This window comes from Acinonyx jubatus, chromosome E2, assembly GCF_027475565.1.
Source record: "Acinonyx jubatus isolate Ajub_Pintada_27869175 chromosome E2, VMU_Ajub_asm_v1.0, whole genome shotgun sequence".
Taxonomy (NCBI): domain Eukaryota; kingdom Metazoa; phylum Chordata; class Mammalia; order Carnivora; family Felidae; genus Acinonyx; species Acinonyx jubatus.
In genome coordinates, this window is record NC_069396.1 from 31334330 (window position 1) to 31478508 (window position 144179).

At 41.7% G+C, this 144179-nt stretch overlaps 1 long non-coding RNA gene and 1 pseudogene across 1 annotated transcript; one reads left to right on the plus strand and one right to left on the minus strand.

Annotated features, from left to right (window-relative positions):
• The first annotated feature begins 6660 nt into the window (after positions 1-6660).
• LOC113595209 (uncharacterized) lies at positions 6661-100502 on the plus strand. Its single transcript, XR_003415690.2, has 4 exons — positions 6661-7128; positions 10877-11067; positions 18762-19691; positions 99578-100502. It is a non-coding gene; the product is annotated as an uncharacterized LOC113595209 (long non-coding RNA).
• LOC106985718 (60S ribosomal protein L10a-like) lies at positions 62622-63263 on the minus strand (annotated as a pseudogene).
• Positions 100503-144179: the final 43677 nt, after the last annotated feature.

The window sequence follows — 144179 nt, forward strand, 5'->3', positions numbered from 1 at the left end:
CCACTCAATAAATCTTTGAGTGGATAAAAAAGTAAATACTTGGGGTGCCTGGGTGGCTCAGTCAAGCGTCCAACTTCAGCTCAGGTCATGATCTCACAGTTTGTGAGTTTAAGCCCCACGTCAGGCTCTGTGCTGACAGCTCAGAGCCCGGAGTCAGCTTCGAATTCTGTGTCTCATTCTCTCTCTGCCCCTTCCCTGCTTGCACTCTGTCTCTCAAAAATAAATAAACGTTAAAAAAAAATTTTTAAAGTAAATACCTGTTTGATAACACCTGCTCATCAGAGATTCTCGCTCAGATCATCTAGGAAAGCTGTTCCCCAGGGAGGAGGAGTAAGAAGTAGCTTCAAGCAATTATTAAGCAAAAAAAAAAAGAAAAAAGAAAGAAAAAAAGAAAAAGAAAAAAAAAAAGGATAAAATTGCACACAAACATTTGACATAGACTTTATGAATTGCCCCACTCTCCACTATATCCACCATTGACAAACATTGTTATGTATCCATTGAAGGCAGCAATATGGTGTATGTTCATATTAGTCCCTTTAATATTTCTGGGAAAATAAGAAAATGCAGACGATAGGACTCTGTATAGGGTAGCGGGCAGTTTCTGACTCTGGAACGAAATACACTGAAGTTAGAGTCTAAACCTTGCCTTCATTATTTACTAGGTCTGTGATCTTGCTCAGAGGGTGTTATGTCCTTATCTTTAAAAGACAATGATAATCTTTTCTCTGCAAGGAGATTGGACAATAATGGAAATGCAGTGTATCAGGCACAAGGCTTTGCTCATAAGGGTCCCATGGGCCTTGGTCTCATTATTTTAATGAGATCGAGTGTTCCTTCAGCTTTATTAAAACCTTGTATAGCCTAACACTTCCAATTCCTTACAATGACCTAAAAGGCTGTATATAATCTGGCCACTGACTACCTCTCTGTTCTGATTTACTGCCACTCTCTTCTTACTCACTAAAGGGGCCATGTTGGCCTACTTTTTATTCTTCCCGCATGCTAAGCTTATCCCTGCCTCAGGGCCTTTGCACTTACTACTGTCTGTGCATTGTGCTCTTTGAAAAACTGGCTCGTATTCAGCTAAAATGTCATCTCCTTAGAGAGACCTTCCTTGACCTATCAAATGAAATCCCCATCCCACATCACTTTCTATTAAATCACTCTATTTTATTTTCTTCATGCAACTGAGCACTCTCTGAAATGATCCCATTTATTTACTTGTTCACTTGGATATTGCCTGTCTCTGTCCACTAAAATGTGGGCTCCCCAAAAAACTTAAACTATATTCATTTTAGTTTCTGCTGAAGCCCAAGTATGTAGAATGGCACCTGGCACATAATAGGCCCAGGAAATATTTATGGAGTGGATGAATTGTAATTAGTCATTATCTTCCCTTTCTGACTATTTGAACAAGCATAACTCAATCAGTCTCCATTTTTCATTGAGATTTGAGCGTAACACGGAGAGTTTCGCAATGCCCAGATGATTAAAGTGAAAATTAAAGAGCTAGGGACGCTCAGAAAGAGGAAAGTCTTGAAGAAAAAATATCCCCAAACTCTTTTCTTTCCCCAAAGTAGTGCAACTGATTTTCAGTGTTTACTTCGGGGTCCCTTTTCAGCATTCATTTCTTTCCCTCCATCATCAATCATTGTCAATTTGAAAAAGTACAATACTTAGGGTCATTTATCTAGACCTATTGGAGTCTAAAATTATGCAGCTTCAGTCAAATATATGTGAATAAAGACTGTCATTTCTGATTAATGACATGTGACTCGAATGTCTCACAAAATCATTTGTGCCATCCAAGCTTTACAGAAAGGTTATTATGTAAGGTCTTCCCCTAATGTTTCTGCCTTCTCCCTGTAAGAATCCTAGAAGATCCAATTTCTCAGTAGGAGGAAAAGCGAATGTTTAATGATTTCAGTTGTAATTGTCACTCAGGTCCTTGGTTTGCTGGACCAAGAGTATTTTTCAAGTTGAAAATTCTCTTCCACTGGATGGTTAGGCAAGCTTATGATGTTGCTGTTTTGCAATTTTTGTTGCCAACATAGCCTTCTCTATTATTGAAAAAATAATCCATGTAAGACACTAATCTTATTCAGTTGATGCAGAAAAAAAAGAAGAACGAAAAACATGCCAATTCTTTGTCAATTACACTTTCCATGATTCATCAACTCTCTTCTTGAAGCATAAAATTCCACTTCAGCATAGTCCCAAAAACATTGGAAAGAAAGATTTAGAAAGCAAACTTTGAAGGAGAAAAAGCAAGGACTGAGATAGTAAAAAAAAGAAAGAGAAATTTTGCATGTGAAGTGACATTGTGTCCACTTCTCAACGGTATCACCCAGTCTCTCAGACCATTTCCACAAAATCTCTTTGAGAACTCTTTCCCACCATTAAGAGTATCAGAGGAGACTGATGGCGGCCACCAGTCACATGCTCCTAAGGTTTGAGCAAGGTAAGTGGCTAGGGGCACATTTGAGGGATGGGAATGCTTCTTCCTTGCGCTTGATGTTTCCTTCAGGGTGGAAGCATGTGGCACTCTGGTTTTCTTCTCTTCATCCTTTCCTCGGGGAGTTAGGATGACATATTTGATTGTAAATATAAGGGAAAGAGCTGAGTAAGGTAGACTCAAATCTGACTTCATTTCTCTTGGGAGTGAGCCGTCCACAAGGAGCATGATTTCTCTGCTTTCACTTGGGGGGAAACCTCTCTGGTCTAGTGCTGACAAGACTAGATAATTCACTCTTTTTGATGTGGGCTCCAGTATTAGAAAATGCATGTGACTAATGGCTCACCTCCCACCTTGGTTCCTATTAATTTAGTAACTAGGTTTTGACCATTATCTTTTTTCTCTGTTTCTTCAAATTACATAGAAGCCAGCAGTGGTTGGGGGGCTCTATTTTCAAGGACCTCCCTCAGAGACTGATATAGGCGTGTCCTTTTGGGTCACAGCAGGAAAAAGACAGAAACTTACAGTATCTTTGAAAAGTGCAATAGCATCTTGGGACCTACTTAAGTACCCTCTGCATAATAAACATCTCTCCTTTTTTTTTTCTTTTTTTTTTGAGAAATGTCATACAATAAATTAAGGAGTCCCTACTATGTGCTAAGCTCTGTTTTAGGTCTTGATGTGAATACAAAAGATCCAAGAAATGTAGCCTTTTCCTACAATATTGTACTTTGTACCATCATTTACTTTATAAAACTCACTTTTTAAAAAGGCACAGTAGGCCACAAGCAGATGAAATTGCTATGGTTTAAATACTATGTGTTCGGTTTTTTTTAAGTTTATTTATTTTAAGAGAGAGAGAGAGAATGAATGGGGGAGGGGGAGAGAGAGAGAGAGAGATTGAGTGGGGGAGGGGTGGAGAGAGAGAGAGAGAGAGAGAGGGAGAGAGAATCCCAAGCAAGCTCTGTGTTGACATGGGGCTCAATCCGATGAACCGTGAGATCACAACCTGAGCCAAAATCAAGCGTCTGTCACTCAACCGACTGAGCCAGCCAGGTGCCCCTGAATGCTACTTGTTTAGAAGAGACAAAAAAGTGAAGACTATGGCGGATGGAGAAGACTTCTTGGAAGAGATGACACTGAGCCTTTAAGAAGAAACAGAATTAGAATAATAGATGAGCCGTATTAGCCATGGTTCTCTTGGTTGCAAGTGACCAAATCAAATTCGAACTGGTGTAAATGAAAAAGGGAATGCTTCGTTCACACCGCAAAGGGGCAGAGGTGGCACTGTGTTTAGGCATAGCTGGATTTCCAGTGGTGGTCTAGGTGGTCTGGTGGTATTCTCTGAGTTTGGTCTTATCTGCTCTGTCTCTTGGTTTGTCTCTGCTTTACGTTATGTTGGCTTCATTCCCAGGAAGGCTGTGTCTTTGGTAGCAAGATGTCTGCCAGGATTTTCAGATTTAAATCTCCTCAGCAATCCAACAAAAACCAAATTCTTCCTGTTTGGCAGGAAGTTCTAGAATTGAGCCCAATGGACTCTGATTGGGTCATATGTCCATCCCTGAAATAGTCATTGTGGCTGTCTGGTCTTGTTAACCAGAACTTAGGGGAATGTGGATGGCACGTGGGAGGGGTATTTCTTCATTGAAATTTGGGGTGCCATAAGCAAGATGTCTGGAGGAATAGGTGTTAGATAGACAAATGTAAGACATGGCTGTTAAGAGGTAAACCAACAGGTACATGGAGGAAATGCTGTTCAAAGAATGTTCTATAATTATGAAAAAATATAGAGGTTGGTTATGGAGTGGGAGTTGAAGTAAACCCTGGTTAATGGGACATCATCAGGGGCGCCTGGGTGGCTCAGTCGGTTGAGCCAACTCTTGATTTTGGCTCAGGTCATGTTTTCACAGTTAGAGAGATCAAGCCCCACATCAGGCTCTGTTTCTGACAGAGCAGAGCCTGCTTGGGATCCTCTCTTTGCCTCTCTCTGCCCCTCCCTCCCTCCCTCTCCCTCTCTCTCATAAATAAATAAGCTAAAAAGAGAAAAAAGAAGGACACAATCAGATGGGAAAATACCATGTTCATGGAAGAAGGGAGAATACAGACTGATTAGAATGTAACATTATCTTGGAAATGGTCTGTAAATAAAGCTAGAGCGGCAGAGTGGACCACAACATAGAGGGACTAGAAGTTATCTAGAGCTAGATTTCACGCAGTACATGAAAGCAACTAGCCATTGAGAGATGTTAAATATCTTCTATAAACATTGCACACACCTCTTGCTAAGTCAGGTCTTTTTCAGTAAAAAGACCTCCCTACCTGGTTTCCTTTTTTGGAGGGAAAGGCAGTTGGCTCACCAACACACCTTCTTCTCGAGAATCTTGGTGTGAGCCAGCCAGGGTAAGCCCTTTTCCTTGTCCAGGGATTGGGTCAGAGGTGGGCATGGGATCCAACTCATCTCCTGAGAGGTGAAACATCTGTTGGAGGAATTTCATGCAGAAAATGTTCTTTTTTCCTGGAAAGGAAGAGGGTGAAGCCCATCCAGGATGATGTAAGAACCTAGATGTTTGATGTCATTGTCAGGCTGGCCAAAATTCTGCAGTATACTCTACTTTGGGCTTTCCGTTGTGCGGCATGATAAATATCTTTATTATCTTGGCCAATTAGAGTTGGGCTTTCTGTTATTTGCAGCAAGCAGCAACCTAAGATCCACTTTTATACTGAAAATATAGACATAGGAACCCTAATTATAAGTCATTTATTTATTCCTCTATTATCCACACAATAAAATCCTCCTTGAAATACAAAAGAAAAAGCCTCACTATCACACACAGGATTGTATATATATTGGTACCACAATCTCATGGAGAAAAAAGAAGGAAATTAACCAAAGTCTTAATAAGTCCTTTTTAGGGACACAAGTATGGATGGTGTGAATTTTTTTTTTTCTTTCTGTTTTTTTTCCCTCAAATGTTATAATAGAAAACTTGTTACTTTTATAAAAATTAGGAAATGTAAGGTTTTTTCCCCCCACAACCAACCCAAATTCAATTAATCTGAATTTTGAGTAAGGGACTATTTGTGATATTTTAATTTTTGAGTAATTCAGATCACTTTTGACTTCAAATGTTGTGATTAGAAATCATTCTGAAATGTATGAGTCACTTTTCTATCTTTGTAAATTGTGTAGTAACCGGAATGGAATTTTTCTTTACTGATGGCAGATGTCTCAGGCTTCGGGTCATTTTTCTGAAGGTCAAGGCTTGCAGATACAGAGTGAGCTGGTGTTGGAAATTAAGCGTAATCTATACTGACTGAGTACTGCCCTGGAAATTGCCTTCCCGCCCCGGCCTGTAAGTGAGTTCCTGGGACTCATTTGTACTCTATTATTTGGTTTTTTGTGTTTAAAATATAATCTATTGTCAAATTGGTTTCCATACAGCACCCAGTGCTCATCCCAAGTGCCCTCCTCCCAGCCCATCATGTACTCGATTATCTGAATGATTTACTTCATACTTCTTTTTAAATTGGTTTACTTTCTTTTCAGAAAAAAATAATTAAAAAGAAAATTTATAGCACCGTCATAGGATGAAAAGTGGTATCACTTCAGATAAATAGAAAGCAACCTAGAAGGAAAACCCAGATAAAATGTAATGATACTAATCATGTTCGATCTTGCGGCTGTTGAATGCTAAAGGTTCTAAACTTGGCTCCTGATCGGTCTTTATTTAAAAGGGAGACGGGGCGCCTGGGTGGCGCAGTCGGTTAAGCGTCCGACTTCAGCCAGGTCTCGATCTCGCGGTCCGTGAGTTCGAGCCCCGCGTCAGGCTCTGGGCTGATGGCTCAGAGCCTGGAGCCTGTTTCCGATTCTGTGTCTCCCTCTCTCTCTGCCCCTCTCCCGTTCATGCTGTGTCTCTCTCTGTCCCCAAAAAAATAAATAAACGTTGAAAAAAAATTAAAAAAAAAAAAGGGAGATTATCACGTGGTAGAGGGATGGTAGAGTCTATTAGTACTAACCTGAATCTTCTTGAGTAGTGAGAAGGGTTGAAAAGGATTAACTTCCTCCCTAAACAGATTCAGTATGATTTAAAATCGCATTCCAGTGCCATTTAAAATCACATTCCCCAGACCACCCAAAGTGAGTCATCTACCACTTAATATCTGTGCGTCACGAGTGCTATCTGTTGCATTCCACGTTTTAGGAAACAATGAACTACATCAGCGGATATTAAAAGCAGCCGGAAGTGGGTTCGCGGGCGCGGGTGCACGCACACGGTTCTCAAACATTCGTGTGCCTCAGATTTACTCGTAGGGCTTGTTGGACTACCCAGCTTCTGACTCACGAGGTTTGGCAGACAGCCCCACAACTTGCATTTCTCAAACAAGATCCCAGGTCACACTAACACTGCAGCCCAAGACCACACTTGGCGGACCAGTGCGCTCAATGATGGAAGAGCCAATGTATGACTAACTTCTCACGAGTTTTTGCCTCCCCAGTGTTCTTGAAGCCAATGCATGCCGGTGTGGATAGTAAGCAGAAGACTCGAGCACGGTAGAAATCCAGATGAATTAAGATGCACGTATTTTTTAACCTTTCCTCCAGCGAGGAGTACATCAGTTCCTACAAGTTGAACTGCAACATAAAGTAAATAGATCTGCTCCGAGAAAAGGTCAGTACGCATGTTCTGCTACAATCTAATTTTAGTCTATTGCCCTATGCCCTATTACTCACTCTGGTGCAAGAGATACAATGGTGGAAAAGCTTGAATTTAATTGTCTTTTCTCCACTAAAAGCTTCTCGGCTCACGGAATATTCATGAGGGCTAAATAGATGAACTAAAGAAGGCAAGCCTCTCCAGCCACAGGATCACAGGCAGCCCTTCTCTGAGATTGCTTCTTTCCTAGTTCCTCGTGGTTGTTTTTGTTTCGTTGTTGTTGTTGTTGTTGTTGTCGTTTTGATCTACAAAACTTTATTGATGTTAGGAGGAACATTTTCCTTGTCCAAGTAGATTTCAGTGTAAAAAAAATCTGATCTATTCCATCCATGACAACATCCTAGTTGCGAAAGTATGCTACAGTTTTGTAAGATATTATCATTGAAAAACACTGGATAAAAGGTATACATGCTCTCCAGGGGTGCCTGGGTGGCTCAATCAGTTAAGCCTCCGACTTCAGCTCAGGTCATGATCTTGGGATTTGTGGGTCTGAGCCCCCACCACGAACTCTGTGCTGACAGCTCAGAGCCAGGAGCCTGCTTCAGATTCTGTGGCTCCCTCTCTCTCTTTGCCCCTCCCCCCTCACACTCTGTCCTCTCTCCCTCTGAAAAACAAACATTTAAAAAAAAGATATACATGATCCCTCTGGTATTTCTTACAATTGCTTGTTAATCTACAATTACCTTAAAATAAAAAAGTTTATTGAAAAAATGCTTATCGAAAGACATTATTCATTCAGCTTGCCCATGTAGTACCACCCCAAAATGTATTCCTCCAAAGAATGTTCTGTGGTGCCAGATGCTCGCGGATGGAATTTAAGGTCATTAAAGGGAGTCTCCATTTCCTTCTTCCTAGCGTTGGGGGGGGGGGGGTCCTTCCACATCTGAAAGCAGGCCCCAACTCTGCTCCCTCCCACTTTGCTCAGGGCGTGCCATTACCAAGAACCAGATCCTAGGAATTATTTTCAGCAAGAAGCTTTGAACCTTTACCCTGGCGTGCTAGCTATTTGCGAACCCTTCTGCTGATTATGGAACTGTGTTTAGTTTCTATGACTTAATAATTACTTTAATTTCACTTCATACTGTTCTGAAGAACTCTTTTTGAATGAAGGACACTCAGCATATTCCTAGTGCTCTGGAACAGACACAGCTAATCAGAATGTGTAGAATTGAATAAAAGAGCAATTATGGGAGGCTGTGATGTGTTATAACAGATGTACCAAACAAGGCTGGATCAACTCCTTTCTCGGAAGAGAAATAATTTATTAAGGCAGTTTCGGTACAGATCTTACAAGCACAAGTGGAAACATTTTAACAGGGTAGAGGAGGAGAGAAAACTACAGGTTTGAAGCATGGATTTAATAAAATGATTCCAAAGATTTCCTTTATCCCGTGTGCTAATTTCCACTCAGGCGCATCTTTCCATATTCTTTGGTGTTCGATTCTGTCTTGAATTGCCTGTCCACGGAAACTAGGTCCCTTCTTGGTTCAAATGACCATGAAGGAAAGGTCACTGGGGGGGGGAGGGGGAGTCCACTGAGAGATATCCCCAACCTTAACTGGTCAACAAGTTACTCACCTCTCCCAGTCTTTTGAGGTGATTCATGTTGTGCTGGGTGGAAAACCCAGGTGAGAACACATGAACGTCTGCTATTTGTGGTAGCCTGGATTTATGGGGTCTTGTGTCCCCAGTTGCTCTAAGGGCCCCATCTACTTCTAAGTTAGGCCAGCCTCTCAGGGAATGTTTTTCCTAAACACTGCATGGTTAAAGCAGCTGGCAACTTAGAGCTCATTAGCTAAATTAGTTTTATTTTGATACTGGTTTTATAGGACCTAGCTTTTGCTCTGGATACAAACTCTTGCTAGGCAAGAGGAGTGAGGAGGGGAAGAAAAGGTAGAAAACAAATTCTATGTCCTCCGGAGGCTTATGATTAACTAATAAAGACAGGACAAGCCCATGCACTTCCAAATTTGAGAACAATTCCACTACATCATTAACTAATTGCTACCAAAAAACCCCCACAAAAGTCCAATTGTTCATAAACAGCTTAAAGAGTAGAGTTAGTGTGATGCTTTTGGTAGGACCCAAATCTTGACCTGGTCTTAGAAAACCCCTGAACTTCGAGTGATTTGCTGTCACTCAACAGGTGTAATTTGGCAAGGAGGGTTTTTAAAGATGCCATCTTTTCTTTGAACCCTTTCTCCATTTGTCCTTTGTACAACTTGTGGGGTACTTTACCACAGATTATGACAGTCATCTTCTCATTTATTTTGTCTCAAGTCCTTTTATCTGTATATCTATCTATCATTCTATCTAAATTTTTAGTAAAAGGCGAAAGATTTATGCGATCTGAAGAGAAACCAGAGTATCTATCTGAATTTTTATACAATTTCTAATTGGGGTGCCTGGCTGGCTCAGTTGGAAGGGCATGTGACTCTTGATCCCAGGGTCATGAGTTTGAGCCCCACATTGGGTGGAGAGAATACATACATACATACATACATGCATAAACAAGCAGACAAACACACTTTAAAAAAAGTATTATAGAATTATAATTTTTATAAAATTTGCAAAAACACGTATTATTTTTTTCTCCAGTTTGTCCTGAATCCACAACTAGGCAGCAAGCTTTTTAAGGATGAGTAATATTCCTCTTACCTGCATCTCTTACCAGGGTGTTTAGGACAGTGCTTTTTTCCATAGAAGCAGTAAGTCTGCTGATCAAATATAATGGAATATAATGGCCTTGGCTGTCTAGGTCAGAAATAGCACACATCTCAAGTATGGATAATCAGGCTTCTTCCATTTATTTTTTCTTCTTTTTAATAGTCGGGCTAGCACAGAATGAGGTCAGAGGGTGTGTGAGTGACGTTACAGTTGTAAGCTGAGTCAAGGTACAATAAGCTACATCAGAACAAACATGATTTTCAGTCCAAAGACTGGGACTCCAAACCTCACGAGCCTGCACCAAGTTGAGTTCTGGAAACCCTTAATCGCTTAGGTTGCCAGGGCCCCCTCCATAAAACAGACCCGAGAATAGCACTTACCCTCATTCCATGCGTGGATTTGGGGGGGATCCAATGAAATAATATGTGAGAAATGTACAGAGAAGTTCTGGCCCTGTACGAATAAATAGAAATTGTTGCTTGTGATAATAAAATGGAGAGAATGGAGCACACATTTAAACCAGCACAAACCAGTTTGATCCAGTCCAGACAGCTTGGCAGTTTCAACGAATCTCCTGGCTTTGTAAAGTTTCTATTGTTTACTTGAAAAATCATAACGTTTTCCAAAAAAACAAATACAGGCCTCTTTAATTTGGGCTGCCTTGTGGAATGAGTACAGATGGTTACCAAATGGGCCGGTGGATTACTAAGAGGCAGCTAGATTAATTGCCCTCTCATCATCTAGGCTGGAGAAAAACAGGGTTGCCCTGTACTTGCCCCGTACCTGCGTGTGCCTGTCGATCGCCACAGGCATGAGGGGATCTAGAATCTGCCCTCAAATCTTCTTTCTGCTCCCAACCAAGCCCTGGTGAAAGCTTGGAAAAGGTGAGCCTGGTCTTGGTGCTTACACAGCATTCTGCTGAATTTTCCTTCTGTGCTACCTTTTTCCTTGAAGAACCACCCTGCTCGCAGCTCCAGGAAAGGTCATGTGACCCAAGCGTGGCCAGTCGGAATTATTGTATGGTTCCGCCTGTTAGGGGCACTTCACTCAAGGCAGGCTATCCGGGATCAAAGAGACTCCATTCCAGAACTTGTGTCCAAACTAGCAGAAGAGAGAAGCCCTCTTGCTGTTGATGCCAGGGGGATGCAACATTGGAGCTCCTGGTAGCAGGCACGTGGGAGAATATGCCTGACAACAGGGCTGGTGCTGAGGAAGTGAGGCCAAGAGGTAAGGACACCTAACTGACTTTATTGTTTGACATCTGGATGTAGCCGCCCATCGGCAGGTCCCTCCTTGTTCACAGCGAGAACACAGCCAACACCCATTTTTGAGGCAAGTGAGAGAACAGTGAAATAGAGGAGATTGTCATCAATAACAAGCCTCATCTACTGGGATGTGCTATCCTCCTCTGAGAAGACCGCCTCCCCCACTCCACATTGCCCATCCCTCCCAACTGGAGGTTTTCATAGGCTGTTTGCTGTTTGCTCTTGACGTCATTTCACGTCTGAGTTTTGACTCTCTAGTGGATTGACTTATCCTAGAGGGCACGGTCATTGGGGGATTTGTTTTGTCCCCCACATGGCATACAGAGCGCCTAAAGAGTACAGGCTCAAAGGGCACCTGGGAGGCTCAGTCAGTCAAGTGTCTGACTCTTGATTTCAGCTCAGGTCATGATATCACCGTTCATGGGTTCGAGCCCTGCCCTGGGCTCTATGCCGATGGCACAGAGCCAGCTTGGGATTCTCTGTCTCTCTCTCTCTGCCCCTCCCCTGCTTATGCTTTATCTCTCTCTCTCTTTCTCTCTCAAAATAAATAAAATAAACATTAAAAAATTGTTTTAAAAAGAATACAGGCTCGGGGTGCCTGGGTGGCTCAGTTGGTTAAGCGTCTGACTTCGGCTCAGGTCATGATCTCGCAGTTTGTGAGTTCGAGCCCCACGTCGGGCTCTGTGCTGACAGCTCGGAGCCTGCAGCCTGCTTCGGATTCTGTGTCTCTCCATCTCTCAGCCCCTCCCCTGCTCATGCTCTGTGTCTCTCTGTCTCTCAATAATAAATAAATGTTAAAAAAAATAAAAAGAATACAGGCTCAAGATTTATCTCTGTTGGGACAACCAGAGGCATGGGGATGTGTATTCAACTCTCAGAGGATAGTGACTTCCCCACGGGGCCTGTGTGTGAGCCAGAGTGGACAGGTCGTTTGGCTATAGCAAAGACTCTTCTGTCTTTGAGGGAACTCTGCCTAAGCTTCTTAGGGCATTCCTGGCTTGAAGGTGGGGAGCAGGGAAGGGTATGTGTCCCGAAGAGCAGGTCTACTTCCTTCCGCCTTTCCCGTCTTGTCAAGGGTTACATCAACACCTCTGTGTCATAAAATGTAGCCTCGTTAGACTGCCAGTGCTACACTGGGTGTGTGGAGACGTGGGTCAGAGAGGACAGGGCTCTTTGACAACCTTGGGCTCTAGGCTCCGGACCAGGACATTCACCCAAGAGTGGTGGAGTCATGATCTTTCAGTTTCTCCCCCCTTTCTTTTTCCACGGGGCCTTCGGTCACATCATTCAGGCTGACAAGGGGTCAGAGGTTCTGACATCACTCCATCATCAAGCTTTATTTCTCCTCTTCCCATCAACACCCTACCCTTGAATCACTTCCTCTTCCTATGGTCAAAAAGCAAGAGGTCTGTTCATAGCCAGTGATCCTCCAGATGAAGCAACCAAGTGCTAGGTTCCCCCTGGCCAGGACATTGTTAGTTTAACAGCCATTGTAAAATGGACATTGATTATTATTTTACAAAGTGCTTTCACATGCATAACTTTTTTAAAAATATATACAATAGATACTATTTATTTAAGTTTTAAAAACACACAAAACAATGCAATCTATATGTTTATGACTTAATGTGTACATAGAAAATGTATACAATTTTTTTTGAGAGAGAGAGAGAGAGAAAGAGAAATGTAATTAGGCTGAATACAAAGGGAACTTTAATTATAATTTTAAGATTTTGGTTCTTAAAAAAATTACTCCGCAGCAAATATGATAAAATGTTAAACCCTATCACACCTGGAAGATGGGTATGTACTTGACTGTACACAATTAATATTTATTAGTAAATAAATAAATGAGTAGAGAAAGTTTCTAATTTCTAGACAGTCACTCAAGCCAGCAATCCAACACGAACAAATAATGTTTCCTATGGATGCCTGCTGCCAACTCATTCAACACTTTAGATACACTCACTATTTTTTTTTAATTTTATTTTTTTTAATTTACATCCAAATTAGTTAGCATATAGTGCAACAATGATTTCAGGAGTAGATTCCTTAATACCCTTACCCATTTAGCCCAGTCCCCCTCCCACAAACCCTCCAGTAACCCTCTGTTTGTTCTGCATACTTAAAAGTCTCTTCTGTTTTGTCCCCTTCCCTGTTTTTATATTATTTTTGCTTCCCTTCCGTTATGTTCATCTGTTCTGTGTCTTAAAGTCCTCATATGAGTGAAATCATATGATATTTGTCTTTCTCTGACTGGCTAATTTCACTTAGCATAATACTCTCCAGTTCCATCCACATAGCTGCAAATGGCAAGGTTTCATTATTTTTGATTGCTGAGCAATACTCCATTGTATATATATACCACATCTTCTTTATCCATTCATCCATCGATGGACATTTGGGCTCTTTCCATACTTCGGCTATTGTTGATAGTGCCGCTATAAACATTGGGGTGCATATGTCCTTCGAAACAGCATACCGGTATCCCTTGGATAAATACCTAGTAGTGCAATTGCTGGCTCGTAGGGTAGTGCTGTTTTAAATTTTTTGAGGAACCTCCATACTGTTTTCCAGAGAGGCTGCACCAGTTTGCATTCCCACCAGCAATGCAAAAGAGATCCTCTTTCTCTGCATCCTTGCCAACATCTGTTGTTGCCCGAGTTGTTAATGCTGGCCATTCTGACAGGTGTAGGGTGGTATCTCATTGTGGTTTTGATTTGTATTTCCCTGATGATGAGTGCTGTTGAGCATGTTTTCATGTTTCTGTTGGCCATCTGGATGTCTTCTTTGGAGAAGTGTCTATTCATGTCTTTTGCCCATTTCTTCATGGGATTATTTGTTTTTTGGGTGTTGAGTTTGATAAGTTCTTTATAGATTTTGGATACTAACCCTTTATCTGATATGTTGTTTGCAAATATCTTCTCCCACTCCATTGATTGCTTTTTAGTTTTGCTGATTGTTTCCTTCACTGTAGAGAAGATTTTTTATTTTGATGAGGTCCCAGTAGTTCATTTTTGCTTTTGTTTCCCTTGCCTCTGGAGACGTATTGAGTAAGAAGTTGCTGCGGCCAAGGTCAAAGAGATTTTTGCCTGCTTTCTCCTCGAGAATTATGATGGCTTCCTGTCTTACATTTAAGTCTTTCATCCATTTTGAGTTTATTTTTGTGTCTGGTGTAAGAGAGTGGTCCAGGTTCATTCTTCTGTATGTCACAGTCCAGTTTTCCCAGCACCACTTGCTGAAGAGACTGTCTTTATTCCATTGGATATTCTTTCCTGCTTTGTCAAAGATTAGTTGGCCATAACTTTGTGGGTCCATTTCTGGGTTCTCTATTCTGTTCCATTGCTCTGAGTGTCTGTTTTTGTGCCAGTACCATACTGTCGTGATGATTACAGCTTTGTGATACAACTTGAAGTCTGGGATTGTGATGCCTCCTGCTCTGGTTTACTTTTTCAAGATTGCTTTGGCTATTCGGGGTCTTTTCTGGTTCCACACAAATTTTAGGATTATTTGTTCTAACTCTGTGAAGAATGCTAGTGTCATTTTGATAGGGATTGCATTGAATATGTAGATTGCTTTGAGTAGTAACGACAGTTTAACAATATTTGTTCTTCCTATCCAGGAACATGGAATCTTTTTCCATTTTTTGTGTCTTCTTCAATTTCTTTCATAAGCTTTCTATAGTTTTCAGTTAGATTTTTCACCTCTTTGCTTAGATTTATTCCTAGGGATTTTATGTTTTTTGGTGCAATTGTAAATGGGATCGATTCCTTGATTTCTCTTCCTGTTGCTTCATTGTTGGTGTATAGGAATCCAACCGATTCCTGTGCATTGATTTTATATCCTGCAACTTTGCAGAATTCATGAATCAGTTCTAACAGTTTTTTGGTGGAATCTTTTGGGTTTTCCATATAGAGTATCATGTCATCTGCGAAGAGTGAAAGTTTGACCTCCTCCTGGCCTATTTGGATGCCTTTTATTTCTTTGTGTTTGATTGCAGAGGTGAAGACTTCCAATACTATGTTGAATAACAGTGGTGAGAGCGGACATCCCTGTCTTATTCCTGACCTTAGGGAGAAAGCCCTCAGTTTTTCCCCATTGAGGGTAATATTAGCGTTGGGTCTTTTGTATATGGCTTTAATGATCTTGAGGTATTATCCTTCTATCCCTACTTTCTTGAGGGTTTTTATCAAGAAAGGATGCTGTATTTTGTCAAATGCTTTCTCGGCATCTATTGAGAGGATCATATGTTTCTTATCCTTTCTTTTATTGATGTGATGAATCACATTGATTGTTTTGTGTATATTGAACCAGCCCTGCATCCCAGGTATAAATCCCACTTGGTCGTGGTGCATAATTTTTTTAATGTATTCTTGGATCCCGTTGGTTAATATCTTGTTGAGGATTTTTGCATTCATGTTCATCAGGGAAATTGGTCTGTAGTACTTCTTTTTAGTGGGGTCTCTGTCTGGTTTTGGAATCAAGGTAATGCTGGCTTCATAGAAAGAGTTTGGAAGGTTTCCTTCCATTTCTATTTTTTGGAAGAGCTTCAAGAGAATAGGTGTTAACTCTTCCTTAAATGTTTGGTAGGATTCCCCTGGAAAGCCATCTGGCCCTGGACTCTCGTTTCTTGGGAGATTTTTGATTACTAATTCGATTTCTTTACTGCTTATGGATCTGTTCAAATTTTCTATTTCTTCCTGTTTCAGTTTCAGTAATGTATATGTTTCTAGGAATTTGTCCATTTCTTCCAGATTGCCCATTTTATTGGCATATAATTGCTCATAATATTCTCTTATTATTGCTTTTATTTCTGCTGTGTTGGTTTTGATCTCTCCTCTTTCATTCTTGATTTTATTTATTTGGGTCTTTTCCTTTTTCTTTTTGATAAAACTGGCTAGTGGTTTGTCAATTTTGTTAATTCTTTCAAAGAACCAGCTTCTGGTTTCATTGATCTGTTCTACTGCTCTTTTCTTTTCTTTTCTTTTCTTTTTTTTTTTTTTGGTTTTGATAGCATTAATTTCTGCTCTAATCTTTATTTCTTGTCTTCTTCTGGTTTTGGGTTTTATTTGCTGTTCCTTTTCCAGCTCTTTAAGGCATAAGGTTAGGTTGTGTACCTGAGATCTTTCTTCCTTCTTTAGGAAGGCCTGAATTGCTATATACTTTCCTCTTATCACTGCCTTCCTGCGTCCCAGAGGTTTTGGGTTGTGTTGTTATCATTTCCATTGGCTTTCATGAACTTTTTAATTTCTTCTTTAACTTCTTCGTTAGCCCATTCATTCTTTAGTAGGATGTTCTTTAGTCTCCAACTATTTGTTAACTTTCCAAATTAGTTCTTGTGGTTGATTTTGAGTTTCATAGCGTTGTGATCTGAAAATATGCACGGTATGATCTTGATATTTTTGTACTTGTTGAGGGCTGATTTGTGTCCCAGTATGTGATCTATTCTGGAGAACATTCCATGTGCCCTGGAGAAGAATGTATATTCCACTGCTTGAGGATGAAATGTTCTGAATATATCTGTTAAGTCCATTTTGTCCAGTGTGTCACTCAAAGCCATTGTTTCCTTGTTTATTTTTTGATTAGATTATCTGTCCATTGCTGTGACTGGGGTGTTGAAGTCCCCCACTATTATGGTATTACTACTAATGAGTTTCTTTATGTTTGTGATTAATTGATTTATATATTTGGGTTCTTCCACATTTGGTACATAAATGTTTATAATTGTTAGGTCTTCTTGGTGTATAGACCCCTTAATTATGATATAATGCCTTTCTTCATCTCTTGATACAGTCTTTATTTTAAAGTCTAGATTGTCTGATATATGTATGGCTACTCTGGCTTTCATTTGGTGACCATTAGCATGATAGATGGTTCTCCATCCCCTTGCTTTCAATCTGAAGGTGTCTTTAGGTCTAAAGTGGGTCCTTGTGGTGCATCTGGGTGGCTTAGTCGGTTGAGCATCTGACTTCATTCAGCTCAGGTCATGATCTCACCGTCTGTGAGTTCAAGCTCCGCATTGGGCTCTGTGCTGACAGTTCGAGCCTGGAGCCTGTTTCAGATTCTGTGTCTCCCTCTCGCTCTGCCCCTCCCCCACTCATGCTCTGTCTCTCTCTCTCTCTCTCTCTGTCAAAAATAAATAAACACGAAAAAAAATTTTTTAAGTAGGTCTCTTGTAAACAGCATATAGATGGATCTTGTTTTCTTATCCATTCTGTTACCCTGTGTCTTTTGATTGGAGCATTTAGTCCATTGACATTTAGATTGAGTACTGAAAGATATGAATTTATTGCCATTATGTTACTTGTAGAGTTGGAGTTTCTGGTGGTGTTCTCTGGTCCGTTCTAGTCTTTGTCTCTTTGGGTATTTATTTATCTATTTATTTATATCTTTTCTCCCCTAAGAGAGTCCCCCTTAAAATTTCTTGCAGGGCTGGTTTAGTGGTCACATACTCCTTTAATTTTTGTTTGGGAAACTTTTTATCTCTCCTTCTATTTTGAATGACAGCCTTGCTGGATAAAGAATTCTTGGCTGCACATTTTTCTGATTCAGCACATTGAATATACCCTGCCACTCCTTTCTGGCCTGCCAAGTTTCTGTGGATAGGTCTGCTGCAAACCTGATCTGTCTTCCATTGTAGGTTAAGGACTTTTTTTCCCTTGCTGCTTTCATGATTCCTTCCTTGCTTGAGTATTTTGTGAATTTGACTATGATATGCCTTGTTGATGGTCGGTTTTTGTTGAATCTATTGGGAGTCTTCTGTGCTTCCTGAATTTTGATGTCTGTATCTTTCCCCAGGTTAGGAAAGTTTTCTACTATGATTTGCTCACATAATCCTTCTACCCTTATTTCTCTCTCTTCCTCTTCTGGGACCCTATGATTCTGATATTGTTCCTTTTTAATGAGTCACTGATTTCTCTAAATCTTAAATCGTGCTCTTTTACCTTAATCTCTCCTCTTTTTTCTGCTTCATTAGTCTCCATAAGTTTGTCCTCTATATTGCTTATTCTCTGTTCTGCCTCATCCATCCTTGCCAGCGTGGCATCCCTTTGAGATTGCAGCTCAGTTATAGCATTTTTTATTTCATCCTGACTAGCTTTTACTTCTTTTATCTCTGCAGAAAGGGATTCTAATCTATTTTTGACTCCACCTAGTATTCTTATTATCGTGATTCTAAATACCAGTTCAGACATCTTGCTTGTATCTGTGTTGGTTAAGTCCCTGGCTGTTGTTTCTTCCTGTTCTTTCTTTTGGGGTGAATTCTTTCATTTTGTCATTTTGAAGGGAGAAAAGGAATTAATGAGGTTAAAAAAATTAAAATTAAAAAATATTAAAACTAAAAAAATATTAAAATGAAAAAATGAAAAACAAACACACACAAAAAGAATTGAATAAGTGATGCTAGATCCTAGGTGTGTTTTGGTCTGGGTGTTGGAAGGGGCTTGATAGAGTAAAGAAAAAAGGGGAAAGAAAAAAAAAGAAAAAGGAAATCACTTGAAAATTTGAAAAAATGAATATACTGAAGTAGACTCAAATGAAATGATGGAAGTAAAATAGAATTTGAAAAAAATTATACAAAAGTAAAAAACATAGTAGAAAAAAAAATTTAATAAAAATTGAAAATAAAAATGAATTTTTTCTCTTTCTGTATTCAAGAAAAAGAAAAGAAATGAAAAAGAGATGAAAGAAAAAAGTAAAAGAAAGAAAGAAAGAAAATGGAATAGATGGACTGGCGAATAGACTGAAATATGACTGAAATTACTTTGTTTTCCCCTAGAAGTCAAACTATGAAGCGCTTTATAGTCCATAAACTAAGCAGGTGGAGAGACTTGTGTTCCTGAAGAGCGAGGTTGGCCTCGTTCGGCGGGGCTTAGTGTAACGGCTCCGCTCTCCACTAGATGGCGCTGCTAGCCTACTGGGGTGGATTGTTGCCGCGCTTGTAGGTGCGTCTGCGTATGCGCGGGATCGGTGAAGATGGCGTCATCCATCTACTGGGTGTCTAGTATCCGGAACTCTGTTCTCCCTGATCAGCGATCGTGCACCCGTCCTTTGTCTTCGGCTTCCATCCACTTCCTGCTTTTACACAGTCCGTGACCAAGTCCCAGGTAGCACCTCCCTCCTGAGTTTTGTCTCCAATACGGCTGTTTTTCCCGACCTCTTACTTCTGAAGGACAACAGCTTTGACCCGTCCCACCCCTCTGTGCAGGGTCTTGCCCAGCAATGGCCAGGTGCCGGCCGCACCCAGGAACGTTTGCGGGTCCCTGCTGCTACTGAAGCCCAGAGACTGTGACCAGGTGCCAGCTTGCTCCAGAAAAAGTTCGCGAGGTAGTGTAGCAGCAGCGTTTCAAGGATTATGGAAAATCACAACACACATCTGGCTCCAGGCATCACCCTTAATGACCTTGTTCCAGCACCAGCGAATGTGGTCGTTCTCCTGGGTCCATTGGGGCCTTGCCTTTGGGAGACCCACACAGCCTCTACCAGGTATCCTCCCAGCAGGTGAACTGCCTCTCCCCATGTGGCCTGAAGAACCCTGGACTCCACTCTGCTCCTGGGGATTCGCCCTTCCCACGAGAGCACCGCCAGGTATTGAGCTGCGGAGTTTCAGCCTCTGCACTCCCCCTGTTTATAGTCTTAATGGAATTTAACCCCTCTCCTTTCTCCCTTTTTAGTTCAGTCCCGGCAGCTATTTCCACTTTTCCACTTTCTCTCCAGCTGCTTTTGGGGGGGCGCTTTTCCCATATTCTCCCCCCACCCCATCTCCGTCCATCCTCTCTCTGGGTGCAAAAACAGCTCCCTGCCCTCTGTGCCTTCTCTCTCCCCCAGTTTACCTCTCTGCGCCGTGTACCTGCTGAGTCCTATGGTTCAGGTTGTGCAGATTTTTCTGCTAATCCTCAAGTCAGTTTTCTAGGTGTGCAGGATGGTTTAGTGTTGGTCTGGCTGTATTTCATGGATGCGAGACGCAAAAAAACTTCCATGCTCTTCCGCCATCGTGGCTCCTCCTCACATGCATAGCCTTTTTAATGCTTTATAATGCTGTGCTCAGTTTATGAGGGACAGGACCAAGTCTAGGAAAGATGTCTCCCTGTGGCACCTGGGTGGATCAGTTCGTTGAGCATCTGACTCTTGATTTCAGCTCAGGCCATGATTTCATGGTTCTTGGGATTGAGCTCCACTTGGCACTGTGCTCGGGAAACATGGAACCTGCTTGGGATTCTCTGGCTCCTTCTCCATCTGCCCCTCCCCCACTCATACACACATACTCTTTCTCTTTCTCTCAAAAATAAATAAATAAACTTAAAAAAAACCAGAAAACATGTCTCTAACTATTTGTGTTTAAAAAATATTTTTTAATGTTTATTTATTTTTGAGAGAGAAAGACAGAATGTGAGAGGCGGAGGGACAGAGAGAAGGAGACACAGGATGCTCCAGGCTCAGAGCTGTCAGCACAGAGCCCGACGCAGGGCTCTAACTCATGAACTGTGAGATCGTGACCTGAACTGAACTTGGACGTTTAACCAACTGAGCCACCCAGGCACCCCTTAACTGTGTGGTTTTATAAGATCATTTCTGTTTCCATAATACCAACTTTTGGACCAAAAGATGGAGACCAAGCTCATACTTCCTTAATCCTCCTCATAACTTTCTTTTTTAGCTTCTCTGGGTGGAAATAGAGCCCCCTCTTGCCTAGTCCATCTGTGGAACTTTGAGCCATCTGGGCTGGAAATTCAACCCGGTCTCTACTAGATACATGAATCGGGTTCCAGCATCTCTCCCGGTGCTGACCAACCCTAACGGTTCTCAGGACTCGAGGTGAGGGTTGTGGTGGTGATGATACCCCTGAAGTAGAATTCTTCCCTTACCAGATGAGTTGTGATTATTACGAATGATAAAGAGGTTCAGTGCTCTATTATTTTTACTTTTAAAAATTGTGAAGCAAATGTTTCTCTCTGCACCATAACTGATCATTTTAATTTCCTTGCCTTTGCTATAATAAAAATTGACGTTAAAGAATGCCTGAGGCAGGGTAATGAGAAAATGAAATTAGTTTTTCAGTTGACTGATCAAAAGCATTTTATATGTGATAATAAACAGTTTATTTTACTCTTTTGCTTATGACATAATTAATGGCAAAAATATTTTCCTGAAATTCATATTGTCTGCTGAACTCTCCTTCCAAGTTCCAGGAAAATAATATTTTTGTAATTCTCCAGACTGGATTAAAAAAAATAAACTTTACCACTCCCCGCTGACGAAAGTTTACAATCTTTGTTTAACCCTTCGTGATTTGTGGCTACGCTCAGACCAATCAGGTCAGGAAAAATGTTTGTCTGCTATGTTTCCTTCCCAGGGGTCAGCAGTATTTTTCTGTTCAAAGCGGAATCAGCCCTCCCAGTGGTCTTTCTTGTTGGAACACTTTTCCTTAAAACCTGACAAACTCAACCAATCTGAGCTTGCCAGAATTAAAAGGTACAGGTAGACTGGTTGTCACCCCACAAACTGAATTTGAACTTCTTTGATTTTTGACTGAAATATGTGCTGCTTTTCTTCACTAGCAAGATAAGACAGTGATGGATTTGAATGAGTGTTGAGTTGGGATTTGAAGGCCTGGCTACTAATCCCAAATATCTCCTTCCCCATGCAACAGTTTGGTATTTTGGTTTCCTCATCTGGGCAACTTCCTAATTCACCTTTTTTTTTTTTTTCACATTTTTTTTTATGTTTATTTATTTTTAAGAGAGAGAGAGAGAGAGTGCACAAGTGAGGGAGGGGCAGAGAGAGGGAGACAGAGAATCCCAAGCATGCTGTGCACTGTCACTGCAGGTCCAACATGGGACTTGAACTCATGAAGTGTGAGATCAAGACCTTAGCTGAAATCAAGAGTCAGACGCATAACTAACTGAGCTACACAGATGCCCCAAATTCACCTTTATTTTTATGTTTAATTATTTATTTTGAGAGAGAGAGGGGGGAGCAGACAGAGAGAGAGAGAGAGAGAGGATGAGAGAACAGGTGACAGAAGGGGCAGAGAGAGAGGGAGAGAGAGAATCCCAAGCAGGCACCATACTGTCATCACAGAACATGACTTGGGGCTCGATCTCACAAACCATGAGATCATGACCTGAGCTGAAATCAAGAGTCAGATGCTTAACCAACTGAGTCACCAGGCACCCCCTAAATCATCTTGATAACAGTAAAAGTACCAATTACGAGGACCTTGCTATGTCAGGTGCACCAAGATGTAAATGCAAAGGCATTTCCTAAAGCACCATTCATAAGACCAAAAAACTGCAGTTAACCTGTATCCATTAGCTTTTGCTGCCCAGAACCTACTCCAAATCGTGGTGGCATAAAACAATAACCATTCTATTTAGCTCATGATTCTGAGTTGGCCAGCTCGCTTTTCCGGTCTCAGCTGACTTGGCTGATCTCTGTTTGGCTCTCTCATGTGTGCCAATGTTTCAGCTTGCAGCTGATGGTCTAGAATGGTCCCCTCACATGTCTGGTTGTCAGCAGGCTGAACGGTCAGCTGGGACTGCTGGTCTCTGCTCTGCGTGTCTCTTTTCCCCCAGCAGGTTAGCCTGAACTCGTTCACATGGTGTTCCCAGGGTTCTAAGTGCAGCAAGAGAGAGAAGGCCCCAGGGTACAGTATTTTTAAGTGTCCACTTGAATCAACATTTGCTATAATTGCCTTGACCAAAGTAAGCCACATGGCCTACCCCAGAGTCCATACAGTAGGGTACTACCCAAGGGAAGGGAGACTTTGCAGCCTCTTCAGCAGAGAGTCTACCACATGACCTAACTAGCCGTCCATACCAAGAATGGTTGACTCAATTAGGGTTCATATTTGTTGTTTACATAAAGTCTTTGAATATATTGTTCATTTTGTTCGCAATGCAGTTGAAGACCCCTTCCCTGGTTTTTTGATCAGGTCAAATCCTATCTCTAAAGCTCTCACAATGCTATGAACCTTTCCCTGTGACCCTTCCCACATTTGCAATATTACATTAATTTGCATGGCTCGCCAACGGGTATTGGTCACCCCACCAGACTGCAAGTTCGAGAACACAGGGACTGTGTCTTATTTTTACTTAATGCTCTATCCTCAGCCTGCCAGAGTGTATGGCGTAGAATATAAAAGTATTTGTTAGGTAGTTGTTTTCGATTATCTTTAATTTCCCTCAATGTCATGTCGTTGTCGACAAAGAAGGCTTACATATCTCTCAGTAAGTTTATTCTGAAGTACTTGATGTTTTCAGTAGATTTTTAAAAATTTATCTTTTTCTCTGTTGATGGTAAATAGTAATACAATTGAGTTGTGTATCAACCTTGTAAACAAAGACCTTGCCAAATTCACTAATTAATTCTTATACTTTGTAGATTCTTTTGGATTTTCTTTATGTGAAATTATGTCATCTATGAATAATGACTCCTTTATTTCTTATTTTTTTATTTCTTATCCCTTTTATTTTCTTGACTTATTATGGTGCCCAAGACCCTCATTACAATGATCAGTAGAAGTAATATAGGGCATCCTATTTTGTTTATGGTCTCAGAGGAAAGTATTTGGTAATTCACCATAAGAATGAGGTCTCTTAAGTATCTCTTTTTATTTACTTTTAAATTTTTATTTACTTATTTATGTTGAGAGAGACAGAGCGTGAGCAGGGGGAGAGGGGCAGAGAGACAGAAAAGAGAATGCCAAGCAGGCTCCGTGCTGTCAGCTCAAAGCTCTACCCAGGGCTCAAACTCACAAGCCATGAGATCTTGACCTGAGCAAAAATCAAGAATCAGACACTTAACCGACTGAGCCATCCAGGTGCCCAGTATGTCTTTTTACATTTAATGATTAAAGGGACACCTGGGTGGCTCAGTCGGTTAAGCGTCTGATTTTGGCTTAGGTCATGATCTCGCAGTTCATGTGTTCAAGCCCAGAGTTGAGCTCTGTGCTGACAGCTCAGAGTGTGGAACCTGCTTCGGATTCTGTGTCTCCCTCTCTTTCTGCCCCTCCCCTGCTCTCACTCTGTGTCTCTCTCTTAAAGATAAATAAACATTAAAAAAATGTTTTAAATTTAACCATTATGGAAGCTTTCAAATCTACGTCAAAGAATAGTATTATAAGCTTCATGTGCCATCACCCGGCTGTACAATTGTCAACATCTTGCCATTCTTATTTATCTATAATCCCACATTTTTATTTCTTTGCTCATAAAATAAGTGTATTTTGAATAAGTAAAGTAATGAATGCAATGGAATTCTGTGCAACAATTAAATATATAGTAGATCAGTCTGTATGGATATAGAAAAATGTCTACCATATGGTAAGTAAAAAGAAATACATATACATACACACATATCCTATGTTTGCATTAAAGCTACATATGTATATCTCCCTATGTGTATGTGCATGGAAAAAAGAAGGGTATTGATCAAACTAGTAACCACTGGAAAGGGAGAAAGGGAATAGAGGAGAGATGGTGTTTCTTATTCTTTATACACTCCTATGTTATTAGAATTTCTCTCAATGAGCATGCACTGCTTTTGTAATTGAAGAAAACCAATAAAGGAAAAAACATATTCTTAAACAGCTAGTTTGTGAACATCAAGTAAAGAAAGCAATGATCCAGGAGCTAACAAGCTATCCAGAACTAATTTCATTTCTTCCTTTGTCTTTTTAAAAAATATGATTATTAGACTCATAGTTTAAGGGAATGCAATAGCCTAATGTATCTTAACATCCCTTATCCTGGCTTCTTGTGATGCCCTTTTGGACAAGTTCAAGACCTGAAGGCTGAGGACTGTTGGGTCACCCATCAGTGTTTGCTGAGAACCTGTTAATATAGCAGGCATTCTTCTAGGATCTGGACTATAGCACTAAACAAGTGAGACAAGATCTCTGTCCCCAACGATCTTCCATTCTAATCAGAGGGACAGTTACTATATAAATGAACAATTACGCATCAATACAGTATCTCCTCTGAAGAGATTAAAGTAGAGAATGACATGGAGAGCAACGCATTGGCTACTGGGTGGTCAACAAAAGTCTGAAAAGAAAAGAATGACTCTTAGGCTGAGATCTGAAAGCTAAGAAGAATCATCCAGGTGGAAACCAGGGGGAAAAAAATCGACGTTGCGGGCCTGGGTGGTGCAAAGGCCATTAAGTAGGTAATGAGCAGAGTGGGCTTGAGGAACAGCATGTAAATCAAGGAAAGTGTGGGGTAAGGAACAAAGTGGGGACTGGAAAAAAGAGAGGAAGGCAGGGAAGGAGGCAGGTTTTAAGTTAGGTTAGGCTGTGAAGTCAAGGTAAGGATTTGCATTTTAATCTAATTGCAAATGGAAAGCCATTGAAGGTTTTTAGGCAAAGAAGTGACATAATCATCTGATTTTTGTTTCTTTGTCATGTTTTGTTTTAATCGCACTGGTAGCTCTGTTGAGAATGGATTGGAGTGGGCCAAACAGGAGAGCTAGCAGGAGGTTACTATTCCAAGCAAAAAAAAAAAAGATGCTAGAGCAGTTGAATTTGTGATACACGATGGGAGCCAAACCTCCCAGGATTTACTAACGGATTAGATTAGGCAAAGAGAGGAATCAAGGGTGACTTCTAGTTTTCCTGCCTGAGAAAATGACAGGAATACCAGATGGAGAAGACTGGGAGGTTCATGAACATGTTAAGTGTGAAATGCCTCTCGAATGTCCAAGTGGAGATATAAAACAGCTTGATAAACAAATCTGGAATCTCCAGGGGAGGCCAAGATTTGATGTAGATTTGGGACTCTTTGGCAAATGGATGGTATTTAAAGTTGGTGATTTCATCGTCCATTGGCAAATCTGTCTCTGAAGGGTATGGATTAACCCAGGATTCTGCCACTGTTCTACCCACATTCTATCCACATGTGCATTTAATAACCGGGAGAGAGAAGAGAACTTGTTCTGATCACATTTGTGGTCAGTAGTCTACTTGGGGAAAAGCACAGTATTCTGGATGAAAGAATGAAGATGTAAAAATGGTAATGGGCAGGCCTGACTCAAGATGACAGGGATATGCATTCACTTTATTTCCAGCCCTCCACCTCAAGAGTGGAGGACTGTTAACTGACTAGGTAAGTCCTTCCTATGAAAAATGACACTGGTTGACCTTAGGTTTAATGTGTACCAATAGTGTGTTAGAGAAATTTACACCCATGACTAGGACCAGACCAAAAGATATGGGCCACTAGGTAAGCTAATGAGGAAAATCTCTTTGACACCATGGCCTGTAGGTAGAGACCTAAGGAGGCAAAAGAGGGAGCCATGCAGGGGTCTGAGAGAAGGGATTTTCAAGTGTCAGGAACAGTAGGTGCAAAAAGTAGAACCTTGTCATTCTTGACTAGTTCCACATGCCCAGCGCCCAGACATTGCCAGGTGTTTCATAAGTTTTTAAGTATTTATTTATTTATTTATTTAAAGAAAGAGAGAGAGAGAGAGCATGAGCAGGGGAGGGGCAGAGAGAACCCCAAGCAGGTTCCATGCTGTCAGTGCAGAGCTTGACGTGGATCTCAATCTCACAAGCCATGAGATCATGACCTGCGCCAAAATCAAGAGTCAGATGCTGAACTGACTGAGCTGACGCGCCCCATTAATAAATGTTATTTGAATGAAAAAGTGCACTTTTACTAACATTCACGTGGATCATGATAAATAGGGATAGCAACTCCCCTCAGTTTTTTCTTGATCCCTTCCCATGCTGAGATTCTCTGAGCCCTCCACATCATCATTATCATCCAAAGTACATTCTTGAGTTTGAGTTCTTAACTGCAAATGGGGCAGTGCTGAAAAAGGTACAAAAAAGACCATGTAGACCTTTCTAATTGTATAATCTAAAATCTACCATTGTAGTTTGGCAGAAGAACGCACGTAAAATTGTGTAGCGCGGTGCTTGGAGTGTAACAGCTGCTCATAAAGCAAATGCTGGAAGCAGAGTCTCTTGTAGAGAAGAAAAAAAAAGGATGGTGGGTAGTTAGACGCTATCCAGGTAAGGGGTACATGTATTGAAATGTATTGAATGGTAAATTCTATTTTGTTCTCTACTTATTCATAGAGTGATTATTACATATTTGGCATTTGGCTAAAGGAAGTGAAAACAACTAAGACATACTGAGCGCTTGGCATGTGCCAGGAATTATATCAGATGTCTTATGTCTCATTTCGTCTTAAAACAGTCATGGGAGATGGTAATCGTCCTAATTTTCAATTGTGAAAATATTAGGGTTCAGATCGTTTGCTTATGGACACAATTTTCTTCCCTCTTTGGCAGTATTAGCAACTGGCTAATTCTGTATACTCTTAATTTCTGAATTAGGTAAGGCTCATTTGAAAAAAAAATCCTTTTGCATTTTAACCTTTGTTGTTGAAAAGTTTGCTGAAGAGTATATGTTACTTCATTCATTTTAACAAGTCCAAGGAAACACCCTAACTTATGTCCCCTGTAGAGAACCTGGGGTTGTATAGGGTTGTCTATATTCTATACATCATTTTTTTAAACAGTTGAGTAATGTGTGTGTATATATATATATATATATATATATATATTCAAGTGGATAGAAAACTTTTAAGTCCACCATTTTAACCTGATAATGTAAGTATATTTATTAGAAACAAATACTAGACAACAGATTAAACAATAAAATACTAGATAATACCAGTAAAATTGTGAGTAAGATAAGATGTTGGCAATCACTACTATTATTTAATATTTTGAGGTCTTAACCAGTAAAATAAGATGTGAACTAAAAAATGAGACATAAAATTGGAAAGAATATAGTCATCATTTTTATATGATTTGACTGTCTACATATAAAGTGTCAGAAATAAATCAAATGAAAAACTACCAAGACCGTAATTGAGTTCAATAAGAATATCAGACTAGTACAAAACTGTGCTTTTTAAATTCCAGAAGTAATCATTTAAAACAACAATAATCCCCATTAAGAAGAATATAAACACCAAAAGTAAATATAATAATGATTTTGGTTGAAATGTGACCTTCATGAAACTTTTGACAACCACAGAAAATAATTTTATCTGAATTGTTTTACTGTCAGTCAGCTTTTTAGAAAATAAAAAAATCATCCCTGCAACACTTTTTGAAATCATCTTGAGTTTTCAGCAATTTAAACCCCATCTAATGTGGTTCTGTGAAAAGAATGATACTATAGTTTTAAGTGTATACGTGTGTGGGTGCCAATAATTTTGTATTGTTTGTAGATGGAAAAGGAAAACAATTCGAGCTGAGAAAATTATTCTTGAACACCAATTTTTTACACATTTCAGTAAAGAATTTTTTAAACCACTGTCCAAAAAATGCAGGCTCTCTCTAGGAAAACTGTACAATTTCATAGCATAGCAACTTTATAGTTTAGAAATAATATGAATGAACGGAATATCATAACTAACTCCATAATGAGAAGAATTGATGTAGTTCAATTTCCTCCACATCAATCCATACAGTGACTACAATTTCAATGAAAATGCCAATAAGATCTTTTTATGGGTCCCTTCTCTTTTTTTTTCAGTATATGCAATTTATTGTTTTTGTGGGTATCTTCTGCGGGAGGGGAAATTCAGGTTGATGTTACACATTATTGGGAAGAGTAAACATACAAAAGCAGCCCTTTAAATGTTTGAAAAGGAAGCCTAATTAAGAGGAGGACAAAATCTAGCAGATACCAGAATTACTTAAAATATAGCAGAGGGGTGCCTGGGTGGCTCATTCAGTTAAGCATCCCACTCTTGATTTCAGCTCAAGTCGTGATCTCACGGTTCATGGAACTGAACCCCACATTGGGCTGTGTGCTGACAGCACTGAGCCTGCTTAGGGTTCTCTCTTTCCTTCTCTCTCGGTCCCTCCCCTGCTCATGTTCTCTCTTTCTCAAAATAAATAAATAAGCATTTTAAAAAAAGTAGCTGAATAAATAATAGACAAGTATTGACTAAAGTCCCACTCTGTGATCACCACTGAGCCAATATGATAGGATTGGGATGTCCCATCATTAATCTCTCTTCAAAGGCAGTGTAACCATTTTCTACTTCCTTGGTTCTCTTAGTTAGCATCCTTGTTTAGTTTTAAATTTCTTATCTGGAAATCAATTATTTACCTGCTTCTCCTTCTAACTTGCCTCTGTAAGGGCAGAAATTTTGTCTTATTCATGTTTTATCCCTGGATACAGCACAACTTTTTTTATTCAACTTAAATGAAATGTTACTGCACCTTGGGCTAAGGAGCAATTTGAATGGACATTAGATTGCCTTCTCTTATCTTTGATGAATCCAGAAAGGCTTCTTGGAAGAGGTTAGATTCTAAAAGCTCTTTGAACAGTACGTTAGACTGAGAGGGGAGGGAAGTGGTCTACTTATGCTATGCTCTTCTAGAGAAGCTCAATGGGCGACATTTCTCATGGGCTCCTGACGTGGTGCAAGGCACAGTGGCCAGAATATGTGGCTCATTAGCCATCTCATCCAACCTGCCATCACTGTCACAGAGAGAAGATGAGGTGATTTGTTGTGGCATTTTTTCCTTATTGTGCAGTACAGTCGTGGGGATCGGGAAGCGGACATGGGGTGGGGGGGGGAGGAGAGTGGCAACCCTCACATTCTAGTTTATTTTCATAACTACAAAGACAGGTTGAAAGTTGAAGAGTTGATTATTAACATGTATGAAGAACATGAGAAGAGAAACTGGGGATGAGGCACCATCGGGAAGATGATTCCAGCTCAGTCAGTGATGCCGAACTTGGCTAATCCCCAGTCTTGTCTGGCAGGTAGTGGTGAAGGATGGTGGGGACATTTGGGGCCTGGAGCTCTTTCATGAAGATGGGCGAGGGATCCATTTTCCTCTCTAGCTCCACCTCTGTGGGGGCACACATCATGATCTGGAGGACCTGGATGTATCCTCAATGCCAGTGAGTGGTATTAACTTGTCTTTATGCTCTCAGCTTATCTGGTATACTACACTCACAATAATAACCAAATGTAAGTGGATGTTGCAGGCAGGCAAATTTTGCCCAGAATTTTCCAGCATTAGAATTCCTAATGCTAATGGAGACATCTAAGTCAGCCAGTCCAACACCACCAAGAGATACTACAGAGGGAAAGGACTAGGTCACTTCACTCTCAAGGGCCCTGCCAGTCTGAGATCTTGGAGGCAATGAGAAAGCAGGACACTTGGGTCAGGAACTTGCTGTGTGATCCTTATTGGTCACGTCCCCTCTCTGAGCATCAGTGCCATTGTGCGTGGAATGAAAGGAGTGATCCAGGTAAATGCAGTATCAGAGTTTTCTCCAGAAACTTAGTTTTCTGTGGAGGTTTTGGTTTTTCCCACATCACGGGACAGAAGGAGACAGACTAGAGTTCCAGGGTTCCCCACCCCCACCAGTGTCTACCAAGGTAATTCTGCTTCAATCTGCTTTATATTCATGAGGTCACTATCAAGATTTTGTCTGGGGGAAAAAAAGTTTCCTTTTTTTTTTTTTTTTTTTTTAATCGAGGGGCGCCTGGGTGCTCAGTCAAACATTCGACTCTTGATTTTAGCTCAGGTCATGATCTCATAGTTCATGGGTTTGAGCCCCACATTGGGCTCTGTGCTGACAACGTGGAGCCTGTTTAAGAGTCTCTCTCATTCTCTCTCTCTCTCTCTGCCCCTCCCCAGCTCGCTCTCTTACTCCCTAAATAAATAAATAAATAAAATATCAAAGCAAAACCAAATTCCCTGACCTAAGTAATAATAGTTAACATATACTGAGGGGTGGCTACTCTTCCAGGTATTATATCATCTAACTCTTACAATAACCCTATAAAGTAACTACTATTATTTTTTTAATTCAAGTATAATTAACATTCAGTATTATATTAGTTACAGGTGTACAAGATTCAGCAGTTTTAAGCATTACTCAGCACTCATCATGATAAGTGCCCTCTTAATCCCCTTCACCTATTTCACCCATCTGCCCCCCCAGTCACCTGTACCTACCATTATTATTCCCATTTCACAGATGAGAAACTGAGTCTGAGCGGACTTTCGTCTCTCACTCAGAGTCATACTTTTTACATGTGGAGCGCCTATCTGATTCCAGAACCTGGCTTTGACGCTGCATTTGCCCCCAACGGGCAAAGGCAGGTGCCCAGAGGATTTCCAAGTCTCCTCAGATTTGGAAGGTTGTATCTATGTTTGCCATTCGAACTATGTTAAATTTGTGCTGCTCAACATTCATTAATTGGGTCATTTAATAAATAATTTTTGAGCACGTACTACAGACCGGGGTCTGGAAGCACAGGAGCAGAGTGCTTCTCCTTGCCTTCGCGGGGCACCCACCTGCTAAGTCAGCTGCGTGCACTGCCCAGGAAGCTTTGGCAGCTGCGAACAGAGCCACTGAGTGGGCTCTCCCTTTAATGGGCCTGCTCCTTATCCTTCAGTGACCACACTGCACACTTGTGGAAAGCACAATTAATTTTTACTCACTTCCTGACTGCAGTAAGTGTCATCTGTTACTGAGACCACCTTACTGCTTTGATGGGCTGCAGAGGGTCTGGGGCAGCTCTGAGGAGGTCACAGGTCGCATTAGGTCAGAGTTTCTGCCTGAGGGCAAAGATAAAAGGATTTGAAACTCATAGGAACAAGCCAAATGGTCAAGGACCAGGGGTGTCAGGGAAGAGGAATGAAATTTAAAATCTTTTGAAAATGTCAACAGATCCATTAAAGTCTCCTCAGCTCAGGGTTCTTTGAGACTCACCTGGAGGGAGATAATCAATTCCAGAAACATCAGGGATCACCAGGTACTCAATATAGATAAATATAGGTTAATGAGGCACATTTAGTTAGATGATTTCATAAGCACTGCTATGCAGATCTATTGATGGGAAGAAAGAAAAGCACAGTTAAGCTCTCCTTGGAAAGAATTCTCCCCCAGTGTGTATGCCCAAGCTTTACTCAGTAGTTTGGAAAAAGGAAATCTGATGAAATGTAAAATTACTCCATTTAATCTGAGTTTCTCATGCAATGTGTGTTAATATTTGTCTTTTATTTTTCTTCTTTAAGTGGCTCAGTCGTTACCTTTTCAATCACATAACCACTGAATATGCAAGATATAAACCACAGGCAATTAAATGATAGCTAAGGTAGGAGGGCTGACTTGATTAAGCTGGGGTGTTATTAAGATTATAAACAGGGCCCAGCCCAGCCACTGAATAAAGTATGTCTTGGCTGAGGGTCCCTTTTCCAAGAGACAGTTAGCTAGTGCCTTGGGTGCTGGCAGACATGAGCGTTTCTGGAGTTTGAGAGGCATTCCCCCGAAACTTCTCCCTGCCATTTGCTACTTTGGCTCTCAGCATGATGTTTCCTGGAGACACCAATTAAAATATACATTTGTTACGGGGGACAGAGGAAGAATCACAGGAACGAGTGCATGGAGTTTGCTCTTTTTCCTCCTGCCTCGTTGATGGCTCCTTTTCCATTTCCTTCAAAAACTCTTCTGTCTAAATCTTGAACGTAGGTGCTCCCCAGTTTGCATTAACTCCCCCTTTCTTGTTCAGCAGTGAGACGTGGACACTCGAGCTCCACTCAGAAAATAAAAGCAATGCCACATAGTCCAACAGAAGATGCTCGTAAGGGCAACTGGTTACAAAAGGGCTGGGAGCCAAAGGGAGGAAGTTGAGGCAGTGCAGAGAGCAGCAACAGTAGAAAACTTGCACCACTCCTAGGGTGGGAGTAATCATGGGAGCATGTGGCAGTTCCTAAGCCCCCAAAGCCAAGACTACTCATGGAAGTGGGGGCCACAGTTGGACATGCAACCAGTGCTGGAGAAGTCATTAAGACAAGCAGAAGCGGGAAATACCCTGGCTTTCCTTTCTCTGCCCTCCTGTCTCCTTCAGGGTCTTCCACTAGATGAAGCCGGGCGAGAGCCAGTGGCCAATGACACCTGGGAAATACGGTAAAACTAGCAAGGAGGCGCGGAGACTGGACCTGAGACTGAATGGGAGGTCCCCACCAGTAGTGTCGCCACCTGGGGGGGCGGGGACTCTTATTCACTTCTGTAGGCAGGTGACTCCCTTTTTCCAGCCTGGACCTCTCTTACCGAGCTTTAGACCCCCTTGTCCACCATTTACTGGATGCGTCCATCTGGATCTGCCCAAATATTTCAAGGTCCCATTAGAGAGACTCATTATCTCCCACTTGTCATTTCTTATTTTATGTATTTACATCTTTGCATCCTCCTCATTCCCCCATCTGCTGGACCGTTTTGTTCCGATTATTATTTCTATTCTTCTGTTTCTTTTCATTTAGATGTGTCCCTACTTTTTTGAGCTGGGACTTTGTTTTCATGGCATCACTGTGTGTTTACAAATATCCAAGGCTCTGAATTTTCCTCTGATCACCACTGTCGCTGTGCACCTAGAGATTCTGACATGAGGTATTTTCTGTAATTTTCTTTTAGGAGGAAATTTTCGTTTACCTTTCACCTTTTACCTGGGAATGTTAAGAGGGGTGTTTTTAAAATTTCAGAGAGAAGGACTTATTTTTGCTTTATTGTGAATTTCTTGTTTAATGCAAAAAGATCTGAGAATGTTATTTGTATCTTTTTATTTTATAGACTCTTTTGTGGTTTCTTCTGTGAAATAGTGTATCTTCAGTTGTCATGAATGATTCATTGTGTGCTTGAAAGGAAAGAAAAAGTCTCTCTTATTGGGGTGTACATCTCAATGTTTACCTTCAAGATCTGATCTTCCTTATGCTCATGCTGTTCAAATCTCTTCGGTTGTAACTTATTCTATGTCTGCTTGACCACTGGGATTGATCTGTTAAAGTCTTTTATTATTGGTTTCTACCTATTTCTGCTTGCATCTGTAGCAAGGAAAATGTGAAAGTAAACTCTTCCTTAGAGTTGGGCATTTAGGTTACGTAAATTATGATATCCACTCAATGGGACACGGTATAGCCATTAAACATGATAATGAAGACAAATATTTATTTTACAAGATATATCATTGAGAAGAACAAACATTGCATTATATGGTCAACATTTTGTTAGAAAGCATTCCTCCAGACAACCTAAAATAAATCTACATTGCTTACATTTTCTATAAGAAACATGTATTACCTATTTAATTAAAGAAAGGAAGATAAAAACTTGAAACAAAGGCAATCATAGCTGAGTGGAGCTCCACAGTATTTATTAATTGTCTAGAGAAAATGAGCCAGGTGTGCTGCAGGGGTGAATGAAACACAAATCCTGCCCTTAAGGAAGTCACATTCTAATGCTGAAGGCAAACATGTTTTTTGTTTTGTTTTGTTTTAACAATTGTAGCAGACAACAATAGAATACATGAAGAAAGTGTTATCCGGAAGAAAGAGTGATTAATTTACTTTTATTATTATTATTTTTATTTTTATTTTTATTATTTTTAGAGAGAGAGATCGTATGCGAGCAGGGGAGAGGGACAGAGGGAGAGAGAGAATACCAAGCAGGCCTCGTACAGGGCTCCATCCCATGGCCCTGGGATCATGACCTGAGCCCAAATCAAGAGTCCAATGCTCAATGGACTGAGCCACCAGGTACCCTGAGAGTAATTAATTCTTAGTAGGCTAGTGAATGAGAGGCCCTTCAGAGAGAAGATACCCGATTAATCAAACTGAAAGAAGGTAAATATGCATATTTCTAGCTTAGGACCATACATGCATGTTTGAATACAAAGCAAGCCAACAATGGGATAATTCTTCAGTTTCCTGGTGAGGAGATTAAAAAAGTTTTTGGTTCTTGTTCTTTTAATATTTTTATTTTTTAAAATGTTTTTATTTATTTATTTTGACACAGAGAAAGAGAAAATGAGAAGAAGAGAGAAAGGGAGAGAGAGAATTCCAAGCAGGCCCTGCCAGCGCTGAGCCTGATGCAGGGCTCGATCTCACAAACTGAGATTTACAAATTTTTAGAATTATTTAGAAATAGCCAAATGCAAAAAAAAAAAGAAGAAGAAATAGCCAAATGCTTTGTTATATTCATTTTATTAGTCTAGTTAGACATGCATATTTAAAATCATGAATTCATAAAATAATACTACTTAGAAATATTGTGTTTTGTACTCATCTTTCAAGATATGTGTATTCTAACTCTTCACTCAATCTTCACGTCCATGTTTTATCATCTGTATAACCATAGTCTGAGGTGTCTCAAATAATTTTTAGACCATCATCCTCGCTTCTATGTTGTTTCAGATACAGCACCATTAGTGGCCAAACTGTGTTTGCTGCCCATATTCATATGTTGAAATCCTAACCCCCCAGCTACCTCAGAATGGGACCTTATTTGGAGATGGGGTCTTTATAGAGGTCATCAAATTAAAATTAGGTCATTAGGGTGGGCCTAATCCAATATGACTGATGTTCTTATAAAAAGCAGAAATTTGGAGACAGATGGGCATACCAGAAGAAAGCATGTGAACTTTCTAAGATGACTGCCTTCAGGCCAAGGAGAGAGACCTGGAATAGATCAGATCCTTCCCTCATGGCCCTCAGAAGGAACCAACCCTGCCTACATTTTGACTTCAGACTGCTACCCTCCAGAACTGTGAGACAAAAAATTTCTGTTGTTTCAACCACTCAGGTTGTGGCCTTTTGTTATGGTGGTCCTGGCCAACTAATACAAGTAGTTTTCTTTCCTTCCTGAAAAAACTAGTGTTTGTACATCAAGGACAGATTCACGCTGACTCCTCAGTTTGTGGCATACTATCACCTATACTGTTGGAAAAATAGTTTTATTTTTACTGTACTTTTTATTATTTTCTGCATCATCTTGCATTTCCTGTCTCATGCCCCTTTTCTCTATAGATGTCTGAGCTAATGTCTTAAATACACATACTTCCAATTCACCTCTCATTCGTTTATGCATAGGCAGAGTGCATCCTTGAAATACAGTGGTGTTGTCTTCTGTGTGTTTGTCTTAAATTTGCCTCATCATATTATCTGATGAACCTTATTCTACTTCTAACCTGGTTTACTCAACACAAGGATTCTGAAGTCTGTCCGTGTCACTGTGTCACTGGAGTGTTTGTTATTTCAGACCACTGTGTTGTATTCCATCATCCAGTCCCATACTTTATCCATCTCCCTAACAAACTATGGATATTCAGAGGCTATCCAGCTCCTTACTACCACGAACAATGTGATGAAGCACTTTTGAACCCATACACGACCCTGTTGCTAAATATGCTCTGTGTAGGAGGATTCCCAAGTAATGTTTTAGTAAAATAATTCTTTTCATTCAGATGAGATATTATTTCCACCCAGATGTCTTCATAGTTGTCATGTCACTGGATACACTGATCATTCTGGTAAGGTGGGTAAGGATGAAATTATTGAATTTATTCCACAGATGGATAAGCAGGGTCAGAGATCTGGAGATATTCAAGGCTTACTAAGTGATCATTGGTAGACGAAAATGGAATCCAGACCTTTTCTAGACGGAAATGATGGTAAAGCTGGTCTATAGGGAGTGTGGGAGGGTGGATATGAAAACTGAGTGTGTGTGTTTGCGTGTGTGTGCGTGTGCGTGCACACATATTCCCATGAGTTGGCTACATTTTTTATAAGAATGAGGGAAATAGTCTTTAAAAATAAGTACGTAAAGAAGAATACTTATTGAAAGTTGTTTTGTGTACGTCTCTTAAAACAGTTCCCTTTTTGATCCCCTCACGATCTTGTCATGGGAATTCGGCCCTGATATTACTGCAGTACTGGGTCTAGAGTGAGAACCCATACAGGTCAATAGGATATGCTGACCTTCAAGACTGACTTTCTTGTTTTTTGAAGGTGGAGATAGTGCCTGGCTGCAGATCATGTTATACTGTCAAGGTTGTCTGATACCTGTTGTGGAGAGCATTACTTTTTATCTGTTTGGTTTTTTCAACAGATGCATATTGTGTGTTTTCTACAGGCCTGGCTGTGTGTGAATTCTAGAGATACTCTAGTGAAGACGAAAGAGTTCCTCCCCAAAATAAAAAGAGAAGCCCATCAGACAGACTGTTGGCTGCCTGGCTTTGGAGAGTAAAGGATGTGATGGGGACACAGACATGGGGACAAGGTTTGGAGAGATCCTTGTCTTCCAGATTCTTTCCCCCAACCCAATGTAGCCATACTTTCTTTTTCCTTCTAATTTCTTGGAATTTGTGGTAGCATATGAAAATTACGCCCTCTCCGTCCCCAAGAAATAGTGGAATCTGTGTTTGTGTTTTGAATGTTTTGATCTTTAGGCTTAATGGACTAACAAAGTCTCTCATGAAAGGGACAAAAAGAAGGGGTGTTTTAGCAAAAAGGTGGAAAGCTATGGGGACGTGGGAGGATAGTAGTGGCCATTCCCCTGGCTTTGGACAGGAGGAGAGACCTATGGATATGCTGAGAAGCTTGACCCAAGGGAAGCTTGCGCCAACTCTCTAAAGAGATGGCCAGGCTTCATAGGGTAGACTCCCATTGTCTGAGGAAGGAGGGAAGGGCTCTCAGGCACAGTACCTCTGTCACAGACTTCTCATGGCATGGAAATGAATAGCAACAAGACTCCAAGAGACCAATGGAAAAGCCAAGAGATTGCCAGTAGAAAACATGGTGGGCTGGGGTCTAGAAGTCTTCCCCGTCTTTTGTTCTACAACTCCAACAAAGACAGAGAAAGGATTGCCCATGAACCTCTTGCATTGGAGGCTTAAAGGAAAAATTAAGTTGAATAAGGAAAAATAAAGATTTGTGATAGTTATTGCCTGAGTCTTATGACAGCTTCAAGCCTGTGATCAGTGTGTTTGATTGGAGCGCTATTGAGGAAGAGCCACAGCCTCTGGCCACATGCTTTGCCACTATGATGGTTCTCTAGCCCAACCTTTTCGACTGATGCCTATTTTTTTTCTTAATTCACAGAGTAATTCCTGGTCCCACTGTCACCTTGCCCCATAGTTTATCCAGGAATTTCAGGTGCTCCCATTGGTTTCCAAGGAGAAACGCAAATTTTAGAGTCTTAGGCTCTTCACCCAGGGAGCCTGCGCAGCACAGTCTGATTCTCTGGCAGGAGTTACAACGTTACCATCCCATTAATGGGTAATATGCGCAGGGATAGGTTAGATTGCTTCCATTATTCAAGGAGCTCCATGTGCCTGGTAGCAACAATTACCAAGACGCATAAATACAACAAAGTTAATTAAAATGTTAGCTGATATAAATAACCTAAGGTTATTGAACATTGTTCCATTTTAAATTAATAAGTACGCAAAGGTAATGTTTATAATTAAAGCTATAATTTATCTTCATGCTCTGTTTATTTAATAGCAGTGGTAATATAACGCTACATGCAGAAATGTAGTAATAGATTTGTTTAGCACTGACATTATAAACAAATGTCTCAGTCTATTTATTCTAAGTTATGATACAGATTCTTTTCACATGCATCTGATGGCCTTTAAACCATTTAAAATGAACTGCATTAACGTAATCTAATCTTGATACTGAACATAACATTTCAGTTTGAATTATCCTGAATCCATGATCCATTTTATTACTCACAAAGCACTTTATACATTTATGATAATGGCAAACCTTGCTCTGTTATTTAAATCCCATTTCAAAAGGGATGTTATTTAAAAAAAAAATAAATAAATAAGCCCCACACATTTGGGGTAGTAAAGTACAAATAAGGAAAAGTCAATGCCCAGCAAGCCCTTTAACAAAGCAAACAATTCAGATTTTTATGACATTAGCAAGTAATAAAGGGAAGAACTGACATTTACAGTTGATGAAATTTTATGTTATAACAGATGAGGAAAATGGAATGAAAATCACATGGAAAAATTTGTCCATGAGGTTCAGCCATTCTGAGGAAATCTCTACCTGTGGACTGTCTTTGGGGACAACTTTTCTGATTCCAACCCCCCCCCCCCCACCCCCGAGTGTGAGGTTTGCCCAGGCAGCTGAGCAGGGACCGGCCCTTCTGGTCTCCATTCGGTTGCCCCTCCCTTCAGCCGGTTCTTAGCTCTCCCCACACCTCCCTGCCCTCCCTTCCATTCAGGGGACACTTGTTCTCCACCCTCTAATTTAAATTATAATAAGGCAACCCAGCCTGCTCCCTCCTCTGCTTGCCTGAGGTGTCCAGGAAAGAGGAAGAGAGTTTGGCACTTTCTTTCTTGTATGCTTTTAGCTTCTTCTCCCTAACACAGCTCCTGGTTTTTCTCTCTCTCCTTAATCCCTTTTAAAATAAATGTTTCTTCTGCGTTTATTTGCAGTCAGTGAACGAAGTTTCACTTTGTTTTAGTAGGAATATTTCACTGGATGTCTTAGAAACGGTTGCCCCTTAAGTCAAATAAATAACAAAAATATTTTTTTTTTTTTAAAAAAAGGCATTTCTTTCCTTCTTTCTTTTAAAGGAAGTTAAAAATGTAGCAAGCCTATTTTTGGAGAAAGAATGGGCTAGAGAGGTTTTTTTCTTTTCTTTCTTTTTTTTTTTTTTTAATTCTAAACAGATTACACACTTTGAAAAATCCTAAAAGGATTTTGATACTGGAACCTCGGAAAGTCAGGAAGGATTTAAATTTAGGATTATAAGCTATCCCACCACAAAATCCTTCTGTGATCAAATATCACATTTTAGGAGACGAGTGTCTTTGTAGCTGCCACTCAGGCTGGTTCTTCTCGTTATGTGCAGTATTAATAAAACAGGAGGACTGCCAGGCTCAGGGCAAACTTTGCAGAACTGAGGCTTGCCGGCTGGCCTGCTGTCAAAGGCTCAGGCTTCAGAAGGAAGTCAGAGGGCTCCAGTCCCCCTCGCAGGCTCAGAGGGACTGGGGGAAGCCGACACAGTTGCCTGCGTTGGTAGATCTCAGCTGTGACCAAGTTCTGAGCCACAAGGCATGGGCTTGGAACAGAGGAGGCCCCGGTTGTGAAAAGCGGAGGTGGTGAAAACCCCAACCTCCCCCCTCCTCCTGCAGCCTTCTTACACATCCTGTAAATTCAGGTCTTCCTGAAGATACCTTCTTTTTGGCCCTTTCCCCCAGGGGGTCCCTGGAGGTTATATACATAGAGTGAAGGAGGGGGAGGCACCTGGGTAGCTCTGTCGGTTAAGCATCTGACTCTTGATTTCGACCCAAGTCATGATCTCAGGGTTCCTGAGTTCGAGCCCCAAGTCGGGTTCTACGCCGACCGCTTGGAGCCTGCTTGGGATTCTCTGTCTCCCTTTCTTTCTCTGCCCCTCCCCTGCTCGTGCATGCGCCCATGCTCACGCACTCCGTCTCTCTCAAAAATAAATACACATTAAAAAAAATAAAGTGAAGGAGGAATGGGTTGGCATGCTACCCCAAGATATGGTACAGAGGCACATGAATATTTGAAGCTCACGGGTTTTGAGAAATGACTGCCTGACCTTCTCCTGAAGCAGGTCAAAAGATCCTCATGTGAGAGGTACTCCCCCTAGACCTGGAGGAAAGAGCATCCTTATCTCTGGAGGCAGGGGGACACCGAGAGGAATCTGAAGGAACAGACCTTGCTAAATTTTCCTGAGCTTACTACTCTAAGTTTATATCCTTTTTTTTTTTTTTTTTTTTTGTCTTCTAACTTTTATCCTACAAGTCTCTACTCTTCATCAAAACTAACATAAAAACACTGAAGTTTAACTATTCAGGTCTCATTTCCTTATGAAAGCACATGAATTCTCTTGTTAATCTGTCTTTTGTTGGGGAAGTTGGGGAGGCATGCTGAGAATTTGGGAGGTAGAGGAATAAGCTTTATTTTTCCTCTGCAGGATTAAGTTCTTGCCCTCTTTCTGTCCGGGTTCTAGTGGCCATTAAAGTATTTTTGCACAGAAAATTATTTCTATGTTAAAGGCTTTTCTAGAATACTGGAACCAGAGGATTCCTTAGTGTTATCTGGTCTAAAGATTTTAAAACTTTGATAATATTATACACACTGACAAAGATTCTTTGCCTGATCAGACTTTAGTCAGGCTCCTGAACATTCTCCTCTAGGCTCACTGGTACCTTTCCCTGTAAAATCCAGTTTTAGCAAGAATCCTGCTAAGTCTGTTTAAACACCACTCCCCCTATCCCCCTCCCCCCCCCCCCCCCCTTGAATTCTGATAACTCTTAAGAGATCTGATCAGGTTCCTCATCCTCCACCAAGATGATGTCTGATCACCCTGACCTGTTTTCAGGGAGAATCCTGTTGGGTTGGTTTAGCCAGAACCCCCATGCTCCTGATTCTTCCCTTTAGTAATCTATCCACTGACCCCCACCTTGCTCCTTGAGTACAGATTCCCACTGCCCTTGCTGTATTCACAGTTTGGCCCAATCTCTCTCCCCCACCCCCACCCCTAGAAAGTTCCATTGCAGTGGTTATACCTGTAGAGGTCTCCCCAAATTCTTCCTTATTATCTTTAATGCATATCATTGAGGTTTTTATTTTTTCTTTAAGAACAATAATAACACACACACACACGCACACACACACACACATTTGATGTTGAAACTTTGGGGGTTTGGGGTGCAGAGGAAATTTGACTTAGAAGCCCAGTATGTAGAATAGGTAAGAGGAAAACACATCTATTGACTTGGCATTTGAGCAGCAGGCTGAGCTCCTGATCTCACATTTTCTTACCTCCCTAGGGGGTGCCTACAATACCTTTATTAAACTTTAGAAATCGAGGCAACAGTTGAAAAATCCTTAATTGGGCCCACCCCCTTCTTTTTCTGGTCCCCTACTGCAAGTCAAACAAGGAACGTAAAGGAGTCGCTCAATGGCACCCAGCAGCCCAACAGCAGATCTGGCCCCAAAACCCACTTGTCCCCACTCAGAGCGTAGATGCTGTTCTCTAAGATTGCATCAGGCATAGCTCAGTTTTGCTCTCTGTATGTACTGTAATACACAGAGGACCCCAAATTGGGCCTAGACATTGTCTAATAAATTCAGCTATCACATTTAGAGCCAGGAGATTTGCTGGGGCAGTAGAAATATGTAGTTTCATATTGATCCTCAGAAGACAGGTCAATGATTTTGGCAGGGTGGATCAAAATCATCATGTAGGTTTGATAGGGAGCACCATGGAGACAAGAGGCATGGTGGGCATGGTATACTAAAGGTACAATTCTCCTGGCTCACTTTGCCCTCAGGTTACCATCTCTTCATGAAATTGTGCTAGCATTAGACCCCTTCCCCTGTGTTGCCCTAGGGTTCTTACTTGGGGTGCTCTTGCCCGCCAGGGGGTATCTGGCAATATCTCAGATATTTCTGATGCTGCTAAACATCTTACAATCATGGGAGGTTCTCCCCAAACAAAGAACTATCTGGCCCCAAATGTCAGTTGTACCCAGGTTGAGATAACCTGCTTCAGAATTGAGCAATCATTCTCGAATACATGGTCTCATAATTGTCCACCTGAATCTCTACCCTCAGTAGGATTCTCAATATAATTCAAACAGCATTAAATTGGACAATAAGCCATAAGTGGGTACAGCAAACATGGTGAAGAGCTCCAGGTTTTGGGGGGCTCTGTTCTGATGGGAGCGGTGGGTGGACTGGGTGGTCAAGTGATTGTGTCACAGGCAGAGGGAGAGAAGAGATATGGGGAGTCTGCGTCTCTGGCTTTTTGCCTGTGTGGGAGGGGTAGTGAATGGTGTGTATGCCAAGTTTCTTTGTTGACTTTTGCTGGGGATCAGATGAGTCAGATAATTGCTGGGCTGTGATGCGGGGTTGGGAAGGGGGGGAAGAGAGAGGCAGAAAGGTAAAAGGGAGGGAGCAAACCCATTTAGTTACTTAGGACCAGCATGCAATAAGAAAGGCAGAACACCACGGAGAACAGATAGGGCTTTAAAAGGTTCAAGGGTAACCTGGCCAGTCCTGTGTTAAAGGCACAGACCAGTGGGACCATCATCAGATAAATGTGGGAGCTTAAAGGACTCCCAGAATCAGCCCTCACTTTGGATCCTATTTTCTAAAAGCACTGCCCATTGCCTTGAAAAAAGAGCTTCCTCCTCTGCCAGCCCAGGAGACAAAGAGCAATGCTTTACAAAATCCATAAAACAAAAGACTCCAACGGTGTCAGGCCTCTTTAAACAATCACTTGTGCTATGAGGCAAAACAACTGAGACATCCGGATAAGCACTGTGGTGGTATTTTTCATGTTGATTGCAATAACACCATCAAAGCCATGCACATTCTGTGTAAAATCAATGTCTGCTTGTTGGAGGGGGGCGTTGGGGAGAGGCCTGGGGATTTTATCTTGTAAGTCAGCTTTGCAGATAATCGCATGCCTCGGGCTTGGAAAAAATTGATGTTGGATCAATGGTCAGAAGCATGAACTGGACTCATTTGTGACTGTGCAGTGCCCAGTGTTAGCTGGGAAACTGGGGTGACTGGGACACTACCTTTGAGTAGGCTGGTAAAATCTTGGCATTATCTGCAAGGTAACTAGAAGGATCACTGGGGAGGGTTCAGGTGTTAGAGAAGACAACCTGTAGTGGGAGAAAATTTCCAGGGGCTGTAGGATGATTCTATCCAATAAGGGAGACGTGTGTGTGTGTGTGTGTGTGTGTGTGTGTGTGTGCATTTGCACATGCAGCCCTTATGCCCAAGGAGAGGACAAACTTGAGTTTGTGTCAAGGAAACTTTTATAAGGTATTTATGTCCTGGTCCAGGGTATCTGTTGGTTCCTTTGTTTTAGAGAATAGGCAAATACTTGCACTGGCTCAGGCAGGTTGAATTGTGAGTCCAATCTGGTACCAGGCTCCTTATGTTTGTCTGTTGGGGTTTCTACAGCTCTTCTTTATTGATGGGGAAGGAAGGAGGGAAGGAAGGAAGGAAGGAAGGAAGGAAGGAAGGAAGGAAGGAAGGAAGGAAGGAAGGAAGGGGGGAAGGAAGGAAGGAAGGAGGGAAGGAAGGAAGGAAGGAAGGAAGGAAGGAAGGAAGGAAGGATCTTCCAGATGAGATTTCTATAGGAATGGACCCTTTTCCCCCAAATTTCCCACCAAAGTGGTCTCTATTCTCTTCCATTGATGTCTGAAGAGAAAATGAGTTGCCTCCTTTAGTTAATACCCATTGAGGATTAAATGAGTTCTTTCATGGGACGCCTGGGTAGGTCAGCTGGTTAAGCGTCTGACTCTTCGATTTCAGCTCAGGTCATGATCCCGGGATCTTGGGATTAAGCCCTGCATTGGGCTCCATGCAGAGCATGGAGCTTGCTTAAGATTCTCTCTCTTTCTCCTTCTGCCCCTTCCCCTGCTCACATGCACTCTCACTCTAAAATAAATAAAAAAAAAATAAATAATCAAATTAAATTAAAAAATGAGTTCTTTCATGTAAAGTACTTAACACTACTCAGTACAAATTTAAGCTACTATTTTTTCATTGTGTTTGCTGCCTACACCTCACAGACACAACAACCAAGAGAGTTTCAGACAGCACTTCACTTGGTATTTCTGGGGATAAAAATCCAAATCATACAGAGTCAAGATGGGATGGGAGATGGGAAGACGGAGAGGTGGAAACACCTGCCCACATGGTTGCTCCCACTTATCCATGCCTCAAGGTCACAGTGGCCTCACCAAGACCTTGGGCCAGCTCATTCCCTATGGATTCCTCCCACTACCCCTTTTCTTCCCTCCTTACTTCCTCTGTCCTTTGAACTTTCTCTCATCTAGAATTCTCCATTTCCTTCAATTTGTCCTCTTTTCTGATTTTCTGGCTTTTACCACAGGTGTCATAAACTCCAACCTTCCTCTGCTGTCCATAACTCTTCCAGCCTCCTGTTCATACATTTCCCTTTCTAGGGGATCTATTTTGAGCCCCAACTGTAGATGAGACAGGAAGGATGTTAAAGGCAATGCTCCACTCCCAATGTGCAGTTGACTTTCTATTTCCCTTCAGTATTGCAAAGAATCTGGAAAAGAAATTCATCCTGTCTGACTGCTTAATGCCCTATCTGAGCCTATGGACGGTCCCACCTAATCTATCCTTAGCCTTATAAGATATTTGTTCTTTCTGTGTCCTTTGTGTATACAACAAAATCATCTTGAATGAACCTGATGCTAGAAGACACCTCCTTACTACAACAGAATGTGAGATGTAGGTGCTATAGGCGAGGTGGAAAATAGCCCCCTACCAGATTGTAGTTGGTGCTCACTTAACTAGAGGCTTGACCTGGCATTACTATTTCAACTCACGTTGATAACGCTCTCTTCTCTGAAATAATGGCACCTCATTTACTATCTTGCATCACTCATTGATTTGTTGCTGTGTTTTGTGTTTAGCTCCCCAACTCGATTGTAAACTCCTGAGGACAGTGGCTCTTTATTATCTCCATCAATGACTCACAGGATGCCTGGCACAGTTTGGGGCTCTTGGTGAGCTTCAACACACAGCATGCTACTGTGTAAGGGAGAATTCCCCGCTTTAAAAATTGTTGGTGAAATTTACTATTGATTTAGTTTGATACCTTTTTTCCATCTTGCTAAGCCTTTCTTTCTTGAGGCCTGAGACCCCATTCATTAAAGCTTATCTACCCACCCCTGTCTCAGCATGGTCTCTTTGCTTCCCCTCATTTAATTATTGGAAAACTATGCTCTAAAGCCATTTTATTTCCAGATGAGATCATGTACCATCTCTGAGACCAGTACTCATGTGCCCTCTCTGAAGTCAGGTTCTCTTTGTTTGTAGTAATAATCACCACTAAATAGGTTTGTCTTCAGAGAGAAATTCTTGAGAAATTAAGCCCTGAGAGAGAGAGAGCATGTGATTCTGGAGAGTGGTGTCAGTTACACAATAGTTAATTACAAATCTCAAACTAGAGGGAATTCCTGGTTTAGTGCAGAAGGTCTCCACCAAACGTCCATATTTTTAAAGTAGATGCAAAGAAGTGGGGGTGTGGGGTTTGTGTCCCAGATGAGCTGTAGCCAAAATACATGAAACGTTTGTTTCTGGGTCCCAGAGGCTTGGACCTAACAGAGCATGGTGTTGGGAGTCAGCCAGTACGGTCCTAGATGTACTTGTCTCACAGAAACTGGCTGCCCAATGGAGAAAGGGGCTCAGGAGACAAGCTCTGGTTTTAACCTCAGCCCTGAGGTAACCCAGCTGTGGGACAGGGGACAGGTCACACAGATCGTCTGAGCCTCCGTTTTATCAGTATATAAAGACCTTGGGGTTAAGATTGGGCTTTGGGGACAAGGTGACCTATAAGATGGCTTTGTTGGAAACTGTTAAAAATGTATGCCCAGCTGAACCTCTTGAGAGGGACAATGTGATACAAGGTTTCTGTTAGAACTTTGGCTCCAATCACTCCATGTTATTTTCATGGAGACTCCTTGGTTGTGAGAAAGATAAAATAGATTATTTGTGGATCATTTACTATAAGATTTTTTCACTAAAAGTTACTCAAAATCTTATAAGAAGTATTCCTAAATTGGGAGGATCAAAGATCTTTTTGAGAGTTAACAACTATAAATCCTCTGTCTAGAACACACACACACACAGGCACACATGCTTTTTCATATAATTTGGGGGTAGTTTCTGGACTCTGTAAAGACAGCTGGCCCCTTGTAGAACCTTTGTTAAGAATGTCTGCTCTAACGGCTGGACATAAGGACAATCTCCTTTCTGTCATGGCAAATTGTTACTCTAGATCTCTCTGACTCCGTCGAATTCAGCCTCTTGGTTCAGTGACATCATGTAGGACATGAGGAAAGGAGGAAGTACAGGAAGTATGTAACTTGTTCTTACTCTCAGTGAGATTTTGGAGCTGTCCAGAACCTGACTTGGCCAAGTTACTGAGCCTCAGCCTTTTTATCACAAGAATGGGGATAATTGTATTTATGTCATAGGATTATTGATAAAAGTACCCAGGCAGTAACTAGCATGAGGAACTGAGGAATTCTTGCAGGGCATTTAACACAGCACCAAAATCTCGGTGATCAAGAGAAATACTTGAGTGCAGTATTTTTAAACATTTAAGTCAGTGCAAACAATCCACGATGAACAAACTATCATGATTTTAACTAAAGACAGGATTAGTATCACTGGTTTTCCCTTTTACCCTGTATTCCAATATGGCCGGCAGAGCACCATCACCGATCCTATGAATTTGGTGGCTCAAAAATATCTGGACATTGCTAATCTAATCCAATTTTTATCTGGAGCCTTAATCTTGTCTAAAGCACATGGCTCTCTAAGCTCCCTGGCACACTACTGGGGACAGAGTTAAACTCCTCTGGAAGCCCACAGCTCTGTGACAATCCTCCCAGGATGTTATTCCTGTGGGTCTTATTTCCTCCGGGATAAGCATCCTGGAGCAGTTGCTTAAAATTTCTTCAGCTAATTTCACAGGGCATAGTGTCAAACCAAGAGGTCATAAAGTTGGCTAATGTCCAGCCTGAAGGTAGACCTGAGAACTTAAACACGTTTGTGTTATCTGGGGACATCTAGGACAGGTAGTATGGGGGAAGAGATAGGCAGACTTGTCTTCTCCTTGCTTGCAAAGCTTAAAATGTTGCTTAGAGGAGCCACATCTTTGAGACGGTGCAGCTTATGAGTTTTTTTCCTCCAGTGCTACCTTCATGACATACCTAGACAGTCGTGTATAGGTAATTATGATCTGAAGTGAGTGTGAATTATGATTCTCAATGATATGTCCTTGTGATTTGTTGCAATATAAATAATGGTGATTTATGGTGGCTTCACCAACTGCTCTGCTGGTGATGGATCATAATAGTAGATCATGATAATTATGAACTCAGCACAGAGCCGTTTTCCCCCTGTAATGCAATTGTAACACGGCCGCCGAGGCTGCTGAACATTGCAACCTGTCTGCTGGATGCTGGATTGTGTTCAGGGGGGGTGATTTGGTCTTTCATGGAATTCACAGGCAGTTCATCGCTAATAATTGTCCAGGTGGTTGTAATATTATAGGCTGATGGCATTTTGCTTGTAGATCTTTATTCTAGAACCAGTTAAAATTCCAGAGTTGGTCATTCCTAGGCCAGAGGAATGAACAGGGAAATGTGGAAGGTCGGAGGTGGGTTGAGGGGGGGGGGCACAGTGAGCAGGTGACAGAATCCAGATCCCTCTCTTCCCCTTTCTGCTGGAGCCCCCTCCTTACCTCAGGCCTGGGATATGTCATGCAGACCGTGTCACCGTGTTTGTTAATTTTTCTGATTTACACGGAAGAACTTTTTCTCCGTAGAACACGTGATACTTGTCATTTGGACTCTGCATTAAGCAACTCTAATCTATAAAAATCTACTTCATTTAGAACAGTCATTTCCCAAACTGAGTGCAAGGGTGCTAGGGGTTCTGTGAAAAAAAGAGTACTTGTGGTCAGCTAAGGAAAATGCTACATTAATATAAGCGAAAAATATGAACAGATATACATAAATGAAAGGTAATTTTTTGAATTTTAATTTTTATTTATTTCTTAAAGTGATCTCTACATCCAACATAGGGCTCGAACTCAACCTTGAGATCACGTGTCCCATGCCCAACAAACTGAGCCAGCCAGGTGTCCTATAAAAGATACATTTTTTAAAATGTGTATTTATTATTTTGAGAGAGATAGAGAGAGAGTGCATGAGCAAGGGAGGGGCGGAGAGAGAGTCCCAAGGAGGCCCTGCGCTGAGCCCGACGGGGGTGGGGGGCTTGAACCTATGAACTGAGGGATCATGACCTGATCTGAAATCAAGATTTAGATGCTTAACTGACTGAGCCACCAGGTGCCCCAAAAGATACATTTTTAAAAAGCTAAGTGAAATCACGTTCTTTACTGCATGACTTCTCAGGGACTTTGGTAATGGGCACCGTGAATATTTATGGAAAAGTCATGGCATCCAACAGTCCCTTAGCCATGATCTGTCCCAACCTCCATGTGGCGGATAAAGAGGGCCATCAATTCTTCACCATTGCTCCCATTACCAGGTGGAGTCTAATTTACATACCCTTGAATCGGGAATGGCCCCCTCACTTGTTCTAACCAGTAGGTTGCAGTAGGAGTGACACTGTAATTCGTGGCTGTGCTTACAAGATCTGAGGCTCCCATATTTTTTACTTGGAACACTCCTTGCAACCTGACCACCATGTTGAGGAAGGTCAAGCAGCCTCATGGAAACACCTACGTGGATGAGAACTTAGCCAGCCACGTGATTGAGGCCACGTGATTGGACTTTCCAGCCATTTCAGCACCCCGGTCAACATCGCAAGAACCAGAAGACCCCTCTTGCGCATCAATGGAATTGTGAGAAATTGTATTGTTGTTATTTTAAGACACCGAACTTTGAGGTGGGTTATTACACACAAACAATAACTGAATAAACACTCTGCCTCTTCTTCCTTGTTTTGTTCTGTCATGACATGCAGAGTTTTGCACAACTTGTTTAATTTTCTTTCCTGCTATAAGCTCTCAGAATGCAGCATCTGTATTTATTTTGTTTACTTCTGTATATCCCCACTGAGCACAGGGACTGGCACAGACTTGACCTTCACTAAAGCATGTTGAATGAATAAGCATTTTTTGGGAGACAGTTTCAAAACACTAGCTTAGTGTACAGACAGAATTAGGGGACTGACTAATGGCACACCAGAAGGATCCTTCACTAAAGCAGAGATTAGCAAGTCTCCTTGAAATATTGAGACTACGTGATGCATCAAAAATAGGATTCAATGTGGAAAACCCCAAATTACTGAAAATTCACTATAAAATGAACTGGACCTAAAGGCAATCATGTAGCATTCACATCAGAAACGACAAAATTCTTACTCACATGCCTTCTTTTCCATCCCTTCTCAGAGGAAACAATGTTCTGAGGTTATTGAGTATCACCATCCAGGTGTTTTTATTCTTTTAGTAGATAGGTATATAAATGGAAAGATCCGGAATAAACACCATATATTGTATGACACGCCTCTTACGCATTTGCTTTTTGTTTTATTCACTCTGTGGTTTTGAAGGCTATCCACCCTAATATATGTGTATCTAGTTTGTTCATTTCGACTGAGGTAGATGCTTCCGTTTTATGACTAAACATCAGTCTATTGTTCACTCTCCCACTGATGGACAGTTAAATTATTTCCCATATTTATTATGGTGAACCAGGCTGTAACGGACAGCCTCATATACGTCTCCCTGTGCGTGGTAAGAGTTCATTGTTGCCCTTTTCCAAATGAGGAACTCGAGGCTCCTAGCACTTTGGGGACTTGTCTGATGTCAGAAGGCTAATCAGGTTTGGGCTGGAACTCGGATTCAGACCACTGTGCATCATTTGCTGCACTTAGCCTCCCACAGGCTGGAAGGTCTTCCAGATGGGGCCGTACTGCTTGGAGCGGGATCTGAGAAAGGAAGTGTCATGGTTGCCTCGTGAGACTGAGCTGAGACTTACTGAGGTTCCCTGGTGCCGATCACGGAGCAAAGACACGCCTGGAAACTTGGTCATGTGGAGACCGTACAGGCTCAGCGATCACACATCACAGGCTCAGGACTCAGCTCCGCCAGTTCCAGACTGTGCGACGTGGGGGCTGTTGCTTAACTTTTCTAAAGGTCATCTGTGAAATGGGGAGTCTAACTCTCAGCACCTCAGAGACTGGTTGTGAGCCTCAAGGAAAGGAGTGTGCAGGGAAGAACCTTGTGCATAAAATGTGCGGCATTTGCGGACATCTAGTTGGTTCAATCTGTTGATGGAAATTCAGAAAGCGTCACTCAGGTTTTGGCTGTCTACAATTTGTCGGAGAGAATAAGTTGCATTTAAGGTCAGCTGTGCTTTGGTTGCCCCAAGAAGGCAGAGCCTGAGGTCTGAGAGCAGGAAGGGGTGCTTTCTTTTTTTTAAAGTTTATTTATTTTCAGAGAGAGAAAAAGTGGGGGGAGGGAGGGGCAGAAAGAGAGGGAGAGAGAGATCCCAAGCAGGCTCCACACTGTCAGTGCAGAGCCCGACGTGGGGCTCGAACTCATGAACCTTGAGATCATGACCTGAGCCGAAACCAAGAATTGGACGCTTAACTGACTGAGCCACCCAGGCGCCCCAGGGAAGGGGTGTTTTCTTGGGGACTGGCAGTCTGGAGTTCTGTGAGGTGGGAGCCAATAGCTCATGCTGCAGGGACCTCTGGTCTGGCTTGTGATAAAACTCCAGTCCGGACAGCATGGGAGTATCTAACCATGGGGATACGTGGCCAAGGTTCTGGGCTTTTCTGATGATCAGGTGAACGTGGGTCCTTGTTTCTTAGCTTTAAGAGAGGGGCTTAAAGAAAGTAAATGCATTTGATGATGGTTTAGGTCTTGGCTTCTGGAATCTGTGAGAGGCGGGCTGTAAGTTAACAGAGGGGAAGACACATTCCAGGGATGCTGAAGTAGTGAGGGAAACTTGGGGGGGGGGCGGGGCTGCAGGTCTCCAGAGCCACAGGGTGGTTTGGGTTCCATTGAAGTTAGGGATAAATGCTGTTTGGTGTGTGCCAACCATCCAGTGCTAACACGGTGACTTTTGTCCTTGCTTTTCCCCTGTTATTCTCTTCAGCATGCTACAATTTGATCCTGGAGCCCAGCTCTGCTCCCCCTTGGCTGAGTGCACGAAGGGGTTAGTGAGTCCCTTAGCAGCTTTATGTGTCTAATCGGAATGGACCTGGCCTTGGGTGGCTCCACGTGCATCCAACACCTGCAACACCTGTCTAATTGGACCATTAGACACTCATACCTCCCTCATTTAGCAGATGAAACTGTAAGGACCAGACAGACAGAGACTCACTCAGGATCTCACGGTCACTGAACAGTACAAAGAATCAGAACCAGGTAGTGGTGCTTCTTTTAGCTTTTGTGTTGGACTCCCTACTCCCGCAGGCCCTATCCAACATGGCCCTATCCAACATGGCCCTTCCCCCGGAGCTGGCTCTTTATGTCTTCGCCAATAGCCAGTTTGTTGGTGTCTCCCTGGGCAGGGTGGGGTCCGTTAGGAGTCAGACTGTGTTCTGAGGGCCCCTCTGAAGTCTGGCCAAGGGAGAAAGAGGTTTCTCATCTACAGCTTCCTCCATCCCATTGGCCTGATTTGGAAAGGGCAATTGTTTACCTGAGTTGGGGATCTCAAACCACTCACTTTGCCCAGCATTTTCCCTGCTACCAGAGACACCAACAGTTGGTAATTCCTACGCGGAGGACTGTGTTGAGAATGATTCAGAGGCTGAAGTAGCTCTGTGATCCATTATTGCTGTCTGCCATCAGTATGGGCATGGGGAGTAGGGCTGTATGTGGAATGTGTTTACATGTCTGCCTTCCTTCTTACCTGAAGTCTCCAGAGCTGTCCTAAAATCCTGGGAGGTGCAAAAATGGGCACATGCAGCCTTGCAGTGGTTGTCACAGGAGCCATCACTCACATAAGGAATTTCTCAACCCCAGGATGCATCCTGAGCCGGCTATGCACCCCTCTGGCCTTTCTGCTCCCCCCCTCGTTGAGCAGCTGACCCAGCTTCTGCTACTGAGATCCTGACTAATTGTCATCCCCTCCAAGCAGACCTTCACTGAACCTTAGAAGCAGAAAGACTCAGAAACAAAAGCAAGAAATAAAAGAGCTGTCAGAAAGAATCTACACAGACCCCTGAAGTTGTGTTTTCATAACTGAATAAATAACTCCTTGAGCAATGATTTGTTTGCAAGCTGTTAATTAGCAGCATAATTAATTTCTGCAGATTATAAATAACAGAGCACAAAGTGGCATTCCCAGGAGAACCAATGAAAAATTACCTAAACCATTTTAAGAACCCAAAATAGTTCACAATGTAACAGATTTAAATGAGCTCGAGAATCTGGAGGGTGCCACTTTCTTTTTCCTATTGGTTAAAACAAAAAAGAAAGAAAAGAAAAGAAAGAAAGGAAAAAAAATTCCCAGAAAACTCAACAGCTATGAGCTTGTATCTGAAGTCAGAAATTTATTGGCGAAAAGCAGAGTTTCATTAATCACTGTGTTCTCTCTTATGCCTGGCATGTCAAGAGGGAAAAAAAAAAATCTCTGTTTATCTCTGCTTCAAACAAACAGCCGAATAAGTAGATTATTCCCAATAGAAAGATTTTCCCTGTACTCTAATCTCAGTGCAATCATTCACTGCTCTAAATGAGCAGTTACTTAAAATGTGAAGAAGGGATGCTAATTAGTTCAAGGAAAGCCCTGCCAAGTATTTAATTTTCAGAAAGCAAAATAAAGATAGGGAAGGCCTTTCAACCTTCTGCAACCTGAAGCCATTGTTTCATATGTCATCGCTTGCCTTGGGTGTCTTCCTAGTCTTAGCATCTGGACTATGGAATGCTGGCTGAATGGTATGGGTTGATGTCCAGGTTTAGAACCTTGAAGGTCAGCGTATTCTTGACCCTTGAAGAGAAAGAGCCTTACCTTTACTCATAACCCGAGATATTTTCTAAAAGGATTGAAGGGACCTACCCAAGGCAGAACATTTTTTTAAAGTGATAAAATTGATCTAAGAAAGACCAAAGTGGATGGATGCTGGAAAGAAATTGACCTAAGAGGAATGAAATTGATATATCAGTAACAGCAGTCAGCAGATCTATGGTTCAGCAGATTTAGCTCTGAGCTTCCCAGTAGCCAAGATGAGGAGGGCAATGGGATGCTAAAGAGCTCTTCTTTTCTGAAAGGAGAAGCATGGACTGCAAGCAGCATAGCTGACGGCAGAGGCCTGGGCTCCAGTACCAGGTGAACGGTGGCTCACGTTGACCTCTTCATACACAAACTTTGTGATCTGGGCAAGCTGTTTAACCTCCCTGCGTCCCAGGATTCTTTTTTATTGAAAAAGAACACAACCACAGTTTTATTGGAAATCGTTTTAGACCTGCAAGGAGTTGTAGGAATAGTACACACAGCACTCTTGCACTCTTTCCCTGGCCTTCTCCAATGATAACATATTAGATTCAATAGATTCGATTAGGTTCAGTTCTCAATGTCAGGAAATGGACATTGATGCAACACTATTAACCAAATTACAGGCCATATTCAGATTTTACCAGTCCCAGGTTTGGATTTTTTAAAATACGTATGAATAGTGATAATAATTAATGACAATAATAATAATAATGTAGTTATAGGGTTTTGGTAAAAACTACATGGCATAATACCTGTGACTCACTTAACTGGCCACATCATATGCACCCAATCAATGGTAGCTACCACCTTTCATTACTATATATGGGTTAATGAGAAGAAGGTCATTAGCCACAGTAGCTTCGTAATGTTTCCTAGACACTAAATGTGTCTAATCTTTGTTTATCAACGTCGCCTTCAGTGGAAAGAGCTACATTTGCTCAAGTATGACAAGGCTTCGACCATAAAGAGGGTCCGTTTAAGAATGTAGAAATGCAGACTGGCTCATTTAATCAGGGTTCTGGTGATAAGACGGAAAGAATCGAAGGATCTTCATTTCTGTTTCAGACAGTGCGTTTATTTTCTGCTTCCCCAGCCACCCAGAAAGTAAGAGCTCCTTTCTCATCCCTCAGATATAAAAAGAACAAAATGCCTAATTATAGATAGTGCTTTTCTAAGATCTGAGCCAATGCTGCAGAGGAACCGGGTATGAGTTCGCAGTTTTATTGTTGCCTCTTGTGTGCGTTTGAACATTTCTGCAGACGCTTGTGCTATTCTATTCAATTCCATTTGACATAGCTAAGCTCTTATTATACATGCGCATTTCATGGTGCTTGCTAGGCACTTCAGGAAGCACAGGATTGAAAAAGAGATGACTTTTACCCCCAAGGAGCTTATAATCTAGTGAGGATGTGATGGACACACACTTTAATATTATTTATCATTGAATTTCTGTATTGCTAGCTATTTTATTCAACTATTGAGTAATACTGTATCAGGCTCAGTAAACAGACTATAAAGGAATGTCTGCTTTAGAAGGTGTTGCCCTGAAGCTCCTAATCGTTTTGGGGGGAAAAGGAAAACGTTACTTATTCATTTATTAAGTATTGAGCGCATACTATGTAATTTTCTACGTGTTAAGGGTCTAGCAATGAACACGGAAAATGGAGTGTGTCTTCCCATAGAGGAAGAATATGGAAAATTGGGTACACCAAGACCTGAGCACAATGTGATATGTGATATGTGATATGATCATAATGCTTTGTGCAATGTTGGTACACAATACTTACGTGCAGATAGGCAGAAGTACCAACGAGCATGCTTAGCGGGTCGAAGACAAAAGGTGGGTCTTAGGCAGTGAGCTTCCCAGAAGGAGATATTTAGCTTGGCTTTAAAGATGAAATCCTCTGGACAGATGGAGGAGGGATGGCCATTTCCTGAGAAACGCAATGAACAAAAGCCCTTCTGAGAAGGGTCTTATTTGGGACAATGTGAAAACGGGTTAGAAAAATGGTGAATGCAATGATGGGGGCTAAAGAGCATCCATTACCATTCTCGTTATCACCATTATTATTCTAATAGGAATTATTGCTACTCATTGCTTATTATTCTTAACATTAAAATATGCAATAATAGTAAACATTTATTAAAAGTTTACTATGCGCCAAGGCCTGTGATAAATATTTCATCTTCATTGTCTCATTATTGTCCAGATTTTATTTTATAGTCAAAGAAATTGAGGGTCAGAGAAGTGAAGTAACTTGCCTGAGGTCACATAATTAAGGGACAGAGTCAAGACATGAACCCATGCCTGTCTGAATTCAAAGACGATTCTGCGTTATATGAAAATGTTTTTTTGATCATTTGCTGTTGAATTTGTTTCCCCAAATCATTCTCTATGAGATCCCAGAGGAACTGGCAAATGCTAACAAAATTTTATGGCACAGTGAAAGAGTACAGTGGCGATTAGTTAGATAACTTTAGTATCATCATCAGTGGTAATGATGTCATTTCATATCTATGCCATTATCATGCCCAGTGGCAGTGGTGGTGATGGTGGTAATGGGACATGTCATGGAGGGTTAAATGGTATCTGGTAGAGGAGATAGGTTGTACTGAGCTTCTCATTTTCTTACTTGGCTCCTTTTGTGAGGAGGGTAATGCTTGGCTATGGTGGAAAAGCACAGTACTTCCCACTGATACACTGTGGTCCTGGAGCAGGTTTTTCTGTGCCAAGCAAATGGTTCTTGTACATGGCTGAGGTTGTCAAATGATAAGGCATGGCAGATGCCTTTAAGGGTGCCATGCTTTCTGGGCATAGATCCAAAGTCATAATGCTAAAGGGAAGTGTCTGATTAGAGCCCAGGGGTAAGAATAGCAAGACTGTGGCTTTCATCACACTGCACCCATGACCTAGTTAACACCACTTAGCCCATGGCCACCGTTATAGCCATGATCTTGTCACTTTGTCATGTATACCTGTGCTACTGTCCATAAAGGGCGCTGATCAAGAGAATAACTGATTCAGCACACTCACAACACCTGAATTCTGTTCCAAGATAACATGTGCAAAGCTGCAAGCCCAATGCTTCAATTGACATGGCACAAATTCACGCAATAAATTGAGTTTCTTTTCCTTTTCCAACACTCACCCTGCCCCACTCTCCCTGGCTCTGGTGCTTACTTCTTTTGTGCTATTAAACAACTCATTTCCCCCTCTGAACCCTCTATCATCTCTAGATAAAGGTCGGTCAGGGAGGCAAATTGTGTTAATTTCACACGGCAGCTTGGATCTGTTTTTAAGGAGCATTGAATACAGGAGACTTTTAGAGCTATATCCAGGCTCAAAAGGAAAGAGTTCCATGATTGATTGGTGATGTCTGCCATGGCTGTAGGAAAAGAGAGTGTGTATATGTATGCATATGCTACTTATTGACCTTGTTGGCTTCTAACTTTCTACCATGTTTAATGTTCTCTGATTATGTCTCAACAACTCATGTAGGATGAGTTGTATGTCTCAACAACTCTACTGGGGAGTGGATCGGTGGAATCATCTTTACCTTTAAGAGTAGCATGTTGGTGTATCAACCTAAACAATGTAAGAAAAACGCAAGGCTTGGCAGCTGTAGGAGGGAGGTGTCCAGGCTCTCACAGTCATTACAAATCCTTTTCTCCTGGGTCTCTGTGCTTCTTGCCAGCTGGGAGGACCACACAGACAGTCTACCTTTTAGCTGTGCTGTGGAAAAGCAAAAGAGTGAAGGTCTGGTCCTCTGCATGATGTGGGTGGTGAGATGCCCCCACCATGGTTAACAGTGGTGAACAGCCTGGGAGGCACAGGAAAGGTGGGTGAAGGGTGACCTTTATAAAGCTCTGACTCACTCCCGCCTTTGACTCGAAGCCTGGGCAATACAGCCTTGCCTGACTCATTACTATTTAAAGCTGCAGCCTCTTCTTTTCTCTTCGTTATTTTCAGTTCACATTTTCCATGATGTTTTCCTGTTTGGAATGAGCAAAACTTTCTCTTCTCCCCTGGGCTTTTTTGGGGTTCCCAGTTCTTCCCAGGTATGCTATGTGTGTGGCAGGGGGTGGGGAAGACAGGGGTTATAGACTTCTGAGCAAGTCAACCAACTTTTTCATTCTTCTCCATGCCATGTTCCATTATCTGAGGGTCAACGTTTGGACTCATAAAGACCTTCTTAGAGTATTATAGGTAGTAACCATTTTATGTTACTTTGCTGATATGACATTAACATATATATGTTACATATATGTTGCAGATTTTCCTGAAAGAGTATTGATCTTGTGATTTTGTAGATTGCATGTTGGGTACCATCAGCTTAATACAACAGACAAATAACTCAATAGAGTTATTTAAAGAAGAGGGAATCCAAATGGCCAATAAGCATATGAAAAGATGCTTGACCTCATTACTAATCAGCAACATTTCTAATTAAAGATATAATGCAAACATTTCAAGTGTATTATCACCCAGTCCTGGTGATGTGCCAAGGGAAAGGGGGCACTCATATTCAAAACTCCTTTCCTCTACATCCAAGTCCATTTTCACTTTGCTTCAGTCAGCATCCATCCTGTTGGGGTTCATCTAGTGGGTCATTCATTTCTAGGGGGTTGGTAGTATTACCAATTTGTTGCTTCTGGCATCTTTCATTCATTTTTATCATTGGAAAGGCAGCACCAGGAACCTTTGGATTCTCCTATTACTTTCCCTCACTTACATTATGTGGCAGACACCCTCTTCATAGCAAAGATTGATCATGTTAGCCAACACTTTCTTTTGAGGAACATGGAGTGGCCAATAGGAAGTCTCAGCTTCATACTGAATGATTGTGGCCTTTGTGGAGGAAGACGTCCTAAATCAGCAAAGTCCAGAATTATGGAAATAAAAAGGAAATACTTATTTGGACGGTTTATTATTAGTTGTGATAGTCAGAGGAGCCGCTGACTCTCCCATTTGTGTTTCCTGCTCCCTTAGATTCTGGCTACAAGAGGAATGAATCCACTCTAGGAGGAATTTTGGTGTCTTATTTGCTCAGAGCATATATTACAGGCTATTGGACTGTTATTCGATCTCTCAAAATGTTGTCTCCAGTCGTGTTGTCATTCTATCATTCTGTAAGACCAACTATTTATGGATGAGGAGGTACATGGAAACATAAGTAAACCGCATGAACATTAGATACTTACTTCCTGATTTCTTCTGCAATACAATGAAGAGATGGTGTTGTATGTGATACCATGATCTTGAACAAAGTATTTAGTGAGTCCGTGCCTGGTGGGACTGTGGCAAACGAGGAATACACATCCATGCAGAGAATGAGTATCTATTCCAGTAAGGACAAATTCTGTCCCTTCATGTTCAATGTAATCAGTTGCTACCAGATAGCAATTTGGTCCTCAGACAGTGATGCAGAATGCAAGCAAGACTCTGGTGTGCTGAGCAATATGATAGCCAGAATTAATTTTGTTATTAAACCTGTGTATCACTCTTTCTTTGCCACTGTGACCATATCATCCATGAACCTAGTCACTAGAGTGTTTAGAAAGAGGTTGACAGATATCCACAGGGGTATAATTTGCAACATGATTATTGAGAACTTCCTATGCAATGACTACATTTTCTGAGCACTCACATGGGTCCAACTACTCTTTCTTGACTCTCTCTCTCTTTTTAATGAGGCTCCACACCATAATGGAGCCCAATGCAGGGCTTGAACTCATGACCCTGAGACGAAGACCTGAGCAGAGATCAAGAGTCGGATGCTTAACTGACTGAGCCACCCAGATGCCCACAACTATGCCCTTATGCTGGGCCCATTTAGAGTTGCTCATCCTTCATTCAAACTTTGTTCCCAATCATCTAATCTTATTCTTCCAAATGCCTGGACCTTGCATCACAAGACTAATTGCTTAAAATCCTACATATTGGAAAATTCTCCCTTTCTCCATTGTCCTCCAAGGCCATTCTTGAGTGAAATCGAAACGGCATAGCATTCCATTTCTCACTGGCACCATAAATCAGGCTTGGTTTTCCTCCTCAGTCAACTGATCATATGAACTCTCAGAAGTTTGGGACACCAATATGGCAGGAGTAACTATGCTGGAAGTATGGGCCTCTGGTAAATAAGTTATATCTTAAAGATTTGTTCAAACCTATTTCTGTTTATATCATATCCATTTGATGACGGACTGATGCAGGGCTTGCCTGAATTTATGGCTCCGTGGATTAGACAACGCCCATTTCATGATGTCAGTGTTCATGGATTCGTGGCATTCGGGTATGTTGAGAAAGAGCTGTTTTTTGAATTTCTTTAATTTATTTTTTATTTTTTAATTATTTTCCTCCCATTTTTTTAAGAAAGAGAGAAGGAGAGAAAGAGCGAGGGGGATAGGGAGAGAGAGAATCTAAACAGATTCCATGCCCAGCATGGAGCCCAACAGGGGGCTCTATCTCACAGTTCTCAGATCATGGCCTGAGCCAAAATCACGAGTCAGATGCTTAACTGACTGAGCCAACAGTCACCTCGTAGAAAGAGCTGTTTTTAACAAAGAGAAAGGAACGTGACTTTCCTGCCAATCTCTGAAGGTTTGCAACTATGATTCTCCTAACACTTCTTTCTGCAAGCTTCATTTAGCAACTTGATCAATTACAAATCAAACATCATTGGATCTGAGGTATCTCAAAAGCCCAATGGCCGAGTTGGGCCAGCTGGAGAACCTTCTCTTGCTCTGGACTCCTTTTAAATTGTCAGCCTTATGGTCACTTAATCATCACGTCTGGTATTTTCTGCTAATCGGGATAGAGAAAAAATGCATTAGACAGATCAGTATCTGCATGCGAGGGGCCAGAGGCTGTATTGATTTGCTTCACTAAGAAGACTACATCCGGAATACTAGCTGCAATTGAGGTCAAACCTAATTAAGCTTAGAATAAGCCGCTATAATTCTCCAAGATCCATCCATCTTCTGCACAGATCACATAGGCAAACAAAATGGGATTGTGATAGTGTTGATTTTCCAAGTCTTGGTAGCATTCATCTTTGTATTCTTATAGGAACTATTATTGTCTTTGGTTTACTATTTGTATATGGAGGAAAGCTCCAGGAGCTTCCCTTTGACTGAACTCAGGAACTAGGGAAAGAACTAACATGCGTTCATATATCCATTGAACCACTGTTAGGTGGTCCAGGCCTAAACTCTGCTATCAGCTCCCCTTCAGCCTTGGTCCACAATTGTGTTACGAGGTCCCAGGAATTAATGATAACTCAGAATAATGCAGTCTAATGATGCCATAAAGGTCTGTATATCTCCTGTTTCCTACTGCACAGTTACAATGGCACAGGACCACCGTTTCCTTTGGGGAAGACCAGGAAGGATATTTGAAACACACACTATTATTGCAAGCTCTTTGCTTGAGGGTTGCCAAGGTTGTCCCTTTTTTCAAGGAATTCTGGCTCAATTCTGAGATCAAGTTCTCAGAATTGGATCAGATGATGATCCTTTGTCATGCTGATGGAAGTCAAGTTTCTATTCACCCGTTTGAGTTTTTCAAGTCTTGGGTCAAGTTGGACCTTAGTTAGCTGTCTTAAAGACCACAGGGTAGAGACCCTTATGGGATCAAACCATTCTGACCGTCTTTTCAACCATGTGGCCTAGCATGCTCGCTTTGCCTCTGGTGTTTGTGCCAGCCTATCAACACCACTCAGATCAGAAAGCCCTTCTCAGTGGCAGCGTCTTGCATTTTCACTTCTAGCTTAGAGTACAGCCACTACAGTGATGTTCAAAGATTCTGTCATCCTTCTCATCAAAGTATTTCTCAATGCTTTGGTAAGGGAGTGTTTTTTGAACACTCTCAAAGGTGGGTGAGTGGATGAATTACAACAAATTTACTCCAGCATTCTTTGCTCCTTACCTTTTTTTCTCCTTACATTGTATTAAGGAATTACATGACTATTGACTTTATTTACAAAGTCAGTAGGCCACCACTGAGTCAAGAGTTCTGTCAGCCATTTAGAACCACTCCCAGATGCCTGAGTGAGCCCATTTATTTCATTTATTATTTTTTAAAATTTATTTATTTATTTATTTGTTTGTTTCTGGTGAAAACCTTGTATTCTTCTTCATGGTTCAAGCTTGTTTTGAGAAAGTGCAACATTTTAATTTATGGTTTGGAATAGACTTTCAGCTGTATTAAACGATGGAGAGATGAATTGGTTACCTTACCAAAGTTAAATCAAGAAGATTCAAGTCAAAAGGTTAAATCACAGGTATTTCCTACCGCACCCAAACCCAGCCTTCCAGTACTTGGTGCCAGAGGCAAGAACTCCAACAGGGAAGTGCCTCAGGTCAGGAAGTGAGCAGAGCCTACCTGCGGAGCAAAAGGCCTAGAAGTTTCCATAACCTGGTTTTACCCATTTGGTAAGCTCCCTTAGAAAATAGGGACAATGGATTACAATATCGTACGTGTCTCTGACTTGTGTTTTCCTAAACATCTCACACAGTAAATTACTACCCTGAACATAGTATATTCAATGTGGGGGTCAGATAGGCAAACACTAGTTCAATTTCTCAGGGTTGTGGGCCACTCCCACCTGAAGAATCTAGGAACCCAATCTCCATCTGGAATATTCCTTGTGATCCCTACAGACCAAGAGCCCAAACTCACAACTTAGAGGAATAAAACCAAACAAAAAGCGTACGGAAAGAATCCATGGCATAAAGGGAAGCAACTTCAAGGCACAGGTTAGGCATGCTGCCAAGGGCTGAGTAAATGTCTTCAATGTGAAGATCTTACCCCTCTTTCCACTAGTAAGCAGTGGGAACAATTGAAGCTGGAATCCTAGTCCATATCTGTCCCTCTCAGGGTTACCAGAAAAACTTCAGTCCTGGTTAACAACCCTACTGTTACATGTTATAAGTATCCAAGAGATCTAAATAAGACTGTGCAGTTTTGAAGATAGAAGGCACTTTCTGGTTTGCAGTGTGGAGAAAATGATTATCCATCACTGAGCGCCAGAAACTGCAGTCATCAGCACAGTGCTATGGCATGCAATGTCAGCTCACAAAACACCTCTCTCTCCCTAGTCAGAGGCAGACAAATAGTGGTAGCACTAGAGTTTATTAAGTTGTGGCTTAATACAAGAACTGGGGCTTGCCCATGGTGCTGCTCTTGATGTATAAAGCCTGGACATTCCACCAATTCTTCTTGAGCAATGACACCAGGAAATTGACGACTAAGTAGATGTTGTACACAAGCTCATCATCTGTCATCTTCACATGGCCAACGGCCACTGCCAGACACAGCAACTTCTTCATCTGGAATTTGATCATGGACTTCACTTCATCCACTTTGGCCACCATGTCCTCATTGTGGGTCAGCAAGGAAGGGACCTTGCCAGGCCTGGGCCCAGGATTTGTGGGAGCTCCTTAATCAGAGATCCTGAAGCCAGAAGGGCATCATACTTCTTGGCCAGCTTCTTAACTAATTTTTTTTTATTCTTGTTGAGTTTCTTCAGTCTCCATGTGGGGAACATCCACAGGCTTGGCTTCATCACGGTGCTGCTGGTCCCCTAAAACACAGATGGTGAACTTGGGGTGGGGAGTGGACTTAAGCCTGACAGTGCTCCAGAAGCATTTGTCCTTCTGAGCGTCATTGTTCTTCAAGATGGTCTGAAACTCCACCGTCTCCAAAAACTTTAGGCACGTGCACTGGTTCCCATGAAGGACTTTCTTCACCACCTCATACAGGGTGTCATGGGAGACTTTGCTGCTCATGGTGCCACGTGCCATAATAACTGGAAAAGAGAGTTGTGAACCCATTCTGGTAAATAAACTCATATCACTAAATTCAGCTGCAAAATCTCTTAGTTCTTTGAGTGTGCCCCCTCTTTTATCAGTTATTCTGTAACTGATGCCCCAAGGGCTTGTTGATGCCCCTGACTCTAGTTGTAGGCTTGGAGCCTCTGAGAGGTAGTATATTCAGGCAGGGGAATAAGTGGTATTTCTGTGATGATATCTACCTTAGATGATGTCTTTCTTGGTTGTTCTACTGGACAGGACCAGCGTCATCAGATAGAGAAAGAGGGGCTCCTTCCACTGGCAATAAATTTCTGTTGGCAGATTTGGGAGGTTAGATGTCCTCAGAATCATTCAAATTCTCTCAAGTGTAACCGTTTCTATTCTCAACATCTTATTCTTTCCAAATCAGTGCTCTAACTTGTACACAAGAGACTCAATCAGGTTGTTTATTCCATCTATGTTGAATTTTGGGCATCCCACAGAATTGGACTCGGCATCTAATTTTTGTAGCCACTTTCTTTCAAGTTAGTTATAGAAACTGACTCCCTGGCTATGTCTTGAGCAGAGAATTTAAATCCTCAACTTGTCATTTTATTTTTTAAACTTGCCAATATAGTTGGAAGTAGCCAATTATTTTGGTTATCTATTGCTGTGTAACAAACCACTTCAAAACTTAGTGACTTAAAATAATAACCCAATCATTATCTCTCACAGTTTTGTGGATTGACTGTCTTTAGTGGTGACTGCTAAGATGACAAGCATCATAGGGACAACAGAACCTGGGACATTCAAGACAGATAACCAAAATGGCTGGTAGTTGATGCTGGATGTTGGTTGGAAATTTGGGTGGGGTTATCAGCTAAGGATACCTTGGTTCTACTCCCCAGTAGTCTGTCTCACGGCTGCTTGGGCTTCCCCACAGCATGGTGGCTAAATCCCAAAAGGGAGTATTCTAAGTGAGAAAAGCAGATACTGCAGATCTAAAGCCCTGCCTCTGAAGTTAGTTACAAGGATTAATTTTGTCTTTCTCTACTCACTGAATCAAATAATAGGGATGGCCTATGTTCAAGGGAAAGGGAAGGAACAGATGGATGAGTGACAAAAAAATCTGTGACCATCTTTAATTCACCATACCGATCCACTTCCCATATAGCAGCAGCCACTTGGTCCTCCAATGCCTACACGAGTTCCACCTTCTAATGCTAACTAAATCTGCATTGATTTCAAACTATAATCAATCTCACATTCCCATCTTCTTGAAGATTGATTGCCTATAATCACTTACTGTATTACTTAGGATCCTTAATTGCAGACCAAATAATGCACTCTAACTAGTTTAAGCAGAAAAGGATTTATTATAGGCCATTAAGTCACTTACAAGAATGTCTAGGAGGGCCAGAGAAACAAAATTGAATGCTATGCAAGTAGGAGCAAATAAGCCATCGGATACTTCCAGTGGGAACCTTGATGCTGCTAACACTTGCCACTCGGGATCTAGGGGTCAGAGGGTAGACCTAGAACCACTCCACAGAAGAATGAAACACCACTGCCAGTGAGTTTGCCGAAGGACGTTACAGCTGTGGTCTCATGGATCTCACTTCTGCTTTCCAATTGAGCATGTGTGGAACTCTGGCTGCAAAGATATCTTGGAAATATGATCTTGTTTTCCAGCTTCTAGATCAGGGTTCCTAACTTTGACATTATTGACATTTTAGGCCAGATGCTTTGTTGGGGGAGAGAAAACATCCTGTATGTTGTAAGATGTTTAGCAACATCCTTGGCCTTTATCCACTAGATGCCAATAGCACTGGCCTGCACCTCTTCACTCTCCTTCAGGTTGTGATAGTCGATAACATTTCTTGTTATTGCCAAATGTCCCCCTGGGGAGTGGCTGAATCACCCTCTGCTGAGAATACAACTCTTGGGATCATAAAGGCATGATAGAGAGAAGTAAAAATGGGACTAAGTACTGCCACAAACAGATTAGTGGCAGGTAGTTTAGGAGAAAAAGAAATTCCATGATATTTCAAGGATCAGTGTTACAAATAAAAATATCATTTGAGATATACTCATACCTATTACCAAAGTGGACTGAAAAGATCCAACCAGGCTGTGGTGAATGAGACAGTGGTAAATCCCAGGCCATTTTTTTTCCCGATGATGTTGACAATTAGAGTTTGGAATAAGAAAAGCTCTTTGAATGTGGTCGCCTTCAGATAAAACTCACTTTACAGCTCCCTTGTTCGAGGTTCTGGCAATCTGGCAGAATGGTTCTTATTGTGCCGGCGAGGGCAAGGTGCTATTAATCTGTCTGCATTTCTCACTACACAACCAGCTTAAAAACCCTAACACGACTCCAGAAGTGCAATATTAATACCAGTGTCATCTGACACTTTTTCACGTTCTGTTCTTCACAACTTTTATTCCTCGAATCTAAGTTCTACTGTGTTTATTTTTAAAAAGTGACAAGGGGGAAACTGGGAAAGTAGAGGAGGAAGGGAAGAGTCTCTACATTACTGTGGATAAGGAGTTTTTATTCTGTGCAGCTATAAGGATGTCAGTCTCATGGGAAATTGCTTTTGATACAGAATCCCTGGAGAGACAGATGTGGAAGAGACAGTACTGCTATGTTGTGGGGACAGCAGATGGTGAGGGTACAGTTGGTCAGCCAGCTCTAATCTTTACATTAAAACAAGTATTGTGATGGGATAGAAAATTGAGTTAGCAGGTTTTAATCTGCTAATTCCTGATACATTGGTTGGTGCTGGTATATTTATTAAGCACTTACCATGAGCTCAGTCCTATGAAAGATAAAAGGAAAGGAGACGACATTGGCTGGCCATGAACAACCATTGTCAATTATTCATCACTGTTTCCATTTAGCGAGAACTCACAACATGCCAAACATTGGTTGAACTGCTTTACATGCATTACTTCATTAAATGTTTGAAATAGCCCTGTAGGGGATATACTTTTATTATTTCCATTTTACTTAGTAAAAATGTTGTGATCAAAGTCTCATAATTGAGCTACATTTTGAAATCAGGTATATGTACCTAACCACTGTGTTTACTGTGTAGGGAAGACAAAAGAGTCTTAAACTCTCCTTAAATCGTTAGGTAGCAGTCTCCATAGTTTCCAGGTCTACTCCCACTAACCTCAAGTCCAGCACAAAGAGAGAGGCTCTCTTAATAACCCTATATTTCCCAATTGTCCCCACAAAGTCCCAACACTGAGTTATCTCGGATTGATTTCAGCCCTTTCTTGAACAGAGCACTGGTGGGGAGGGATCAATTTACAGTATTTGACCAAGTCCAATGGCGAACTGGATCTCTGGCCCATAATCTAGCAACCTTGAGGCTCAATAAGGCAATGTAAGTTGGAGCCAGTCTGTGCTCCACTTTCCCTGCTTCTGGAGGTCAGTGGGGTTTAACGGAGAGCTGAGCTTCCCCCTCCAACCTCACGGCAAGGAGACTGAATGAGGCAGTGTGAAGCAGGGCTACTCAACACTCTGCTTTCTCCACCTGTCTTCTGAGCTGCCACCCTCCCCGCCCCCCCCGCTGGCATCAACAGGTAGAATGAGGTGGTGAGGGGCGGAGCTAATTGACACTTTACTCCCGCCCTTCATGAGTTGGGACCAGCAGGGAGCTGAACTTCTACCCCTTCCGCGAAATGCTATGTCAGCCCCCTGCGTTGTAGCCCTCACCCCCCCATCGCATCAGTAGGGAGCGGAACTTACACTCCCACTTTGAGATAATAAGTTGGATTGAGTCGGTGCACCACTTTTTCAAGAAAGATGTTAATGGGCTGAGGATGGGACTGAAGGCCTACCACATCTGTCTGCAACAAGGTGGTGTGATGGGAGTCTTGGCTCCACTTTTTGGAGGCGATGTCAGTGAAGTTCAGCAGGAAACGGAGCCGATACACCCAGCCTTCACATGACTTTAAAATAGGAGGACTTCCTGCTTAAAAAATGAAGATTCAATAGAATCCAGAGCCTCATACTATATCCAAAATGTGCAGGATACAATAAAAAAATCACTCCTCATACCAAGAAACAAGAACATCGCAAGTTGAATGAGAAAAGACCATCAAAGATGCTAACACCAAGGTTAATCAGAATGGTCTGGCAAGGATATTCAAGCAGCTGTCTTAAAAATGCTTCAGCAAGTGATTATGAATTCTTTTGAAACAAAGGAAAAAGTACAAACTCTCAGCAAGGGAGAAAAGTTATAAAAAGAACAAAGTGGACATTATAAACTTAAAAATAAAGTAACTGAAGTTAAAAATTCACTGAATGAGGGGCGCCTGGGTGGCTCAGTTGGTTAAGCTTCTGACTTCGGCTTAGGTCATGATCTCATGGTCCATGGGTTCCAGCCCCACGTTGGACTCTGTGCTGACAGTTCAGAGCCTGGAGCCTGCTTCGGATTCTGTGTCTCCCCTTCTCTCTCTCTGACCCTCCCCGGCTCTCTCTCACACACATTCTCTCTCTTTCTCTCAAAAATAAATAAACATTTAACAAAATTTTTTAAAAAATTAACTGGATGAGTTCAATGCTGGAGCAGAAATGAGAGAGGATTGAACCAGTAGACTTGGGGATATACCAATACGGTTTACCCAACTTAAATAACAGAGAATAATGTCTTTTCATGTCTTCTCTTCTTTTTTTAAACTGGATTATTTGGTTTCTAGGTGTTGAATTTTAGAAGTTCTTTATATATTTTGGGTAGTAACCCTTTATCAGATATGTCATTTGCGAGCATCTTCTCCCATTCTGTAGGTTGCCTTTTAGTTTTGTCAATTGTTTCTTTCACTGTGCAGAAGCTTTTTATCTTGCTGATGTCCCAGTAGTTTATTTTTGCTTTTGTTTCTCTTGCCTCAGGAGACATATCTAGTAAGAAGTTGCTACAGCCAATGTCAAAGAGGATACTGCCTGTGTTTTCCTCTAGGATTTTGATGGTTGCCTGTCTCACATTTAGGTCTTTCATCTATTTTGAGTTTATTTTTGTGTCTGGTGTAAGAAAGTGGTCCAGATTCATTCTTTTGCATGCTGCTATCCAGTTTTCCCAACACCATTTGTTGAAGAGGCTGTCTTTTTCCATTAGATATTCTTTCTTGCTTTGTGAAAGAGTAGTTGACCATGTAGCTGTGGGTTCATTTCTCAGTTTTCTGTTCTCTTCCATTAATCTATGTGTCTCTTTTTGTGCCAGTACCATACTGTCTCGATCACTACAGCTTTGTAACGAACAACAGAGCGAAAATAGACTGAAAGGAAAGTGAGCGAAGTCTCAGAAACCTGTAGTACAATAACAAAAGAGCTGACATCTATGTTATTGGCATCCCAGAAGGAGAGCAAAGAGAAAGAAGTATTGAAATGTTTGAAGGAAAATATCTGAAAACTTTAGAAATTTGGCCAAAATCATAAACCTATTCAAGAAACTGAGCTAACTCCACGCAGGATAAATAAACGAGGCCACACAAAGACACATCATAAATGAACTTCTGAATACTATGCATAAAAAAAAAAAAATCTTGAAAGAAGCCACAAAGAAATGAGGCTTTACTTACAGACAAACATTGGATGATAATGGATTTCTCCATCTGAGACCAGAGAGGCCAAAGAACAGTGGCACTACGTTTTTCTTTTTAAGATTTTATTATTACTATTATTATTTTAAATGTTTATTTATTTTCTTTTTCTTTTTACAAAATATTTATTTATTTATTTTTAATTTTTTTAAATGTTTATTTATTTTTGAGACAGAGAGAGACAGAGCGTGAGCAAGGTAGGGGCAGAGAGAGAGGGAGACACAGAATCTGAAACAGGGTCCAGAATCTGAGCTGTCAGCACAGAGCCCGATGTGGGGTTGGAACCCACGAACTGTGAGATCCTGACCTGAGCCGAAGTCGGGAGCTTAACTGACTGAGCCACCCGGGTGCCTCAAAAATGTTTCTTTATTTTTGAGAGAGAGAGAGAGAGAGTGGGAGAGGGGCAGAGAAAGAGGGAGACACAGAATACAAAGCAGGCTCCAGGCTCTGAGCTGTTAGCACAGAGCCCGACATAGGGCTTGAACCCACAAACCGTGAGATCATGACCTAAGCTGAAGTCACACACTTAACCCACTGAGCCACTCAGATGCCCCGGATATTTATTTATTTTTGAGAGAGAGAGAGAGGGAGGGGCAGAGAGAGAGGGAGAGAGAGAATCTGAAGAGGGCTCTGTACTGAGAGCGGACTGCCCAATGCGGGGCCTGAACTCAAAAACTATGAGATGGTAACCTGAGTTGAAATTGGATGCTTAATTGACTGAATCACCCAGGCGCCCCAGCGCTACAGTTTTCAACTATTTAAATAAAATAACTCTCGACCACAAATTCTAAATCCAGTAAGCTCCATGGACTTAGAAGGAAAGAGAGTTATACACAAATTTCTGTTAACAGTAAAAGGGTGTATGGCTACCTGGGAGACCAAATGAACACGTCACCTCAAATATAACAGATAATTACAGCCATTTTCCACTTCAACTAAAATATTTTTGCTTCTCTTACTTTTGTGATCATGACTCTTTCTCCATTCTTTTAGAAAGAATATTGGGTGCCTTCCACTGTTGACAAATCTTAAAACATTTACATTCTGCTTTCTCTTCCCAGTGTGTAAAATTATCTTTGCTCCTACTAAGGAGTAGCTCTGACCCAGGCCAAGTAGACAAGACTGTATTAGGAATGAATGTCTCTTTGTGGCACCATAGAAGGCATTTTGGGGATGAAATCCTTGACCTGTCTTTGCTCTGACCACCAGGGATTACTTTTAACAAACCACATTTCTCTGAAAAAGAGGTTGGATTGAATTGGGTCAAATAGTCATAACGCTGACACCAAACTCTTACCAAGATTAGACTTCTGCCATTCAGTGGGACTAGATATTTGGTTACGGAACACACACACACAAGTTGACTTATTCGATCCCCCTCATGCAAGTACTTTAACAGATGGGCCTACCAGAAGGAAGACAGAGCCTCAGCAAACAGAAGTGAGGAAGAAGCTGAGAAGCATTGACCAGCAGGAAAGACCAGAAGCTCTGCCATTTCAGATAGATTAAAGGCTCCATCAATGCCTGGATTCTCTTCCTGGAAGTTTTTAAGCACCTTTAGCCATTCTAAATTTGATTTAGCCACCGTAATCTCACTGAATATTCCTTCTATTCCTTAAATAGATTGGCCCATGTACGATTATACCCGTTTCTTAGATGACAAAATCACTGTACAACTTTTACACGGTTCAGGTCACTGGTATCTCGATCTGAAAGCTATTTCAGTATTCTACCTGCTGTCCCATAGACCTTTGCTATAGACTTGAATCTCCATGTGACTTAAACAATTCCCTCCATTCTGGTCCCTCACTGACAAGTAGGCTCCAAATAGACTTTGCCACTCAGTGATGAGGAGGTAATTCTGTCATGACTAAATGGATCTTGCAAAGAATCATTGAGGAGAGGCCCTTTTCACTTGGGAAACCACAGCTTGAAGGCTCAAAGCTGTGAAAGATAAATTAACCTTCCCTCGGACTCTGTCCAACCTGCCAAGCAAACTGGAAGTAATTATTTTATGTGGAATGCTTATTGCCATTACAGTGGCAGGGACTTGATTTCACCATTTAGCAGACCCATCTGTTCCTTTGTTGGCAGGCACTCTGATCGCATGTCACCTGGGGCCCTGGCACTCTTGGGTCTTGATTGCAGGGCATGTCCGAGGCGAAGATGTGGGATAGAGAGAGAGAGTGAGAAGACCTGGCTTCCACCCTCAGTCTAGCTGGGGAGATGGGAATAAGTGTGAAATGATAAATACCCTTGGAGACTTGTTATTACCAAAAGAGTTGATCAGAGAGTTCATATTTCAAAAATTAGCACTAATGCACTGTGGTCACAGCCCAGGTTCTACCACTAGGGCTAACTCTGTGATCTTGGGCAAGTTACATGACCTGCTATGTGCCTCGATTTTCTCAATTACGAATGGGTATAACAGCGCTCACCTCACTGAGCATTGAATGAAAGAGGTGTAAAGTGCTTAGCACATAATAAATATTTGGTAAATGTTAGCTTTTATGATATTGCTCAGAGGAGAGAGAAAGCCTTGGAGTTGATCCAAAAGGGCTTTCTTTGGATTGGAAACAGTGTTTTGTCTTTTCTGCTCTGCTCCCACCCTATTTCACAGCAGTGTCTGTCTCACTGGTCACACTTGGCTGGTCTAAGCATAGTCACAAATGACAAAGGAGCCAATACGCCTTCTTCTCCAGAAAATGTAGAACTAGAAACATCTTCACCCCCTTGGCGGCTGAGACAGTAAGAAATAAAACTTGGGAGATGGTAGCCAAGTTTCCTGCTATGTGGGATGAGACACACTCTGAGTCCCAGCTAAGTATTAAAACAAGACGAATTCAGGGTTTAGTAACATCAGTAGTCTCCAGCTTCTAACATATTGACAGTATTGCTCCTTGATAGGGAGGTTTCTGCAGTCCTTGTGCCTTAATTACCTTTCTGATTGACCCAATCTAATTTTTCAGACTAGATAATTACCTCTCATTTCCTTATGGGGAGAAGTTGCCAGAGATTTTTATTTAGAGCAGGAGCCATTTGGTGTCAGGTACCACATGGCTGCAAGAAATGATGGGCACCTATGAACCATCACTTAAGTTCTTGCTGAGATGGTGTTGTTGTCATGATGAGGAATACACATTACAAAAACAGCCTTACATCTTCATACGCAACAAACCAGTTGTGACAAATGGCCTGCCACTGTGCTCCTGGAACTCTGATTTCTGACAGAGACCCCAAAGAGAAGGAAATGGATCTACCATTGTTCTGATTTTATGCGCCAGGTAGCCTGGCCGTTGTAGCCAGTCAGCCTTGGCTTTGACACTGTTTCGCTCTCTACCTCATAATAGCGTGGGCAGGATTAGCTGGTGGAAGGCATCGGTAGAGGGCCTGGCACAGGATAAATGCTTGACAACTGACAGGAATTAGTGTTATTTTTAGTGATAGCTCTCCCGAATTTGCTAATTCTGTCCTTTTAGCTAGATCACAAATCTTCTTAAGCAGGGATGATAACACGTTGGCATCTTCGGAAGTCTTGGATTATTGATCCTGTATCATTCACTTTATTTCTTCATTTTTTGGTGTGTTTTTTAAAAATGCGTGTGTGTTTGTGTGTGTGTGTATAGTTTGACAACACATTCATACAGTCATGTGACTACCACCACAACTGGAATTCTGTCACCCTCCCTTCCCCCCAGAAGCCCCTTTGCAATGATACTTTGCAGTCAAATCCTCCCCCGACCCTTGGCAGCCACTGATCTGTTTTCCATCCCTATACTTCTGCCTTTTTCAGAATGTCCTATCAATGGAACCATCTAAGTATAATGTTTCTGAGATTAATGGGTTTATTTCTGTACTCTTCTGACTCTTCTGTCTATTCCATTTATCTGTATGCCTATCCTTATGCCAGTACAGAGTCATGATGATTCCTGTAGCTTTGTAGCAAGTTTTGAAATCAGGAAATGTGAGTCCTCCAGTTTGTCTTTTCTGAATCCCTTGCATTTTTATATAAATTTTAGGCTCAGCGTGTCAATTTCTGCAAAGAAATGATCTGAGATTTTGACAGGGATTGTGCTGAATCTGTAGATCAATTTGGGAGTGCTGACATCTTAAAAAAATTACATCTACCACTCTGTGATTATGGAATGTCTTTCCACTTACTTCGATCTTCTTTAATTCCTTTCAACAATATTTTATAGTTTTCAGTGTATGAGTCTCGCATTTCTTTTGTTAAATTTATTTGTGAGCACTTTACTCTCATTGATGCTATTGTAAATGGAATTGTCTTCTTTTTTAAAAATTTTTTAATGTTTATTAATTTTTGAGAGACAGAGCATGAGCAGGGGAGGGACAGTGAGAGAGAGAGACAGAGACAGACAGACAGAATCCAAAGCAGGCTCCAGGCTCTGAGCTGTCAGCACAGAGCCCGACCCGGGGCTCGAACCCACAAACTGCGAGATCATGACCTGAGCCGAAGTCGGACGCTAAACCGACTGAGCCACCCAGATGCCCCTGGAATTATCTTCTTGATTCTATTTTCACATTGTTCATCACTGGTGTATTGAAATACACTTGATTTTTTAAAAATATTCATCTGATATCCTGTATCTTGCTGAACTCACACATTAGTGCTAAAGATTCACCCATCTGTAAATAGAGACTTTTACTTCCTCCTTTCCAATCTGGATTTTAAGTGTACTTTTTTTTTTTTTTTGCTTAATTGTTCTGACTAGAACCTCCAGCACCATGTTGAATAGAAGTGGTAAGACATCCTTGCCTTGTTCCTTATCCTCATCCTAGAAGGGAAGTCTTCATGATTGAGTATGATTTCAGCTGTGGGTTCTGTCATAAAATGCCATTTGTTGTGTTGAGGGAGTTCTCTGTAGTTCTAGTTTTCTGAGAATTTTTATCATGAGAAGGTATTGGATTTGGTAAGCAAAATGCCATAGTATTTTCTTACCAAACTTCAGCCACCCTTATCTACTTTTGTATAAGACGTGAGGTTTAGGTTAACATCAATTTTTAGTATTTGAATGTCCAATTGTTGCAACGCCATTTGTGGAAAGTCTAATCCTTCCTCCATTGAATTGTCTTTCTGTCTTTGTTTAAAACCAATTGGCCACTTTGTGTGGGCTTCTTTATAACCATTGTATTGTCATTTTCCTGTGCCTTTACCAGTTCTACACAGTATTGCTTACCATAGCTTTATGGTGGTCTTAAAATTGGATGGTCTGAATCCTCTCCTCGAAATTATTTTTCAAAAAAAATGTTTGGCTAGTGTATTTGCCTTGCCTTTTCTTATAAACTTTAGAATCTGTATGTGTGTGTGTGTGTGTGTGTGTGTATATATATATATATATACACACACACACACACACACACACATACATATATATATACATATATATATAATAAATAGATATCCATATCTATATATCTACATATATTACCCCCAAATCCTAACAAGTAATTGATTGGAATAATATCAGATATACAGATCAGTTTGGTGACAATTCACACCTCAACTACACTGAGTGTTCCAATCCACTTATATGGCCCGTCTCTGCATGTACTTCGAGGTTCTTTGATGTATTTCACCAGCATTTTTGTAGTTTTGGCATACAGAGTTTGCACATGCAGATGTACACTTGAGTATGTCATATTTTGGAGCTATTTTCAACTGTATTGATTTCAGCTTCCTATTTTTGATTGATAATGTCTAGAAATTTGGTTTTTGGGGTAAATTTGTCTCTTATTTTTGCTAAACTGTTTTATTATTTCAGAGAACTTTCTCCTAGATTTATTGCCTTGTTGTTGTTGTTGTTTTTAAATACATGGAACTGTTGCCTGTGAATAGGAAGAGTTTAATTTCTTCTTTTCCAATCCATATGACTTTTATTCATTTTGCTTGACTTATTGCATGATTAGGACCTTCAGTATAATTTGAATAGGAGTGGTGAGAGTTGACGTCCTTGTCTGTTCTTCATCTTAGGAAAAGTCTTTGTCCATTATATTGTCATTAGTGTGTGTGTGTGTGTGTGTGTGTGCGTGCGTGCGTGTGTGTGTTTGACCCTCTTTATCATATTATGGATGTTTCTATTCCAAGTTTGATGGGAGTTTTTACTTGAAATGACTCTTAATCTTTCTGCTTTTCTGAATAATTTTATATGTTTATGTGTTTTTTGTTCTTTAGTCTATTAGCATGGTGAATTTCATTACATTATTTTCATATGTTAAACTAGCTTTACATTCCTGGGATTAACCCCATTTGTCATGGTGCATTATTCTTTTTATTTATTGCTGGATTTTATTTGCTAGTATTTGGTTAAGGATTTTTCCTATGTTCATGAGGTATATTGGTTTATGATTTTCTTTTCTTTTACTGTTTGTCTGGTTTTGGTATGAGGGTAATGCTAGCCTCATAAATGAATCTGGAAGTATCCTTTCCTTTGCTCTTTAATGTCTGTGGTTCTGTAGTGAGAGTCCACCTTTCATTTCTGATATTGAAAATGTATGTCTTCTCCCTTTTTTCTTTGCCAATCTTCTTAAAGATTTATCAAATTTATAGATCTTTTCAAAGAACCCACTTTTGTTTTTATTGACTTTTTTCTATTGGCTTATCATTTTATTTTATTTTTATTTTTTTAATGTTTATTTAGTTTTGAGAGAGAGAGAGAGAGAGAAACAGAGACAGAGTGTGAGTGGGGGAGGGGCAGAGAGAGAGAGGGAGACACAGAATCTGAAGGAGGCTCCAGGCTCTGAGCTGTCAGCACAGAGCCCGATGCGGGGATTGAACCCAGGAACTGTGGGATCATGACCTGAGCCGAAGTTGGAAACTTAACTGACTGAGCCAGCTAGGTGCCCTGGTTTACCATTTTAACTGTCAGTACCTTCTGCTGTTTTTTTTTCCCTTTCTTCTGCTTGCTTTGGGTTTATTTTTCTCCTCTTTTAAAAATTTCATAGGGGGGAAGCATGGACTGTTGATCTGAGATTTTTCTTATTTCCTAATACAAACAGTTAACCATTAATTGTACTCTAAATCTTGCATTAACTGTTTCCCACAGATTTCAGTATGTTGCATTTTCTTTGTTTAGAAAATACTTTCCAATTCCTTTTGTTATTCATCCATATATTATTTAGAAATGTATTATTTAACTTTCATGTGTTGGGACAATTCCAGTTATCATTCCATTATTTATTTCTATTTTAATTCTATTATAATCAGAGAAAATAATTTATGTGATGTCAAATCTTTTAAATGTGTTAAGGTCTGTTTTATAACAGTCTGTTATAATAGTCTAGATGCTTGCGTGTTTGCTGTTTGATGTAATGTTCTATAAATATAAATTTATTCTGGTTTGTTGACAGTGTTATTTGGTTCTTCTATCTACTAGTTGATTTTTCTGTATACTTGTTTTACTGATTCCCGATAGAGGAATATTGAAATTTCCAACTATAGTTGTGGGTTCGTCTGCTTCTCCTTTCGGTTAGGTAAGTTTCTGCTTCATATATTTTGAGTCTTTATTGTTAAATGCACCCACATTTAGGGCTGTTAAGTCTTCTTGGTGAGTTGATGTTTTTATCATTTATAATGTCCCTTTTTATCCCTGGTAGTTTTTATTGCCATAACATCTTCTTTGCCTAACATTAACTAGACCCTACAGATTTACTTTGATTAGTTTTTGCACAGCATTTCTTTTTCTATCATCTTACTTATAACCTAGCTATCTCATTATTTTTAAAGTAACTTTCTTATAGACAGCATATAGTTGGGTCTTGCTTTTCTTTGATCCATTCTGGCAATCTATCCTTTTTCCTTTGTGCGTTTAGACTGCTTACATTTAAGGTAATTATTGATATGTTTAGATTTAGCTCTATCATTGTATTATTTGTTTTATGTTTGTTTCCTCTATTTCCATTTCTCTATTTTCCCTTTCTTTACTTCTTTCAATTATTTATGTATTTTTAGTATTCCACTTTAATTTGTTTTATTCAGTTTATAACCATATCTTTGCATAGTTTTTAGTGGTTGCTTAAGGGGTTAAAATATACATACTTCACTTCTTATAGACTACTTAGAATTAATATTTTCCTACCTTAAGTGGAATGTATAAGCCTTACCACTGCATAAAACACTTTATCTTCCTTCATTTAAGTTGTATTAGTTCAGTGCATAGTTGCACTGAACTAATGCATCTATTGAAACATCAAAAGTCCCGTCAGAGAAAGCTATAATTTTTGCTTTCAACTGTCATATGTATTTTAAAGAACTTACGAGGAAAAGCATAATATATTCCTTTTACCCAGAGATTTACCACTTGTGTTGTTCTTCTTTTATTCCTGGTATTTCTTATTTCCCTATGGGATCAATTTCTTTTATTCTGAAGAACTTCCTTCAGATCTGCTGAAGGTGAATTTTCTCGGTTTTCCTTCCCCTCAGAATTTCATTCTTTCTTCTTTATTTCTAAAGCATACCACTGGATATAAAACTATGAGGCTGACAATTTTTTTTCAGCAATTTAAATATGTTGTTCCACCATCTTTTGGTTTCCGTGGCGTCAGATGAGAACTCTGTATTCCGTTCAATAATTGTTCCTTTATATGCAATGCCTTTTTTTCCTCTGGCTGCTTCCATTGCCATGCTCTGCGGCATTTTGATTATGACATATCCAAACGTGGGTGTTTTTCCTTTTCTTCTTCCTGTCCTTCTCCTGTATCCTCCTCTTCCTCCTTCTTCTTTTTCTTCATTTTTTTTTTTTTTTAGTTTGGAGTTTGCCAAGCTTCTTAAATCTGTTCATTTATGTTTCTCACCAAATTTGAGGAGTTTTCAGCTATAATTTCTTTATTTTAGTTTCATTTAATTTTGTATTTTGTGTCACAGTCTTTATCATCTTATGGGATTCTAATGACATGAATGCTAGACCTTTTGATATTGTCCCACAGGTTTCTGCAACTCTGTCATTATTTTTTCCCCAAACTTTTTCCTTTCTATTATTTAGATTCAGTATTTCTTTTGATTGACCTTTAAGTTCACTAACTCTTTCTTCTCTCATCTCCATTCTGCTCTCAACCCCAAAAGAAAATGTTTTATTTCGGTTAATGTGTTTTTTAGTTCTAATATTTATATTCTGTTCTTTAAAAATCCTTTATTCCTTCTATTTATCTGCTGAAACTTTCTGTTCTTTTTCCTTTCCTTCTTCCTTTCTTTCTTTCCTTCTCTCTTTCTTTCTTTCTTTCTTTCTTTCTTTCTTTCTTTCTTCTTTCTCTGTTTCTTTCTCTGTTTCTTTCTTGCTTGCTTGCTTGCTTTTTTTCTTTCTTTCTTTTAGAATATTCATTCCTACTGTTTGGAGCATGGTTAAATAGATCACTTAAAATCTACATCTGATAATTCCAGCATCTGTGTCATCTTTAGATTAGTATTTGCCGACTACCTTTTCCCTTTTCAGATGATCAGATTTTTCTTGTTATTTGTATGCAGGTTAATTTTGAATTGTATCCTGGACTTTTTGAATATTATGTTAGGATACTCTTGCTTTTATTAAATCATATGGAGAATGTTATTTATTTGTTTATCAGGCAGTCCACCAGATTTTATTCAGGTTGTAAGTTCCTACCCGCTTCCTCCGAGCTATTGGTCCTGGGTCAGTCAAGTTTCAAAGCCTTTGCAGTGTAATTTTTGTCTCTGTCATGTGAGTGCCATACAGGTGCCAGTTTGGGGATGACACAGTGGTCTGTACCATGTAGTTCAGATCTTAAAGTTGTTTGATCTCAGATCCATGTATGCACAGCTCAGGGTGAGTAAAGGAGTTTGTACAAAATATTCTGGCATCACTTTCACTAGCTCTTTACTCTGTGACCTCTCAGGCGCTAACTGGCTCACAGAAACTTCATTTCTTGGTCTTTTGATTGGAAAGCTGTTACTTAATTCCTCCTCTCTGCCATGCCCTTCACACAATATGTCTGCTTCTGGGGCTAAGTGGCCACAAGATACATAGAGAAAAAGAACAGTGAGCCTTGTCCCTATGTTCTCTGTCAAAAAGAAGGATTCCTTCCTTCTAAGTTTAGGTACCTGCTCAGCTTCTGGTTCCATCATTACCACTGCCTCTGACTGATTGATTGCCCAGGGGCTGCGGTAAGAGAAAATGGGAAAAATGGGATTTTTTTTTTCAACTCTCTCTTTTCCAGAGGACTCCCCTTTCCCACTTCTTAAACCAGAAGCTGAGCTTTCTTGAAGCTCTTCCTGTCTCTTTCCATTTATAGTTCTAGATTTCAGGATGTCTTTGAATCTAGGTCAGGAATTCCTGGAAGAGGAAGAGTGGGGAGCATACCATGCGTATAGTATTACTGAGAGTTTTGAACTTTTTCCCCTAACCTTCCTGCTGCCATTTATTTTTCAGAGTCCTTAGCTAGCTGTTCCATGCATTTTGTCAGGGTTTTCAGGCTCGTTGAATGAGAGAGAGACAGAATGGAATGTGTCTATTGTATTTGGAGCACAACCTGAACTGTCACTTGATGGGGTGTGGGGGGAGCTCTTCTGAGACTTAAGCTAATCTCTGGTCCTTTTGTTTCTTTTGTAATTATAAAAATCACTTAGAGTGGTACAGAACACCTGGGCTCTGGAACCATATGCCTGGGTTCAAATCTTGATCCCACCACTCTCTAGAAGTACAACCGTTAGTAAGTTACTTGATAATGGTGATTTGAAGAGATAACTTTGATAATAGAAATTACTTCATAGGGTTCATATTACACGGGTTCATACTTTATAAAGCATTAGAACTTTTCTTGGCACCTAGTAAGTGATACAGAGACTAATGTTTCTGGGCTCCATGGAATATAAGTGTCTTCGAAGGAAGGAAATTCTGTATTGCCCAATTCCCTTGGTGTCTCACTTCTTCTTTTGTTTGTGGAAGGTTACAGAATAGGGTAAAAAGTCCATTGGGCATTAGAATCAGGATGACCTGGTGTAAATAAATCAAGTGTAAAATATCTAGCCCAGTATCCCAGTATCAGTCACATGGGGAGAAAAATGTAGATGTTCCCTCTTCCATAATTTAAGGAAAAATGTACTGTGTTTGCAGTCTGCCATTCTTGATTATTACCCTAGTCCTCCTTCCTCGTCCATTCACCCATCAATGCATTTCTTCCTTCGTTTATTGATTCATTGATTCATGTGTTTATTTCTTTCTTTTTTAAAGTTCATTTATTTATTTTGAGAGACAGAGAGCGAGAAAGAGAAAGCAGGGGAGGGAGAGACAGAGTCCTAGAGAGAGAGGGAGAGACAGAGTCCCATGCAGGCTCCATGCTGTCGGCACAGAGTCCGATGCAGGGCTTAATCCCTGAACTGCAAGATCATGACCTGAACTGAAATTGGGAGTCATATGCTTAACTGACTGAGCCACGCACATGCAGGTGCCCTGTTTATTTATTTCCATAAAATGTCTAAGTACCAACTTTGTGCCAATCCAGGTGCTGAGTACCAGGGAAATAATAATGAACAAAGAGACATGGTTCCTGCCATCATGGAACTTCCATCAATCAAAGAGTCATCTGAACACACAATTACAAATTACAGTGGGTATATTGAAGAAAAAGTACATGGGGCTTTCTGAACATGTAACAGAGGGATCTAACCTAATTGTCAGAGATGAGAGAAGAAGGTGGTCAACAGTGGCTTGAACTGAGACCTGAATAATGACTGGGAACTCAGTTGATAGGCTGGTGGAGTAGGGCAGGGTAGAGGATGAGGAAGAAGGTTCCTGGTAGAGAGGACAGCACCTTTAATGGCCCTGTGATGAAATGAGAGTGGCATTTTAAGGGGACAACTATTATGATAGAGGAGGTGGTTAATGAGGGAGTCCAGAGGAGAATGGCACCAGAAATGGGCAAAATAAGATAGAGAATTAGGTTGGGCCAGGCCTCCTAAGGTTTATGAAAGAAGGTATTTTAAGAATAAGATGAGGAAATTGAATGTTTTTTTCCTGGGGAGAGTGGGATAGGAGGGACAATCATGTGATCAGATTTATTCTAGAAAATGATACCACTGACCACCTGCATTTGGGGAAGAGGTTGAGGCTTACATTGTTCCTCATCAAGATTTTCTTGGACAAAACATCTTCCATGATTACTTCCTCTGAGCTCTTAAGAGGCATCACAACCTCTTCAGGATGAAGGTCAAAAAGCTTAGCATCAGCATTCAGAAATATGGCTGGTGATGACATCTACTGCCTAATGCTCTCCCCACACCTCCTGGATGTATTTTGTTGGTTGAGGCAAATTGTTTTCCGCTGCAAGCTAACATCAAAAACTTTAGGGATGAGTTCTCTTTTTGTGAGGAAAAAAAAGCAAAGAAAAAGAAATAGATCCACCAAGAGAGGTACAAATGGGAAATGAGAGTTCCCGTGATATTTGAGTTTCTGGATCCGGTCAATCCTGAAACCACTTCCACTCCTAGTTTTTTCCATGGTTTGGGTTTCCTGGGTCAACACATTTCCTTTTGTGCTTGTGCCAACTTGCAACCGAAAGAGTCGTGTCTAATGCATTCTTTTGAGAAGTTCTCAGGGACCAGGTTTTGCTTTGTGCACTAATTAATTTAATCAAGGATTAGCTGGGGTCACCCTGCCCTTTGGATTTAAATAAAGCTTGGCACAAACTCTCATGCTACACGCAGAGGAAAAGGGAATGTTTTCCCTTCATGTTTGCTTGTGTATTGGAGGGGGGGCAAGAGATAGGGGTGGAGGGTGGAGGGGTTGTGTGAAAGTTCTCTGGCAGCTGGTTCTGCCCTCCGTGAACTCCCAGCTGTATTCCGTTCTCATATTTGGCTGTGGTTCTCCTTCTCTGCCTCTCAGATCAAGAACATGGCCCCATTAACGTCGATTGCCCCAAATCTTTCTTTCTTCCCAGGCATCCGTGCATTGGGTAAGACTGGCTCCAAGTCTTGGTGACAGAGATGTTGACATTTCAAAATTGCAGACAACTTAAAAATACACATTAGACATCAAATCTTCTTGGAATATGCTGGAATTTCTCAATGATCACTCTTCGCTACACACTTCTGCCTGTCATCATGCTGTTCTCACCTTACCTCTTACTTAGTTGCCCTAAATTCTCTTGAACTTCCTATGCAGACAGGTTTCTTATCTTCTGATTCCACTGTCTTCTTATAGAAGCTCCCATGCTGAGTGGCCTGGAGACACATGCCACTGGTGAATACAGTCCCCTCCTTATGGAAAACTCCCTGTTGGCTGTTAAATAAAGGGTTTTTTTTCACCCCACTACATCATCTATTTCCACTCTGTTTTTATCTCTTTAATATCTCCTTTACTTTCTATTGTTTTTAAAAATTTTTTAATGTTTTATTTATTTTTGAGAGAGAGGGAGAGCACAAGCAGGGGAAGGGCAGAAAGAGAGAGCAAAAGAGGGAGAGAGGGAGACACAGAATCTGAAGCAGGTTCCAGGCTCTGAGCTGTCAGCCCAGAGCTGGACGTGGGGCTCGAACCCACACACTGCGAGATCATGACCTGAGCTGAAGTCAGACACTTAACCAACTCAGCCGCCCAAGCACCCCTCCTTCCAAATGCAGCAAAAACAAGCAAAAAAACTCTTGGCGTGATTCCTAATGGTGTGCTTTGCTCCCGTTGAGCAAATGGCTTTGAAAGGATCACTTTCACTCATCTGCTGGGATCTGGGGAGAGGCCCCAACTCTCCCCACTCCTGTGACTCACTCATTCTTAGGCACCAAGTTGGCATCGGCTCTGGGCAGTCTATTTTGTGTCATGCAACTCTTCCCCTCTCCTCCCTCCCTCCATGCCCAAGGGGAGATTTGGCAAAAGAAAGAAAGAAAACCAACCTGAGTGGGGTCCAGCTCTTCTCTTGCGTTTTTTCTCCCAGGTCTCATGTTACTTGAATGAGGGGCTCTCTGCTGATTGAACCTCCCGTGTTCAGCTTTTTAAGCTTCCCTTTCTTCTGCCATGAGAAAGCTTGCAGGGGCGCAGGTGTGTTACCTGTTCCCTGGCATGGAGGCGGGACAATGCTCCTGCTTAGGTCAGTCTCAGAAGGACAGGATCACTCAGCCTCTGACCCCCCAGTAGCTGGCCCTGGTCCTCCCCCGCCAGCCCCTCCCTCCCCTTCGGCTGTCTGTTCATGCACCTTGTTTCAGGAAACGCCAGTGGTGGTGGCTGATCTTTCATCCTGGGCACAGCTGTCTTCTCCTTGGACACAGGAGAGGGAAGCCCAGAGAGGGCAGAGCAGTGAGGTGTGCCTTCTGTGGTATAAACACGTGGCTATACCACTTCAGTGGTGGAGTAGATTTTCTGAACAACTACAGCCAGAAAGAATGCCTGCAGGCAACAGAATAAGTCTGCAAATGCCCTCTTCACCTTTCCTTCTTCCCTTTAAGCTATAAACTGCCAGTGTTGTGTGTTATTCTTGCATATACAATTCCTAGCCCATACCTTCCAAATGCAGATCCTAAATCCACCAGAAAAGGTGAACAGATGCCAGGTGTCACAGATAATGTGAATTATCGTCATGGGTCACCATTGACACCATCACTATGGATTGAGCACTTAATTACACCCCAAATACCACGCGGTGACCTTCACATGGAAGGTCTCATTGGGTCCCTCTCAACAAGCCTATGAGTTAGATTTGATTATTCTCTCTCAGAAACAGAAGCCGAAAGGCTGAGCCATTAAACCCAGCAGGTTTGTAGCGGAGCCAGAATTAGAACCCAGAGCACCTGCACACTCTGTGTGCCCGATTGCACAGCACGTTCATGCATGTTATGAAGGTGCTAGGAAAGCGGTCTCGATTCTTGCTGGATAGTCTACAGTTGTTAATGGGAAAATTCATATCCATGCAAGGAAAAGCAAAGTGAAGTTTTCTCCTTTGGATATTCTTTGATTTGTTCTCTTATCGGTATCAGGTTTCTTTGGATGATTTCAGCTCATGCCACTCTGATGCCAAGTAGACTTTAGGAATTCCAGTTCTCTGAGAAGTGTCTCTGAAGCTACATCAGAAGCTTAGAGACTCAGTCTCTCACCCCCAATGCTGCACACGTGTTTTAAGGAACTGGAAAGCAGGGCTTTGGTGTGCAGGGCTTTGGTGTGCAATAAAGAAATGCAAAGCAGGGGCGCCTGGGTGGCTCAGTCGGTTGAGCGTCTGACTTTGGCTCAGATCATGATCTCCCAGTCTATGAGTTCAAGCCCCACGTTGGGCTCTGGGCTGATAGCTCAGAGCCTGGAGCCTGCTTCAGATTCTGTGTCTCCCTCTCTCTCTGCCCCTCCCCCACTCATGCTCTATCTCTCTCTCTCTCTGTCAAAAGTAAATAAACGTTAAAAAAAAATTTTTTTTTAAAGAATTGCAGGGGCGCCTAGGTGGCTCAGTTGGTTAAGCGGCCAACTTCGGCTCAGGTCATGATCTCGCGGTCTGTGAGTTCGAGCCCTGCGTCGGGCTCTGTGCTGACAGCTTAGAGCCTGGAGCCTGTTTCAGATTCTGTGTCTCCCTCTCTCTCACCCTCCCCCGTTCATGCTTTGTCTCTGTCTCAAAAATAAATAAACGTTAAAAAATTTTTTTTTAAAGAAATGCAAAGCAGAGAGCTATGGAAACATCCAGAGTTTGGGTATTTGAAGGGAACTAAAAGGCTTGGTGACTCCTCACTGCCAAAGGAATTTGTAACACTCTCATTTGGCCAACATCCTAGGATCACGGATCAGGCCCTATCTGTGGGCTGATTGCATAGCGTGACGGCCTGGTCCTTGCCTCCTGGGGCTTACAACTTAGTGTAGGTAGATAGGAGGAAACACATGTGGAGGTTTCAGGTAGTGATACATCAGTGCCATGCAGAGAGTAAAGCAGTATACCGGGAGGGAGACTGGCTAGACCAAGTTATCTGGGAAGACCTCTCTGAGGAGGGGATATTTGAGCTGAGGCCCATTTAGACAAAAAAGAGCCACCCATATGAGGTGTGGAAGGACCCCTTCAGAGAGGGAATGCATAAATCACAAAGGTGATAAGCCAGGGATGAACTTGATGTGTTTGGGAAACAGAAGGAAGGTCAGAATGCCCGGAGAAGAACAGAGGAGGAGGGTAGTGAAGAAAGAAGAGGCTGGGGCTAGAGGAAGCAGGGCTTGTAGGGCACTGAGGTCAGTTTGGGAAGCGACTGAAGGTTTAACTGCAGGAGACTGACATGATCCAATTTATATTGTTAAAATGAATTCACTGGCTGCTGTTTGGAGAACAGATTTCCTTAGGGCAATCTCAGAGGCAGGGGGTACATGAACAGCCTACCAGATCTGGCCACGGAGGAAGTGACGGGAACTCAGAATCTGGAAATAGCAGTGGGGATACAGAGGAGAGGACAGATACAAGACCTTTTGCCATTTTTTCATTGGGTGCCTTGTTTTTTCTTATTGAGTATTGAGAGCTCTTTATTTATTCTGGATACTCACCCTTTGTCACATACCTGGTTGCAAATATTTTCTCCTACCTGTGGCTTTTTATTAATTCTTTAACAGTGTCCTTTGAACAGTAGAGATTCCTAATTTGAGGAAATCCGACTTACCAAATTTCCCTTTTATGAATTATGCTTTTAGTGTCATAGCTAAGAAATCCTTGCTTACCTTAGAGTTGCAAAGATTTTTCTCCTCTGTTTTCTTCTGGAAGCTCTACAGTTTTAGCTTTTATATTTCAGTCTATGACCTGCTTTGAGTTAATTTTTATATATGGTGTGAGGTATGAATGGACTTAGTTTTTTTGGATATGAATATCCAATTGATAAAGCACCATTTGTTGAAGACTAATTTTTATCTACTGAAGTGCATTTGCACCTTGTCAAAAACCAATTGTGCATACAAGTGTGGGTCTATTTTTGGACTCCACTTTGTTCTATGGTTTATTTGCCCACCTTTATGCCAATGCCACACTGTCTTGATAACTATAGCTTTATAAGAATTCTTAGAGACAGGTGGGATTTGGCCCTCTTTTGAATAGATTTAAATAATAATAAAATAATATATTTATTAATATCATTACCATTTCCAGTATTCATTATTACTTTGTATAGGTCTGTATTTCCATCTGGCTATCATTGTTCTTTCTGCTTGAAGGGCTTTCTTTAACATGTCTGGTAGTGCATATCTGAGTCTTGAATTTGAATTTCCGGTGGTGTTTCTTTCTTCTTCTTCTTCTTCTTTTTTTTTAATGTCTGAGAGAGTCTTTATTTTGCTTTTGGTTTTGAAAAATATTTTGGTTGCTATAGAATTCTAGGTTGATAGGTTCTGTTTCCAGGACTTTAAACATGTTTCTCCACGGTCTTCTCACTTGCCTTGTTTCTAGTCAGAAATCCACCATCATCTTTGTCTTTCTCCCTGTGTACATATTGTGTCTATTTAATCCGGCTTCTCTTAAGATCTTCTCTTTTTTCTAGTTTTAAGAAATTTGACTATGTTGTGCTTTGGCGCGTACATATATCTCATATTTCTTGTGCTTGGTGTTCATAGAGCTGTTGGGACTTCTGGACTTGTAGGTTTTATTACATTGGAAAAGTAGCCAACATCCAGCTATATGGCCATTGTTTTTTTTCAAATTTTTTTTCTCTGTCTTCCTTTACACAAAACACACATATATTACATTGCTTAAAGTTATACCACGGCTCACTGATGCTCTGTTCATTTTTCTTTTATTCTTTTTTCTTTCTCTTTTGCATTTTGGATAGTTTCCATTTTTGTGTCTTTAAATTCACTAATCTTCTCTTCTGTGATGTCTCATCTGTCACTAATCCCCTCCCACACTTTTCCTTTCACACACTGTAATTATTTCTCCAGGCTCAGTTTGTCATTTTTTAAAAACTGCCCATATTTCTGCTCAGCATGTTCAATCTTTCCTCTAGTTTTGGTTAATATCTACAATGCAGTAATAATAATTTCAGTGTCCTTTTCTAATAATTCTAGCATCTGGGTCAATTCTGGGTTGGTTTCAGTGCATTGATTTTTCCCCTCATAATGGATTCTATTTTTCCATCTTTTTTTCATGCCTGGTAGTTTTTTATTGGATGCCAGATATTTTCCAGTAATATGCTGAATTCTCCAGGGGGACTCTCTCCAGATCCACAGAATCTCTGTGTAACTCTTTCCTCTCTGGTCCTCTGCCCTGTGAACTCTAGTTGTCAAGATCTCCTTGGACCCTCACCTTCCTATCCTCAGTCAGGGAATTTGTGTAGTTCTAGTGCTTCCCCTTCCTGTGCCATGTTCTGGAAACTCGATGGAATGAACTGGGGAGACTCTGGGGCTCCCTTCATTGGTTTCCTGCTTTTCAGGCACCACTGTCCTTTGTGGATGATGCCCAATGTCTTGAAAACCACTCCTTCACACATTTTGCCTGCATTTGAGTGATTTCAGGAACCAGGGTCCCTGTTACCACATCTCAGCTGGAAATAAAAGCCTGGAAGTTTATTTTTTTTAATAAATGACTCATAATAACAGGAAGGTTACTAATACTACGTTATCCCTTTGGCTTTCAGATAGCCCCTGGGCTAACTTAGCATTGTAGGTGAGGACATATTCGTTACAAAAGATACGGGACATTTTACTTTTTGAATGTTCTAACTCTAAGGTGCAGGATACGTGAGTGTAGCCATAAAGGGTTTGAATACTGATTGACTAATCTTTCAGAACTCTGGGAGTTAAACTTGATGCAATCTCAGAGAAGGTGTTCACAGGACAATTACTGATGACAGCCCATTTATGGTGCTAATGGAACAAATAATGATTCTGTAAAGTTTTGGAACAGATGGACAGTTATTTGTTTCTACAAAGTCGATGTTCAAGATAAGAGTAAATTAATTGTCTTCTAACCAGGGAATTTTGTTTATGATATGGGAAAAGTCATTCCTCATAAAGAGCGGGAGTTGTCATTGACTTAGAGGACCCAGAAGATTCCCAGGCAAATGATAATCACTTTCATAGATATTTTTTACTAATATCTTTTTCTAAGTTTATTTATTTATTTACTTCTTTATTTATTTAGAGAGAATGAGTGGGGGAAGGGAAGAGATAGAGGGGGAAAGAGAGCATCCCAAGCAGGCTCCACACTCAGCATGGGGCTCGATGTGGGGCTGGATTCCACGAACCGTGAGATCATGACTTGGGCTGAAATTAAGAGTCGGACACTCAACTGACTGAGCCACCCATGCGCCCCTCATAGATGTTTATTGAACAAAAAATATTATCTATCAATTACAGGAATAGCAAACTGGTGGCTTATAGGTAGTATTTTTCCTGTCTACAGAGCCTTTTTAAGAATCAGGAGATTTCACGTAAAAACATCCGGGTTTTCGCATTCTCTTTGATGAGAGAAGCTCCCTCTTATTCAAGCTGGCCTCTTTCAGGTGTTCATGTGAACTGCATAGCCTGTGTACTCCTTCGAGCTTGCCAGCCTTTCCTCAACACTTCATCCCTCTTCATCTCTTTCATTGAAATATCTTCCTAGTAAAGATAATGCCTGGAATATCGTGAGTAGTAAAAGTCTAGCATCGAAGTAGGATTGCTGTAAGAGGCACTTTAAAGTTATTACTTCTGGTGATGGTTTAAAATAATGACCACAAATCTCTGACATCACTCTCACTGAAAGAAGAGATTATGTTCTTTCTCCTTTTTTTTCTTCCTCTGGAATCTAGACAGGCTTATGGCTCAACCGAAACTAACCAAGTGCGGCAGAAGTAGCACTGTGTGACTTCCCAGTGAAGGTAACAAAGGGCCACGCACTTTCCGTCTTGTTTGCTAAGTTCTTCCCTTGTGGGGCCTAGAGTTGCCATTCAAGCAGTTCAACCCCCCTGAGGCTGCCCTATTGTGCAGAAGCCCAGGCCACATGGAAGAGAAGCTACAACCAACAGCTCCATCTGAGGACCCAACCAATGGCTGCTGTGAGCTGCTAGATGTGAGTGCAGATGCTTCCAGATGATTCCAGATTCCAGTCACCATGTCCTCCTGAGCCATCACTAACTCCCAGCCAATGCCTTAGACATGATAGGCCAGAGACACACTGTTCCCTCTGGGCCCTGCCTGGATTTTGACTCACAGAATGTATAAACATGGCGGGGGGGGGGGGGGGGATTGTTTAATAAGCCATAGGGTAGATTTGCACACATCAATAGTAACTGAAACATAAGCATTTCAAAATCTGTCTGAAATCATTCTATATTATAGAACACAAATACACTGATTTGAACTTCTCTGTCTGCCAAATGAGGATGATAGTTTCTCTAAGACTGAAGGAATAAAACCATGCAATCTACCAATCCCTATGCCTGCATGCAATAATAGGTTCCTGCTTTTAAAAATAATCAAAACAAAAATAATTTTTGTTTTTGTTAGTGGCTCTGAAATAGCAATTTAGAAAGAATACTAAAAGTAAAATAATTTTATCTTATCATGTGGGTATTTCTCACCCCGCCTCCCCCCCTACCGGCCCCCAAAGCCTAACTTCTCACAACAAAATGACACTGGTACCAGAGAAATTATTTGCATTCTGGGTGGAGATCTGATTAAATGGGGAGCGCCTGGGTGGCTCAGTCGGTTAAGCGTCCAACTGCGGTTCAGGTCATGATCTCTAGGTCTGTGGGTTCGAGCCTCACGTCGGGCTCTGTGCTGACAGCTCAGAGCCTGGAGCCTGCTTCGGAGTCTGTGTCTCCCTCTCTCTCTGCTCTCTTCCCCCACTCATGCTCTCTCTCTGCCTCAAAAATAAATAACCATTAAAAACATTTTTTTGAAAAAAAAAGAAGAATCTGATTAAATGAAGACATTACACAAAAGCAGCATTCTAGGAACCTTAGTGACAGAACGAAACATGATATTTTTATCCTTTAATCAAACTGTAACTGGGATTTGTAGGTTTTTCAGATAATTGAAAAAGTCCGTTAACGCCGGGAATCACAAAACATCGGCTACCTTGGTCACCTTATTGTTTTAACTAAACACATCCACACCACCCCCTATAAATATATAAAGTACATTTATCGTCTTTTTCTCCTGGGTCAAGGCCTTTTCTTTAGGTGTGGGCTCCCTAATTGGAGTTCATATTGCCTTCCTTGCCTTCAACCATACCTGTGCAATACTGGCTATGATTTTTACTTCGATTTCTTTAGAGAGGGAAGAGAACTTTAATGGAGCTCGAGAATCAACTGAGTGCAGACTCCTTTTGTATTCTTGCAGCCTAATTAAATAGACATTTTAAAAGTCACTCATCACTTATTAATTCTGTTGGAAGGATTTATTTTAGTTTTGTACACCCATTCTCTTTATGCACTTCTTATTATACAGATAGTTTATACCTGTAAATTAGTCATGGAAGCTTCCTTAAATTCCTTATATCTTTTTTTTTTATGTTTATTTATTTTTGAGAGAGAGAGAGACAGAGTGCAAGTGGAGGGAGGGGCATAGAGAGAGGGAGACATAGAATCCGAAGCAGGCTCCAGGCTCTGAGCTGTCAGCACAGAGCTTGACTGGGGGCTCAAACTCACAAACTGTGAGATCATGACCTGAGCTGAAGTCGGACGCTCAACCAACTGAGCCACCCAGGCACCCCTCACGTTCCTCATATCATTGTAAGTGTATTATAGTCAAATTCTACTTTCAGCTTAGAGAAGGGACTTTCAGGGTCCCCCCAACCACTTCGGTGTTGAGACTAACTCATCAAGATTCTCTATTCCACTCCATTTTGGAAGATGGAAAGTTGAATTGAGAGCTCACCTCCATTCTGGATTCACTTCCCACCTCTAGTGCCTCATCAGAAACGTATAACAAAGTGGATCTCTTTATGTGTGTTGGAGACCTTCCCCTGAAGAGGAAGTCACCAGAACAAATGAAACTTGGGGGGTGGAGGGGCTTAAGTTTATTTATTTTGAGGGAAAGAGAGAGCAGGAGCAGGGGAAGGGCAGAAAGAGCAGGAGAGAGAGGGAGAGAGAGAATCCCAAGCAGGCTCCGCACCGTCGGCACAGAGCCTGATGTGGCTCCAACCCACGAACCATGACATCATGACCTGAGACACAACCAGGAGTTGGCCGCTTAACCGACTGAGCCACCCAGGTGTCTGGACACCCCTCTTTAAGTCTCCCTACCCTGCTTTCAATACCCATTTCCCCCGGTGCTGCTCATTCTGTTAGACTCTGAAAGGAAACGGACACTTTCTGGGGAGCTGACAGAGAGGAAGCTCTTTCTCTTTGTCTCTCGCAGACACTGGGCTGATGGAGGCTTTTCACAGTGTGGGGCAGCATCCTGAGCGGGGGCTCTCCAACACAGGTGCACACTTTGACTTCATCTTCCTGCCGGCTCACAACCAGCTGGCCGCAACCTCTGCTTTGGCCTGTGTCTGCCCCTTCTCAGCCAGATGACCATTTTCAGGTGCTTTTCCAGCATGTAGAAATCTGTTTGGATGCATGAGAACATGCTCTTCGGTGTTGCGTAAAAGGTTAACTAACTTGTTGGAAATCCGGTTCTCAACTGCAGGGGTTACAATGACTCTGAGAATGGGATCCTTAACCATTGCAGAATCATGGCCAAGAAGGTGTTTGTCCTCTCAACGAACATTTGATCACCTCCTCTAGTGCAATGGCTGCTCCAGGTCCTGGAGAGAGAGGAGTGAGCAAATCAGGCAAAAATTTCTGTCCCCGTTGGAGACTACATTTTACTGAAGCAGGGAGAGAGATGATACATAATACAGTATATAAAATATAAAACATATGAAAACATGATAAATACTAATGAAGAAAGAAATCAGGAGGTACAGGAAATGGGGAGGGGCAGGTTTGAAATAACAGATATGGAAACCAGGGAAGTCCTCACGATAAGGTGACATTCTAGAAAATACCCAAAGAAAGCAAAAGACCAGGCCATGTCTCGTGGAGGCATGTCCCAGGTGAAGGGCACAGCAAATACAATAACCTTGAGATGACACGTTCAAGGAGCAGCCAACAGGCCACTGGGTTGGAATGAACTGTTCTTCCATAGTTGCTGATTTTCACATTTTCTCTGCATAGTGGAGAAGGCTTGACATCTGACCTAACAGTTCTGTATACTTGCTGGATTATCATTAACTCCAGGGAGCATTTGGAAAATCTAGGTGCTTGAATCCCCATCCAAGCTATGCCAGTTGAATGGGTCTGGGGTGATGGCCAGGCATTTGTTTTTGTAGATAGTTTCTCATATAGTTTAGATGAACTGCAGGTCTGGGGATCACTTATCTAGAGCCAATCCATCATGATTTCCACTTTCACCTTGGCTCCAGCATCTGTGGGTCCCCTCTTCAGGGCAATAAAACATTGAGGCCAATATGATTAGTGTTGGATTCTGTGGTTTTATCAGCGGGGAAAAGGCATAAGGCACGGTGATGACAGGCTAATGTTTTTGTGTCTTACGGTCCGGAATTGCAACGCCGTGTGGGGTTTACAGTGATTTCCAATTCTACTATCAATTTGTGCTGTGCTCTGCTTTCCTTCCCTGAGACCTGGCCTTTGTCTTTCGCAAGTTCTGGTTGCTCTATTCCGTGTCTCCCTGCATTCAAGGAAGGATTAAATAAGCTAAGTGTGGGTAGATAGGGATATAAATAGAATTCACCAGGAACTAGAATACAAGTTGAAATAATCTGCTTCTTGTGTTTTGCTGTTCTCTGCCTTGCGTCCCATCATTTCTGCAAAGTAGAAAACATGGCCACCCCCAACTCTTAAGTTTTATACCTGAGAACTTCTGCCATGAGAGAGGGTCTGATTTCTGTTCTCTGAGTCTCAAGTCTAGTAGATTCCCAGGAAGGAGACTCAGTGGCCTGTTCCTGGTCTGATGCCTCCTATTGAGTGGTTGGAACATGGCCAGTGTCAGGTAAGAACACGGTGTCTCTTCTGGTAGCCATCCGTGATGACAGATAACAGTTCCCAGAAGAAAGATGGGGTGTGGTGCATATGAATACTTCTTTAGATGGTCCCTCCAGACCTGATATTTGCCTTGGAACTTTTCTTTTGAAATTGATTTAGAACGAGGCAATGCAAAACCAAAGTCCTTAAACTTGGATAAATGTGCCTACTAGATCTAATTCCCTATTACCTCTCTGCAAGTTCATCACTGGACGTCCTTCCTGTACTTATGCCACTCTGGCCACACTGGTATCCCCAAGCAAGGTCTTTGAACTTGTTGTTACCACTGGTTGGAAAAGTCCTGCCGCAGAAATCTGCGTGGCTCACCTCCCTCACCTCCTTCTTTCCCTGTACACTGTACTTAAAATTGTTCTCACCCACCCCAGAGCTCTCAGGGCTCTCCAGTCATTTTATTCGTAGAACTCATTACTATATGACATACTACGTCTTACGAATTTATTGTCTCTTTCATTTGCTACAATATCAGCTCCATAAAACCAGGGATTTTTGTCTGCCTTGTTTACTGCCATATCCCCAGCACCTGGAACAGTGCCTGGCACATAATAGGCACTCAATAAATAGTGAGTGATGGGGTGCCTGAGTGACTCAGTCGGTTAAGCATCTGACTCCTGATTTACGCTCAGGTCACGATCTCACAATTTTGTGAGTTCAAGCCCGGCATTGGGGTCTGTGCTGCCTCCTTAAAATTCTCCCTCTGTCTCTGCCCCTAGCCGTCTCGTGCTTCGACTATCTCTCTTAAAATAAATAAATAAACTTAAAAAAGAACAGTCGAGTTCATGTATGTTTTCTTGGACATCCATAGTTATTCTTCAGCCATACTTTTCTATGACTGTCCATGACTAGGAACCCCCAAGTAGGGAGCATCACCTGAGCCTCCTTTGGGTTGGATCCGGTGATGATTCCAGAAAACAGAGAAGCAGGAAGGCTGGTGTTGGCAAAGCAGCTGCTGAGCTGGGAAGGGGCAGGCATCTGTATTACTCAAACACAGCCGCCTCCCCGGGGAGAAGGCAACCCTGAGGCTCTGCAGGTCTTTTCAATATCTTGGATTAAATGAACTGTGAAATATTTGTTTTATTAGTAGAGCTTGGGTTTGTTTCTAAGGCCCTAAATTGTGTCTGTTCTGGGCAGCCGATATGTAGCACAGTGGAGCGTGTGCAATGTTTAGAGAACTCACAGGAACTTCTTTCGTCATTTGGGGCCCGTTTCCAGGGACCCCTCTCATTTCTCCCTCCACTCTCCCTCCACGACCAGTAATCGCCTTGTTGGTACAAAGCACTGGGGAAAGAAGAGGTCACTGTCGGTAAAGGAATGTGGAGAGGAGTGGCCTCACGTAGCACTAAGTCAGAGGAGCTTAGGAAATTCTTTTGCCTGAATGGCTGCAGTCCATAGAATTTCAGACTGGGGCGAGTGCATTAAATGAGGTCAGGATTGGGGGTTCTGGAAGAGTCAGTTCCTAAAACTAATAGGAATTAGAGAACTTTTATAGGACCTGAAAGAAAAGCCCCTCATGTGTCCAGATGTGCTGAATACAGTTTCGGAGCGTTTCCTGCCAAGTGTGTTGCTCTTAAATTGCATTTTCCACCTGTGTCTAGGAAAGCTGAGGGTCTCTGAGGTTGATGAGGGAAGCCCTACTTTCCGAGTGGGGAATGATAAAGCCCAAATCCATGATGAGTTTCCATGGTGAATGGAGTGGGAGCCTTCGGACTCTCAACCGTGAATAGTAAGCTTACTTCTCTCTGTAACAGATTAGTCATTAATTTTTTGTTTGTATGTGTGTACATATATGTGTGTGTTTGTGAATGGATGTGTACATATGCATGGAGGTACATGTACAGGCATGTGTATGCGAACATATGCGTGCAGTTGTGAGTGCGTTAAATGCATGGGAGAAGTTTGGGAATATATCCTCTCCTGATGGTTAAGTGTTTAACTCTGGGAAGGGAAGAAAGAATGGGGCAGGGTGAAACAAAGGTGGCGGTGGGGTTTCATTTTTAACTTTATACCATTCTAAAATTTCTACATCCTTTTTGCTACCAAGATGTATCCATGCATTACTTGTGTAGTTTTTAAAAATTGCAAAAATTATCATTGACAAACGATAGTTTGAATGATGTAATTAACCAAAGATAAATTGACTGATGTTTCCTGTTCTGCTCCGACTCCATTTCCTGCCCATTCCAAATGACCACAGTGGTAGTGGCTTGGAGAAGGAAGTCTAATCACATCATGTAGGAATCGTTGTTTCTCTAATGCCACTGACCTGTTTTCCTCATAGATGCTATTTTTTCATGTTGTCCATTATACCTAGACAGCATCCTTCTGTAGTCCTTACGGTCTTCAACTACCAAATTTTGTGCATCCTTTAAGGCTTGATTAAATCACCTGCGTAAAGCTTTTTCCCATTTGTTCACCATCCATCTTATCCATCCATCCATCCATCCATCCATCCATCCATCATTTAGTAAATGCCTACTGAATGCCAAACATTGTGTAAAACTTCAGGTACTATAGGTATCATTCTTGTCTTCTTGAAGATAACCTTATAAAGAGAAGACACAGAAAATATATAATTGAGCAAACAAAGGAGTATAGAATATAAAATTTAAAATTGTAATGAATGGTAACTAGAAAATAAACATAGTGCCTTGATGGAGAATGGTGAAACAATATCCAAATTAAATAGAGGGGGGTCAGAGATGTTATTTATTCTAAGACATAAAAATAAAAAGAATGAGGGGTGCCCGGCTGGCTCAGTCAGTGGACTGTGCAACTCTTGATCTTGGGGTTGTGAGTTCGAGCCCTACACTGGGGGTAGACATTACTTAAAAATAAAATCTGAGTAAGAAAAAAGAAAATAAGAGTCATGTTGAAGGATGATAGAGGGGAAGTACAGGGATGTTTTCACACAGGAACAATCTATATGATCTATTCTGCTTCTGAAATCCTTCTATAGGATCCTTTCACTGTATTTATCATGTGTATATTCATATTCTTTTCAAACTTTTTTGGGGGGGTGGCTTTCAGTTGCCTGTCATGTGGTAGGGACTCAACAAACTGAATCAAGCTTCTGTGGCTTCCATAGAATGAAGAAGAAATCCCTTCGTATTATCTCAAAGACATCTTATATTTCACCGATAGCCTCACTGGAGAGTCTCTAAAGACACAGAGATTATTTTCAAAATGATCTTTAGAACTGAACATTAAAATGGTTTTACTTTTCCGAGTTGCTTCTCTGCTAGATCTTTAACTCTGAACCAGGAAAGATCATCAGCATCTACAAATCTGATTTGATACTTTGTCAAACTTCATTTAAAATCATTTAAATTTCTCTTAATAGGAAGCACTTTCTTCCTTTTGTGTTCCCTTGGGACTGTGGTTTGTGTTTGTTTGTTTCGAGAAAAGAGAAAGTACACTTTTGGTTGATCAGAGATTCTTTTCTTTAATGTAGTATATGACGTATAGACTACATCCAGCCTCTCATCACCTTCCCATGTCTCTAAATTGAGTTGGTGCTACTTTACCAACCTAATGAGTTGTCAGTCATTTTGATTTTTCCCTGGGGAACGGCCTTGAGGCATGGAAGTGTTTTATTTTCTAAGCCAGAAACCAGAAAAGGTTTTTGCTTTCTCATTCTCTCAAGGATAGCATATTCAAGACAAGGCGCTAGAAAGAACAGCTCCAATTCTGAAACATATGACGGTCAGAATAAATTGAAAATACCTTGACATCTCTAGGAAGTCATAGGATCTTAGAAATTATATCACTCCCCTACCCAATGCTGGAATTTGTTTACAACAGCCCTTTATGGGAGCACCTGGGTGGCTCAGTCAGTTGAGCGTCTGACTTCGGCTCAGGCCATGATCGCGCAGCTCGTGAGTTTGAGCCCCACATCAGGCTCGCTGCTGTCAGCACAGATTCTGTCCCCCTCTCTCTGCCCCTGCCCCACTTGTGCTCTCTCCCTCTCAAAAATAAATAAAACATTAAAAACAACAACAACAAAACAAAAAACAGACCTGGGGTGCCTGAGCGGCTCAGTTGGTTAAGTGTCTGACTTTGGCTCAGGTCATGATCTCACCGTCCATGGGTTCGAGCCCTGCATCAGGCTCTGTGCTGACAGTTCAGAGCCTGGAGCCTGCTTTGGATTCTGTGTCTCCCTTTTTCTGCCCTACCTCACTCATGCTCTGTCTCTTTCTTTCTCTCCCAAAAATAAATAAACATTTAAAAAAATTATAAAAAAACCCAGCCCTTTATGACCATGTCTTACTTATCCTTGAATGTTTCTCTTGATGAAGAAACTTGATGCCTTCTAAGAAAAACCATTCGAATTTTTAGTTATCTCTGGTTATTAGACATTGCTTCTTCATGCCAGTTTTATCCCATAATTTTCAAGGAGACAAAATCTACATTTCTAACATCTCTCCAGTAATCCTAAGTGTGCTCACTGAAAGAGTAAAGAAGATGTCTGATCTATCCATGGCCTATAAGACCACCAAACTGGTCTTTGAATCAGAAGATACAAGTTTCGGCCCCACAAATTAGTTGATCTTGGGCACGTTTTTAATTTCTGTCTCAATTCCCTCCTCTCTAAAACACAGATAGCACCTCCCTCACCAAGTAATTGTGAAGGTTAAATAGGAAACGTTTGTGAAAATGCCCAACATCCCTAACCCATAGTAGGTGCTCAGTAAATTTATTTGTTCTATTTTCTCTTCTCGTTAATTACATGTCTGATGGCTGAGGACACATGTATAGATAAGAAATGCATTTGGCTACAAGTATGTGACAGAAAACTCAGGTGACATTGGTTTTATCATAAAGACATTTATTATTTAATAGGAAGCTCAATGATATACAGCCTTAGGCTAGGTCTGGTGGCTCACTGATCTCATCAAGGCCCCAGGCTCTCTCTCTCTGCTCAGTATACTATTCTTTGCATTATTGGTGCTTTTTTGCATACTTTATGCCCTATAGCCCTAAGATGGCTGCCATAGCCCCCGCCATCATGAATGAATTCAAAGCAGGAAGAAACAGAGAGGAGTGGAATCTAGAACTCTCTTTTCACTCCCTTTCCTTTTCTCAGGAAGGAAAATAATGTTCCCTGAAGTCCTTCTGCAGACTTTTGCTTATCTTTCATTGGGCAGACTGGGTGAAATGGCCAGCCCTCACACAAGGTGAGATGGGAAGGCAGTGTAGGCAACAGGAAGGAGGTTGGGAGCTATGCATTAGCCAATGAACCACAAATGCTGCTGGAGCAAGCATTCATATCCCCCCAGAATCACCAGTCCTGCAGGCTTATCACTCCCTGGGGCCTCAGCAGCCCTGAAAATGACATGATTTGCATACCCCTTGCCCTGTTGGTCTCCTTGCTTGGGTTAATCATGGTCAGAACCAGGTAATGACGGTACCCATTGGGGCTCAATGAAGGAGCAGAGTCATTACGAGTATTATGGACTGCTAAAGAGAATTCATTGGGGGATTAGATCTTACAAAATGTGGAAGGAGCTGGAGAAGTAAGGTCCAGAAACAGTTGTTGTAGGATCAAACAAAAGTAGCCAACCACCTCTCCTGAGTCATGGGCACCAGGGGACGAGTCATAACCTGCAAGGACATCCAAGGAAACCAGGCATGTCCCGTTCTCAGAAAAGAGGCACAAAAGGGATCTGGTAAAAAAAAATAACATTTGCTGGAAAGCTGTTGTCTCTGTGTCCAGCAGTGAGCCAGGGTCACCGTTGGTCAGTCAGGCCTGTGGTCAGGAGGAAAAGCTATGCGCAGGGGGGAGCTAGGACAGGCAAGAGACCCTCGACACCTCTTTTTCTGTCTCTTACTTCATCCAACCACGATGAATCTTGGAGTGATTTGAATGAGTTCAGTGTAGCTTGTTCAAACTCAGGATACACCACGTGTGGGGAAAGAGAATGGAGCTGGAAACCAGAATGGGCTTTGGCCATTGTGAGGTTTTCATTGCAGCAAGAAGCACTTTTAGGCACAGCAGGTTCTCTGAGGGTGTATCAGACAATGGAAATAGGACCTAGACCAAAGGTAAAAAAAAACACAGGGTTAGCGTGGGATATGAACATAGGCTTATACAAATCCTGTAGAGGAAGAGTGTGAGTAGAGAGAAGGAAGAGAATGGAATATTGAAACACACACTGGATCCCCGATCATGTTGCTACATGAGCGCCTCACAACTCCACTATTAAGTTTTGTTTCACTTCTGTTTCAAAACCCCACGACAGCCGCTTTTCCTTAAGTGAATTTTTCCTTTGGAATGAAATCTTTTATCTTTGCCTTGACTTGTATATCAGTAAATGTTCAGCAGTATGTTAACTGTTATCTTCTGTGTACTAAAACACAAGATTGTTTAGTATAATTAAATCATGGGATGTCTTCTCTGCCCATCTTAGCACTGATATTCTTTTCATCTAGGTGATAAAAGCCAGACATACATTAATCCACATCAAATTGTCTCATGATAACTTGAAAAATTACGAGAGAATGTTATCTAATCGTGAAAATAAGTTAAATTCCTCCTTTCCTATAAATAAGAGGGGCTTTTTGGTTTTTTTGTTTTTCCTATTTACAAAGCAGGCAGAAGATCAGTGAGTAGGGTCATTTTTCTCTTCCATTATGGAACACATATGATATATTTATTGTTTCTAAGAGTTGTTCCTTAGGGCTGATTTGTCAAAAGGACAGCCTGACCTATGTCTTCCCTACACAGCCAGCTGAACATCAAACAAATGTCTCCTTCATTCCAAAGACACCACTCTATTCTATTTAGGTAGAAGATGATGCTGGCTTCAGTTTGCAGCAGGAAATTGCTTGACTGGAGTACCTTCTGATGGCAAGCTCATTTCACAGACGTTTGTAGAGAAGGTAAGTTTTGATGCCGGTGCTAGTTAAAGCAATAGTCCAAACTGATTTCCAATTATTCTTGTCCAAATGGGAATATTCAAGGACTGGGATTTCCTTATAAAAATTGTAACTCTAGAAAAGTCACATTAAAAAAAAAACAACACAACATGACTTAAGGCTATCTACAAAAGCCAGCGCTGTAAATTCCATATTGCTCTGGACTTGGGGAAATAAGCAGATGGAATATATTGGAAGGGTGGAGGGCACAGATGTCTTCTTGGCTTGTGTTCAGAGTCAAAGAAGAAGCCCGTTTTGTAGCTGAGTCTGGGATAGGAAAGATCCAGATACATGAGGTCTAAAAAAACAAGTGCACAAGGTTTAATGAACTATTTTTCAAACAATTAATACAATATTTAAGCAACAACTTATCGTTTGGGAATGTGCTCTTCCAATTGATTCAAACATGTGTTTTGTGTGGGAAAAGCTTTTCAATGGTAGTTGAGCTACATAAGGTGTCCTTAGACCTACTAACAGTTGCCCAAAGAAAATTCACCCTCTTGACACTCCAAGCCCTTTGTTCATTACAAACATTGTGTCCATGATGTTCAGCAAACTGGGAATGGATGTCGACTGTGTTGACCTTTCCTTTAAAAGTCAAAAATTAAAATCAGCTGCTATTCTCTGTTTAGGGGCTATATTCTTAAAGGAGAAGCCATGGAAAATAATTGACTTCCATTGTTTAGATTGTGTTTAAAATTGATGCATAATTATTGTAGAGAATGCAAGAAAATACAGACAAGAAGAAAAAGTTCCAATCATCAGAAATTCTACCAGTAAACAAAACTAACGTTTTATTTTTATTGTTTTCAGAATTGACATTTGAAAACAAACTTTCCAATTACATATGGAATCATTGTGTCTTCCTTTTCATATTGCTGCTGGTTTCTTCCAGAGGTTGTTGCTTGTCAATAAATACAGACATAAATTGCCAAGGGTAATGAATGCTTATATTGTATCCAACCTATAATTTATCTGACCTATCCACCATTTGTAGACACTGTGATTGTGTCTATCTATCTATCCAGCTATCTGTCATCTATTTTCAATAGCATAGCAATGACTATTCACATAGCTCTCTGTGTGCTTATCTGATTATTTCCTTGGGTTGAGTTCTCAGAAGTAGAATCTCAGAAGTAGAATGGGTCTGCATACGTTATTACACTTTTTTAAATTTATTTATTTATTTTTTTCAACGTTTATTTATTTTTGGGACAGAGAGAGACAGAGCATGAACGGGGGGAGGGGCAGAGAGAGAGGGAGACACAGAATCGGAAACAGGCTCCAGGCTCTGAGCCATCAGCCCAGAGCCTGACGTGGGGCTCGAACTCACGGACCGCGAGATCGTGACCTGGCTGAAGTCGGACGCTTAACCGACTGCGCCACCCAGGCGCCCCCGTTATTACACGTTTGATAGGTATTGCCAAATTGCCTGCCAAAATCGCATACCCATTTTACTCCATTCACCGGAGTATGAGAGTGTCCTTTCTCCATATGCTCCCAAACCCTGGGTAATATCAATCTAATTCCTCTTTGCCAAGCTGAAAGGCTAAAACACCACGGCATCAATATTCATTCTTATTTTTGCATTTAAGATTATTACTGAGTTTGCACACACTGAGTTTGTTGAACATTAATTAGACTTTTGCACAGAACTTTATACATTTTCAGACATGGGGGTGCCTGGGTGGTTTCATCGGTTATGTGTCCAACTTCGGCTCAGGTCATGATCTTGCGGTTCATGGGTTCCAGCCCTGCATCAGGCTCTGTGCTGACAGCTCAGAGCCTGGATCCTGCTTCAGATTCTGGGTGTCCCTCTCTCTCTGCCCCTCCCCCACTCATGCCATCTCTCTCTGTCTCTCAAAATGAATAAATGTTAAAAAGGTTTTTAATTAAAAAAATGTTCAGACTATGAACATCATTTATTGTGTTTAAAGCAATTATATTTAATGTAGCCTAGAAGTTGGTATTTAGCCCTGCCAGGGATCAGTTGCTACTTCTCTCCAGACATGACTATAAAACAGGAGCAAGATGATAACCCAAGTATAGCATGATGATTATTTTCTCCCATTATGGAATCAAAAAGAGGAGATTATGTGTTTGTTTGCTTTGGGGTTGGGTTTTTTGTATACTTTTAAAGTTTCTGTCCACTCATGTGGTAGGCAACCTATAAAATGACCTCCTTACCCCCCACCCCCAACACCCAGGGATCCCCACTTCCTGGTATTCACATCTTGTGTAATCTGCCCTTGAATGTGAGTTAGATCTAGTGACCCGCTTCCAACTAATAGGATACAGCAGAAGTGATAGGATGCCACTTGTGAGGTTAGATTCCAGAAGACTCTGGCTTCCATCTTGCTTGATCACTTTACACTCTCTCAGTGTCCAGTGCTCTCTCCTGGAGCCCTGGTTCTGGGGCAAGCAAGCTGCCATGTTGTGAGTAGCCCTCTGGAGAGGTCCATGGAGCAAGAAACTGACGTCCCCAGCAACAGCCAGCAACCACGGGGGACCTGGCCGATAGCCACTGAGTGAGCTTAGAAGATTCTGCCCTGGTCCAGCCTACAGATGACAGCAACACCAGCCTGTAACACCCGATGGCAGCCCCATCAGAGACGCTGAGTCAGAGACACCCAACGAAGCTGTGCCTGGATTCATGAGCCTCAGAAACTCTGAGTAAATAAATGTTGGTTTGAAGCCACCAAGTCGGGGAGTAATTTGTTATGTAGCGATAGATAACCAATACGACTCCTGAGTTACCCTCCTGGCAGTTACTACCAGGTGTTGTGTGCTCTGCCTCCTGCTCCTGGCTCAGCCCACACCGCCCCTCTGTCATCACTGATCATCACCTGGAACCTGGAAGCCCTCGGCTCAGTGTCCTTGGCCTAGCTTAGCAAAGGGGGCAGGAAAGCCTACCCTCCTGTAGTCACCACGTCTTTTATCGTCTGTATTCTGATGCTTTAACATCCGGGGCCTTGCTGACCCTGGAAGGACTGCCTAACCGACTTCCCATGGTTAGTGCCTTCTTAGTTGCTTTGCCAGTGCAAACCAACCCATCCAGCGTCCACATCCCCAACCACTCCCGGCCACTATTTCCCTGCCCCAGTCACCCAGGGCCAGGTACTAGACAACTAGGACAGCCCCTACACCCCAGAAAAGATGCAAACTAGCCAATCGTAAACCTCTTTACTCAGCTTCACCCATTTCTTCCCTCAGAAACCACAATAAAGGCTCCAGTCCACAGTTTCCTTCTCCCTCTGCCTCCAGATGACCCTGGTGCTTCCCTACTTGCTACCCCTCCTCCCCAGTAGTGGGTCCTCCTCCTCCTGGAATCTGTGAGCATAACAAAATTAGCTTTTCCTTTTTTTTTTTTTTTAATTTTTTTAACGTTTATTTTTGAGATAGAGAGAGACAGAGCGTGAACAGGGGAGGGGCAGAGAGAGAGGGAGACGCAGAATCTGAAACAGGCTCCAGGCTCTGAGCTGTCAGCACAGAGCCTGATGCGGGGCTCGAACTCACGGACCGTGAGATCATGACCCGAGCCTAAGTCGGACGCTTAACCGACTGAGCCACCCAGGCGCCCCCTTTTTTTTAAATGATTATTTATTCATTTTGAAAGAGAGAAAGCATGTGCGAGTGGGAGAGGAGTAGAGGGACAGGGAGAGAGAAAATCCCAAGCAGGCTCTGCACTGCCAGCATGGAGCCTGAGGAGAGGTCCAGACCCACGAACTGTGGGATCATGACCTGAGCTGAGATCAAGAGTCGGTCGTTTAACCAACTGAGCCACCCAGGTGCCCCAACAAAATTAGTTTCTCAATGGCAATAGTCTTCTGATCTGTTGGCCTTGTCATACCTGAATAAGAGCAATACCTATTTAAATTATTTGTAATGTTCTTTTAAGTGTATTTATTTCGAGAGAGACAGAAACAGCATAGCTAAAGAGGCGGGCAAAGAGAGAGGGAGACAGAGAATCTCAAGCAGGCTCTGCACTGTCAGCACAGAGCCTGTTGCGGGACTCAAACTCACAAACCGTGAGATTATGATCGGAGCTGAAACCAAGAGTCAGTCACTTAACCAACTGAGCCACCCAGGTGCCCCGCAATACCTATATTAAAATAACTTTTATTTCTGCTTGCCTCATTCCCTATACCACCTCCTTTCAATACTTTATTGAATGGTTTGCATAAATGAAAAACTTTAACTTGTTAACCTTAAAAATAGACACTGCCAGTTATCTACCAGCAAAAGGTGGGTTTATTTGAGAACGAAAGAGAAGTACAATCCAGGTGACAAAACTGCAGGCAAGTCCAGGGGACAAAGGAGAGGCACACCTTTTTAAGGAGATAAAGGGTGGACTGGGAAGGATGTTATGAATTAAAAGTCCATTGGAGCAAACTGGGAGCTCAAAGAGCCATGGCTTTGGTGGTGGGCAGATGGAATGAGGAAAGTGTCTCGGCTGGAGTAGTAGAGTAGCATCTACATGCAAGGTCAAGTCCTTGTAAGGTCAGGTCCATCTCTTCCTACTGGGTCTGCAGTTGACTACATGTGGTAGGGTGGGGGAGCTCCCCCCGCAGAGACCTCCTGACTCCTGATTAGTGAGGTTTCCCAGTCAGTGTTAACAACTGCACACCAGAAAAGGCAAATACTCATAGCAACTAAAAACACAGTAAGAAAGACACTTTTGTAAGTGCGCTTGATCTGTGCAGATTGCCTGCCTACTAATATGCAAATCTTCATCATGTCCTCCTTTGTTTATTACAACATCCAGATTCTGCGTTAAACGGGACTCATTAGAGAACAGGTTGTTCCACGATGGTTACTTTGCTTACACAAAGACTGAGCTAAAGGGCTGGACGTATTACTTTTACAAATCACATTATTTGCTGTGCACTTTCTTCTCACCTTCCGCTCCTGTGGTAAGAGGTGGGAAAGAGTTCAGGTTTCCTATTATCTTCGTGAAAAGCCTAGACCCAGTGGTCCTTCAAGGTCCTATTTAGCCCTTAGTTGTTTGTGGGTTAGTTCTGCCAGTGGTAGAATGAAGGTCATGGAGACTATTGTTTACTTATCTGTCATTAAGTTGTTTGTGTTTCTGTTTCCTTTTTGAAAAAATAGCACTCCACCTTGCATGACTCATCATCTTGTCTCAAGTTCTTTTTTTGAATAAGTGGGGAATACATTTGAGCATATTTCACGTAGACTGTCTTTCGGATTCCCCATACACGTGTTTTCCTGAGCAGGGTATCATCTTTTACCTATAAGCAGAATCGACTTTGAAATTACTCTAGAAGAAAAGAAAAAGTGAAAGGCTATGCCTTCCTAAGGTGCAATCAAATTTTGTCACAATTTGTGTTCAAAAAGCCTATTTGTCAATATTGCATTCTATCTAAAGACGCTTGTATCCTCATACTTGTCTTAGGTTGAACTAAATAGTATGTAATTTACTAAATCAGTAAACCATGGGAAAGAAAAGAGAAATATTTCTTACTCTTTGTTCTGCGTTTCAGCTGTGAGGTGCAATGCATCTTGTGTTTCAGGCCCGTCAACCTTTTCTGATTCTCGACGTGCTTTAGAAAAATTAAGATATTCTGATAGGTTATAGTCTGATTCTTTTTTCTTTCTTTCCTTTTTTTTTTTTTTTTAAGACTCTCCTCTTTGTTTAGTGATCTGCCTCTTAAATAATGCTCTTACTCTGTTGAGGAAGAGAATGAATCGCCGTGTGTGTGCTGACTATCAAACACACAAATGGAATAGTAGCGGGGCTTCTGTAACCAAGAGAAGTTTACGAAACATTTGATTGTTGAGGGAGTCACAGCATTTCAGAGATTGACCTTGAAGTTTTAGAAGAAAAAAAAAAAGTGAATTGATCCACTGGAACAAGTACAAAGCCAGCTTTGGTGCTAAATGTAAATTGTTAAAAATGGTTCGGAATAACATCTGCCTCGTAGTATGCCTTAATCAGCACTGTGAAAAATGAAAATTTAACAATCTACTATAGTGGCTTCTAAGTGAAGGATAAACAAAGGATGAAAGAGTTTCTTGCATGGTTTGTAACTGATGCCATGAAAAATGTCAAGAACCATCTGCCTCAGACTTATCCAAACTGTCATCAAGTATTCTAATCCAGTCAAACGAGATACAACTAGAACAACCTATGTAACTTGCTGAAGGCTTATCAAAAGAGTGGTAAATAAAGAAGAAAAAAACCTATCGACTGTGGAACCACAGATTGCAGCCAGCTTGCCTGTGGCTTTGAAATTCAATCCCATTTCTCTAGTCTGACAAACTGTACTAAACAGCAAAATGGATTTTTATTGCTCTCAGCCATTTCGCTTTAGTTGCTATCAGGAGAGGAATACACAGTGTCCTAATAGAATCAGAATCATGATTTAAAAAAAAAAAAGTTTTTTTGTTTTTTTTTTTAAAGTAGGCTCCACAACCAGCGGGGAGGCCAGGGTGGAGGCCGGCGCAGGGCTTGAACTCAGGACCCTGAGATCAAGACCTGAGCTGAGATCAAGAGTCGGACGCTTAACCGACCAAACCACCCAGGTGCCCAAATTTATTTTTTTAATGCAAAGTCTGGTTTGGACCTACCACTCACACTTACCTGTGAGTAGGTGCAGAGAAGTTAGGCATTGTGTTTCTGGCAGGAAGAGATCACTCACCCCTGTAGGGCCTAAGATCCCACACGTGTTTTCCTGATGGGAGCCCCTTCATGCTACTTACTAAATCAAATTTTCATAATCTACTCATTAAGAATACAGAGTTTAGAATCATACCAACGGGGTTTAAGTCCCAGCTCTACTACCTACTGGCTAGTGATCATAGACAAGTTGCTTCATTTGTCTGAACTTCCTGTTGTCATCCGGAAGACTGAGGTAATTATAATTACCTGGACTATAGGTACCCATGAGTTTGTGCTTATGAAGTTCCTGAAACATTGAAGCCTATTATGGCAGAGACAGTTAATGTTCACTAAGCTCCCCTTGGTTTCCCAGCTTCGTTTGCATTGGAGTGGGGACCAAGTCACTAGTTCTGGCCAATGGACTGTTACGGAAGGCATGCATGTCATTTCTGAGCCAAGGTATTCAACTGTCTCTGTGCCTCCTCCATCTTTCTCCTTCCTTGCCAACGCAACCTTGGAATCCATGTGTTCCAGACAGAATAGTTACAAGATGGCCATTGGTCCCACGTTGGACTCCCCATGAAAAAGAAAAATGTCTTTGTTGGGTTTAACTACAGACGTTCAATGTTATTTTGTTACTGCACATGGCAGAGCTAGGCCTAATACATAAACCAATAAGTGTTGGAGTTTATAATTATATATATATCTACTTTGCTATAAACAGATACATGATAGCTATGTATTTAAATGGCATATAGTCTTCTGACTGTTGTGTTGCCTTCTTCAGCAGTTTTGACTGAACAGGAAAAGAAAGTGAGGGGAAGAAAGATGCTGATATAAATAACCATAGAACAAGGCAAAATGTTAAAGCCACAAGGATAGTTTTAAAAAAGGACCTCTGAGAAGTTAGATGAGGAGATTCCTTATGGCTGAGACGTTCTGGAAAAAACTTCATGGGTGTGGAGTCCCTTTGGCATAACCTTAAAGGACAGGCAGTAGTGAAGCAGGTAGGTGTTGGGGTGTGCTCACATGCCTTGCCCCACCTACCCAAGATGGAAAACAGTGCCTAGGTCTTTCACAAAAAGAGGAAAAATAGAAATGACAGTATACATATGAAAAGGTCTTCACTCCCACTAATAATAAAAATAATCAAGTCAAAGTAAATCAAAATTGAAAGAAGCAGCAGATATTATATTTCCACTCATCAGACTGGCCAAACTAAGATGACTAATGATATCAAATGTAGGTCTGAGAGTGGGGAAATGGAACTCTCACTGACCTCTATGGAAAGGTAACCTGCTACATTCCTGAGGATTTCGGCATTAAATAGCAAAAGCCTTAAAAACGTGCCTGTGTTACACCCAGTGATTTCACAACTATGATATTTATCACTAAAAAACCTTAAATAGTAAAAACAGATGAAACTGGGCACATTCAGGGTGATAAATAATAAAAGCAAACAAAACAACCCATAGCAAGAAACAACCCAAGTATCTATCAGTAGGAGATGGATAAAAAATATATACAATATGTATTGTATTAATAAAAAAATGAAACACATATAAACATACTGACAAAGAGCCATAGCATATAGTTAAATACAAGGATATTTTAAATAATTATGAACTGTATGATCTGCTTATATCATTATTAAATTATATATTGTCCATGTTATGTTTTTATTGATTTTGATTTTGATTTATTTTTTCTATGTTCTAGTTATAGAATTTAGAATTATAGTTTATAGAATTATATGTTTAATTATATTTGCATGCATATTATATTATATATATATATTTATTTGGACTTCAATTAGATTTAGATTGACATATATGTGCATATCCTTTCCAATTTTTTACATATCCAAATTTTAACAGATTATACTTGGGTGGTTTTAGGTGGTAGGATTATAAATGACATTTATTTTTACTCTTATTTTCTGAATTCTTTCCCATGTATATGTTACCTTTCTAATAAGAAGAAAGCTATTTCTAGAAGAAGAAGAAGGAGGAGGAGGAGAAGGAGGAGGTGGAGGAGGAAGGGGAGAGGGAGAAGGAGAACTTTGGGAATGGCCTTCAAGTTTAGACATTGATAAGGGGCACTTCTAATGGCCTCACTTCTTGTGTAATGGATACAATTTCTTCCAGCCTGGTTGTGTCTACTCTTTGCACAAAGGAGACGATCTGCACCATGAAATGGGCCATTCCTGCTCATGTAAATCATTTTGCATTGAAAAACACTGCGTACCAACATAGTATTTATCTATTTAATATTACCTACCATTTCTTGAGAAGTAATTGTACCTCTAATTGGTTGACCTCCCACAAAGGAAAAGAGATGGATTAATAGTTTAAGAGCTAGAAGACTAGAAATCTCTTGCCTTGTACAATCAGGGCGGAGAACTCTTCGTTTTGTTTTATTAAAAAAAAAAAAGCAAATAACAACAGCCACCATTTATGGAGTGCTTCCTATTTGACACGTCTGTGCTGAGGACCTACTGTGCCATACCTCGACCTCACTGCAATCCAGTGAGGTCCGTTCCTTACTATGTCAATTTTATAGATGAAGAAACTGAATTTAAGTAACTGAGGTTCTGTAGCTAAAAAAGTGGCAGAGTCATTGTTTTGCTTGATAATTGAGAGACGATTAGATTCCAGATGGTGGAACAGCTTGATGAATGGAAAGGGATCAGATTAGGGATTAGATGATCTAGATCATATTGCCGCTAATTCTTGGTTAATTTCTCCCCCTTGGGTCAGAGTAAATATGGCAAATAGAACGCATGTAATTTACACAATCATTCACAGGAGAGTAAAGGAATAAAATCTATATATCTATATATCTGGATCTCGATCTATACCAACAGAGACAAAGAACGGGAGAGGAGAGGCCACAGAGGAGCCATGTGAAGGCATTTTTGAAAGATTGAAAGCAGAACAGGGGTGCCTGGGTGGCTCAGTCAGCTAAGCATCTGACTCTGGCTCAGGTCATGATCTTGTGGTCTGTGAGTTCGTGCCCAGCGTTAGGCTCTGGGCTGACAGCTCAGAGCCTGGAGCCTGCTTTGGATTCTGGGTCTCCCTCTCTCTCTGCCATTCCCTGCTTGCTCTCTCTCTCTCTTTCTCTTTCTCAAAAACAAATAAACATTAAAAAAATTAGACTGAAAGCAGAACAAAGACTAATAATTAGCAGAGTACAGAGAATTGAAACCTAAGTGCTCACAGTATAAGGAGATGACACAAAGATATTTCCTCCGGAGGCTCATGTCAAAACTCAGAGGTGGAAGGCGTCCCAAATAATATGTATTTATTTATCTATTTAGCTGTTGTTCTCTGAATAGTTTATCCCATGTTGTAGAATTCTTTTTTGCCAGTGCATCACTTTATGGCCATTTCCTTTTGCTTGCTTTTCCTTTTTGTTTCAAATTTAAAAGTTTTGAGGGTTTTTAAATCGTGAAAGTATCATATTCCTATTGCAAGAATTTCAAATATTACAGAAACATAGAAAGTAATAAAAAGAAAGTCTTTCACACCTCCATATGATTCTCTTGCTGTGCTACCCAATCTGGTATTCACTAGCTACATGTTGACATTTACATTTATTTAATTAAAACGAAGTAGAATGAAAATCCAGTTCCTCAGTTGCACTAGCCGTATTTGAAGTACTCAACTGTCATGTGTGGTTAGCGGCTACTATATTCAACAATGCAGAACTAGATCATTTCTATCATCACAGAAAGTATTTTGGACACTATCGCTCTAGAGGTATTCACTGTTAACAGTTTACTGTACAAAGCTTCAATTGTTTCTCACTTGCACTTAGAAATAAGAATGTGTCATCCTACACGTTCTCGTGATTTTACGCAAATAGCCCGGCTGCTTCAGAGGAAAAGCAGCGTTACCTTATCCTACCCTTCTCTACTCCAGCACAGCTTCCCCGAAGCACCTACTAAAAAAACAAACAAACAAACAAACAAACAAACAAAAACAACCAACTTTAAATCAAATCAAGTGTATGCATTGTAACAAATGAAATAATGCAGAAGCACAAGAAAATGCCCTCACCACCTCCAGTTCTATATGATAGAGGCAACATCTATTTAATGTTTCTGGTTTTTTCTCTGTTTATGTTTTTGTATTTTTTTTTTTTTTGGTGACCGTTTCCATAACTTCATTTCTTAATTTATCACTCAGTCAATATCTATTAACTCTCAATGTGGAAGATGAGGAGTAAGTTCACCCCCCATAGGCCTTTTGTTTCCTCCTCCCAGTGTTTGAAGTTTATATTATTCCGTTCTATTGGTTGCATCTCTAACTCTAGGTAACATTATTTAACTTGACTTGTAAAACTGCATTATCAACTCCTCAATCCTCCTTTCCATTTCTCCCTCCCGTTCCCAAATCCCATTCTCTGCTGCCACGCTTTTACCCGCCCACCATTTATTCTGTCTACTCCCCAAAGCTGCCTTTGCGATGCTGTCTCCTTCAGGCGGCTCTAAAAGTCCAAAGTCAATTAGCAACATTTAAAATAAAATATGTGGGGGCACCTGGGTGGCTCAGTCGGTTGAGCGTCAGACTTTGGCTCAGGTCATGATCTCACGGTTTGTGTGTTGGAGTCTCGCGTCGGGGTCTGTGCTGACAGCTCGGGGCCTGGAGCTTGCTTTGGATTCTGTGTCTCAGTCTCTCTGCTCCACCCCTGCTAACACTCTGTCTCTCTCTCAAAAATAATAAAGATTAAAAATTTTTTAAATATGTGTGTGTGTGTGTGTGTGTGTGTGTGTGGCTTGAACTAAATTCACTCTAAAGTTCCTAAATTTGGATATTCTACAATTTACTTAGCTAGATTTAATGTTAGATCATATGATATAAACCAAACTCACACCAGCAAGGGAGTGTTTCTGTGTATGTGTGTGCGTGTGTGCGTGTGCGTGCGCGCGCATGCGCATACACGCGCACGTGTTCCTGCATGGGCAAATGTTCTTCCTCTAATCGTGTCGGGTGGCAGGTGCATTTTAGGGACTTCTGGGGGGTCCCTGGGAGACAAGCTACAGTAGTGTGATTCTGATCCCTTTGATAGTATACAGGCTTCGTATCCTAGATCTTTATTCAGACACTATCTCTCTGGCATGGCCCGGGGGCTGTAGATACTTCTTATCTTTCTGATCTTCCAGAGTGTAAAAGATTCCCTTGGCTGGGGTGGACGCACGTGAACTAAGAGGTATGGAGAGCAAAATTTCAATCCCAGAGATCTATGCAAATGCATGGAGACATCTCTATTATATAGTCCATGAAAGTTGACACAAGTTATTTATAATTTCAATGACAGTATTGGATTGCCTTTAATATGCTCTAGTTGAAAGGGGGAACTAACCAAAAGCTAATATTGGAGCTTGCTCTCGGGCTGCTGGGAGGCCCCCAAGAATCTCATTGGCAATCTCTTTTGAAGATCAGTTCTCCTATGTCCATTAAGCCAAGATTAAATTAGTTTGTGGGAGCTGCTTTTAGCATTTACACTATTACATTATGCATGATTCCTGACTGCACATCTCATGAACAAACTACACTGAGCTCCATTAGTGAATTTTTAGGGCCGTGCTTAACTTGGAAATGGATTGATTCTGTGTAGGTTAATGTATAGTGGTGATGCTGCCGTGTCCTTAAAAATACCCCCTTACATTTGATATCAATAGGGAAGCACTCTCTGGGGATTATGGCTCATTTTAAAAGGATAAATTATGTAGATTGCATGATTAGAGAGCAGGAGAGCCTATCACAGCATATTGTACATCAGGAAAAATACCAGTCCCCTCCTCCACACGTTGGCGAGGTCAGGGTACCTCATTCAGTGTGTTTTCCGCCAGGAACTTCCCCACGTAGGTAAAGATGACATTCCCAGGACCATTCAGCAAGTCAGGACAGAGCTGGAAATTGAACTCCTATCTTTTAAATTCTGGTGGTGAGAATCAGAAGACTGGGTTTTGGGAGACCTTAGACCATCCTTCCCACGAGAGGGCCACACCCATTTTTCTGTCCTTTCTAGAGCCATGCTGGGATGGTGTAGGTGTTGGTATATAAGTGCTGGATTGAACTAAGTATAATTTAGCTTCCTCATTTTATAGGGAAGGTGGCTGAGGCACGGTGTCAGTATTTAGTGAAAGAGTTCTCTTACTAAAGTAAGAGCACCCAGGGCCAGGCACCAAGTTTGGTCAGCCATAGTCACTGGCCTGTAGGAGCTGTGAGTTCAAGTGGGGGAGGGAGCAGACCAGGCACAAGTGATGCCCCTGGAATGGGGGGGGGGGGGGAGAATGCAGCAGGTGTGCCGGGAATACAGAGGGGGGCCCCCAGCTGCCTTGGGGTGATGATACCCGCGCTGAATCAGGCCAATGAGTTGGCGGAAGGCATCCAGGCAGGACAGGTGGGAGCAGAGGCACAAAGCGGAAATGGTGCAGAGATGGGCGGGAGTCTGTAAGCCACGGTGGGAAGTGGGGAGAGAAATCAGGAGAGGTAGGTAGGTAACAGATAATCAGGGAGGACTCTCCCTGCAAAGGAGCCTGCTTTGCCCAGGGACGTCTGATACTCCGTGCCAGACGCAGGACTCAAATTCATTCTCTGGACTCCCAGACACGTGCCACCCACCTGTGTCACTTCTATAAATCTTGTCCTTCTGCCTCAGTCCTGGAGTCTTTCTTTGGCTGCCCCTACTGACAACTTCTGCTGCAGACCTTGCTTTCTCTTTTTCATGTTTCTATGTTTTTTAATGTTTATTTATTTTGAGAGACAGAGCACACACACAACGGGGGGGAGGGGCAGAGAGAAAGGGCGGGAGAGAGAGAATCCCAAGTAGGCTCTGCACTGATAGCACAGAGCCTGATGTGGGGCCTTTTTGTTAGTATTCTTTAATCAGAAAAGTAGGACCTTTTAACTTTTTTTTAAGGGCTGAAGGTTATTATAAAGAGAAAAACAAAAATGTCCCTATTGTTTGCTTTTCCAAATTCAAACTGCTAATGGTTTCAGACATATTGCATGTGTGTAAGAAGTGGGGCATACACATGGCATCAGGCAATATACGCGGCTCTGTAACTTGCTTTATTTCCTTTGATAGTGAGTCGCATATATGCTTCAGTGACTGTGTAGTTCCGCCTCAGTTTTTAAAAAATTTCTGCATACTGTTCCATGACCCTAATTTATTTAACCAGGACCCTGTTGTTGAGCATGACTGTTTGAGCTTTTTCCTTTCCCTTCTTAAAATTTTTTTTTAATGTTTACTTATTTTTGAGCAAGAGAGAGACAAAGAATGAACAGGGAAGGGGCAGAGAAAGAGGGAGACACAGAATCCGAAGCAGGATCCGGGCTCTGAGCTGACAGCTCAGAGCCCGACGCGGGGTTCAAAGTCATGAGCAGTGAGATCATGACCTGAGCCGAAGCCACATGTTTAACTGACTGAACCACCCAGGTGCCCCTTCCTTTCCCTTTTTATATATACATTCACACACACACACACACACACACGCGCGCGCGCGCGCGCGCGCGCATGTAGGTATTATATATACAGTATATGTATTGTCTATACATGTACTATACATCTATTATTATATATATACTATACATCTGCATATATAGGTATGTATATATACACACAGTATATAGGTCTATATGTTGGTATAGTATAAAGGTATGTATGTCTATATAAGTGTGTAGTATATATATAATATATACTATGTATAGTACAAATACATGGTAGAAAAAGTATGAACCATGGATTTGATATACTCAGGAGTCATGAGAATGGTTGTCTCCAAAGAAGGAATGGGGAGGAAAACATAAGTGATCTGATGTTTATCTATAATGTTTTATTTCCTTAAAAACATATATATATATATATATATATATATAAAACATAAACATATATATTATATATAAATAAATACATATATAATATATATATACACATACACATACATATATCAGATAAGGAAAATACATTGGTAGTTATTATATTATCCTTTGTGCTTATCCTTTCTGTATCTTTCTGTTCTCCAGATTTATTTATAAAATATACACACATACAAAGCAGGCTGACATATTCATCCTTTGATATGCATTATTTTGTTTCCCGCAGACATACTCTTGGAGAAACTGTCCCCAAGATCACAAAAGAAGCCCCTGTGACAATCATCTCAGGATTAATAGCTCTAAGTGTCTAGCTTGTTTTACACCAGAAGACCAATGGGAAGCAAGAGACAGGGGGGAGTCAACTTCCCCTTCTTTTCTCCATGTTGTGGTTCTTCCTTGGAGCCCTTCTAGAAAAGTCCAGTGTGCCAAGCAAATTTGCTCACCGAGGGGCCTTCTATGTTACCTTGTGGCCAGGCCAGGAACATATTCTTTCCAATGCTTTGCATTATTTCCTTTTTCCTCATCTTCACCACTGATGAGGGAGCATAAGGCAAGCCAAGGACAAAGTACAAGCTAGTGCACCCCCCCCCCCCCCCCACCCAGGTGGGATATGTGTGATATTCCTCAGGCACTCCGGGCTGCCCGAGAACAAAAGAAAGGAAAAGACAAATGGTTAACTGATAGAGATCACAGTCATGCAGGACAGGAGTCTCCATCAGTTTACGCATATCTTAGTAAATTATAAGAAAAAGAGAGTCTTCTTATCAATAGCCTAATCCCCAGAAACCTATCGACTCAGTTTCTGGGAGCCCTAATATCACCTTTCCCTCCACAGTGATGTGGGGAACAAAGGCAAGAAGGAAATGGCAGGTAAAATTAAATTTCTTTATAACCTGCAGCCCATCGACAAATACTTGAGGCAAATATAGAGTGTAACATTTCCTCAGGAACCCCCTACGGTCCTAATGTTAATGCTTTACTAGAGGGAAAACAACCTTATCTTGACAATAGCTAGGCCTTGGGTATCTTATGAGTCTTCTTTAGCATATCAAAGTCCTTCTGGAGGCCTTCCTTTTGCCTTTATTTCCCCCAACTCCATCCTATATAACCAGTCACTCTTCACAACTCCAGTGCAGCTCTTTCTGCCCGCAGGTCCTGTCTCCATGCTTTAATAAAAATCACCCTTTTTGCACCAAAGACATCTCAAGACTTCTTTCTTGGCCGTCGGTTCTGAACCCCCACCATTCCAAAACCCCATCACCGCTGTGGGCTTGCACCACACAAATCAGGTATCGGATCCTTGATACTTAATAAAATATCCACTCCTTGCCTCGCCTCTGCTTGCCCCAGGACTCGGCACATCCTCGTGCCCCACATGTTGGTTGGCACAGAGTTCCTGGGGAGCCCCGGAAACGTTGGTCTGACGTGTTTCTAGAATCAGACGACGTGGGTTAGTCGAACGCTGATGCTGCTGTGGAGCCAGGCGTCCTAGCCTCAGCCTTGGCTCCAGTTCTCATTAACTGTGTGACCTCACTCAGAGGTCTGATGGCAATCATATGACCTGCCTTCCTTATCTTGAAATGCCATCATCAGGATCAGGAGAGATAAGGTTGGAGAAAGTAATGTGTGAGCCACCAGGTAGCACATAAATAATGATTGCTATGAAACAAGAATTTGATCCAATGGACTCTGTTGCTTTTTTTTTTTTTCCTGTCAAAATACCAATGTTAAGAATTACTTCTGTAATTGTGAAAACCTCCAGTAGGTTATGTGCGTTATTTTGTTTTTAGAGGAATAATATCCTACTGGAGCAGGGATCATTAATCTATGACCCAAAGACCAAATTCTGAGGGAAGTCTTTATTTTTGTAAATAAAGTTTCGCTGGAACTCAGGCGTGCCCAGCCCGTCACATCTCTGAGGTTGACTTTACACCACAGAGGCAGAATTGAGTATCTGCAGTTGTAACATAGACTGTAACATGGCCTGCGAAGCCTAAAATATTTACTATTTGGCCCCTTATAGAAAAATTTGCTGATGCCTGTGCTGGAGGAAATGCTAGGTGCCTCGTCCTTTTCAGCTCACGCTGGATGTCAGAGCTGTGGTCTTCAATTTGCATGTATCTGCAGGATGATCATCCCCGGGGTCCAGAGGGCAATATTATCATTGTGATTTTTTTAATCTCATTTTTTTTCCATTCCCATTTTAGTATGTGTTTTAGAAAGTACAAAATGATCAGCATGATTGAACATGTATGTAATTTGCAAATAAATACACACAAATAATTAACATTTGGGGTGAAAAGGCAAAAGTATTTATGAAAAACAAGTCTCTGAGATCTAGCCACGTTACTACATACAGCTCTGGTTATCTTGCCTGAACTCCTATGTGGTGCTCCCCTATCTGGATATGCCACAGTGTATGTATTAATTCCCCTTTGATGAATATTTGGGCTGCTCCCAGTTTATACTGCTACAAACAACGATGTAGTGAACAGGTATGATTTGCTTTCCTCCAGACCCATGACTACTTTGTAAAGCCTGGTGATGGGGACTTATTCTGACCTTGACCAGGGTTGAGAACCGCAGAGAGCCAGTAAGATCCAGACCCAGACACAATTGGGCCGTTGCTCCGTTATTCTTGGCTGACTACAGATACACTTTATCAGCCTTGATGACAAATGAATTACACAGAAAACTTTCATGAGTTTCAGAAGACAAAGGGGAAAAGAGGGTCTCAAAGGCTCTGCTAACTTGGGAATCTATAGAAGAAAAAACACTGATCTGAGGTGCCTCGAGTCAGTGTTCTACTTCTCACCTGTCCTCAGTTGTTCTCTGACACCTGTCAGGGCTCTCTCCCTGGTGCTTCAGAGGTTGACCCCACCTTACCCCTCCTCCACCCACGCTGGCTGACTTCTACTCCTTTAATTAGACAGCACCTCTTCCTGACCCTGGTATCTTTGATTCTATGCAGAATCCTGGAAGCTCTGTGAACCTGTACTCTGATCTGAATTATTAACACAGGTCAGTATTTGTGCATTTAGAAGCAAGATTCTTTGTTTTCAACAAGCCCTACAGTGTGAAAAAGGAAGTTTTCAACCACCAGTTACCTGCATAGTTAATCTTTTCATCCCCTCTATGGTTCTGGGTTTGTTTGTTTGTTTGTTTGTTTTTCAGTTTCTCTGTTCGTTAGCTTTTCTCTCTCTCCCTCCCCTTCTCCCTCTCCCTCACTCTCTCTTTCTTCCTTCTTCCCTCCCCTTCCCCCCCCCCTTTTTTCCCTTCTCCAGCACCCTCTTTCTCCCTCTGTCTCTCTGTCTGTCTGTCTGTCTCTCTTAACACATTTGCTTGTCTGTGAGTCAAGGAGCATTCTCTGGACATGGAAATGTACATGTTACTTTTTTCTGCTTCCTTTTGTTTGAGTTTTAGGTTGACATGACCAAAATCATGTTCACTCTTGGTACCCAAAGTGAAACACTGGTTTGATCTCTGGGGCCAATGTTTTAGCTACCAGGAAACTATAAGTTCTGTAAGGGCTTGTTTTAGTCACCATTGGGACCTCACACCTAGAATATAGTAGATGTCCAATAATATTCATTGAGCGAATAAATGAATGAATACACAATCAAGTAATGAAGCGGGCGGTAGGTATGATAGGCCATTTAGATTCAGTATATAGGAGGAGAGTCCTAAGGGAGAGATTCCTCAACCATAAAACTGGGGCACTGAAGTGTAGAGAGATTGGGGACCATCCGTCACTGGTCAGATTGTATCTTTGATGTTGTTTAGTTGCTGAAGAAATGGGACAATTATTCCACACAAAATTTACTCTAGAATTAAACTGACAATAAGAAAACTTATCTTGAGCTTTTGATTCAGCACAACGAAGTTAGAGTTTTACATTCCCCCATTTACTGTGAGTCTTTAGACATAATGCTTTATTCTCTGGGGCTTCAACTTGTTTAGCTATAAAACAAACAAAAACCACAACGTTTCCTTTGCAGGTTGGTTATGATGACAGAATGAAAGAATTATTGTGACCTTGAGTAATGATAAGTATTCAATAGATGTGAGTTTCTTTCTCCATTTTTTCTTCTTTTCCTTAGCCAAGATAATTCAGTTATTGGAATTCTGAAAGTCTTCTTTAAAGGATGGTTTCATGGCACAGATTTAAATGACTGCTATATGGCTAAGCTATGATATATGTGGGACAGGGAAATTTGAATTTAAAAAGTGGCAATTTGAACATGGATTTTGGGGAGAGATTTCCTTTTTTAAAATTTTTTTATTTTAGAGATAGAGAACTCACAAGCAGGACAGGGGAAGAGGGAAAGAGAGAGAGAGAGAGAGAGAGAATCTTAAGCAGGTTTCAGGCTCAGTGTGGAGCCCAACACAGGGCTCGACCCACTACCCTGGGATCAGAACCTGAGCTGAAATCAAGAGTCAGATGCTCAACCAACTGAGTCACCCAGGCACCCCTTGGGAAGAGATTTTTAAGAGCTATTTATTTTGCTTATTAATAAGAATTGTACTTCTCTTCATGTTTCTAACTTCATAGATCACAATACTGTGTATATATGTATATATATATTATATATATATGTATTATATATATATATTTACATGTATATATATTTTAAGAGCTCACATGACTGTTTTAGGTCAAATTATATCACAAAAAAGATACATTGAAGTTCTAACCCCAGATACCTGTGAATGCGTATCACAGGTAGATTAGAAACAGAATCTTTGCAGATGTAATTCATGTTATGATGAGGTCATGTGGGATTAGGGTGGACCCTAAATCCAATGATGGGTTTCCTTAAAAGGAGAGAGATCTGGAGATACAGGGACACACAGAGAGGAGAGGGCACGCAAAGGTGGAGGCAGATATTGGGAGTTACAGTGCCACAACCACGCAACTCCTGGGGTGATCAAAAGCTAGAAGAGGCAAGGAAGGATTGTAGCCTTTGGAGAGGCCATGGTCTGGCTGGCACCTTGATTTTGGACTTCTAGCCTACAGAACGGTCTTAGAATAAATTTCTGTTGTTTTAAACCACTCAGTTTGTGGTGTTTTATTACAGCAGTCCCAGAAACTAACATAATGAACTACCTGAAGTTTTACAATTTTATAAAATTTTTTGAAAAATATTTATTTATTTATTGAGAGAGAAACAGAGAACATGAGTGGGGGAGAGGCAGAAAGAGAGGGAGAGAGAGAGAGGCTCCATATTGTCAGCACAGAGCCTGATGCGGGGCTCAATCCCTGGAACCATTAGATCATGACCTGAACCAAAATCAAGAGTTGGACACTTAATCCACTGAGCTACCCAGGCGCTCCCCCCCCCCACCCCCAGTTTTATAAAAGTTTTAACACTGATCTTGTATTGACTAAAAAGGGCAACAGAATTCACTGCACCAAATTCATGTTTGGTAGCAATCATTATTTATGGGCTACCTGGTGGCTCACACATTACTTTCTCCAACCTTATCTCTCCTGATCCTGATGATGGCGGTTCAAGATAAGGAAGGCAGGTCATATGATTGCCATCAGACCTCTGAGTGAGGTCACACAGTTAATGAGAACTGGAGCCAAGGCTGAGGCTAGGACGCCTGGCTCCACAGCAGCATCAGCGTTCGACTAACCCACGTCGTCTGATTCTAGAAACACGTCAGGCCAATGTTTCCGGGGCTCCCCAGGAACTCTGTGTCAACCAACACGTGGGGCACAAGGATGTGCCGAGTCCTGGGGCAAGCAGAGGCGAGGCAAGGAGTGGATATTTTATTAAATATTAAGGATCCAATATTTGATTTATGTGGTGCAAGCCCACAGTGGTGAAGGTAAGGAGAAAGGAAATAATGCAAAGCATTGGACAGGGTGTGATTCTGGATTGGCCACACTTCCCACTGAGCCAGCAGGTAACACGGCAGGTCCCTTGGTGGCTAAATTTGCTTGGCACACTGGACTTTTCCAGAAGGGCTTCATGGAGGAACCACAGAATGGGGAAAAGAGGGGGAAATTGTCTAACTCCCCCCTGTCTCTTACTTCCCATCGGTCAATATTCATTTTATGCCAAGCAGACTACCCTTCTACCCAAGCACCCTCCTCTGGCCCGCTGTGGCTGCAGACATGTACATCAGCTTAACAACGAAAGGTTGCACTGCTCGTTTATACTCGACTTGGTGGTAAGTTCTTAACAGTGACTTTTTCTTTTCTCTGGCCACTAAAATAGTTTTGCAGAACTAGCAAGGAAGCCAACCACTTCCCTAGAGCCTCCTGCTCCCAAGGGAAAAGGCAAAAAGACGGGATGTTGTGAGGCCTCTGCCAACGCAGATAAAATCAAGAGCCGTTCACAGATTAAATGCTTGCGGGCTCTCTGCTAAGTTTCTCACACACATTCTATCGTTCAGTCATCACTAGGCTGTAATGGTCCCCTGCGTTTTCTAGAGGAGCTCCAGAAGTGTTGAGAATATAGTAGTTTGAGAAAATCAACCAAAGCGATGTATCACCCAGCTCGATTTTTGTACTCAGGTTACCTGACGTCGAAACTAGAGTCGTGGTTTTGTGTTATAAGTATTGTGTTTTACTAGTTGATCATTATCGCACTTCATCGAATCTAAGACACCATTGACTGAAGCCAGATTGTTATTTTTTGTGTAATTGAGACACTGAAGAAATCCAGTGCCAATTAAATGGCGCTCAGAACTTTCACTTTCTACCTGTTGAAAGATTTCTTTGACACTCCTTTATTAGCCTAAGAAAAGAAAATCTAAGTGAAATCACTTTATTACAATATTCCTAAAACATCTTCACTTCGGAGTCATGTTTCGTCTGGGTTTTCGATACCGCTGAGACTATTGGTGATAAACATTCTGCTTAAGACAATCTACTTTTGGGGCATGTAGGTGGTTCAGTCGGTTGAGCGACCAGCTTTGGCTCAGGTCATGATCTCGCGGTTTATGAGTTCAAGCCCCACATCAGGCTTGCTGCCGTCGGCCCGTCAGTGCCCAGCCCGATTCGGATCTTCTGTCTTCCTTTCTCTCCCCCTCGCTGATTCGTGCGCTCTCCAAAATAAATATTAAAAAGAAAGAAAGAAAGAAAATCTACTGTGATCTTTAGGATTTTCTTGCAAGCCAGTGCTACACGGTCTGCACATGTGGATGCTGATGAACAGACAATGACAACTACATCATGAATGCCACCTGGGTGATTATACTATGCACCCAATTTCAGAAATGTGAAAAACACACATTTCGAGTCTATGAAGTATGAAAATTTTGTCCTTGGCCATAATCTATATATTGTTTTCCATTTAGAATAAAATGTTTTCCTCCCATTACCTAGGGGATTTCCGCTGGCTGTATAGGCTTATTTGGGGGGGAAAATGTAGAAAATCTCCCTGTCGCCGGGTTTCAGTAATCCCAGCAGCAACATCAATGAACTGGATTATTTTATCAGTAAACCCAACCCCCTCCATTCTTTGCAAGCTCTGAGATTTAACTGTGTTTGAGAAAGTTTTCCACTAAAACTCCTGGGCTTTTAACTTATGTGGAGTCTTAAGTACAATTCATCATCTTATCTAATCTGATAGCCGAGGATAGCTTTGTCAAAGCAGAGTCAAGTATTGGCAATCCCTCAGAAACCTCAGAAGAATGAATAAAAGAAAAATGATTTAAAGCTGGAAGATTTAAGTACAAGTTTGAAATCTTTTTAGAAACTGAACAACGGACCCCTTCCTGAATCTGCTAATGCCGGCTTTGGAATATGAATAGAAAAGCAGACTCTGGGAGCAGAGGTGGATCCTGGGATAGCATCTTGTCTATTCCGAGAGGGACGCCTAGCTAGCATCCTGCCCAGAGAATAATATGCTGTGGTGATCCCAGAAGATCCCCACAATGAACAGATTCTCTAACTTGCAAGAGCTGTTTAGTGCCTCACTTTCCCCAAAAGACAGGCTCCAGACTGCTGTTGATGCTATTTATCTTCACCCTTAGAACACATGCAGACAGTTGACCCCGTCCCTCATATGGCAAAGGGGCTGCTTAGTATAGCAGTTATAAGTTTGGTTCCAGACCCAGGCTGGAATCCCAGCTTTGGCATTTATTAGCTTTGGGACCTTAGGCGATTTTTGTCACCTCTCTGTGCCTTTGCAGTCTCATCTATAAAACGGAGAAAATAATTATGTCTATTAAACGGTATAGGTGTAAGAGTTAAGTAAGGCACACGGTGAGTGCCTGACACTAGCAGGTGCTTTGTAAATGCTTTCCGAATAAAACAAAAGGAACAACTGTTTTCTAAATTCAAGTTCTTGTAAATAGTGTATATACTGAATTGGACTCTTTTGTTAGGTCCTATGTCTACTGCTTCCTTCAACTTTAAAGGGAAAACGATGAACCAGCTACATCGCCACCAGCGTATTTACCCCCAAAGACATACACGTTTTCCTGGATTCTGATCAATGCAGATGAGAATTGCCTGATGTCCAGCCTGCTCTGTGTGCAAATGCAAAATGCACACCTTGCTTTCTTTTTGGTTCCCTCTCAGTTTGTGTTTCTGGCTACAGAGGAACAGATGGAGTTTAGAGAATCTTCTGACCAAGGCAACGTGGACTCCGCATTTTCAAGCAATGTTGCCCGGCACCAGAGCCGGGGTTGTTAACTGTGCGATGAAGGCTTCTCACTCCAGTGCTCTAAGTGCGGTTCAGCCCCACTCCGAGGATTGCTTTTCTCTCTTCTGTTACTTTCTGGTAACATGGGGGTTTTTTTTGTTGCTTTTTTGTTTGTTTATTTGTTTTTTGTTTTTTGTATTTTTTTTTAGTTTAATGAAAGAAATCTGAATGTCCACCACACTTTTCTTTTCTTTTTTAATTAATTATTTTCAGAGAGAGAGAGTGTGCGAGCAGGAGAGGTGCAGGGAGAGAGAGAGAGAGAGAGAGAGAGAGAGAGAGAGAGAATCCCAAGCAGATTTGGTGGTGTCAGCACAGGGCCAGACATGGGGCTCGATCTCACAAACCATGATATCATGAACTGAGCTGAAACCAAGCTTAGCTTAACCAGCTAAGCCACCCAGGTCCCCCCCACCCCCCACCCCCCGCAACTACACATTTCTTTCAGTCAGGCTACTTAGGCCACCAACCAACCCCATTCCAGTCTGTAGCCACCTTTGTAACCACACAGGGCATGAACAGAGGCCATAGATATGTTGACTGGGGCATGAAAGACAAAATTTGCTCTGGCGGCAAATAAATTGATGTGCCCAATGCTGACCTCCTAAGCCTACTTTTTTCCCTCATGGAAGCAAAATTCTTCAAATTATGATAAGCACATCTTTTGGGGTTAAAGTGGCTTATTTCAAAGTCGGAATTTTACTCCAGATTTGATAGTATTCTCCGACCTCCCTCAGAACTGGGACATTTCACCGAGTCAGCCTGTTGGCCTCCGTGTGCCAGTGCCTTTCATACTGTCCAGCCCGTGTTGGCCCTCATTCACTATTTAAGTGAGTGGATTGGTTGTTTCCTTTGTCGATGCTTATGTTTTTGAAATATTGGTCAGCTAACTGGAGTGGTTACTGGAGATGCACTGAATTATTTTAAGGAAAGTTTCAGCCATGCTTGATGAGTAAGACTAGAGGTCCGCAGTTCAACGCGAGGCCTGCATTTAACAATACATGTATTACACACTCAAAATTTGCTAACAGGCTAGACCTCCTGTGCAGAGTTCTTACCACAAAACAACAACAGCAATGACAGCAAGAAAACCAAAGGGACACAAAGGAACTCTGAGAGGTGTTGGAAATGTCTTATTATCTTGATTGTGGTGATGGTATCATGGGTTCAAAATCATCAAATTGGACACATTGGATATGTACAGTTCTTTGTCTATGAGTTATTCCTCCGTACAGCTGGAACACAGAAGAGTGGAAAATATTGGCAGCAGGAAGAGATGGGGGACGGAAAAAGTGAGATTAGGAAGAAAGAAACAGAGGCCTCCCTCTCTCCAAGTTGTTGAGTGGAGAGCGACTATTTCCTTGTTCATATTGTTGGTCCAGGACCACGCTTGCTTCCATTGAAGTCCAACACCTTGTCGTAGGAACTGCCAGCAAGTTAATGCTGTTACAGGAGCCATTGGACATGAGTATCTGACACATTCCTGGGTCTTTTTTCTCTCTTTGAAAGCTATCATACCTTTTCCTTTTCTTACCCTTGCGTATTTACCTCAATCCTCAAAATCAGCTTGTTAACAGGTTGGTGTCTATAGTCTCAGGACACTCTCCTATGATATAATACAAATGTGTATGTGTGTGTGTGTGTGCATTTATATACATTTGTAGAGAGATTGATATGTATGTTAGGTATGGATCTCAGGACACACACTCAAAAGATATATTCTTTTACTGGGGCGCCTGGGTGGCTCAGTCAGTTAAGTATCCTTCTCTTGATTTGAGCTCAAGTCATGATCCCACAGTTCATGGGTTCGAGCCCCATGTTGGGCTCTGTGCCGACAGGGCAGAGCCTGCTTGGGATTCTCTCTCTCTCTCCCTCTCTCTCTGTTTCTCCCCCACTTGTGCTTTCCCTCTCTCTCTCTCAAAATAAATACATCAATTAAAAAAAGAGAGAGAGATTTCTTTACTTTCAATAAATCAATGTAATTTGACTCTCAACTTGTGTGTTTCCAAGTTGCCAGGGAATTCAAGCTCAAACTAAGGTCCCGTAGCTCCCAAGGGTCATGACAATGTCTTGTGAGGTACTAAGTCATCATGAGGCCTCCTTGAGATTTCTCTCCATACCCATTATTATTGAGAAGCTCATTGTCTCCATGCCATGGTCCTTTCCAGAAACCTCCGCAAAACCTGGTGGCAAGCACACTTGAATGGGCAGAGGGAATGGTGGGGAGAGCAAGGAGAACATGTCATTTGTCATCTACAAATTCTAACTACATGCCTCTATACTGTTTCAGGAGAGCCAGAAATGAGGATATCGTGGCACAAATCTGTATAAAAAATAGGTATAGTTAACCAAAACACCATCCTTATATTATCTACGAAATCACTTTGGTTATTCTTCCTGATATGGAATTAGCAGACTTCAATGAGCATAAGGAAAAAGCTGAATAGGCCTCCTCTCTGGTTCACGTGCACATGAAGTTCTTTGCTAACAGATCCTTTCTAGTGGTGCTCAGAACTAAGCCTCATAATTCAATCTAAGCGCAATGAGCTGCAACACGGAGTGAATCACTACTTGTGAGAAAGGCTCTGACTGTTTCTGTAAAACTACCCCTCGTACTCTCTCATTATGCTTTCCTCCCCTCTCTCCTCATTGCTTTGCCAGTGTATTGATTCGTATTTTTTTTTAATTTCTATTTTCTTTTCCTTCTGTTTACTCCACTTTCTGTCCTTATTTTCCTAACTGCAGCAGAAACTCAACCCACTCCCCTGTGAGGGATGGAGTCCCTTAATGAAACAATTGGCGATAAGGAGCTGGGCTCCTCACACACTGTCAATAACTATCTTTGAAGTTTAAAGGAGAAGCATGAACCTTGTCAGCTTGGAGGAGCCAACTCACTTTGTAATTCAAGCGGAGCAGTTCGACCCATCTTTTGGAGGCAGTGGGAGAGGGGGAGGCTTGACCCACTTCACATTATATACCCAGCTTGAGTTCCAACTGATTTCTCAGGCTTTAGCTAAGTCAAGGAACTTTTAGAGCTCCAGAATTCACAGAGTACAAGTACAATCTGAGAACATTCCTCATGTTATCTTATCTGATAGTGCCATTTCCCCCTTCTGTTCACCAAAATAGAAAAGTCAGTGCATATGGGTAACGCACCCTTGGCATTGCGGTGTAAGGCATCTCTTGGAGAAGTTCTCTTGGCCGAGTTGACGTGTGCTATTGGGATGTGGGAAGTCAGTTTTATCTTTCAGCTCCCAAAATTTCTATCAATTGGAAGTGCAGCTGCTATCTGAAATCTCAGTGTCCATTTAGATAACACGTCAACCTCTAAAATTTATACTAGAGTAGCTAATAAAGCTGGCTATCAATCAAATGCTGTGCTTTGGGGTAAGGAGGGAAATGTAGAAAATTGGAATGCTTCATCTTTTTAGCATACTGTCTCAGTGGCTCCTTATTATGATCCGTTCTAATTTTTTCCATTACCATGGGATAGAAAGTTACGGGATTCTGACACATTGGTAGCTCTTAATGCCTCCAAATGATTCGTGACTCACTAAAGCCCCAAATTTGTTTTGATTTCCACTGCTTCTTCAACCCTCAAAACTGTGGCATATGAGACTCATGATCATCAACAAAATATCCTATATCCTGTTCTTTGGACATTCTCTTTCGCATTGTGCTCTGAGGCCTGGCTACCCTTTGAGGACATTGCTTCCCATAGTCTTGGATCAGAACCTGGAGGTAGTTCATGTCCTTCTTTTCCTCATTGCTCTTTCTAAATCATTTCATGTCTCCTCTTCCCTAAACACCAGTGGCTCTGAGATGCAGGCTGTCAGACAATTTACGACTACCCCTTTTGATATAGTCATCTATTAATGTCCGAGCCCCTCCACATCCCATTCATTGACAGTTTAAACAGCTCAATAGGTCTCTCCCATAGTTGTGTCTTTATCATTTGGGGGGAATGCAACATCTACCTTGATGACCCATCCAACCTATTGGTATCTCACACTCTTGCCTCCCTTCCCTCAAAAGGTCTTTCTTCTCCATACTACCTGTTTTAGTCATCCTTTTCCATGATGCCACCCTACATCCCCAAGCTTGTTGCCACTTTGGCATGTATTTGGGATATTTTCTTCAGACCTCTCGTGGTGTGTCCCCTGTGATTCAGGTCTTTGTTAAAAGGAAACTTCCTTGGAGAACCCTTTTGGAGTACCTATCGAAAATAATCATTTGCTCTAGCTCACTTCACCCATCTTTGTATCCTGCTTAGGTTTTCTTCACACCTCTTATTACTGTCTTGACAGTATGAAAAGTATTTCCCATCTCTGTCTCAAATGCATGCCCATGAGGACAGAATTTTGTCCGCTTGCCCAACACCGTGTTCCTTGCACCTAAACTCTGTCAACTCATATTAGACCCTAACTAGGTATTTGAGAATTAAATAATGAATAGATTATATATGTTTATAGCTAGGTACCAATTTACTGCGATACTTTCAGGCCATTTAGTGAATTATCACACTATCTCAATACTCATATAGTAATTCTGATATATTAAGAGCATTCCTGGGAATAATTTCCATCAGGGTTTTATTTCCCCCACTTGAAATTTTTCTGATGTGTTCTAATTAATCCAATCACATTCATAGCCTATCCTGAATTGCTGTGTAGATTCCTCATGGGAGCAATTTTGAAATAGGCAGGCCAGCTCTTAATAATATTTCTGGCATAAGTTTTGATAATTCCTTTTATGCTGGTTGAGAAAAATTGCATAAAAGGCAAGGGTGAGAGAACATGGGTCACTCTTGTGAATGAGAAGATTTATTGCTTGCTTAATTCTCAAGGAAATACCTTTAACTCCTTCTTAAAGTATGGGTCAACAATTTTTTCCTGTGTTTGTGTCATAGCTTTATTCAGGGTCCTGATATTTGGCCCCTTCTGGGAAGTTCTGAGATCCCAAATCAGAAAAGTGCTCTGCTTTGTGTATCAGTGATCATCTGTTGACCTGACCACAATGAAGCATCCTGCTGGGCTATTTTTCCAGAGGTGGGAACTTTTTTTGGCTTCTAAGGCATTTGCTAATTGTTTTCTGAATTTTCTTATGATCAGTGGCCTGAATTTGTAAAACATTAAGCAATATCCAAAGACATGGACCAATGTTGAAGAAAAGACTTTGCTCTTGTACAAACCTAACTAGACTTTATATAGACTTTGACCTCATTAGCTCCTCTTTCTAAGTAATTCTGTAGTATACTAACAGGTGAAGAAGCACGGATGAAGGCTTTCCCTAAGGTGAACTCCTCTGAAAATTTGATTTTAAATTTGGAGACTAATGATTCTGATTCTGGTCACCAATGTGTGAAGGATTTCCCCACACCACCAAGCTGGGTGTCCTACAATTCAACTCAATTCTGACAGTATCCACCATGAGATTGCATCAGATCCCACAGAGGAAGGCCTTAGTCCTACAAGATTGCCTTCCACCTCCACTGCAGATGTTAGTTGTGAGACCAGGTTGGCTCTAGATGAGAGGATCCAACAACCTCCATCTTGAGTTTGATAAATTTGCTAGAGTGGCTCAGAGAACACAGAGAAACATGTTACTTACTAAGTGACTGGTTTATTATAAAAGGATATAACTCAGGAATGACCAGATGGGAGGAATGCATAAGGCAAAGTATGGCGAAAGCATCTTCCATGTTTTTTCCAAGTGCGCCATTCTCCCCAAATTTCAACATGGTGACCAACCTGGAAGCTCTCCAAATTCTGTCCTTTCAATCAAGGCTTCATTACACAGGCAGGATTGATTAAATCATTGCTTGCTGAGAATTGAACTCAATTTCCAGACCCTTTCCCCTCCCCTAAGATGGGGGGTTGTGGAGGGCTTGAGACTGAAAGTTTCAAACCCTTAATCACGTGGCTGACTCCACTGGCAACCAGCCCCAAACTTTGGGGACTTAGCAGACTTCCAAAAGTCACTTGTTAATGCAAGAAAAGACAAGTTTAAGGCTCTCATCACTTAGGACATTCCAAATGGTTTTAGGAGCTCTATGCCAGGAGCAGGTCAAAGACCAAATATCTATTTCTTGTTATAAATCACAATATCACATGGAGAAAACCACAGGTCCCCTGAACTTCATTCAGTAAGAAGGTACCGTAGTTTATCAAAGTACATATTCAATAAATGCTAAATAATTGATTGAATAATAATGTGGAGAATTAGAGGTTAGAAAAGGATATGCTCCTCACAGAGAAAGAACATTCTCATGTTTTGCGGAGGGGGGGAATCTTTGTTGGTAGGAGTTTTAAAAATCAGACTGGGGGCGCCTGGGTGGCACAGTCGGTTAAGCGTCCGACTTCAGCCAGGTCACGATCTCGCGGTCCGGGAGTTCGAGCCCCGCGTCAGGCTCTGGGCTGATGGCTCAGAGCCTGGAGCCTGTTTCTGATTCTGTGTCTCCCTCTCTCTCTGCCCCTCCCGCGTTCATGCTCTGTCTCTCTCTGTCCCAAAAATAAATAAACGTTGAAAAAAAAATTTATAAAAAATAATAAAATAAAAAAAAATCAGACTGGGAAACTCTCGGCTTAAACATTAATCATAGGCCTGGTAAGGAAGATAAGATATTAATAGCACAAATTCTCATATTAGTGTGATGGGGAAAATGCATGGATATCATCATCCCTTTTCCCTCATCCCCCCATTATTATGCCGAAAAGGAGAGAGAATGACTTTACCAAAGCAGAGAAAAGTGAACAGAGAAGATGAAGAGCCAAGTTCAATGTGTTTTCGGTAGAATGGTTGGTGTGGGAAGCACTGAACGTGAGAAATCTCAGAAAAGAGCATTTTAGGAATAATAAATAAAGGAATTGCTGCCGTCTGTGTGGTTTCCTTCATTTTGTACTTTTTAAAAAAATGTTTATTTAGCTTTCTAGAGAGAGATCGACAGAGTGTGAGCAGGGGAAGGGCAGAGAGAGAGAGGAAGACACAGAATCCGAAGCAGGCTCCAGGCTCCGAGCTGTCAGCGCAGAGCCCGATGAGTGGCTCGAACCCACGAAGCGTGAGATCATGACCTGAGCTGAAGTCGGACACTCAACCGACTGAGCCACCCAGGCGCCCCCATTTTGTACTTCCTTAAGAGTGTGTCCTGATGATTCAAATTGTTTTCAGTGTCCTTTCCAGTACCCGTATTTTACTGAACGCACGTTTATGCTGCACGAGGCCCAGTTTTATATGGTTTGTGTAAGGTGACCCATCACTGAAGTTGTAATGGAGGAATGGTCAGGCTGTCTCTGGATGTTCACGTGATTACAGAGAATGCTGGCTTCTTATCTAGGGGATCAGAGAAGGCTTCTCGGAAGGGATAGTATTTTACTCAAGTCTTAAAGGATGGGGGGGGGGGAGGATGTGGATGAAGAGAGCTTGTCTGAGTAGAGCTCCAGGTGGAGGCAGTGATGAAAGATACCGAGATCAGGGAAGGAGGAGTGAGGAGCTCAGTGTGGCTGCAAACTTTGGCCTGGAATATGTCCTTCACACCCAACAACCCCACCCCTCTATGCTTTTACCTAGACAACCCTCACTTATCTCTTATGTCTCAGTAGGCCTCACTCCCTCCAATAAGCTTTCTTGGATTCCTTGCCACACAGGATTATGCGAGGAACTCCTGGATGTGAATTCAGTGATACCCAGGGCTTCTGTTATCAGAGAGATTATCACACAGCGATGTAAGTACCCATTGAATCTCCGGTCTCCAGGAGGACAGAACCCTCTTGCTCATCATCATTGTCCCCTGCATCTATCATAGTACCAGGGGCCTAGTCATTTCTTAATAATTGGAGGAGGGGGGGTTTCCCCAGAAATACTTAAGTGAGAGAAAGAGTTATGGGGGTTACTTTCTGAAAAATCCTGGAAGATGTTGCATGGAAGACACGGGTCTTCCTGTACACCTTACCTGCTGGGTAAGTTGATTATTTGGTCATAGCTACCATTGTTGGATGGGTCTTTAGAGACACCTAAGTCATCCCCTCATTATAGCAGACGTTTTAGAGTTGAGAAAACAGGCTAATAAGAAGGAAGGGATCCCCGCCCCCAAAAAAGCACACAATTTAGTGACAGTTGGACTACTTACTCGTCTTTGATTGATTGCTACATTGGTACATTTTCCCCTGTGTCACACAGTGGCTTCACGAATAAGAAGTGTGGCATTATTTTTGTTGAAGAGCCAGAAGCTTACCATCCAAGATGCAAAGATACTGGAAAAAAAAAATCATGGCTAACATAACACTTAGCGAAAGCTAAGTCTCACAGAAGTGACAGAATTGGTTTGCCTAGAAGTATTACACACAAAATTATAGAATACAATCAGCAAATTTCCCCTTTCCTGTCTTGATACTTGCTCCCAAATCTACTGTCACTGTTGTCAGTCATGCGATTCTGTTTCTCACCCACTTGCATTTATATCCAATGTGTCTATATGACTTTAAGGTATAAGAAGCCATAATAGTAGGGGATTTATAGTAAAAATTTTCTCCCATCAAACATATAAACTCAGCAAAATATTGATTTAAAACCACAGATATACAAACATATTCATCATATTGGTGAATATATTGATCATCTCCATGAAAAGATTTGGTCCTTGAACTTTCTTGGGAGTTATAAGAGCAAAGACATGGTAAAAACTTATGTCTCCACTGTGGGTTTTCCATGTGTATCCATCCCATATTGATTTACCATGATAGGTTCTTGGGGAGTAGCAATGGACAACAGAACTGACTCTTTACATCAGGATGTCACCGTCTGAGAGGCAAGATGGACAGTGACCACAAGACCATAGGTATGACATTCTATTCCAGGTGCTATGTGCTGGAAGGAAGAACCTACAGCAAGGGGGTTTTATAGAGATAAAAATAGGGAGACAGAGAGATAGAGATAGAGATAAGTATATGTAGATATAGCTATAAAAAAGATCTCTCTCTCTCTCTCTCTCTCTACCTATTTCTATCCATCTAGATCTATCGATCTCTCTCTCTCTCTATGTCTCTATCTCTCTATCTCTCTCTCTCTCTCTATCTATCTCTATCCATCTAGATCTATCTGTCTGTCTATCTAGCTATCTACCCATCCATCCATCCATTTATTGAGAGACAGAGAGAGAAAAAATTTTAAAAATTGACTCACATGATTGTGGAGGCTTGCTGAGTCCAAAATCTGCAAGTCTGTGATAGGTTCCTGGGGTTGCCATAATAAAATATGACAGACTAGGTAGCTCAAACAACAGAAAGTTATTTCCTCACAGTTCTGGAGGCTAGAAAGTCTGAGGTCAAGGTGTTGGCAGCTTTGGTTTGTTCTGCGGTCTCTCCTTGGCTTGCAGAAGGCCACTCTCATGCTGTGTCCTCACATGGTCTTCTCTCTGTTGATCTGTGTCCAAATGTCCTCTTCTAAGAACACCAGTCAGATTGGACTAAGGCCCTCCTTTTAACGTAATCACCTCTTTAAAGACCCTACCTCGAAATACAGTCACATTTTGAGGTACTGGGGACTACAGCCTCAACATATGAATTTTGGGGGAGAGGGGGGCACAGTTCAGCCCATAACAGATAGAATTTGATGAATAAGTAGGATTTTCCAAGTGGGAAGGAGGTAGGGAGGGAAGGTGCATTTCACAGAGAGAATGAAATCTTAAAAGGCCCTAAGGCCTTCTGGCTAGTTTAATTCTGCTCTAAGTCAATTTTTTGGTAAATGAAATATAATTGGCACGCAATGTTACGTTAGTTCCTGGTGTACGACATAGTGATTCCAGGAGTCTATAGTCTGTATGTTACACTGTGCTCACCACAACTGTATCTACCGTCTGTCCCCATACAGTATTATTACAATATCATTGACTGTATTCCCTCTGCGGTACCTTTCATCCCAGTGACTTATTCATTCTATAACTGCCCTAAAAGCTATCTCAACTCACATAATCTTGATGACAACCTGAACAATAAGGCCCATCATAGCCCTTGTCTTACTGATGAAGCAAGTGGGGAGGTTAAGTAAGTAGTTCAAGATCACGCAGCTAGCTAATCAGTTGGGGAGCCAGGATTTGGCCCTCGGGAGTCTGGTTACAGTTCTTGCCTCTAACCACCACACTGGAATGCACGTCTCCAGGCCACAGCTGAGGATCCACAAGGTATGAGAGAAAGCAGGTGGTGAGAGATGAAGCTGGAGAGAGAGGAAGATGCAAAAAAAAAAAAAAAAAAAAAATGCAGGGGTCCTTGGAGGCTTCTGGAAGGAAGTGGGTCTCCATCTTGAGATCAGTGAGGAAGCTCTGAGGGATTTAACAATGGGAGGGACAGGATTAGAGGAGTCCCCTTGCTGCCTGTTGAGGACAATAGTGCAAAGAGGGAGACCAGGATAGAGGCTTTCTCATTTGTCCAATGAGAGAGGACATTAGCAACACAGGTGGGGATTCACACACACACACACACACACACACACACACAACTTATTTTTTTCAAGGGCATCTGGGTGGCTCAGTCAGTTAAGTGTCTGACTCTTGATTTCCGCCTAGGTCATCATCTCACGGTTCATGCGTTTGAGCCCCCCATTGGGCTCTGCTCTGACAGCACAGAACCTGCTTGGAATTCTCGCCCCACCCCCACCCCTCCCCACTCATGCACTCTCTTCCTTTGAAAACAAATAAACTTAAAAGAAACTTCTTTTTATTTATTCCCATAATTAAAAATTCCAGGTATAATTTGGTGGTAGAAGAAAGAGGACCTGGTGATTGATTAAATATTGGAGGATAAGACTTAAAAAAATTATATGTGACTCCTATATAATATGCAAGTGTATATCACCATACAAAATATTTTTAGATCACACTATATCCTGGTGATGACAAGTAATTTAAGACACATTGAATGTATTTCTATTTATGATGACAAATAAGATACACTGAATGTATTTCTATTTACATAGTGCTCTGTGTTAGCCTCTGTCTCCTTTTGCTTCCTCTTCCACCCATTAAGAAAATATTAAAGAAAGAAAATGAGCCACACAAAAGTCAGATTATACTAGAGTCTCAGCTCATGGGCTCCTGCTGTGGTTCGGTTCCCATAGTTTCTGTGCATATGCCTTTTTTTAAACATCTACAGTATGTGGAGACATAAAACGAGTCCATTTACAATGACACATTTAGCTCTAAGATGTGTTATCCTAGCCAATATGTTCACAGATGAACTGCCTTTTCGTAACGTGTGTTTTCTTTATTACTGGTGAAAAGAGATTAGGGGCCCATCAGGGGGGACTGGGGTGAGATACCGTGAGACGGACCACAGGCCATTCTCTGCGGGCATTTGGGATGCTTTCTGTCTGGTCAGAGATCTTCCCATGTGCGCTGTCCACTCTGGTGGGGAGTCCCTGCTGGGAGACCCCGCTGCAATTCCGGCCTCTGCTTCATAGCCGAGCTTCTCATTCGCTGGCTTTGTTGTAGGGGTCGAGGGTGGGACATACGGGGCCCTCGGTGACGACAGCACCATTAGTGACAACCGTTTGTGCTAAGCAAAAATAATTCTATGAAATGAACGTAATTGGAGTGAAAAGCAAGTGACAATAAAACAAGATAAAATAAAATAAAGTAAAATAAAATAAAATAAAATAAAATAAAATAAAATAAAATAAAAAAGAGGCACCTGGGTGGCTCAGTCGGTTAAGTGTCGGACTCTTGGTTTCAGCTCGGGTCATGATCTGGAGGTTTGTGGGATCCAGTCCCATGCTGGGCTCTCCGCTGACAGTGCAGAGCCTGCTTGGGATTCTCTTTCTCCCTATCTCTCTGCCTCTTTTCTCTCTCAAAATAAATAAATAAATAAACATTTTAAAATAGAATAAAATAAAAAGCACAAATGATTGGAGAGGGAATGGAAAAGAGATTCCCTGCTCCCTACATAAATACTCTGGCCTTGAGGACACTCAGAAAGGACTGGTCATTGGGCCTTCTGGGAGACCCAGCTGTGAGCCTTTCTTGTGTCTGCAGCCTTACCACAGGGCATTTGCTACAGCAGAAAGGTCAAAGCCATGCCGGCCCTGTGAGGCCAACCCCAAGCATTACTGCCTTTCCCAGTGTCACCTACCTGGTTCACCTCTCTCCTTAATTCCTCTGATTTGCTGCTTCCCTGGTCATCTGTCAGGGATGAAATGCGATCATTCTAGGTAGTGCATGGGCAAGGCTTTAAATAATATCCCATAGGGAGGAAGTTATTGCCTTTTCAATTCTCCTTCAATCCTTATATTGAAATCAAGGGAAACGGTGCAAGTTTGGCGCTAATATGCCTTTAACAGTTCTCTGATATTTGCTGGTCACCTTGTTTTTTGGTTTTTTTTCGTAAAGAGAGAGCCCACCTTGGGCTTAAAACCTTGGCAGTGTCTAGATAGAATTGAATAACATTGTTTGATTTTTCAGATACTTTCAACTTAGGGCAGGGGATACTGGTGTTCCATTTATGTCTGTGATACAGATCTTCCTTTATTTTATTTTAATTTTTGTTAATTTTTATTTATTTATTTTGAGAGAGAGAGAGAGAGAGAGAGAGTGCATAAGTGGGGGAGGAGCAGAAAGAGGAGAGAGAGGGAGAATCTGAAGCAGGCTCCATACTGTCAGAGAGTTGACGTGGGGCTCGAACTCATGAAACGTGAGATCATTACCTGAGCCAAAATCAAGAGGTGGACGCTTAACCAACTGAGCTACCCAGGCGCCCCTATTCATTTTTGTTTTTAAGAGGCAGAGTGCAACAATAAAATCGCTGCTAATTGTTTGAACAACCTGCTTTGAAGTTAGAAACAGGGCCACACCTGGAGGGTTGACTGGCAGTGCAGCAACCGGAGGCTCCAGGGGGAGCTTGGGGAAGGGGATATACCAATTCGGGGCACACGTGGTGAAGGGGCGTCAGTGGGAGCAACACAAAATTGAATACTAAAAGGAAACTGAAATTTCGGAAGTTAGCGATATAAGATGCTCCTGTCGTAAGTTCAAATTCAGACTTGATATGAATCAAGTGCTGTTTGGTTATTTATGAATCAATTTGTGATTTTCCTCCAACAAAAATTAAGCTCCTCAACTTCAGGGACTTTTCTTATTGCTTTTACTACCAATACCTATCTGGGATGCACCCTTTACCTTCACAGCATTTCTTATTTTGGATGGGGCGCCCCTGATATTCTTTTAGGAAATCACTCTTAGTCCGCCCATGTAGTTTGGATGGGGCTGACCCCATCCCAGACTCCATGTGTGCTCACCTAACCCACACCTATGGAAGTGAATTACTGCCTCCCATTGGTTAGTAACTCATTGTAAACGGGCACCTAATCCAGACTGAATCAATAGGAACACTAGTTTCGTTTGAACTGTTAGAATAAAGGAATCTTCCCACAGCTAAGCAAGGAAAATGTTAGCCTGGAACTACCAGGACTATAGTCTAAAGAAATCCTGACTAAGAGTGAAGCCAATGCAGAGAAAAAACAGAGCCTTGAGTAACGGAGAGAGCAACAAAGTCCAGAATTTTTTTTTTTTTTTTTTTTTTTTTTTTTTTTTTTTTTTTTTTTGTGCTGTGAGTTCCAGCCATTCTTGCAGGCATTACCTTGAACTTTCCACTTATATGAACCAGCCAATCTCTACCACCCACACCCCTTTTTATGTTTAAGCTAGACTCGGTTGTGTTTTTGCATTTTGCTGCTGAAAGAGTCCTCGCTAACACACGCACTCCCCGCCAAGCAAACTAGCACAGTGCCAGGCGTGTGATGTGTGCATGGTAAATACTTGCTGATCCGAGCGGTCCAAGGGGCCCTAGGTTTAGGAAACAGTACGATGTCATCTAAAGGTCATTGTGACAAGAGTTTGGACATTTCAGTCATTCTCTCCTTTAACACATTTTTACCGGGCACCTACTTTGTGCCAAGCACTGTTCTAGGTGCCGCAGATACATCAGTAAACAAACAGAATTCCCATTTTAATGGAAATGATATTCCAGTAGAAAAATACTTAATACATCACCTGGTGATATACATAGCTTTAAAGGAAGGCTTTCTGCTGTGTGGGGGACCTGGAGAAAGCTGCTTTCATCTTTCTGGGTTGTGGTTTTCTCAGATGTGAAAAAAAGAGAGTTGCAATTCTTATTCCCTTTTCCCCTCCCCCCCCCACCACCCCCGGCAGCACCACCAACAGCAATGACAATATTTTCATTTCATGACGCACTTTCACGAACCTGAATTCTGCAGCACACCAAAAAAATGCCTCTGTTGGTAGTTAACATTCCCAGGAAATTTTCATTTTTCCCGTGTTTACTGGTCCACTTCGCTCTGCGTAGCTTTGAGAGCTCTGAATTCTTTCTCGTTCAGGTTTCCCAGAAATAAGCCAGATTCCCACAGGAGTTGGGGGCTGCTTAAACAAGCTGGATTCCCTAGAGGTCTTCACCTGAAAGTGCTATCTGAGTCCACTGGTTCTGTCCGAGAGCTTTCCCCGAAATCAATGACAGACTGTCTGCTCACAGCCACCTTTCATTTGGTGAAAAGTTTCTGTTATCTCTGAACCTTGGCTAAGTTGAGTCTCTTTTCTTCCCCCCACACAGCTCTTCAGTTAATCACTTTACTTATCACAATCTCTAGGCTTGTCTGCCTCGTCCTACAAGTTTTCAGAGTCCTCAGAACTTCTCTCCTAGTGGAAATGATCTCAGTGGCATTATCGTCACCCGTTCTTAAAGTGCCATGGTAAATACAATATGGCTCTGAAAAGTGAATAGCATCCCGTGCTTCTCAAGTGATGCTTTTATACTTTCTATCCATATTTGTATAGTATTTTTTTAAAGTTTATTTATTTGTTTCAAGGGAGGGGCAGATAGAGGGAGAGAGAGAGAGAGAGAGAGAGAATCCCAAGAATCTCTGCACTGTCAATGCAGAGCCTGACTCAAGGTTTGAAACCATGAACCATGAGATCATGACCTGAGCGGAAGTCAAGAGTCGGATGCTTACCCGACTGAGCCACCCAGGTGCCCCAATATTTGTATCTTCTTCTAACAAATATTTACCAAATATCTACTATCTGCCAGTGGATGTTGCATCAGTTGAGTACTTCCAGCAGAAGCTGGGGAGAATTAAATTTGATTTCGGGTAACCACTTTCTTATTCTCACCTTGGTGCTATTCCATCCCTCTGCATGTTCCACATGCTTAACTCACCACCCCACATTCCTACGCTTCGCCCATGGCTAGTCTCCAGCTATTCCCTCCTAAGGCAATTCCCAGGATGCCTGATCAGGCCACTAGGATATCAGGCTCTTGCAAAACAGATCTTTTGATTTTTTCCTAAAAGCTGTTTCAAAAGATAACTGTTGAGTCCTCGAGATTGACTCCTCAAGAAGCAATTTGGAGCTTGGGCGTGAGGTAAATCCCTCACAAACACCTCCTGATCATTCTGCCCATAGTCCTAGCTAATTTCAGGCTGAAAGTCTTTGGAATGTCCGTGGAAGGGATGGAAGTTTCCACTTAACCCCAAAGTGGCATGTGTTTGACAGCTGTGATTTTGGGGTCTCCAGTGTCAACCGTGTAGGTTAAATAACCCCAAGTAGCCCTGCTTTAGTTTCAACCTGCTGAGTAAGTCACATAGTCTTTGCTATGTTTGTCTCTGTATAATGCATATTGGAATTGTTCCTCTGGTCCCATGCTTATGCTATTTGGTGACACTTCTTCTGAGAAGGGAGAATGCATCTCTGAATCTTCCCAGGACCCTGCACACTGTTTTGGCATGCAACAAGCACCCAGTGAAGGTTTTGACAATTGGATTTTGAATCAGTTACTCTCTTGGAAGGCTGTTGACAATATCCCAGCTTCTTGATAAAGTAAAACCTTATGTTAGTCATTGAATTTCTATCAAAGGCATTGCAAACTGGTTATTGATTTTTTTTTGAAAAAGAGAGAGAAATAAATCTACTTCGTACTTACTCTTGCACTAAAATGTGTGCTAAGACAACCAGATGTGAGTCAGAAGTCAGATAGAACCCCTATGAAATTAATAATAACATAAATAACAGAATAACATCACATGGGGGTTTAGTTACCTTGGAAGAATAGCTAATTGCACTATCTAGAGAAAGTCTCCAGCACTGTCCATTGTTTGGGGAAGGTTTTAGCGTTTAATGCCGTGTTTTCTGTATTTCCCCCATTTTTTTTTTTAATTCACCCATGCTGCTTCAGCTCTGTCCCTCCCTTTATCAATCTCAGCACGAAGTTCAGTATCTTCACTGTTTCCACCAAAAATTTATTAAAACACAAGCATTTTATGAACTTCCTAACACTATTATAGACCTGGGAGAGTCAGGAGACAAGCCCTGTGGAGGGCATATGCTGCACAACCTTTCTGGCTACCCCCATCTCCTTCTCTTTCTCTTCCTCCCTCCCTCAGTGAGGAGGCGACTTAATTCTTCACCCTGTCACCCACCAAATCCCCCCACCCATACTCATGCTCCTTCAACCCAAAGCACCTTTCCAAACAGCCTCCATCCCAAGAGTTCTGGTAAAATCAAAATGTCTCTCTCTTATGACCCAGAAAATGGGCCTCCTGTATTTAATATGAGCTTCAAGAGGAGTTGTCATTTGAAACTCCACTTCTTCAAAGGACAATACTCTAGGAATGGGGTGAACCTGAAGACCAAGTGGAACACCAAAACACCAAAAAAAAAAAAAAAATGGAACTCATCTTCGGCCTCCTAACTTCAAAAGGAAGCTTCTCAATAGCTGTGCCTTCATGTTCTGCTTTAGCAGAGAACCTCTCACACCTGAGAGACCTCAGGAGTCCTGCAGCACAAAATCTAAAGAGCCATGTACAGGCTTTGAGAGAGCTTAGTTTTCATCCCGAAGCAAGTGCCTTAGCTTTGACAGGGACGCCTCTGTCCATCCCACCTGCGCCTTGGGCAGGAAGTCCCAAGTTTGCCACGAATGGTTTATACAGTGGGTCTCCAGCAGTGGCCCTGTGGCGTAGGCTGTAACAAAACAGATTCAGTAACGGACGCCCGCTCCTCACCCATCAGAAAGGAATGGTGTAGAGTCCCAATTTTTATTGCCAGAAGTTTATTGCGTGCAAACGTAGCAATTTACTGCTTTCTGCAGGATGAATTAGATGAAGGGTACTCAATATATGCTTGTAAATGAGGAAGCTCTCCATGCTTGAGCTCAGCGTGGTGCTGACTCTGTTCTTCCGAGGGGAACACAACTGCTCTGCCAACGCTTCTCAGTCTGCAGCCTTCTGGGAGCCTTGCTCTCAGCTGCAGTGAAGCCCTGTGGTGGCTTCCTGGAGGTGTAGAGTGAGGGGGCAAATAAAGGGCAGAGGATCGCCATGCCGGCCAAAGGGATTGTGGGGTCAACTTGGCCATCGAATTCTGGGTCAAACCAAAAAATGCATTAGATCACAGGAACTCCAGGGCTAAGGTCTTCCGACCAGGACTCAACAAGCAATGGCCTGTGGACCAGATTTGGCCACCACCTGTTTTGGTAGAGCCCACACCCGAGAATGGTTTTTGCATTTCTAAAGGGTTGTGAAAAAAAATGATAGAATTTGGGATGGAGAAGGTAGCTTGTGGCCCACAAAGCCTAAAATATTTATCATCTGGCCCTTCACAGGAACTGTTTGTCAACCCCTGCTCTAGACCAATGGTATTCAATCTTGGTCACACACTGGGGCCACCTGAGGAATCTCTGAGAACAGAACATCACAAATGAACCAGTAGATAACTGCTCTAAGCGAACCTACTCTCCGACAGGTTGTATGCGTTTTGTAGGCTTTCACAGGTAGCTCTGAGGGTTGTTAGTGTTGAGAATGATGCAGATCTTCTACTTTTCAAAGCTGTCCAATGGCTGGCCTTGCACTGTGTGTACCATTAAGCAGAGCACCAGGCCTACGCTGGGTTACTCACAGCCTCTGTTGCAGCAGAGGGGATGTCTAGGACAGGACTGAATGTGAGAAAGACCCCAAGAAAGTTTCTACCTTGCCCAGACCAAAAAAAGTCTCAGTTTTCTAAACACTTTACATATTTTGACAATTCTTGCAGCACCTCTATGAAGTAAATTATTATTATAAAGCAACAGAGGCTTAAGAACATTAAATAATCCACCCAAGGCTACCCAGTTATCAAGGCAAAGCTGGGATTTGAACCTGGGTGTGCCTGCCACCAGAACCGAGTTCTTAACCTTGGCTATGACGCTGTCATTGGCTGGGACCATCAACAAGCAGAGATCTGATAGACCATCTGGGGAGTGGATGGGGAAGAGTGCGTGAAATTAGTTGACGGACACTCTTGCTCTCACATACAGCCACAGATGCTGGGAACATGGGACCTTCCTGACAGCCGTCTTGGAGAGAAATGGGGGGCAGGGAGCATCTGGATTTAAGCCCCTTACTCACCTGGAATATTTACCCAATATTGTTGCCCTCCACCCCTCCCAGGACTAAAAACACCACACACAGACACCGGCCTCTGCCCTTTTGGCCCCCAGGGCATTGTAGAAGGCAAGCATATGCTCACTGGAATGAAGGCAGGCAAACAGACTCTGACCTCAATGATGCCCTCAGGACTTGTTCCATGCAGAAGCCCCCATCTTGCCTAATTTTCCAGAGGAAACCGAACCTCACGGAGTTGAATGAACTTGTTCCAAGTTGCACTGATTCGAAGGTGACATCTGTCCAGGACCTGTGCTCTTTCTGCAATCATCACTGCCCTGACAGCTGCCAGGTCATGGGCCAGCCTGATTCAGAAAGTCCTCTCTTCCCCTTCTCCCTCCATTTCTTTGGAAACCCACGAGGGCTTTTCCCAGTAAAGGGACAGCCCGGTGATTCCTGGGGCCTCCTCAAGAGGCATGGGAATGAGCTGTCCCTTCTTGGGCCTCTCAGTGGCCTGGTCTCTGTTGAAGATTTTCCCCTTCAGGAGGCCCAACTGCCGCCACATTGTCAATTGCTGGCCGGTTACCATGGAAACAGGCCTCAAGAGGGATCTGCTTTTCTCTCCCTCCTTGAATGAAGAGGGGGCTTTGTGAGGGGGCAACGCTTCCCCCTTCGTGGCCAGGAAGGACTGGCTCTGGGCAACAGGGCTTATGCGATTTTGCCTCAGGACCCCACTCTTTGTCAGCAGGGGGTTGCCAATTTTTCATTCTGAAGAGCAACCGTCCTTCTGCAGATACATATTTTTCCTCCTTTTTTGATGGTTAAAATGCCTTTTCTTTCATGAAATGATTATGATGGTAGAAGGAATGGTTTGAAAGATGTCATCACTTGGTAACGTAAAAAGTTTGTTAATACATGCAACAATATGGATGAGTCTCAAAATCCTTATGCTGAGTGAAATAAGCCTTGCAAAAACAGAGTGCATGCTGTAGGAGTCCATTTACATAAAACTCCAGAGACTGCAAACTAATCAATCTATTGTGACAGAAATCAGACAAGTGGTTAAGAGGGGTGGGGCGGAGAGAGGGATGGATTATAAAAGGATGCGAGGCAACTTTTGCGGGTGATAAAAATATTTCTTCTCTAGATTGGGGTGATGGGTTCTCAGGTGTGCACACCTTTCAAAACCGATTAAATGGTACATTTTAAATATGCACAATTTAGTGTACTTTAGTTATACCTCAATGAAACTGAGACAGTTTTTATTTTTTGTTGGTCTCCAATTTTTATTTTTATATATCTTTGTAATTCAGACTATCTGTGGAGCAGAGAGACGAAGAGAAGTATAGCATGGGCACTAGAGTTAATAATATTGTAAACATACATACATAAATATATGCATACATATAAGCTAACCATCTGTGGAAAACCAATGTGTGGAAGCTTAAGGCCTCACTAGCAACGTTTCTGAATACAATAATGAAGGAGGTGAAGTTTCCTTTGTCCTCTCTAGACTCAATCCCCATCCCTGGGGTTTCTGTGACAGAATATTATACCATAGGCTAATTGGCACTTAGGTGTCTGGAGACTTAATGTAGCTTGTCTCCTATGAGTATTTACATTTTATAAAGAATTCTTAGGTGAGTCATGTTCAGCCTGAAAGCATCAATCTCCAGTGGTGGACTCTTAAGGTCCAAGGTCACCAGTCAAAGTAATACTTTAAGACTCTTTCTGTTTGACCACTCTTGTCAAATGTTGGAATTATTGATTCCTTCTGCGTTCCTGAGGTCCTTTGTTGTTTTAAGGCTCATCATCCTTACCATTTCTGTTCCATGTTATCATTTGCCTAGAGTTTTTTCTTTAAGGTTTATTTATTTTTGAGAGGGAGAGAGAGTGAGCTTGAGCAGGGGAAGGGCAGAGAAAGGAGAGAGAGAATCCCGAGCAGGTGCCACAATCTCAGTGCAGAGCCCGACTCGAGGCTTGATCTCACGAACTGTGAGATGATGATCTGAGCCAAAATCAAGAGTCAGACGCTTAACCGACTGAACCACCCAGGCGCCCCTAGAGTTTTTACGTAAATGTGATGTATATAGATCTATCTATGTATCCATGTATCTATCTATCTATCTATCTAATCTATATCTATCACAATGATACATATATTTATGTTTCAAGCTATCATTTTAACCAATGAGGGGAAAATCTGAGTGGGATGAAACACTGCGTAAGAAGATCTTTGTAGGCCCCACAATGTGTTGCATGTGTTTGTTCAACACCAGAATAAACCTCATCACCACCTACTAGGTGCTCATAACTCTGCTAGGAACTAGAGATACAAGTGAAAATAAGACATAGTCCCTGACTTGATTTGGAGGCAGTAATAATGTGGTAGGGACTGTAGTCTGGATAGAGTATGCAGTCAGCTAGGTATGAGCAGGGAACTGGACTGTCCCATAGTTGAAAAACGTGGAAACTGTCAATGACCTCCTAAACACAAATAGCTGGGGAAAACTCTGGGGAACATACATTCACCCTTCCCTATAACTGCTACCCTAAAGTAGCCTATTGCTTCATTATAATGCATTTACATTGTGGTTTTGACCTCTCTGCCTTCCATTCACAGGGGGAAGGCTGCCATGACAATTCCAACAAGGACCACATAGGGCCAAAAACTCCCCCTCCATACCCATAGGAAGAATCCCTTTGGTGACTGGACGTAACCTCAATCAGAGACCACCCTAGCTATGACTCATAACCAATGCAGGTATAAAAAACAAGACAACCATGGGGCACCTGGGTGGCTCAGTCGGTTAAGCGTCTGACTCTTGACTTCAGCTCAGGTCATGACGTCACAGTTCATGAGATTGAACCCCATGTCTAGCTGTGTGCTGACAGTGC